General features: G+C 42.9%; 4 protein-coding genes across 5 annotated transcripts; 2 read left to right on the top strand and 2 right to left on the bottom strand.

The window, feature by feature from the left end:
- Positions 1 to 14,014: 14,014 nt before the first annotated feature.
- On the bottom strand, positions 14,015 to 43,396 carry glcci1a (glucocorticoid induced 1a; the record flags this gene model as incomplete). The annotated part of the gene is made up of 9 exons (XM_079258784.1): positions 14,015 to 14,515; positions 14,585 to 14,705; positions 16,721 to 16,931; positions 17,021 to 17,173; positions 19,219 to 19,374; positions 24,134 to 24,223; positions 26,061 to 26,196; positions 41,362 to 41,662; positions 43,369 to 43,396. The coding sequence occupies 9 exons, from the start codon at positions 43,394 to 43,396 to the stop codon at positions 14,224 to 14,226; spliced, it is 1,488 nt and encodes a 495-aa protein (XP_079114910.1). The 3' UTR covers positions 14,015 to 14,223.
- A 2,159-nt stretch (positions 43,397 to 45,555) lies between these two features.
- Positions 45,556 to 72,499, bottom strand: umad1 (UBAP1-MVB12-associated (UMA) domain containing 1). Its single transcript, XM_079258887.1, has 4 exons — positions 72,304 to 72,499; positions 71,779 to 71,867; positions 56,147 to 56,232; positions 45,556 to 48,430 (listed from the first exon to the last, which is right to left on the bottom strand). Exons 2-4 carry the CDS (start codon positions 71,858 to 71,860, stop codon positions 48,176 to 48,178), a joined length of 423 nt encoding a protein of 140 aa, XP_079115013.1. The 5' UTR covers positions 71,861 to 71,867; positions 72,304 to 72,499; the 3' UTR covers positions 45,556 to 48,175.
- A 2,102-nt stretch (positions 72,500 to 74,601) lies between these two features.
- Positions 74,602 to 76,207, top strand: rpa3 (replication protein A3). 2 transcript variants are annotated; one of them, XM_079258401.1, is made up of 4 exons: positions 74,602 to 74,728; positions 74,796 to 74,870; positions 74,945 to 75,050; positions 76,023 to 76,207. In XM_079258401.1, exons 1-4 carry the CDS (start codon positions 74,630 to 74,632, stop codon positions 76,103 to 76,105), a joined length of 363 nt encoding a protein of 120 aa, XP_079114527.1. In that variant the 5' UTR covers positions 74,602 to 74,629; the 3' UTR covers positions 76,106 to 76,207. The 2 variants fall into 2 exon arrangements, with proteins under 2 accessions (XP_079114527.1, XP_079114526.1); XM_079258400.1 differs by having other exon boundaries at positions 74,939 to 75,050.
- A 10,702-nt stretch (positions 76,208 to 86,909) lies between these two features.
- col28a1a (collagen, type XXVIII, alpha 1a) lies at positions 86,910 to 132,245 on the top strand (the record flags this gene model as incomplete). The annotated part of the gene is made up of 35 exons (XM_079258783.1): positions 86,910 to 86,942; positions 97,284 to 97,431; positions 98,566 to 99,134; positions 101,885 to 101,905; positions 103,552 to 103,611; positions 110,703 to 110,756; positions 110,834 to 110,878; positions 111,143 to 111,169; positions 111,462 to 111,506; positions 111,596 to 111,640; positions 113,623 to 113,676; positions 113,774 to 113,842; positions 113,954 to 114,022; positions 114,122 to 114,190; positions 115,017 to 115,085; positions 115,184 to 115,252; positions 115,348 to 115,416; positions 118,613 to 118,681; positions 118,791 to 118,862; positions 120,432 to 120,500; positions 120,796 to 120,867; positions 122,602 to 122,670; positions 124,929 to 124,997; positions 125,142 to 125,210; positions 125,292 to 125,360; positions 125,458 to 125,526; positions 125,711 to 125,779; positions 125,906 to 125,974; positions 126,061 to 126,141; positions 127,624 to 127,659; positions 127,731 to 127,767; positions 127,925 to 128,479; positions 128,578 to 128,597; positions 129,885 to 130,158; positions 132,073 to 132,245. The coding sequence occupies 35 exons, from the start codon at positions 86,910 to 86,912 to the stop codon at positions 132,243 to 132,245; spliced, it is 3,456 nt and encodes a 1,151-aa protein (XP_079114909.1).
- Between the last annotated feature and the right edge of the window lie 2,148 nt (positions 132,246 to 134,393).

Genomic DNA, 134,393 nt, shown 5'->3' with positions numbered 1-134,393 from the left:
TCTTCTGGGCTGCTTTGGCTCTGTATGAGCGGAGCATGTACAACACACCTCAGAGTGTAATCTCACACTGGGTCGCAGCTTCATTTAAATAAGACCTTTTTTTGGGGTCATCACCCCACTCTGCTGCTCAAACACACCCATCCACAGAGCAACCTTCGACCGCAGCCTGCAGTCGGGATGAACTGTAAATCTATTCAGTGTTGTTAAGAGGAGAATGGAAGCAAGATGTTGACATTCTTCCTGTCAGTACGATGCCATTAGTCTACAATCGCTGTTGGCCCTTCACCATTACAACTACAACTTGTGATGGTTTGCTTTCCTTCAGCGGATCTCCGGAGGGTTTTGAGCATTTCTATCCTCCAGGAGGTTCACGATCCAGACACATGTAGGTTCACAACATGTAGTGTTTATTCAGAGACTACATGGTAAAGCCACCATTATTTATCACATCTTCATCACCATCACTACCATGTTGCTAAGAGACCTCTATTTCCACCTGGACATGATGATGAAGACACGTCCTGTCAGACTTTCCACCAATCAGAGAGCTTAAACTTACTGTAACGTCCAATCAGGAGCAGCCAAATATCAACAAGTGATGAGAAAAGCAGGAAAATAATGATCCTCGTCATCTCTGCGTGGAAACGTCACGTCTGCGTGGAAACGTCACGTCTGCGTGGAAACATCACATCTGCGTGGAAACGTCACGTTTGCGTGGAAACGTCACGTCTGCGTGGAAACGTCACGTCTGCGTGGAAACGTCACGTGGAAACGTCACGTGGAAACGTCACGTCTGCGTGGAAACGTCACGTCTGCGTGGAAACGTCACGTGGAAACGTCACGTGGAAACGTCACGTCTGCGTGGAAACGTCATGTCTGCGTAGAAACGTCACGTGGAAACGTCACGTCTGCGTGGAAACGTCACGTGGAAACGTCACGTCTGCGTGGAAACGTCACGTCTGCGTGGAAACGTCACGTCTGCCTGGAAACGTCACGTCTGCGTGGAAACGTCACGTCTGCGTGGAAACGTCACATCTGCGTGGAAACGTCACATCTGCGTGGAAATGTCACGTCTGCGTGGAAACGTCACGTCTGCGTGGAAATATCACATCTGCGTGGAAACGTCACGTCTGCGTGGAAACGTCACGTCTGCCTGGAAACATCATGTCTGCGTGGAAACGTCACGTGGAAACGTCACGTCTGCGTGGAAACGTCACGTCTGCGTGGAAACGTCACGTGGAAACGTCACGTCTGCGTGGAAACGTCACGTCTGCCTGGAAACGTCACGTCTGCCTGGAAACGTCACGTCTGCGTGGAAACGTCACGTCTGCCTGGAAACGTCACGTCTGCGTGGAAACGTCACGTCTGCCTGGAAACGTCACGTCTGCGTGGAAACGTCACGTGGAAACGTCACGTCTGCGTGGAAACGTCACGTGGAAACGTCACGTCTGCGTGGAAACGTCACGTCTGCCTGGAAACGTCACGTCTGCCTGGAAACGTCACGTCTGCCTGGAAACGTCACGTCTGCCTGGAAACGTCACGTCTGCCTGGAAACGTCACGTCTGCGTGGAAACGTCACGTCTGCCTGGAAACGTCACGTCTGCCTGGAAACGTCACGTCTGCGTGGAAACGTCACGTCTGCGTGGAAACGTCACGTCTGCGTGGAAATGTCACGTCTGCGTGGAAACGTCACGTCTGCGTGGAAACGTCACATCTGCGTGGAAATGTCACGTCTGCCTGGAAACGTCACGTCTGCGTGGAAACGTCACGTCTGCGTGGAAACGTCACGTCTGCGTGGAAACGTCACGTCTGCGTGGAAACGTCACATCTGCGTGGAAATGTCACGTCTGCGTGGAAACGTCACATCTGTGTGGAAACGTCACGTGGAAACGTCACGTCTGCGTGGAAACGTCACGTCTGCGTGGAAACGTCACGTCTGCGTGGAAACGTCACATCTGCGTGGAAACGTCACATCTGCGTGGAAATGTCACGTCTGCCTGGAAACGTCACGTCTGCGTGGAAATATCACATCTGCGTGGAAACGTCACGTCTGCGTGGAAACGTCACGTCTGCCTGGAAACATGTCTGCGTGGAAACGTCACGTGGAAACGTCACGTCTGCGTGGAAACGTCACGTCTGCGTGGAAACGTCACGTGGAAACGTCACGTCTGCGTGGAAACGTCACGTCTGCCTGGAAACGTCACGTCTGCGTGGAAACGTCACGTCTGCCTGGAAACGTCACGTCTTCGTGGAAACGTCACGTCTGCCTGGAAACGTCACGTCTGCCTGGAAACGTCACGTCTGCGTGGAAACGTCACGTCTGCGTGGAAACGTCACGTCTGCGTGGAAACGTCACATCTGCGTGGAAACGTCACGTCTGCGTGGAAACGTCACGTCTGCCTGGAAACGTCACATCTGCGTGGAAACGTCACGTGGAAACGTCACGTGGAAACGTCACGTCTGCGTGGAAACGTCACGTCTGCGTGGAAACGTCACGTCTGCGTGGAAACGTCTCTTCTGCGTGGAAACGTCACGTGGAAACGTCACGTCTGCGTGGAAACGTCACGTGGAAACGTCACGTCTGCGTGGAAACGTCACGTCTGCCTGGAAACGTCACGTCTGCCTGGAAACGTCACGTCTGCGTGGAAACGTCACGTCTGCCTGGAAACGTCACGTCTGCGTGGAAACGTCACGTCTGCCTGGAAACGTCACGTCTGCCTGGAAACGTCACGTCTGCGTGGAAACGTCACGTCTCCGTGGAAACGTCACATCTGCGTGGAAATGTCACGTCTGCGTGGAAACGTCACATCTGCGTGGAAACGTCACATCTGTGTGGAAACGTCACGTGGAAACGTCACATCTGCGTGGAAACGTCACGTCTGCGTGGAAACGTCACGTCTGCGTGGAAACGTCACGTCTGCGTGGAAATGTCACGTCTGCGTGGAAACGTCACATCTGCGTGGAAACGTCACATCTGTGTGGAAACGTCACGTGGAAACGTCACGTCTGCGTGGAAACGTCACATCTGCGTGGAAACGTCACGTCTGCCTGGAAACGTCACGTCTGCGTAACATAATGTTCAAACTTGCCTAAATAAGTAAAAACTTTTTTTGTCTTTGACACAAACTGCACCCTGACATCTGATTGGCTATCATGTCATCATGTGACATGCAGGAAATCTTATTCCCTAAAACTGTCCAACGTAGAAACAACGCAGGTTTTTACATGTGAGACCGGCTGATATGGATGTTCTGACTCCAGACTATCGACTCAGCATCTACAGAAGGAGAGCTGTGGCGTCATTTTCAGGTTTTATCTGCAGGTAGGAGGGAAGAGCGGGGTTGAGATGCAGCAGCACTTGAGCTTTAGAATGTGCTGGAAGTCTGTCAGCTGGCTGCAGGCCTGAGCTCGCAGCAGGGGGGGTGGAGGAGGAGGGGGGGAGGCTCTGCTGGACGGCTTCACACCACTGGAAGGCAAACCACATCACCCGGCGTCTGAAACACACACGATAAGGATTCATTACCATAAGTTTATTTTCTCCTGTTGAAACGGCTGCTGAAACAAAAGGCCACTTGATTATTTTCGCCTTGATCGCTGTAGCATTCAAGAGGTCTGCTTTAGAAAAAAAAAGTGGGTGGTGAGGGGGGGTGGGGGAGGGTCGAGGGGGGGCAGGACAATGAAATCCCTCACAGGAAGAAAGAGGGAAGCTGACATGCATACAAGGCAGGGAGGACGGCTGGATTCCCGAGGTGGGATCAGCCTGTCCAGCCCCCACAATGGAGCCGCGAGATGAGATGGACACACAAAAGAGCTGAATGTGACAGTCCGTCCACTCAGCCGGCCACCGTCTCCAGAGATGACGAGCTGGCTGCCGGCTCCTCCACCTTCACAAAAGCCTCCTTCAGCATTGTGCAGAACATCTGACACGTTTGACACATTAGACGCAGTTCAGAGAGCTGCAGACACTCTGGGAATAAACTCATTTAAATAGACGGAGATGGAAGTTTACTGTAGATTTCTGTCAGGCAGAAAGGGCCGTTTTATCATCATCATCAGCAGCAGCGTCTTCCTCTTCTGGTTTTATCCCAGCCTGTGTGTTTAGAAGGACCACGTCCAAACGGGCCAGTCTGCTCCAACGTTGGAGCTGATTTGTCAAGAACGACGACGCAGCTTCGGCTTTTGGTTTCTGGCGCTGAGATGCTGCTTTGCAGGATTCAGACACGTTCTCCAGGCAGGTTGAAGACGTACCTGGATTATAAGATCAGCTTGGAGCTGCTGAGTCACCTGTTGCAGAATTATTCAAATCCTTTATTTCTTAAATTCTGCAAAGTGTCAAAACATTTTTATTTCATGCAGGATATTAAAACAACTTTAAATGTTCCATCAAGCTGATGATTTTACTCCCAAACAGACATCTCACTCGTTTTCCCTCTACGTCGTCTCAGCTGTTTCCTCCTCACCTTCTGCCCAAACATCTGCCTGAACACAAATCAGACTGAAATGGAATCAACGCGTCTTAAAATGTTTGACAGTGAGTGTCGTCACATCCTGATGATTTGGACTTTTTGGTGCCACCTTGCAGATAAACCATACCGAGCTTTGTCATGTCGTCTCTTCCAGCATGTTGAGGGTTTTGTCTGGAAAGCAGGATGTGGAGGACGTCTGCTTCAGTGTTTTCCACTTCAAACCCTGAAAAGATAATCCCAGTAAAACCAGTACCGGCTTTATTTGGGACATTTTCAGTTTAACAATAAACAATAATGTAACAAGTTATTTTGTTCTTTGTGGTCAAAGCTCTTAGCATGAAAAAAATCCTTAAAAACTTAATAAAACATAACTTGGATAAAGTGGTTTTAGCACATTTGTGCAGCATCAATAATAGGTATGATTACATTATTGGCAAGTTTTAATAATGAATGTTAATTATATCACAATTTATTTAAAACGAGAATTAGCTGTTTTCAATCAGGTGCTAATGGATCATTTGTTTTGATTAAAAACAATAAAAGAGTTTAAAAATTTTTAAATAAAAAAACATAATAATTAAGCTGTTAAAGTTTTAGATGCTTCAGCGAGAACATGTCACTTTGTCAGGTTTAAACTGTGTGAGAATCATGAGAGAATAAGAATCACCTTCGAATATTCAAAAGTTTGAGCCAATAAGGAAAGTTTGTTTCTGTCGAAGACAATTTACTTCAAAGCTTTACAGATATGAAGTGATGAGAATCTCCCGTTCCACCTCATCACCATGAGAATCTCCCGTTCCACCTCATCACCATGAGAATCTCCCGTTCCACCTCATCACCATGAGAATCTCCTGTTCCACCTCATCACCATGAGAATCTCCCGTTCCACCTCATCACCATGAGAATCTCCCGTTCCACCTCATCACGATGAGAATCTCCCGTTCCACCTCACCATGAGAATCTCCCGTTCCACCTCATCACCATGAGAATCTCCCGTTCCACCTCATCACGATGAGAATCTCCCGTTCCACCTCATCACCATGAAAATCTCCCGTTCCACCTCATCACCATGAAAATCTCCCGTTCCACCTCATCACCATGAGAATCTCCCGTTCCACCTCATCACCATGAGAATCTCCCGTTCCACCTCATCACCATGAGAATCTCCCGTTCCACCTCATCATGATGAGAATCTCCCGTTCCACCTCATCACCATGAGAATCTCCCGTTCCACCTCATCACCATGAGAATCTCCCGTTCCACCTCATCACCATGAAAATCTCCCGTTCCACCTCATCACCATGAGAATCTCCCGTTCCACCTCATCACCATGAGAATCTCCCGTTCCACCTCATCACCATGAGAATCTCCCGTTCCACCTCATCATGATGAGAATCTCCCGTTCCACCTCATCACCATGAGAATCTCCCGTTCCACCTCATCACCATGAGAATCTCCCGTTCCACCTCATCACCATGAGAATCTCCCGTTCCACCACATCACCATGAGAATCTCTCGTTCCACCTCATCATGATGAGAATCTCCCGTTCCACCTCATCACCATGAGAATCTCCCGTTCCACCTCATCATGATGAGAATCTCCCGTTCCACCTCATCACCATGAGAATCTCCCGTTCCACCTCATCACCATGAGAATCTCCCGTTCCACCTCATCACCATGAGAATCTCCCGTTCCACCTCATCACCATGAGAATCTCCCGTTCCACCTCATCCCAAAGCTGCTCTGCTGGATGTAGATCTGGTGACTGTGGAGCCGTTGGAGGACAGTGAACTCATCGTCATGGTGGAGATGATGTGAGCTTTGTGACATGGTGCATCATCCTGCTGGAAGTTTCCATCAGAAGATGCTACACTGTGCTCAGAAAGGGATGGACATGGTCTGCAGCAGGACTCAGGTAGGCTGTGGAGGTTAAACCAGGTCATGTTGGTACTAAGGGGACCAAAGTGGGACCAGAAAACCCCCCCCCACCATTCCACCAGCAGCAGCCTGAAGCGTTGATCCTGACGGCAGGATGGATCCATGTTGTCATGATGTTTCCAGCAGATTCTGATCCTACCATGTGAATGTGGAGCTGAACTGGAGACTCATCAGACCAGCAACGTTTCTCCATCTTCTATTGTCCAGTTCTGGTGAGTCTGTGTGAATTGTAGCCTCAGTTTCCTGTTCTTACAGACAGGAGGGAACCCGCTGTGGTCTTCTGCTGCATTCTGGTCCAGAAAACTGCAACTGGATGTTTTATCCTTTTTTAGACCTTCTCTGGAAACCCTGGAGATGGTTGTGTGTGAAAATCCCAGTAAAACCTCAGACCAACACTCACTAAAATCTCCTTTATCAGTTTGGACTTGAGCAGGTCGTCTTGTTTCTGTCTACATGACTGCATGTGATTGGCTGATTAGATATTTGTATTAACAGGAAGCTAAACAGGTGGAGCTGATGAAGCAGATGGTGCGTGTGTGTGTGTGTGTGTGTGTTTTAGTTTCAGGAGGAAAATTAAATATCACATAAACCTGGACACATCTTAAAAGTCCTAAACGGATGAAATCCAGTTAGAAACGGGAGCATCTTGGTTAAAATTCACCTCCAACATGAGGAGTAAAACTGGAAAAACAATAAAAGAAAAGTCTTGTATCCTGATGCAGAGGAGTGCTGAGGAGTGGGGGTGTAACCTCCGAGCAGCAGGACTGAGAGGGCTCTGATTGGGGACAACGCTCGCTAACAAGCTGCTAATTTAAAGCCTTGATTGATCAGAGGGTGAATTCAGAGTGAAGGGCAAAGCAACCTGTGTGACAGCACGCTGAACTCCAAGTCCTCCTGCAGCCACTTGTCACTCATATGCATTTTAGCAATCAGCACTCATCTGATGCGTCCTGTAATCTTTTTCCGTCATAAATTGGGATTAACACGTAGCACTGAGCTGCATCTGAATGGAGAAGCAGCAGAGCAGCAAAGAAAGCCATAAAAACACAGGATAACACCCGACTCTTTGCTCTGTAATTTCATTTTAAAAAGAGCCGTACCTTTGTTCTGTGTGCCCAATTTGGGTGTGCTGGGAGGTTGAGATTAACACACAGAATAGAGTTTGTGACAAAGCCGATTAGCTGTTGAAACAAGGCCAACAATGCTTTTCTTGTTCTAGACGATGTGCTTTTTTTCTGTCAAGCAAGAGAGCATTTCCATTTCCTGCTCCAATTATATGACAGAATGTGGCTGGTCTGGAGCTGAGGTTTACTGTAATGCTCTGCAGCTGTAACGCGCTCAGGGTAGGAAAACAATTAGAGGGTTGGACAGGTCCTGATGAGACACAAACACATGTTCTGTCCATTTAGGAATAGTAGAAAAATGTTTTGCCTCCATGATGGAGCGGTGATGGTTGTCTACTGCCATCTGCTGGAGCGTTGCAGCCCTGCAGCTGAAGACAATCCTCCACGTTCTCGCATCGTTTCACACGTTTGGTCTTCTTTACCATCCTGGACCTGAAAATGTCTGTAAATGTGCTCTGGTTTTTCCTCATTAAGGACGTTTGGTTTGATGTTGACATGGGGACATGAAAGTGTCCCGCAGAAGCCATTGGAAGACTAATTTGTTAGTACAATACAACTTTATTTATAAGGCACTTTAAAAACAACAATGTTGACCAAAGTGCCACATTGTGGGGGGTTAAAAAACAGAATAAATAACATACATTATGACAACTTAAAAAAAAATTCAGACATCTAAAAATTATTTTTTTTAAAATAAAACAATATCCAATTAATAATCATTCATTCACACCACATTGATACTTGGTTGTTATGAAAGATGTTTATGAACTGAGGGGATAAGATATCTGAACAGTTATATTTATTCATGGACTGATAAGATCCTGTGTTTAGTTTTGTCTTTTTGCTCAAATACACACAGGATTGTTTGTCTTCAGTCATTTTAAACACATAAAATATCTTTTTTTCAGATCTGTCAGCGTAATTAAGCCCTGAAGGTGCATTGTGTAACAAAATCACAGGTCAATGACAGAAAAATGGCATATTATTAAACACTTTTCTGTTGGTCTCATCACATTTTATGTTTTTATTCTATTAGAATGGAACATTTATATGTACCTGCTGTGCTTCAACATACAAGGCAGCTGCCACCATTTTTTACTACGGCGTCCCTGAGAGGACAAACTATGTGTGAAACTTTAAACTGCAATAGCAGCTTTGTTTGATAGGAGCTAAAGCACCTTTTGGGATAAGAAACACCTGAAAAGCACCACAGAAGAAGACTGTACAGATGTTGAAGTAGTTATTGTACAAAGTCTGAAAATAAAGTATTGGATCAAAACTGTGTAATTCAGAAGTTACTCAGAAAAACACTCGGAGACTTTAAACCTCTGCCAAGGCCTTTAAAAAGTTCCTTGATCGAAACGGTGACCTGGATCACCACTAAAATTAAATCAGTTCTTCCTTTTCATGTTTCTAAAAAGTCCTGAAAATTTCATGAAAATTCGTCCATAACTTTAGTTATCTTGAACACAAACAGACAAACAAATAAAGCCGGTAAAACCATGACCTCCTTGGTGGAGGTGATTATGCTACCATGTAAAACTCTCTTTGTGAAGCATCAATGTCATATTTTTCCATAAACACCTCATGGGAGTAAAATGTATTATTTTGCATTTAGTAGATTATTCACTGTTAACATTATTTATAAACCAGTTATGTAGAAAAGTGTTTTGTGTGTAATATAAACATGTTGTTCCACAGAAAACAGTTATGTGGGGAAACCATGTTGACTCTGCAGCAAGACTCGAAAGCGGAGACCCATCCAATATGGCGGCGACGCTGGTCCACTCTCCAGCGCACATGGTAATTGCTATGTTACATATTAGCAGGATCTCATGCTGCCTCCTGTACAGAGAAAGTTAAGAAGAATCATGTGATCTTCATGATTCCTTTGTCTCATACTGAAACAGAATCTTCCAACAGTGGTGTGTTTACTGTTTTTATTTTGGTGAACTTGTTGTTTTTAAAGTGCTGTATAAATAAAGTAGAGCTGGACTTGGAGAACACCACAAGAAACAGAACTTGTCATGTTTTAGCTGTGGTTTTGGTCTGATGATGTCACTGAACCAGAACATCTGAGGTCCATCCATGCTCCAAACTCTTCTTGTTGTTGGAGAATAAATAAACACTGACCAGGTGTACATGTGCATCTGTAGAGGTTTTGGTGAATTTTCATGGACTTTTCCGAACAGTATAAAACTGATGTCAGAATCGTTGTAGTGTGTGAAAGTGTCCACCAGAGGGCAGAAGACAAGCATCATGGAATACATTCAGAGCAAAGCTTTTTAGGACAGGTGTCCATAATCCTGGTCCCTGATGGCTTTCCAGGTGACTCTGCAGGAAAACACCTATCTCAGACTCAGACAAGCTCTGCTCATGTCTGCTTCATACACAACGATGTGAATCAGGTGCATTGCAGCTGTAACACTTGGAAAACCTGCAGTACACCGGCCCTCGAGGACCAGGATTTAGGATCACTGATTTCAGGATAAAATGATGACAAATGTCTCTGAAACTGGAGTTATTTTATGATTTTTATTTTGACTGTGTGAAGTTTCTGTCTGAATCCGATTTAATCAGCTTATAAGGGACTCAATAAAACCACTGAACAAGTGGAAATTGTCAGTTTCTAGACCTCATGGGAGGACACATCCAGATCAGTGGAGGACATTTCCATGGATGGATCACAACCAGATGAAGTCAACAGGACCATCATCTGCAAAAAGCAGAGACCCAATCCTGAGGTCCATATAAGTTATGAACAGAATCAGTGATAAAGGGCAGCCTTGGTGGAGTCCAACCCTCACCGGAAACTAATCCGACTTACTACCGGCAATGCAGACCAAGCTCTGAAACCTGTCGTACAGGGACCGGACAGCTCATACAAAGGGGGTCCGGTACCCCATACTCCCGGAGTACCCCCCCCCAGGAGCCCCCGGGGGACACGGTCGAATGCCTTCTCCAGGTCCACAAAACACATGTAGACTGGTTGGGAAAACTCCCATACCCCCTCCAGGACCCCAGAGAGGGTATAGAGCTGGTCCACTGTTCTGCAAAAAAAAAGACCTACAACAAAACTGCATTTATCAAATAAATTCAGCTTTTTTTAAAAAAATTTTTGATCAGGACTGTCAAAATTAAACGACTGATGCAGGTAAATGTGCTAAAATTAGCATCTTATTGTTGACACATAATAAAAAAATAATCTGAAAACTGAAATGTGAACGTGGCATTTTCTCGGTGAAAGCAGCAGTTTTTGGGCTCTCAGGTTCCTTCTCACAGCGAAGAGCTGAATCCACTCGACAGTTTTCCAGCCGCACATTCGGAGCTATGCTACAAAATGACGCCGGTTATGATCAGACAATTCCTGGTCCAGAAAGTAAAAGTCCAGTCCGGCAGCTGTTCCAACCAGTCGCCAAATGAGCTGGATTTGATGAGCAGAGTTTATTTGCCAGGTAAACAAGCCTGTTAGTGAAAACACCTGTTCTAAATGTACAGGTAGACCCAAAAACATGGCAGGACTTCTACTTTCTGGACCAGGAATTACCACCTCTGGTTATGATCGGGGGCGCGAACACAGACGCTTTTTAGGGGGACGTGACTCAGAAAGTTTTCTGCCACTGGTGTAATGAGCTGCTACTTCAATTTCACTGTCAACTGGTCTTACAAACTATAAAATGAGTTTGAGCTCCACATCTGTTAAAAGCTGTCAACCTATAGACCCCCCCCCCAACAAACACTCAGACACCAATAAGTGGACAAAACAACCAGGATTTTATTGCCATTGTGCATGAACTTTGACACTGCAGGTTTCACAGGGAGTGTGGTGGTGAGCCGACCTGCCAGTAGTGTGCTCCAGTCGCTCTCAGTGCTGGTTTTGTTGATGGCTTTAGCAACAAACTGTGTGCTGATCCAGCCTCCAAGCTCAAAACCAAAGGAATGCAAGATGAGACACTGTCAAAGAACGGGCAACATCTGGGAGGACGACACCTTTTTCTTTGTTTTTTTTTGTTTGTTTTTTTTCCTTTTTCCATATTATTGCACACACCTAGTTTACCAGTGCCGGGTATATGTGGGGCACTGGGAAAGCTATAACTCTTGGTAAGGTGCTGAAATGTCTTTAGAAACCACAACGTTGCATTGAGCCTCTGAAAGCCACATATATACAAAATAGTAAAGAACGTCAATGCGGCGATTCTACAAGCACACAAAGGAAATGTGGAATATGCTTCGCTCAGCACAGAATACACGACGTTTAGAAGGTTCTGTTGCTTAGTGGCAGCATCACAACAACACTCTGCAGCAGAAGTGAGAGTGAAGACAGGCCGCCGGGAACCTGCAGCCAATCAGCTCTCAGATCTGCAGCTGGTCTCCGGCAGCCATCGAATCGGAAAAGGCTGAGAGACGCTTCGGGAATGAATCACGTGACTTCACTTTGGAACAGACGCTGAAACCTCAGGAATGCATTTAATGGAAGTTTGTTTTCTCTTCTTTTTGGAACATCAGAGCAGAGTTTTAATGTAGACGCAGATCTCAGATCCGGGCTCAACAAACATTCACACTGTGGCGCTTTTTTTTTTTTTTTTTTACAGAAAACCGGTGTAAAAAACTTGTTTGTAAATAAAATTAAAACTAAAAAGTGAATTTGATTTGACTTCTGAGACGTTTAAATCTTCACAGGGGAAGTAAAACCATCTTTCTCTTTAACAAGGACTTAAATGTTAACTTTAAACCACTTCAGGAAGGTTTTATTTGTCCTGAAAGCAGATTTTAGAATCTGAATCGTTGCTGCTTCAGCTGCAGAAGTCTGAGAAACACAAATCAGCCGTTTGCTTGTATCGTGTGAAGCCTGTGTTGGGTGGTGCGATGGTCCTGAACAACACTGCAGCGTTCCCAGCAGAGCAGATAATGAGATGACATTGTTGACGCCTGCAACCTGCCGGCAATGCCCGACGCCGTGGGAGAAACCGAGAGATGGAGGAACCTCGGTTCTGATGACAAACACCATAAATCCATAAAAAAGAGCCGGTCCTTCAGGTGTCTGTAGGGAAAGCTGGATTCATGGACGCGATCTGTTCATGTTATTACGGCATATTTTCAGCTTTAAATCGGTGGAAACTGTGATTAAACACAAAAACATACCATCAAACATCATGAAGCTGCTACAACATGATGCTCATATCTCGCCACACCACCTAGCGCCGTGACATCGGACATGTGGCAAACAGCAGCGACTTGCAGCCGCAGGTGGCAAAACGACTTCCTGAATGTTCCAGATCGAGATAAATTCAACCTGCCTTTACCCTCAACACCTCACCGGTCATACCAGACGCACATAGATAAGAGACATGCTGGTGTTTACCAGCCGAATTGCGTCTTCTGCCCCCTGGTGGACATCGTTGGCACTACAGTAAGTCGTAAATGCAGAGTAGTTTGTTAAAAGGACCAAATACAGAGTTTTCTATCAGGTCAGGTGTTGAAGAGTTTCATCTCAGGTAAAATTCGTTACAAATCGACTTCAGCAGCTTCTGGACATCACGTTTAGATTTAAAATCAAAAGAAAGCAGCTTGAAATGAAGAAACGGACATGAATGAATGTTTGTAGAACCTCCGATCTGCATCTGTCTGATTCTGCTTCCATGTGGCAGCGATGCACATCTGCCTCCCACATCACCATCATCATCCTCATCATCGCCATCTAATAACCCTGAACATCTTCCAAGTCTCTGTCCAACATGCTCCGTGTGTGTGGTCGGTACGGTATTCCCGGCTCGGATCCAACCCCTCACCATCACCAGCCCAGTCCCAGACTGGACGGTGGAACAGGAAGGAGTGGGAATGAGGAAACGGCTGAATCAGTCCGGCTTGGTGGAGCTGACGAGATCTTTATGGGCATTCATTCCAGATTACCTGAGTATCGACTCTGATTGTGTAATACCTGAAGTAAAATCCGTTTCTGTTCCTTCGACCAAATCGTGTTTCTTCTGGGATCATTTGAGAGGGTTTACATGAGACCTGGTCGTGTAAACATAATCCTGAATAGTGCAGCAGGTTTTCCTGTTCATTACATCACACAGGAACACACAGTTTAAACAAGCGTTTTCTTTCTTCATATAGAGCTATACGTGTGTGTGGATATATATATATATATTATACACATATATATATATATATATATATATATATATTATATATATACACATATATATATATATATATATATTATACACATATATATATTTATATATTTATATATATATATATATATATATATATATATATATATATATATATATATATATATATATATATATATATATATATGTATGTATAAGTTTAGAGCTTATTCGTACTGTGAATGTTGAAACAGAAGACAACATATAATTTAGTCAGAAATATACTACCAGTTTAAACTGCATGCCCCCCCCCCCCCCCCCCCCCCCTCGCCCCATCCTCCCCGTCTTGCAGACGAAACCTGGGCTCCCTGCGACGCAGACATGATGCTGGACAGGACGTTAAGGTGGACAGTGGCGGCGGTGGAGATTAAGGGTCATAGTTGCTACGTCATGCAGAGATAGAAAGGTGTGGGGGGGTCTGCACAGAGACGGCGGCGCCCTGGCGGAGCAGGGGGAGGTGTTGGTGGTTGGTGCTCGCTCGTACGGTTCCCCGAGGCGGAGGCCGGCTCTGCTCGGCTCTAACTGATGGCTGCGCTGTCTGTTTGGGGCTCTGCAGTCTCTGAGGGCGAGCCGGGCTCCTCCGGCGGGGGGTCGTCTGTGCTGGTGCTCGTGGAGACCTGAGCGGGGACGCCGTAGAGCGAAGCGGCCCCCCGAGGCTCTCCATCCTCGTCCTCCTCTGGCTCAGAGGCCGGGATGAGGTGCAAGGCGCCGGGGAGCTTGACGGGGCAGAAGGCGGAGCCTGTCGGGATGAAGTTGACCTTGTTTTTGTCGGGGCAGGAGAAGAGGGGGGCCGACGCCGACTGGCGGGAGCTGCAGAGAGACGTTGGCAGAGTCAGGGCGACAGATTCCTGCAGCAGCAGACGATGAAACGGGCCTTACCTCATCTCCTCGAAGGCTTTGATCTTCTCGCAGCCCTCTGGAGGCTCCCGCTTGAACATGTAGCTGTTGTTGGGTTTGGGCGAAGAGGCGAACTTCGGCAGCGGTGAGCTGCTTCCGCTGTCTGAACACAAAACAGACGGGATGAAGCCGCTCGTCCACATTTCAGCAGGGCCGCGACTTTCGCTACGCACCTGTCATGTAAGTTTCAGGGCTTCCCGACTTCTCGCCACCGCTAAATGAAAGACGTTTGGGCTGCCGATGGTGTAGCAAAGTCTGGCGAATGTGCCGAGTCTTTCTGGCCAATTCCTTCTACTTTAACGGCTCGTCTGCTGGACGTACGGCCGTCCGGTGATGCTTTTCCATGTATCCCTGCTCCAACACAGCCGACTCAAATGAATGAGTGCAGAACCCAATAAGCTGTTAGATCCATTTAATTTGATTCAGGCGTGTTGAAGCAGGGATACATGGAAAACCTGCTGGACTGCGGCCCTCAGAGGATTTAAGCACCACTGCTCTACATGTTTAACCCTGCTATAGGTCAGCTTCCTGCGAGTACTGATCCTGTCATCGTCGTGGATCATGTAGGACACTTCCTGTATTTACGCGGATCAAATCGCTCAATGTGGAAGTCACATGACTTCAACAAGGCGTCGTTTCTCTTTGGTGTCCTGCACGTTTTAGAAGTTTCCCCGCTGAAACACACCTGACTCAGGCTCTGCACAACGCTGCTAATTACCCGTTGATCCCAGCAAAGTGTGTTGCAGTCGGGAAACCTCTAAAACCTGCAGGACACCAGCCTTCGAGTACCAGGATTGAGGATCCCTGCGTCTTGGGGCCACATCTTTAAAGGATTTGTTGTCAACATTAAACTCTCTGAATGCAGCTTCTGAATGTTTGTCAGCTTTTTCTTCGTCTCCGATTCATGATGATTGATGACAAAAGGTCGATTTGCTTCAATCCAATCAGAACAACGAGCGGGAGCATTCAGACTCTGAGGAAAGACATTAACAGCTGATGCAGCAGAGAATCACATAAACACAAGCGTGAAGCCTCCTGGATGTGTGGATTTAAAACACAGACTTCCATCCAGGCACCTTATGGCCCTCTTCCACAAACTCCAACTCAGTCCCTCCATCCGACACCAAACTACCTGGTTTGACCGTTTCCATGACAACTGAGGCACTCCAGTGCGATGCGGGCAGGTCGCCGTAGCAACGCGGCACAACAATGGAGGACGTGATGCTGCAGCTATGTATTGTTTTGACAATAGAAAATGTCTATAGTTTCATATGAGCATATATCGTTCACGCCACAATAAGGTGCTTTACTGGAGTTTTTTTTATGTCAAGATGTGCTTTAATATATAAACAAACATGAAGGAAGACGGTAGCAGACGCGTTTCATAGCAGTATAATTCACTAAAAGACGACCAGCCAACCCAAACTGATGAGTTTGTTCATAAAAGAGTGAAATTTCTGTCTGGATGCGGTTTGGATATAAAAAAGACCGACGTGGAACCGACAACAGACTAGCTCACAGTCCCAACAACGGACTCTGACACAACTAACTCATTTTATCACCTGGAATCAGGATAAAGAATCCAGAATACAGAAAAGAGTCAACGAGCAAAAGCAGCGTCAAGTGGAGGCGAAAGCTCATAATAAACTCCAGACCAAACGCTGCAGCAGGTATTTACCTGTGGAACGTCATACGGCCATAGTTCCCCCAGATGGAAGGAGATCACTGCTGCCGTTACCTAGCAACATCTGATACATAACTGATGACTGACACAACATTACACAGTTTTATATGGTTATGGGGATATGAAACGAGCTACATCGGGATGAGAGTTTGGTCATATCGCCCTTCATCGGCTACATTTCTACGGACCCCGACGTTTCCTCGGCCCACGTCGTACCAGACCATCTGTCTGTTGACAGGATTCTTTTTGGTCTCGTTGTTAATTTTCCCAACATGAGGATTAAATTCGACCTGCGTGGAAGAGGCAGGAACGTGGCGGAACTGATCGACAGGAACCATCTGTCAGTCGTTCTTCAGATGGAACATCAACGACACGCCTGACGTTAATGTGAAGAAGCAAGCGGCCATATTCTCCAACACTTGGACGTTTCTCACCTTTGTCTCGCTCGTACAGCAGATCCTCTGTGGAGTAAGGACTGCCGTCGTGCGATCCCGGCGGGCAGGCCGGCGAGGGGCATGGCGACAGGCTGGAGCAGCTGCTGGACCGCCCGGGGGCCGAGGGGGTCTGGGTGTCCACGCTCCGGGAACTGCTGCTGCGCTGCTGAGGAGGGAAGGGAGCTCGACGGCCGTCAGGAACCTCCAGGGACTGCGAGAGGAGACGCAGAAAGGAACAAAATCAGGTGAACAGACGGGTTTCCAGACAGCGAGATGCAGAAAAGGGGAAAACAAACCAACCTTGAGCTCCTCCTTCTCCCCGTTGTCTCTGATGAAGACCTTCTCCAGCTCGTGGTTGATGCCCTCCATGCTGCTGGGCACCCTGGAGATGGAGGGCTTTGGCACCGTGATGTTAGACAGCGGCATCTGGGCCGACTTCGACATGGAAAGCTGCTGCACACACAGAGGAGACGAATAAAAACACGGACTTCACTTCGTCTGGAAACGGACGCTTCAAATTCTCCTGGAATGGTTCCAGAGATCTTCAGAGTCGCAGAAGAAACAACCGGACCAGCTGATATGACCAATGATCAATGATCAGGAATGACTTTTTTGTGTTCCGGCAGACCTGAAGAAGCCTCTGACTGAACACTGTAGCTTCCCACCTGTTGTGTGGAGCAGTGCTTCATGCCCTGCAGGCATCCTCTAAAGATAAGGCTCGAAAACTAGCAGAATGTCTATAAATAAAGAGGATAGAGTGTTTTAGGTAGATCCGCTGACAGATCACCTCCTAGCCGACAATCCGCTCCTCCTGCCAAACACAGCACAAGTTACGTCTCTGTTGTTTAAGCAGCGCTGCGTCTAAAACAAACGTGTTGCCTCTTCCTAAATACTCAAAGTCCACACATGGACTGTGTTTCTGAGATGTTTTACCGAAGCACGTTGCAGCGTTTCAACACCTGTCCAAAGCTCCGGCTTCTTCTGCTTATGACATACGAATCAGCAAAGTAAATTACAGACTGCAAACGTCTGGAAAACTGGTCAGGAAGGCTGGTTCTGTCCTCAGCAGAAGTCTGGACCCTGTCAGAGCTGTGGTGGAGCAGAGGATGAGGAGAAAACTTCAGGGGATTTTGGATAATGAAAAGCATCCCCTCCATAACACCCTGGAAGGACAGAGGAGCAGCTGCAGAGAGAGACGGATCTGTCTTCCATGCAGGACTGAGAGGTTCAGAAGGTCCTTCATTCCAGCAGCAATTAGACTGTTTGATATTAATCTTTCATTAATTTATCTTTTTTTTTTTTTTTTTTTTTTTTTTTTTTTTTAAAGGAGCTGTTGGAACAGCCTGAGTTTCCCCCCTGCAGATGAATAAAGTATCTATCTATCCATCCATCCATCCATCCATCCATCCATCTATCTATGTAAATCAGGGGTGCCCAAGTCCGGTCCTGGAGATCTACCATCCTGCTGTTTTTAGGTGCAACCCTTCTCCAACACACCTGAATCAAATACGTGGCTGTTTATCAGGCCTCTGCAGAGCTGAAGGACATGCAGAAGAGGAATTCAGCTGTTTGACTCAGTTGTGCTGGACAGGGGTTGCATCTAAAGGTTGCAGGATGGTAGATCTCGAGGACTGGACTTGGGCACCCCTGATGTAAATGGTCTCAAGTCTGCCCTCTGCTGGACTCTCAGGTCAGTGTCGCAACAACAAACGTTCCATCCACCGCCTTAAATCCACAACATGAACGTGTTCTTGTTGACAAACCTTATGAAAGACATCACATTTATTTTAGTTCTTTTAACAATGACATGGTAACCCCTCCCCTGAAATGATCCTGTGATCCCCGTGGGAGCCCCGATCCCCAGAATCACTGATATAGGAAGTCTTAACCCTCAGAACTCGGTCAGATCCTCAATGGCTATCGTTTCTATTGTCAGTGATTTCTCAGGAACGAAGGGCAATGTGGAACTGTGACGGTCATGTGACCCCCCAGCTGGTCTACGGAGGTTTTCCAGCATGTCTATCCATCCAGGAGGTTTACAGTCCAGACACAACATGTAGGGTTTATTCAGAGACGATAACACTTTTATTTATCACACCTTAATCACTAAGAGACCTCTATTTTCACCTGGACATGATGATGAAGACACTTCCTGTCAGACTTTCCACCAATCAGAGAGCTTAAACTGATGGTAACGTCCAATCAGGAGCAGCCAAAGATCAACAAGTGATGAGAAAAGCAGGAAAATAATGATCCTCTATGGCTGGAATAAAGCCAAGAAGCAGCTGAGGTGGAGTTGGTTTAGTGAGGTAAACAGTAGCAGGAAGAAGTGTGTAAACATGTAAACAGTGTGTGTGTGTTTCAGACGTGAGAGAATGATGTGCAGATGGGAAAAAGGCTCATTGCTGATCTGTGTGTGATTTCTACAAACGTCTGTTTACTGGGATGAAGAGGAATCAGCAAGCAGTTCCACGTGGAGCAGAAACAGCTGATCATACCTGGATGTGTCCTGCTGCTGCGTAGATCTGGACGGTGGTTCTGGTCAGACCCGGCTGGGCGATGACGTTACGCTGAAGGGGGGAGAGTCGGTCTTTGTCTGGAGTGTGATGGACTGCTTGTTTGCTGCGATGGAGCCGCTGCCGGAGCCTGGCGATCTGAGAAGACACGTCAGCAGAAAGGCAAGATTTTACACCCAGCCTGAAACGACATGTCACCCCACAGTTCTGTTCATGTTCACACGCTTCCAGCGACCCGCAGGAGGTGCAGCTGGAAGTCCTGCAGGACAACAACAGTCCAGCAGGTGTCCCCGGTCCCCCTGAGACAAGCGTCCCCTCCTGCAACGGTGGATCTGGACATTATTCCTCGTACTGAGCAGACCAGTGAGGTTTTCCACACTGCAGGGCTGCATGTCAGAACATGTCCAGACACGCCTTCTGTCCTGAAACTGACCTGGAAACACGCACCAATCATGGCTTTGTGTCAAAATCCTGTAATGTGATCTCTAAACCAGGTCCACACGATGGTCCGGCAAGTTTTTCTGTCCCTCTGAGACCTTACTGAGTCCACAGGTGCAGTGGGAACAGGTGAGGAGGAGATACACCTGCTGCTCACATTTCACTCCTCTGGGTTTGTGGTTCTTAGCTCCTGGATGTGTTTCTGATCACAGATATGATAAGAAACACAGGAAGTGAACACAGAGACGGAGATACACCGGCTCAGTCCGACCGTCTGATACCATAATCTGTCTCCCACCACAAACACAGGACGAAACAATGCTGTGGAATGTGGTGCAGCGGGAAGCTGTCTGGGGGACCGCTTTCACTGCTGCACCGGTAAACCTGCAGGAGAGCGGCTGTTTGAGGGGGGACCGCTTTCACTGCTGCACCGGTAAACCTGCAGGAAAGCGGCTGTTTGAGGGGGGACCGCTTTCACTGCTGCACCGGTAAACCTGCAGGAGAGCGGCTGTTTGAGGGGGGACCGCTTTCACTGCTGCACCTGTAAACCTGCAGGAGAGCGGCTGTTTGAGGGGGTACCGCTTTCACTGCTGCACCTGTAAACCTGCAGGAGAGCGGCTGTTTGAGGGGGGACCGCTTTCACTGCTGCACCTGTAAACCTGCAGGAGAGCGGCTGTTTGAGGGGGGACCGTTTTCACTGCTGCACCTGTAAACCTGCAGGAGAGCGGCTGTTTGAGGGGGGACCGCTTTCACTGCTGCACCGGTAAACCTGCAGGAGAGCGGCTGTTTGAGGGGGGACCGCTTTCACTGCTGCACCGGTAAACCTGCAGGAGAGCGGCTGTTTGAGGGGGGACCGCTTTCACTGCTGCACCGGTAAACCTGCAGGAGAGCGGCTGTTTTAAGGGGGGACCGCTTTCACTGCTGCACCGGTAAACCTGCAGGAGAGCGGCTGTTTGAAGGGGGACCGCTTTCACTGCTGCACTGGTAAACCTGCAGGAGAGCGGCTGTTTGAGGGGGGACCGCTTTCACTGCTGCACCGGTAAACCTGCAGGAGAGCGGCTGTTTGAGGGGGGACCGCTTTCACTGCTGCACCGGTAAACCTGCAGGAGAGCGGCTGTTTGAGGGGGGACCGTTTTCACTGCTGCACCTGTAAACCTGCAGGAGAGCGGCTGTTTGAGGGGGGACCGCTTTCACTGCTGCACCTGTAAACCTGCAGGAGAGCGGCTGTTTGAGGGGGGACCGTTTTCACTGCTGCACCTGTAAACCTGCAGGAGAGCAGCTGTTTGAGGGGGGACCGCTTTCACTGCTGCACCGGTAAACCTGCAGGAGAGCGGCTGTTTGAGGGGGGACCGCTTTCACTGCTGCACCTGTAAACCTGCAGGAGAGCGGCTGTTTGAGGGGGGACCGTTTTCACTGCTGCACCGGTAAACCTGCAGGAGAGCGGCTGTTTTAAGGGGGGACCGCTTTCACTGCTGCACCGGTAAACCTGCAGGAGAGCGGCTGTTTGAGGGGGGACCGCTTTCACTGCTGCACCGGTAAACCTGCAGGAGAGCGGCTGTTTGAGGGGGGACCGCTTTCACTGCTGCACCGGTAAACCTGCAGGAGAGCGGCTGTTTGAGGGGGGACCGCTTTCACTGCTGCACCGGTAAACCTGCAGGAGAGCGGCTGTTTGAGGGGGGGCCGCTTTCACTGCTGCACCGGTAAACCTGCAGAACTTTCCCTCATCAAACTAAAACTTCCATCAGTGGAACTTCAGAAGGATCACTGATGATCCAAACTAATAATTCTGCTGCTGCTCCTCTGTGCAGCTGCACCTCTCTGCTTCGTTCCCCATCCCGCTGCTCTTCCTCCTCGTCTTCCTCCTCTGCAGCTGTAACATGGAGGATAGCTGCGCTGCCAGATCGCATCGTCCCTTTTACTGCAGGAGGAGGAGAAGCAGCTGGGACCCGGCTCGCCGTGGGGAAGCCAGGAGGCGTATCTGCTACACAGCATCAGCTGGGTGGAGCTGAGAGAGTCTGATGTCCTTTAAAAACCATCAGCAGCATAAGCTTCATGTACCACAGCTACCTGAAAACACGAGGTTAAAGAATCAGAACATCTCTGGACGTCAGAAAACACAGAAACACCTGATCTGATCGTTTCTAAATATCCCGTTAGCCTGAAAGGTTCACATGGTGGGAAAACCCATCAACAGAAGCCAGGCGGTCAGCTGACTGTGTCCACTAGCTAACCCAGAGGTCGGCAACTCCAGTCCTGCAAATGTCAGGAGTTTCACTGCTCCAACACACCTGGCACACATCAGCGTTAGCAGAGCTTCACATTAAACTCTGCACAAGTCTGCATTAGCCATTAATTTAAATCAGGTGTGTTGCAGCAGGGAAACTCCTACCGCTGATCTACAACAACACAAAGTGAGCAGAATGAGCTCAGTCAGACACGTGAAACAGCTGATAAGCTGCAGAGTAGAGCCGTTATACGAAACCGTCCTCCTGTTTTCAGCCTAAAAGTGAGGAGCTATGGAGATGAAGGGTGTGCAAGTAGGGCTGCTCGATTGTGGCAAAAATTCTAACCACGATTATTTTGACTGAAATTGAGATCTCGATTATTTAACAACATTAATATAGTTAACATTAAACCGTGACTTTTGAACAATGTCTTTAGGATTCCACATATTTTAGAAAACAAACAAATAACATGAAGTTTTGTCTTAACAAAGTGTAAATACTGATGTAAACTGAATAGATAAATATAAATAAGGATTAAACAACGCTGCGAGTCGTGGTTTTCTAGACTCCGTGTCGTGCATTATGACCGTCTAATGCACGGTTCAGAGTTGTTTAATCCGCTTATGCCATGGTCCCACACAGTAAATATTTCATAACAAATTTGTATTTCTTTTTGTACATTTGCTAAATATACTAAATTATACAAACTATTTAATGTTGGCCTGGATGTAGTTTTTATGCCAAACAACCGCTGTCAGGCTGCAGCGCGTTTCTTTGATTCACCTGTTAAAAGACAGAGCTGACAGAGTTTGGGAGATCATTCCACCATCGTGGAACAACAGAGGAAAAGAGTCTAGCTGGTGATTTAGTCCCACGTTGTGGTGGTAACACGAGGCGTCTTTCACAGGTGGAACGTAGCTGTCGAGTGTAGGTCTGGATTAGGGAGTGAAGGTAGACGGGAACCGTTTGAGTTATTGTTTTGCAAAGCAAAGCTTTAAATTCAATGCGTGCTGCGACCAGTGAAGTGCGATTAGCAGCGCAGTGACATGTGCTTGTTTGGGTTGGTTGAAAACCAGACGTGCTGCGGCGTTCTGGATCATCTGCAGAGGTTTAACAGAGCATGCAGGCAGACCTGCCAGTAGGGAATTGCAGTAATCGATGCGTGAGATGACCAGAGCCTGAACCAACAGCTGAATTGTGTGTTCTGGCAGGTACGTCTGATTCTCTTGATGTTGTAGAGAGCATATCGGCAGGTACGGGCAACCAAGGCAACATGGACCTTAAAGGTCAACTGGTCATCCACCATGACACCAAAATTCCAGGCAGCAGGCATAGGAACAAGTGTGACAGAGTCAAGCTTCACACTTAATTGCGGATGTAAGGAAGGATTGGCTGGGCAGTCAATGAGCTCTGTCTTGGACAGATTGAGCTGAAGATGGCGACCTGCTGGCTGATGTGGTCTGAGTTGTTCAGGCATTGCATAGCTGACTTACGTGATGTCACAGAGCTTTCTATGTTATCCAGGAAGGACTGCGTCTCTGAACAGAGGAATATCCGCCACTTCTGGACCAATCTGCTGCTTCACACCAGCTTCTACACAACCAGGGAGATGAACGAGTATAGAAGTTCCTGTGTGGAAGCAGTTGGGTTGCAAACCTCTCGTGATAGACCCTGCGTCGTTTCTGCTCCTGGAAACATGACTTGACGTTTTTATAGCATCGTTGCTACGTGTGTTTGATGTAAACAAACCGTGCCTGGTGTTGTGTTGAAACATGCTACCTTGTTGAAACATCCTACCTCAGGCTAAGTTCACAGGCGAGTCAGTCAGTCGGTGCGACCCCTATCAGAGTCACACTGTTGTGTTTTCAACATGTAGTCTAAAGATGATAACTGCTGCAGAGGCAGCGTGAAACTGTGAATATATTTACAGGTTAGACGCCTTCACAGTTTGAATGAATGTTTTCACTGTGAAGGCATCTTCTATAACCACAAACTCAAAGTGGATTAAACATGCTGTTCTATTAGAATACATAAAATATAGATGAAATGAAATCAGCTTATTTTACAACACAAAGATCCAGCAGTGAAACAGAGCGAAGGGTAGCATGGATTCACGTTTCGATGGGCAGGATGGCGTGTTAAAAGCCCCTCCGTGACAACAGCAGGATGAAATGTGGCAGAAATCAAGGTCACTTGGAAAACATATGTGTTCTGATGAGTCGGGGTTGTCGTACCTCTTTGAGCTGGTCGGTGCTGCTCCAGGATGCAGAGCACTGGTGTGAGCTCCTCGTGTTTCCACGTCTGTCACTCCAACATCCAGAAGTCTTGTAGGAACATGAAGAAAATATTTAATGATATAAATGTGAATTTTTAGGCTAATTCCCTATGATGTAATAGCGTTTATATTTATGCTAATGAGTTCCTTATAATTTATTAGAGTTCATATTTATACTAACGAGTTCCCTATGATGTAACAGAGTTTATATATATATATATATATATATATATATATATATATGTATATATATATATATATATATATATATATATATATATATATATATATATATATATGTGTATATATGTGTGTATATATATATATACATACATATATATATATATATATATATATATATATATATATATATATATGTGTATATATGTGTGTATATATATATATACATACATATATATATATATATATCTATATATGTGTGTGTGTATATATATATGTGTGTGTATATATATATATATATATATATATATATATATATATACACACACACACATATATATACACACACACACACACACATACACATATATATATATATATACACATATATATATATATATATATATATATATATATATATATATATATATATGTATATATATATGTATATATATATGTATATATATATATATATATATATATATATATATATATATATATATATATATATGTAAGCTTATGAGTTCCTGAGGATGTCATAGAGTTCATATTTATGTTGAGTTCCCTACTATGTAATAGAATTCATATATATGCTAATGAGTTCCCTGCAATGTACTAAAGTTTACATTTATGCTAATGAGTTCCCTGTCATGTAATGGAATTCATATTTATGCTAATGAGTTCCTAATTATAGTATGTAATATAGTCTCCCTTTTCACTACTTTTCTGTCATTAATAAAAAATTGTCAAAAATAAGCTGAAAATGCAAAGCGACTTGGCAGCTGTCAGATGATGTTTAAACCCGGGGAAGGATGTGAATAAAAATAATTAATCAACTACAGGGTTTTTAATTAATTATGTTTTAATCGCAACATTAATGCAAACTCTGGTTCCATTGATGTCTGGAAAATTACATTTAATTGTTTTTACATACAGACCAGTAAAAAAGAGAATTTTTTCCTGGCCTGCCGCTAACGGAGGACAGTAAACAATACCTGCTTTCACGTTACTCACCAGAAGTCTCTAATATCACTAGAAAAAGTTGCTGGAGTTGTCAATAGTCATTTTTTATTTGAAAAGACTCACTAGTTGTGTGTATCAGTTTTATCGGTATTTATGGAAACTGTGTATTGACAAACGTTCCGCATTCTGTGATTAAATGTGCTAATTTATTTTACATGCTAATTTTTCTGTAATGTATATCTTAAAGTCCCGCCCAGAGTTTAAACTGGTTTAAACTGGTGGGAAATCACTGTGTTTTGGAGCCCCTAGTGGATGAAGGGGGAACTGCAGTTTTTGGCACTTAGGCTTCACTTTTAACTGCCGGAGGCTCCGCCCAAGCTTTCATCTAGGGTCTATGGTCATAACAGACGTTATCCTTCACGGACTGTCTTTAGAGAAGAAGTGAGGGCAGCTCTATGCATCTGCTGTGTGTGTGTGTGTGAGACGAGGGGCGGTAACTCAAGTCCCTTCAACAGCAGTTAATAATACGACCTTTTAGAGCTTTAAAGCTAAAGTGTCCATTCTGTCCGTCTGTGCTTTAAAACCACAACCTCATGTCCGCATCACTTCCTGAAACTACGCAGACCCTGGTGCGTTGAGCTAACACCGTTAAAAGGGCTTTACGTTAACATTAATGCATTAACTTTGCTTTGCAAACTTATGAGTTAAACATAAAGATGAAAATCTTTGTAGATTGTGCTCACCTGTGTGGATTTATCTTTCATACAAGAGGAGTGATCTACATGGGGGTCCCGAGGCCACTGCCCGGTGAGGTAGGGTCCGTTGATTGTGAAGATCGCAATATGACCCCTGAGCTCCGGACCAGCTGGGACTTTTCTGCTGCACAGATGAAACGAAGAAGGAGAAGATGTGTAAGACTCGGGTAGGAAGACATGCTTAGACATAGACGAGACCTGATGCGGCAACCTGTTGCTTGGTTTTCTTCTCTTTGCTAGTGGCTGTGGAAGTACTTCTCTCCAGTTTCTAGAAAACCGTGCGATTAATACTCAGATGTTTGTTTGTTTGGCAGCCAGTTAGCCTTGTTAGCAAGGTAACAGTGAGGCGCTTCAGTGGTCATCTGGTGTATTCATGTTTATTTTGTGCTTTACTTAACAGTCCTTAGTCCAGATTCAGCATCATGTTTCCTAGGAGGGATACCTGAAAGTAAATGATGATGTTGCTGCCAATCCCACGTGTGTTGTCATGACGCCTCTGGATCAATATTCCAGTAGTAATCCATCTGCTTTGGCCTCGACTCCAACAATAGAGAATTAAACATGGCGGAAAGCTGGGCCACCAGCTACAAATCCAAAGGATTACAGGTACACTCATGGGACTAAATTAGACTTGGCCGAATTATTCTAACAGTCTTAAGTAGCTCACAAAGGTAAAAAAGCCTCAAATCCCGGGAAGAATATCTCTTTTCACTCCATCTTTTCAGCTCATTAACAGACACCAAAGCCGTGTTCTTCAGGTTTGTTTATCGCCAATGCCAAAAAACCAACCTTTGTCTTAAAATAAAGGAAGCGGACTATAACAAAAAGTCACTTCCTGCAGTTTGCATATGATAGAAGGAATCAGGATCCACACAATAAAAGGAAGTGATGAAAGAAAACAAGAATTACTCGACATACAGACAAAAACAATACTTGTAACGTTTGTAGAACGAGGTCAGATCCGTGCAGGTCATTCATCATCGTCAGGAGTGAAATATAACAAAGTGTTGTTTGTGTCAGCTCTTAATATACCGTTGGAGTACAAAGAAAACCGCAATGTCTGTTTTTGTTCCACTTTCGTATGTGGATAAGATCGTATGCTAAATTTCAAAAGTTTTCCTTTCTTCTGAGTCGTCACACAAACTGCAATCAAATCTGTGGGCGTATTAAAGGTGGTCACATTCTTGCAGCGATCTGCTCGATTGTCACCCCCCTCCTCTTTTTAGACATCTACGCACTGTGGGAAATGAAAGAGAAAAAAAACAAGCCCAGGAAGAATCGGTTGTTTAAAAAAAGCAACACTATTTAACTGTCAGATTTTCACCCTAAAAAACAGCATCCATCTTCCTCCTGTCTCTTCTCTAAGGTCTCTCCAGCTGGTAAAAGTCAGTCTGAAGTTGACTCATCTAATCTCTTGTTCTGTCCCTTTCTTCAGTTCTCCTTTTCTCTCACTCTGTTAATCTTTTTTCTTCAGTTTATCTCATGAATCAGGCATGACGCGCGTTAAAAACAATTATGTTGATATCTAGTTGCTGGCATGTGATGCTGTGCTGGAAAACGACGCTTTGGGCTGAAAACAGGATGTTCCTCTGCATCAGGACGCTGCAGATATGTACATGTCAGAATGCCATTAAAACAAGTCAGAAGTGCAGCGTTTTAAGGTCAGGAAGTTAAACGGCGACTTCAACATGGAAGAATTGCAATCAGATAAATTGTTCTGATTCTGCAGTGTTTGACTAATCTAATGTAAATAGTTTATAAAAAGGAAGGTCAAGCACTTCGGGACAGAGACATAAATATGTCTACAAAAGTCATTTCTAATGCATGGTACACCTTCGCTCTACTTTACTCTACTCTGTTCTTTGCACAGAAACACAGGTCACCTTCCCATCCATCCTTATTCTAATGCAGGGTTGCAGGGAGCCTATCCTGGCTGCTGCTAGGAGAGGCAAGGGACACCCTGGACATGTCTCCAAGTCCATCACAGAGCCAATACAGTGGCTGCATTTGTACTGCAAGCAAACGCGACCCAGATCTGATTTTTTTTTTTAACTCGTGTGATGTTTTCATGCAGTCTGAACAGCACAAATTTGCCATCCAGCTGTGTTCACCAGCTGCCAACAAGCTAACTTAATGTCACTTCAGTCCATCTTTCTGGATCATCAGAACAACTTCAGCTAATCCATCACAGCAGCATGGGGAAGCAGGAGAACTGGTCTGCTGCAGTCCAGCCCTTACACCAGTACCAACACATCTGGAGCATCAAGAGGCGCAGAAATCCAGCAACAAGGTCCAGTAGAACAGCTGGAATCCAGCAGATCTCCTCCCAGATGTTTACAGACAGATGTTAGAAGAAGAGGAGGAGATGCTAACGATGCTAAACATCATCCTGGAACAACGTTTACAGCCATCAGATTCACAATCAGCTGATATTTTCCCTGAAATGATAAAAAAAAAAAGTCTGTTTCTGCATCGGAATCTGGGAATAAAAATATGAGGTGGTGAGATTTGGAAATCATTCTGGAAATTCTGGTTTTATCTGAGGTTGTAAAATGATGAGAATGATTAATATACAGGATATTTAGTTCAGACAAAGAGATTTATTTAGAAGAACAAGCACAGCTCAACCTGATAAAAACCTTCTACTTCCTGTCTGTGTTATATGTGACTGCAGGAACCAGTAAGCAGCTACCTGCAGACCACTGAAGAAGGCCCAGCGCTGAGCTGTGGTTTGATGTTACATACGCTAGCAGCTTTTGGCTTTTTACCAGTCAGATTCCATCGAATCACACGTTTCAGTTCGGCTTCGTCGGTTCCTCCTGAAGTTTGTGACAGCTACAACAATGCTAACAATACAAAGTCGGCCCACTCCTTCTTTAAAGCAAAGCCTGAAGCTACTGCTAATCAGAAACTGAACATTTTACAGGAGAAAACTGGAAAGCAGTAATGCAAAACTGATTTAGAGGAATTCCAGACATCTTTTCAGACATTTTAATTGTTAGAAGAAAACAAACTTCCACGTTTTATTTTTACTAAAAGCAGAATAAAAGAAGTGTTTATGGGTATTTATTCTACTTTTTTCCTATTTAAATGAGATATTTTGTGTATTTTTGGGGCCCTGATGTGTTCGTGGGTCAATGACATGACGCCTAATTATTCTGTCCAGATGGGTTTTTTTTTTTAATTATAAAAAGATTTAAACAGACAAAATTATACAATCTATATGTAGTGTCTCTCCTATATATGTAGTCACTTCAAATGTTAAAAAAAATCAGGAGTTATTTGTAATTTTCTGTACTTTAAGTGTTACGACTGTCCAACCATGTCTGATGCTATGAAAACTTCTTTTAAATTAATCTAAATCTATTACAATATATTTTCTTCCCTATTTGGCATGAAGTGTTTTGTATTCCTGTGCAAAATTGCAGTGCTTTTGCAGTTATATTTCTCTCATAATATACAAACAAACTTTGTCCAACAGTATCCATTTCATTAAATGTCATGTGGTGCGACCACCAAGAAATGTCCACTTTGGGAACTTTTATTTTGGAATCTACTCAAGGCAGGAAGTGGCATCATCCCTCATTTTGTCACAGAGCTGGGAAAGCAAAAAGAAGGTTTGTGACTCTTTCAATTTAAAAAAAAAAAAAAAAAAAAAAAAGAGAATGTAATGGAGTTGCCACATTTGGATATCATGTGGTATGACCTAAAAAAACAGACTAAATTAAAGCTTTTTCCAGAAATATATATTTTTATTACAAATTTCAGAATGGCCTTTTATGAGAAACTAGCTAACTTTGTATATGTGGCTAATCCTGTCTCATTAAGATTTAGCTCAACTTGAAAATGTCATGTGGTGCAACCACTGCAGATCGTTTTCCATCATAGATATATGTCCTGAATTGGCAGCTTTTGTGGTCATGGTATTCAGTAGATGATTGATAAACTTTATGTACTTAATTTTTAGTATTTGAATTTTTTAAGATATCCGTGATTTTGCTAGTATTTCAGAAGTCATCGTTAGTTGATCTTCGTACGGAATAAGAAAAAACATGAAAAACATGCCATTACACTTTGGTAATTATGCAGTTAATATCCATTTATTATTAACTCATTTTAATTCATCTCACCAGAAGCCACTGCCAAGCAAAATAAAAAGTGTGTGTCAACTCTGACCCTGCAGTGAGAGCAGAGTACCTCGCCAGGAGAAAAGAAAGATGTGTTCAAATCTTTCAAAAATTGAAAACAATAAATAAAGTAACTTGCAGGACATATTTCTGTGTGGTTCTCATTACCCAGAGGAATTTTTTTCATTAAAATATTCACTGTCATCTAATAGTTGTCTAAAATAAAAATAGACTAGAGATTTATGGAATGACACTATATTACATTATTGTAATATATTGTATTACAATATATTCATACATACCAATTCATATAACAATACAATATATTACAGATAATGTGCCCATGTTATCGGCCAGTGAAAGTTGATTTGAGGGACACCACCGACGACCCTTTAAGCACTCCCGAGCAACCAAAGCAACAACCTCTTCAAGACTTGAATGGGAAGTTTGTCATTGTCACCTATGATGAACTTCCCTATGTTGGCCAGGTCCTTCAGGTTGTAGGAGAGGAAGTACAAGTTACCACCATGCGGCAGTCAGGAGAAAAAAAAACTTGTTCCTGGGGCCACAAGTGCCAGATATTTTACATTACTACATTGCAGAACCTGAGCCAGCAACCTCACGCTACTCGAAGTTGACCAGCCAAGACTGGGCAAAGTTCAAAGAGGCCTGGGGTTAGCGTGACATATGCTTACGTCCACATGTACACGTGCACACACACACACACACACAAAATCATATCTGTTATCTGTTTATGAAATGAAATTAAATGTTAGTGTTCAGGTTGTCCATGTGAGAATTGGGCAAAGTTCAAAGAGGCCTTGGGTCAGCGGTACTTGTGCCAGTATGCACACACAGACACACACAATTTGATTTTTATATGTTTCTGAATTGAAACATGTGCACACTTCACACAGTACTATGCTTCTTTGGAATTACTTCTTTTGGAATTAAATGTTTGTGTTAATGTTCATGTTTGAAATCTTAATAAAATCTGGTTTAAATATTAACTTTGCCTGTTAATATTTCTTGTCTTTTTAATTAGATTTTTAATTATACAAGGTCTTCAGTTCATTTGGTGCGACCACCTATCATGTGCTGCAACCAATATGAAAAATAAATACATTAAATCCAAACTAAAATATTTCATTTCCTTAACTAAAACATTAATAATTGATACAATATGCTGAAGTTAAAGGTATTTTAAAAACATTTTTATCAGCATTGTGCAATTTACAGAAAAGAGTTGAAGTCAGCTACATTTATTTTCATGACTGTGACATTATAGAGCTAAAATATGAAATCATTGTTGACTTTAATTCTATGCACTTGACATGACTGAAAATGGGGAAAAAAGCTATGAAGTATGTTGAGAAAATTATTAATTTAGAAGAAAATGACGGTCGCACCACATGACATTTTTTTAAGGCCACTGGCAAATCATCCGTATGAAAAAACACTGAAATTCCTTCATTTCTAAGGGCAACATTGATTTTTGTACTGAAACTGATTTTTGTATTGAAACAATTGTAAAAAAAATATTTTTATTTTTTGGTATTTTAAAATTGACATGTTGAAAAACTTTATACGTCACTGACCCTCATACATATATGACATAAATAAATACATAAGTAAAAATAATGGTTTGACTCTAGAGGTGAAGCTGTGCTGGAAAAAAGGATGTAAACATTTTGTAAAAGGAGGCCAAATCAGTAATGAAGTACCGTTAGCTACCGGCTATCAGTGCTGTTTAAAGCAGTAAATGTCCTGATGAACCGTTTCCTTCAATGGATTTATTCTGAAAGTTGACATTGAAAAGCATTGACGATAAAACCTATAAGGAATATTTAATCCATGTGAAGATAAAATACGACTCATACATACATACATATATATATATATATATATATATACATACATACATACATACATACACACATATATATATATATATATATATATATACATACATACATATATATATATATATATATATATATACACACCCAGACATATACACACAAACACATATCCATTAACATGAACATGCAAACCTAAATAAAAAAAAATAAATAAATAAAAAATTAAACACAATTTAGAAATATAACGGAATAAAATAGTACTAATGTTTACACATATTAAAATTAAATAAGTTCCAGGGTTTTTTTTTTCCTATTTCTTACAATCTCTAAGGGATTGTAGATCTCCCTGAGAGATAGGGGGAGGAGCTCGGTCACCTGGGAAGAGAACAGAGTAGAGCCGCTGCTCCTCCGCATCAAGAGGAACCAGTTGAGGTGGCTCGGGCATCTGGTCAGGATGCCTCCTGGACCTCCCTGATGAGGTGTTCCAAGCACGTCCCTCTGGGAGGAGACCCCGGGGAAGACCCAGGACACACTGGAGGGATTATATCTCCCGGCTGGCCTGGGAACGCCTTGGGATCGCCCCCGCAGAGTTGGCAAATGTGGCTGGGGAGAGGGAAGTCTGGGCTTCCCTGCTTAGGCTGCTGTCCCTGCGACCCGATACCGGATAAGCGGCAGAAGATGGATGGATGGATGGATGGATGGATATTTCCTACAATACAGGTGAACAAATTTCTTGAAATGCCTCCATTTTGAATCATAGTCTTGTTACTTGTTACTGTTTCCATTCCCATCCCGTCTGTTACCCTTTCCCAACAGATGTCTATGCTAGGAGGATGTGGTTTTAGCCAGGAAATTGTCATTACCCTTTTTGCTACTGTAATAAGAATTTGAATAATTTTCCTATTTTTAGTTGATACAGTTTTTGGTATAATAACACTGTATAAGAATATTTGTAATTCTAAATAAATTTTTTTCCTTACAAATATTTAAAATCTTTTTCCTTCCATTGTCCCAATATTCTCTTATTATGGGACAGTCCCAGAATATTTGTGTAATTGGCCACAGCCCCTCCAGCACTGGTCAGATCTTTCCTGTATTTTGATGTTTTAGTTGGAACAATGAAGTATTGCGTTTTTGATTTCCACTCCAACTAGCGCCATAAAACACTCTTCAACAGTGTTTGTCCAACTTTTAAATTTTTTCCAACTTTCTCCCGAAATCTCAATGTTTCTTTCTTTCATGAAAAAAAAAATGTTAAAACTGCAGAATGTTTAATCGGTGCACAATTTTCTGGTACACAGATTATACTGAAGCACATGGTAGACCATTAAAGACGTAGCACTAGAGTTTGATTAGTGATTTTTTTTAGATGGTTCTAGCAACTCTAAAGACAAAGCAACCATCGACAAGTCTAGCATCTTTTTCTGTCATAAGCACATATCATTTTCTCTGTTTGCAGCAGCGTCTGCTGCTTTCTGGCTCCATGACAACAGGATGTAACTATGATGTTGGGGACAGATAATGGTTTCTATGAACAGTGCATCAGTATTTTCAGAGAATCATCAGACCCCCAGGCATCCGCGTTGTGTGCGAGGTAGTTACAGAAGCTACGAGCCCATCAGGAATCTGTCAGTTCGCTCTAGCTGGAAAAGTTTGTGTTATGATGTGATGTTTCCTTGTTTCAGGTTCCTGTTTTATGTTGTAGTTTTTCCCTGTTTCCTGTGTAGCCTTTGTTCTTGTTAGTATGTTCTTGTTTGTAGTTGTCAGTATTTATCTAGCCCTCAGTTCTGTTGTGTTTTGCGGGTTCATTATGTTTGAGTTAGTCCCTGTGATGAATAAATCCTGTAGATTCCGCCTGTCTGGTCTGCATTTGGGTCCACACCTCAGCATCCACCCCATGACAGTTTGTACGAGGTCATCTGGCAGGAGTTGGAGTCGTCTCGCAATGCCAAACCGCAGGAGGAATCCTAACTTCCGAGGATCATTCATTATTCAGGATGCTCTATTTAAAGGACTGTTTCACAGGTGTTGCATCCGAGTGTACAGAATTAAATGGCTATAAGTTAATGCATCATCATCACCTCTGTGTCAACGCTGGAGGATGGTTTGACTCTCCATGACTCTGAGATATGAGATGAAAACAGCTTCAGTACATTTGTTTCTCCTTTAACCTTCAACACACTGCCGGCGCATTCATGCACCCGATTTTTGCAAGCGCTCGACAGTCATAATACAGTAACACAGTTTACTGTTCGTGAACCTGGAGAGCCACATTTAGAAGACAATGATGAAGGGGAACTGTTTGAGCTATTCTTCATTGAAGAGATCATCGCTCTGTTTGTCCACCAGACGAATCAGTATGCAGACCAAGTAAAAGATGCAAACGGGGACAGAGCAGGACGATCGAGTTGTGTTGCTTTTGAAACAGTTAGGCATGTTTTTTTTATGTTTTATAAGGCAGAAGGCAGTTTTATAAGGAAAAACCGTCTTTTTTATGCAGTGTGATAAAGGTTAAAGAACGATGTCTTTCATATGAGACTAACTTTAAGTAGGAATTTTCATGATGCGACCTGAGACGTAAAAAGACGGTAAATCTTAACCAGCTTTTCTCATGAAAAGATCCGTTGAACTATCGCTGTTCACACAAGTTTTCCAACCAAGAAGCTAAAACAGCTGAATCAGATGAATTTCAACAGCAACAACGTTCAGAAAGTCCATGACACATAAGATAAACCAAGGGTGAAAAAGACTATTCCAGTCATTTGTCTGGCCTTTTAAAACAAAAACAGGGTTAAAAAAAAAAAAAAAAAAACAAACAAGCAAAAAAAACAACAGCAAATTTCTAGCTCAAAAGTAAGAAACCAAAAAGCAAGCCAGAAATCTGGGAATAGTCTGGAGTCAGACATGAATTTCAGCATCACATCAACCCTTTTAATCTGGTGTTTTTTGGCCCTTCGGACAAAAAGAAATGATTAAAATATATGTGTATATTTAGTGTTTATTATTATTGCATCCACCAAGGATCAGAAAACAAGTGTTACATGGTGTCCAACGGGACCTGGAGTCACGTTTTTACCATAAAATAATGCAAAAGGTCTCAGAAACTGTTAAATATGATACATGCGGCATCGTAGGGTCACGACGACTGTGAAGTCGCATGGTTATCGCTTCAAAACATCTGGAAGATTAAAGGACCGATGTCATCTTAAGTAGACCAAACGCTGGCACTACAAGGTCTATCAGACAGGTAGTCCAGCACTGCTGCTCCAGTCCTCACTAAGACCAGGAACATGGATCATAGAACTCAGTCCTCAGATCTTTATGTCGGTTTCCTGTTTGTCAATTAATTAAGAAAACACTGAATGGTTTAGGGTCAAAATCCATTCAAGATCATCCGGTTTGTTATGAACCATCCAGATCCCTGAGGATTTGCTAAAGCTAAGTCACGTTGTTCTACCTCCGTGACGTCACCCGTATGTTTCTAAAGAGCTGAATTGAAGCTCGGTGGGCGGTTCCTACCGTCGCCATCTTGGCAGGGACATGCGTGTCGGAATATATATATATATATGGGCAAAGAGGTGGAGCTGAGAGGAGGGCTGTGGGTGTCATGGTGGATGATTGACATCTAGCGAACTCTGAACTGCCTGTAGCTAAGAGCTAACCGAGCTAACCTGGAGATAACAGAAGCTAACCAGCTAACGGAGGTAAGCGGGCTAAAGCTAAGTCACGCTGTTAACCGGCTAAAAACCGTGGTTGTTCTACGCTCTTCTTACTTGAAGCGGGAGATCGGGTACCTGTCAATCAAAAGGATACGCCTCTAAATATGCCGAACTTTGAGATTAAATTACTTTTAAACGGGCGAGTTAGAAAAAAATTCACTCCCCCCACAGTTGTCATGAAGGTAAACCTGACCTATTAAACCTAAAATGGATTTTTGAACCAGGCTGTAAACATGTTTATTTCTACTGTGAAGTTGGTCTTTTTAACATGGGAGTGTATGTGGATTTGCTCTGTTTGCAGCCCCTAGTGGATGAAGGGGGAACTGCAGTTTTATGAACTTCCGCATGGGCTTCACTTTTAACCACCAGAGGCTCCATCCATCTTTCATATGCGGTTTATGACAAGACAATGGACCGTAATGCGTTGGTCATTAAGTATTTGAGCTCAATTTTGCTCCATTTTAGTCTGAATTAAACAGAACTTTTTATTTAGACAAATACTATATTTATAATAAAACACTGAAAATGAAAAATGCTGGTGAGAAATTTTGTGTTTCAGCTCTTCAGCTACAATCTGTGCAGCAGCAGAGCCTTGGCCTCCACCACTCAACACATTTGGCAGCTCTGCAGTGTGAGAAGTCGTGCTGCAAGAGCTTAGCAGCTACTCCTGGCTGCTATCCCAACTCGTTTGTTTTCATACTAGAAAATGTGTCAATAATACACAGCAGCCATAGTACTGAGACTGCTCAAACCAAAGTTCTTCAAGACGTTGAAGAACTGGACCTCCATGGTGCATTTGACACAGCTGACCACAATGTACATAGACAAATGGCAAGTGATGGTCCAGACACACTTCACTGCACTCAAACTCTAGCTGCAGCCATACTGAGCACCTACAGCGGTATCTGGTGTCACAGCGACGCCTCAGGTTGTCGGAAATGCCGTCTATATGCTGTACAGTTGAGTGTGACAACAAGATAAAAACACCCTAACAATTCTTTCTATTGATTACCAAAAGAAAAATGTTGTCAGAGATGCTTTCAGTGATCAGGAAGGCTAACTGAAGTAGCGTCTGTGTGGTTTATATTTTCTTTCAGGTGAGTCTCAGTGTAAGCTAGCAGAGCTAGCTTTAGCCACTTTTAACTGGGTTTAATGTCTTGTACAAAAACAGACACCTTGTGTGCAACATACACATTTTATCAGCATATAATATGAAAATCTTGCTGCAGAAGTAGCAGCTGTTAGCTTAGCTTGGATATCATCTGCAGTAACAAGTTTCTTGTCCTTGAGAAGCCAGCCAGCTTTGAAACCGCGAAATCACCATCTGTACTTTAAAAACGCTCAGACTTTCTCCTGCATTTGAAGACAAGTTATGTCAGGTATATGTAAATGTTGTGGAAAGAAATATCTGGTGGTTAGTCGGCCGCTGTCAGTTGTTGAAAAACTTTATGTGCAGATGTACAGAACACATCCAATAACAGATGTTTTATTTTTTTGTATCTTCTCTGTTCTTATAGATTGTAATAAGAATTATCCATGAGCCCTTGCATTACATCAGCCTCATTTTAGCAGGAATAAAGCAGCATTCCAGTCAGAGAAAATCAGGGTTTGGTACTCACAATGGGAGCAACAGAGTAGAATGTGTAACAATGTCACGCTCCTGAAAGGCATAAACATCACTAAAACAGCTGGAGAGCTGGGTGGACCTCACAGGCACTGTACTAAACTGGTTCAAAACGTACTTAGAGAACAGAAGGCACTTTGTTTGAAGTGACCTTGTCGGCGAAGATGTAACATATCTGAGCAGACAAGAATTACATGTGGAGTTCACTAAGCTTCCATCCTGGGGCATCTTTTGTTTAACATTTGCATGATCCCACTGGCACAGGTCATAAAAAAAAACACTACAGTTACGCAGATGACACACAGATTTGTATTACAATGTCACCAGGAGACCGAGGTCCTGTACAGGGTCTTGGTAAATGGATCAAGGAGATTAATGACTGGATGTTCCTGAGCGTTCTCCAAATAAAAAAAACCACCAGCCAGGCCAGAAATCTAGGTGTAGTGCTGGACTCAGACCTAAAAACCACCAGTCAGGCCAGAAATTTGGGTGTACTGATGGACTCAGACCTAAAAACCACCAACAAGTGAAGAGATCTGGGTGTACTGAGGAACTCGGACCGAAAACCACCAACCAGGCCAGAAATTTGGGTGTAGTGATGGACTTGGACCTAAAAACCACCAGCCAGACCAGAAATATGGGTGTAGTGATGGACTCAGACCTAAAAACCACCAACCAGAGAAGAAATTTGGGTGTAGTGAGGGACTCAAACCTAAGAACGACCAACCAGACCAGAAATATGGGTGTACTGATGGACTCAGACCTAAAAACCACCAACCAGAGAAGAAATTTGGGTGTAGTGAGGGACTCAAACCTAAGAACGACCAACCAGACCAGAAATATGGGTGTACTGATGGACTCAGACCTAAAAACCACCAACCAGAGAAGATATCTGGGTGTAGTGAGGGACTCAAACCTAAAAACCACCAACCACACCAGAAATCTGGGTGTAGTGATGGATCCGGACCTAAAAACCACCAACAAGGCCAGAAATCTGGGTGTAGTGATGGACTTGGACCTAAAAACCATCAGCCAGACCAGAAATTTGGGTGTAGTGATGGACTCAGACCTAAAAACCACCAACCAGAGAAGAAATTTGGGTGTAGTGAGGGACTCAAACCTAAGAACGACCAACCAGACCAGAAATATGGATGTACTGATGGACTCAGACCTAAAAACCACCAACCAGGCCAGAAATTTGGGTGTACTGATGGACTCAGACCTAAAAACCACCAACCAGAGAAGAAATTTGGGTGTAGTGAGGGACTCAAACCTAAGCACGACCAACCAGACCAGAAATATGGGTGTACTGATGGACTCAGACCTAAAAACCACCAACCAGAGAAGAAATTTAGGTGTAGTGAGGGACTCAGACCTAAAAACCACCAACCAGAGAAGAAATTTGGGTGTAGTGAGGGACTCGGACCTAAAAACCACCAACCAGGACAGAAATCTAGGTCTACTGATTGACTCAGACCTAAATTTGGAAAAACACACATGCCTTAGGAATATATGAAGGGTAAAAGATCTGATGTCACAGCAGGACTTGGAAAGAGTAGTCCACGCTTTCATCTTTAGTCTGTAAATAAATAAGTGTCCTTACAGGTCTTCCTAAAATCTCCATTAGACTCCAGCAGCTCATTCCGAACTCTGCTCCAGTCCCAACGAACACCAAGAAAGTGCACCACATCAGTCTCTGTTGGTTTACATTTTAAAAATGCTTGTTGTTTGTTTCTGTTTGTGTCTGTAAAGGACTCTGAATCGCCCTGTCGTTGAATTGTGCTACACAAAGTCAATTTGCTTTATTATTTCCCATGCAAGATATCTAATGGACTGGAACCACTGGAAAACACAGGGAAACGGGAATCATGCTGATTCTTTCGTGAGTATGAAACTCTGCTGGTGGTAAACTAAGGGAAAAGATAAAATATGAATCATTTACCAAGCATGAGCAAGTGAAAGGAGATCATAAAAGGAGCTAAAGACAACAACGTTTATAAAAGCTCCCAATCTGGGGGTCTAAGGATACAGCGAGTCAATGATTGACGAGCCTGGAGCATCAATCCAAACAAATGTTATGGAACAATCAGGAATCATCTGTAGGGTATATATAAATTTATTTGTATGCTTTTTCATCATTTATGTAAAATTAGTCTTGTTCCTTGTTTCTCTCTGCTCATGCTTCGGTAATTGCTGATGCAGCGCCCCCTGTGGCGAGGAGGTAGATGTGTTTGACAGAGCAATGAGAAAGCTTAAAAGCTTGAACCTGTTGCTAAAAGCACAAAAATCGTTCAAAAATCCAAAACCATTAACCTGAAAAGGTTAAAGAACACAGATGAGAAAAGTCCAGAAACCATTACATTTTGTTACGCATACATTAATATCCTATCAACAAAAAAAGCTTCTTCAGAGATGAAGTGAATTAAGATGTAATAAAGAAGTTTAACTGGTTCATTTATCTATCATCAGACAGTGATAACAGCAGCCTCCTCACTGCTTCACATTCCCACTGCCATTGTTTAGCAAATGTCATTAAAACCAGTGCCTGCTGTCTGTTTACTGGTTGCTGGAAACAGTCCAAAATACCACCGTTAGTGCCATTTAGGCTGGAGGCACGCTCCACCTTGGCCACCCCATAAAACCATACTGGACATGCCTCTGCAACCAGCAATGAAATCTAAGAAGGCAAAGATGCAGAGTCAAGTGCACATGAAAGCGCGTCACATCCCCGTCCAGAAGAGGAAGCAGTGAGGTTTAGGGTATCATACATAAGCACCAGCTATGACACATAAAGCAAGCTGGCCGGCCAGATCAATGCCATCATAATCAATGCAGACAAACATATTTAAACAACTAATTTATGGAAATTTGATGAGATTTTTATGCAAGCATGTGGTTTCAGAAGCTGGCCTGCATCTGTTTATGTCTCAATGGCTACTAGGCCCAAAATGTAACCACAGGAGCCACAAACCTACCAGCTGATGTCGCTTTTTTGTTTGTTTTTCTTTCATATTACTGGCACTAATCAGCGTGAAACGGAAGAAATTAATCATACTCGGTAAATGTCAACAGCAGTTTCTGAGAATATAGCTTATCTTTCCCATGTTTATCATCAACAGCAGCTGCACCATCTCTTCACACACATCCAAGCAGCAACAATATTTAGCAAATCATGGGCATGATGTTGACAACATGCAGGGATGACTACTGAATTAGCCTGTTATTCCGTTTAAAAACATCCTAATCTGCGGTGTACTAAAATACTACTGCAAATATGCATACAACTGGAGCTTGACTGCAAGAAATGTAGCATCGGTTGACGTGTCAGCTCGATGTTTTTAGCATCAAGCACGATCCCTCATGTATTATGACCTAATTAGACAGCTAGCCAACTAGCTTAGCGCATCGCTATATTAAGTGCAGCGCTCCTGTGTTTCGGCCGGCTGAATCTCGCTAGGAAAATCATATCAATTTAAGGTTTTCTGTGCTGCTAGAATAAATGTGTTGGATTTAAAACATGATGTAGTCTTTTACTAAATAACTAAAGGTCACTTTACAATTCGGCTTCATTGTAATTGATAAAACTATGACAACTTTTATTAAAGTTTAGCATTTAAATAGCTTCACGCGTTTCTGACATTAGCTTGACTCACAAAAACACAACGTGGCGCTCGGCAGCGAATTCTGGGAAATTTAGCTAAAGTTGTTGTTTTATTATCATCTACTCGTCGACAGTTGATCTTACATACGCCGAATAAAAGGTTAAGTGTAGTTTTTCGGAAAATTCGTCGGATCTCGTTCTTTTATTTACTTATAATGATAAAAAAAATAGAAGCTTTATGGAATTACTTGTTTTTTAAATGGAATTCGCTGAGAACGCCACTTAGCATAGCACCAATGTGAACGACAATGAATGTGTGTTTGGGAAATATGATCAACATTATGAGACGAGGTTACCTCTGAGCGGAGAAGAGGAGCCGAGGTGAAAGCCTCTGCCTGGGGACCAGCTTGCCCTCCGAGCCGCTTCCACCCGGGTTGGCGGTGCTGGAGCAACTGGACGTCGTCGGTCCTGTGTTGCTCCCGGCTGCAGGGGAGGAGGAGGAAGCGTAGCGGGTTGGGCTGTGCTGGTTTCCACCCAGCAGCAGGTACGGCACGGTAGCGCGGACAGGATGCAATCGGACCGGGGTGGTGGTGTTGCAGATGGAGCTGCAGGCTGGAGGGGAGCCGCTGGGCTGCAGGCGCTGTTGTGATGCGCTGCCTGGCCGCTGACATCTCCAGTCACTTCCAGCTCATCTTTATGTTGTCATTAAAAGTGGTAAAACTACTCAAATCTTGTTTAATAATCCACAGTCTTACTGAACAATTTAGGTTTCTCAACACAAAAAAACATTTTACTGTTATTTATTATTTTATTAGTTAATTTATTTTGAAAATATTGACAATCTTACATACTCCACCTTTAAATATATAAGCAGATTTTAAGAACAAAATATGTTTTTAGCATTTCTGACATGTTTCATGACATATTTCCAAGTTCTGTCCACTGCTGGAAGGAAAGACAAGAAAAATCTAAACATTAGGGCTGTGGCTTTTGTCCTGATTTAATTCATTTGCGATTTTTTTTTTTTGGGCGCCGATTCAATTTAAATTGCGATTTTCAAAATTCTTCGATATTGCTGATTTTTGTAGATTAAAAACAATATAGATTAGGGGTGGGAAAATCGAATTAAAAAAATCAAAAATCGGGATTTTTTTTGCTTCACAATTTTAAAATCACTTTTTTTTTGTTGTTAAAAAAATAGATTTTTTTTTTTCAAACAAATAAAATGATCCCATTAGAAAATTTTTGTCATTTTTATTGATCTTTTTACTTGTCTTCTTGGGCATTATAGCAGCAGAATGATGGTCTGGCTAGTGGGTTGTTTTTTCCTCATTGATATCAAGAAAAAAAATGACGAGCAAAAAAAAGTTTTATACATTTATTTTGCTTTTAATCTGCAAAAATCAGCAATAATGAAGAATTGTGAAAATTGCAATATAAATAGAATCAGCACCAAAGAAATCAGAATCAAATTGGGACAAAAACGTATCGTCAAAGGCTTAGTGATCATGTTCAGTCGTCAGTTAAATTCTCACACACAAGAGCTGTAATTAAAAGGACACATTTTAAATAAAACAAAAAAATTGTAATTGAATCGAAAAAGCACATTGTCAGAGCCCTAATAGAAATGATCAATAGGTTACGCAGAAGACGTGACCAATGCAGTGGTCACCAGGTTCATCTGAACAACTTGTCTGGACTTGATTTACTTTTATTAGTTCTGTAAATAAACAGTTGAAAGAATTAAATAATCTTTCTTTCAATAGTTGTGTTACAGATCTGGTAAGACTAGTTAAAATGTTAATTTAGTATTATTTACTGAACTCAAACTGTTGCTTAAACTTTGGTACCATATGCATCTTATCTGAGACATTTTCTGAAACTTTGTATCACTTCATGGTAAAAACTTGTCTGAAAACCTTCTTGTACTCAATCTGAGACTTGTTTTCTGCCCCCTGGTGGATGCAATTATAATGCAATGATGCACTACAATAACTTTGAAACAGTAATAAACAGTAAATATACAAAGATTATTTTGGGATTTATTATTTAAAATTTGTTAGAGGACAAAATAAAGACTTCAGATAGAAAAATATACATAATTTTCTTTATGGTTGTGCTTTAAATTGTTAACCTGACAGCAACATACTCCGTTAGGACTGTGAGGTCCTGTTACAGCCCAGTAGCTGAGTGTGATGAGCTCCAACCTGCATTGTAAAAAGCAGGTATATAAACATGGATTGATGTTCTTTTAATCGACTGTTTCCAGGATTCTGAACCTGATCCTGGTCTTTTAAATCCCGTTTGGTTGGAAAACTCTCAGTCCACCTCACTCATCTCAGGAAACTTCTCCAGCCACTTACCTGCTGTCTTGCTGCTCTGCACACCCATCTAGCCATGATAAACCGAAGCTTCGCGAAGCACTGAATTACTTTGACACATCTGCTGTGAAATCGACTCGCTGCTTTAAAGCCTTCGATCCAGTCAAAGAGCGCCACCTGCTGGCTGGGAAGCGCCGACTGGACTTCACAGCTATACGGCTGCCTGCTTGTCTCAAATGTTCGCAGTCTGGTGTTGTTGTTTGCGTACTTTGGTGACATCAGATGACGATGTAACTTAAAGTAACTAATCTGTAATGAATGGCTGAAGCTTTTTGAAGGTGACTCTTGTTTTTAAACAGTGAAAGTAGGAAAACAGCTGGAATAGTGACTGCGTTACTGTATTTGTAAAGTTGTCATGTGAAACTCTGCTAGTACTTTGTATTACAGCACAGTGATAATGTAATAACAGCGTAGTAACTTGATAGTAATACAGAAGACATAACCGAGTAATTCCTGTAGTAAATCGTAGCTGAAATGCTACCGAAACCCAGGTCTGAGGCACACCTGACGTAACAAAGCCCCGGTTAGGGTGGTCATGTGGCTTTAGGCATGCTGAATCAACATATCGGAACAACGCCGGCGATACTTCTAATCAGGAAAGACGGGCTGATGCAGAACACCACAGCCGCTTATCACATCCTCGCTAACCCCCTGTACATGAAAACGCCATTTGCAGGTGTGGTAAGGACACGTCTGTAAATCCATGTGTGATGGCCAGACCAATGGCCACACATATAAAGGCGGTAAAAGCACCACATTGTTAGTTTTCTTTATATTTAAACTTAGCTTAAATGCTTTGGTTTCTTTTTGTTAGCATGCACATTAAGGACCCACTGTATTTTCAATGGTTTGCGTTTTGGTTAATCTTGTTTCTTTTTACTGGTGCTGAAGGGATTAGCTTGGGCATTGGGGGGCAGGAGTGTGCACAGGTGGGAAGCCAGTGAACAGGAAGAGCCGCGGGCCTTTGGGAAGACCTCATCTTAAGAGGGGGAGATTAAAAGTTTAGTTTAGTTTCTTCAAATGTTTATTCATTTTCTTTCCCACTTTTGAGTAGTTTGGGTTTACCTTTTGTTAGTAGTTTTGTTAAGAATAATTAAGCTAACAGTTAGGTTCTGTTTCTTTGTCTAGTTTGTTAGTATGTTTAATGTGTTACCCCATATGTTTTGTAACTGGTCTGATCAGCCAGTATTTAAGTTCTCCTTTGTTTGTTGTTTGTCAGGTCAGTATGTTTTTGTGTTATGTTGATTATGTTCCATAATCTGTTAGTTTAGTTATTTTCAGACTTTGATTTAGGTTTTGCTTAGTTGACCTCTTTTAAAGGCCTAATTCATTTATATTGTTTGGGCAAATAAAACCCCTTTCTTTTGAAGTCACCTGTGTTCCTCTTCCTTCGCCAGCTTGGTCCCTCACACCATGCAACCCTCAAGGCTGTATCTAACAACTGTACCTCCACGTTGACAAATTCCCGTCAGCTGTAGTTTGTAAAATAATAACTTTAACATTAATATTTTGCATGTTTTCATAGAAAACATCGGCCTGTACTTAAATAATTTTCATTTCAACAGTAAAAAAAAAAAAAAAAAAAAAAAGGGCAAATAATAGAAACATTATTCATTTAAGAGGTTGAAGCACCTTAACTTCCGAAATATGAGGTAGCATACTTGGACTAAGCTATTGTGACGGATTAATTTATACTGTCGATAAATCCTGTTATTCGAAGTTTTTACATGCTCGTGAAGTTACATCTTAAGACCGTACCAATACGGTCGTAAAGTTAGATTAAAAATTAACATACAAATATGCTGACTAATTATCTTTAAACTACTAAACTATTTCTGATCACACAAAACTGTGAATTGTATTAAAATACGTGCAGTTTTTTCGTTCTGATGGGTTAGCACAGATCCACTGATAAACCCGTAAATTCAACCTGCAGTAACACGTTTCAACAAGGACACATGTTTCCACAGAACACCGGCTTTCTTCTTCTTGGTCAGTAGTTGTGCACCAGCACCCCCAGTGGACAGTTGATGTAACGGCAGGATACTGTCCTGGTGGTTGGGTCCATTGAAGTGCAGGGTGAATCAAAACAAACCAAAAATCCTCCCTGCCCAATCAGATCGAGTCGCTACGTGAACGAAAGAGTCAGGGAACAAACTGCGTCAGGGAGAAGGATTTATTGAGCGGTCAATACGTGAAAGGCACGGCTGGCAGATCACTGGTACAAATCTTTTCTGGCAAGTTTCCTGCTGGATGCTGTCAACGACTCAGTAAAATTATGGTTTCATCAAAGCTTAACTTCTTTGCTGATGATAACATTTTATATTTCCAATGTTTGCCCCCAAAAATTCAAAGAAAAAACTGGTGAGAAAGCTTAAAAAAGTAACAAGCAGGAAGAATCATTTGGATTTACAAGAACTACTTCAACTCTTAGTACTTCAAGTATAACGTTTGAGGTCGTACTCGTTCCACTGTTGCTCTATTTACACTAGTTTGATGTTCTTTAGCTGTTTTTTCCTTCATCACTGAAGAAGAGGAAGACTGACAGACATTACATGTGAAACTCAGGGAAAATTGATTTAAATTGAAGTTTAACAAAAACAAATTAATGCTGTTTTATAAACTTTCCACCAAACAAATCTAAAACAAACAATATATCAAATAACTACAGAGAAGGTGCTGACATTGGATAAATCACAGTTATGCTACTTAATAATTTAAAGTATTACCACTGAAAAACCATCATTTTTGTTTTTACTTCTAAACAATGACAAACGTGCCGGCATGTGAAAACATCGGAGTAAATGAGGTATCAGCGTTAGCCCATTTTATAAATGCAGAAAAGCGTTATTCATCAGGTTTTACTGTTTACAGTACACGCTGTTATGGCTCAAACGACTTGCCCAGTAAGCGAAGGAATAACATGTAAATCTGACACAAACAACAAATTAAACAAGCAAAAAGAAAACGTGCTGGATGAAAAAGGAAGGTCAGATTTAGGAGGAAACCGTCACCAATAAACGGCCTTTTGTCGAACTCACCTAAAGAAAACAACAAAGCTGGTTTTTCTGAATTCATAATTATGAGCAAAGAAGTAGAAAAATTGTTCTGAAAGATACTGCATGATTTTTAGTAGGGGTGGGAAAAAAAAAAAAAAATCAGGATTTTCTGTTTCACAATTTTGAAATAAGATTTATTTGTTAAAAGAAAAATCGAATAAAAAAAAATCCATTATAAAATTTCTTGTCATTTTTATTGTTTTATTGATCTTTTCTTCTTGGGCATTAAAGCAGCAAAATGATGGTTTGGTAACAGTGTTGTTTTTTCCTCATTGAAATCAAGAAAAATGACGACCAAATAAAAGTTTTGTACATTTTTTTTGTTTTTAATCTACAAAAATCAGCAATATCGAATAATTGTGAAATGGCAATTTAAATCGAATAGGCACCCAAAAAATCATAATGAATCGAATTGGGACAAAAGCATATCGTCACAGCCCTAATATTTAGATTTTTCTTGTAAAACATGTCAAAGCTAAAAAACGTGTATATATATTTTTTTTTAAAATTAGCTTATATATTTAAAAGAAAAATATATTTTTTTTTAGTAAATTCTCTCATAATTTAAAAAGAAACAAATATTTACCCGAACTCTTTAACGTAAAAACAGAAAAATTACTTAAATAAAATATTCTCATGAAGTCAAATTTAAAAATGTAATAAAAAAAAACTCGTAAAAAATTGTTTTCAAAAGTTGTAATAAAATGATTTTTTGGGGGTGTAAAATGATCCAATTTTTGCAGAGAAAAGATAATTTTGTGTTGAAAATGTTAAAACATAATCTTTTGAAAAATAATGAAATAAATGTAAAAACAATTTTAAATGGACATATCTGTAAAAGATAACAACAACAGATAAACAGAAAATATTTATATTAAAATACACCTCAAACCCAGAAAAACCAGATGTTTTCTTTTCTAATAAATGATTTTATGAATTTTACACTTCCATATTTCAGCAACACATCTGACTCCAACAGGAGAACTAATGTTGAAGCAGCATTAAAAGGTGTGTTTTCCTCCAGAATCCCAGTCTACTTCCCTCGCTGGGTGTTTCCTCTGAACACCGTCCAGCCCAGTTTGAAGCTGTGGGAAGACTGGGCAAAGATTTGTTTAGAAATATCTGCATTTGATGGATTGTGTTCTGCTTCGCAGCGGTAACGTTAAATAAAGTCCTCTGTTAGATTTCACGTTTTGTTTTTATTTGTATAGTGTATTTTGACACATTAAATGTGAGTGTATTGTGTGTGTGTGTGAGGCATTTAGGGAACATCTGGACGTTATTTTCTAAGTAAAACACTCTTTAACCGTGTCGGTGAAGTTACTGATTGTAGGTGGGATTTATGAATCAGAGGAGAATCAAACTACACCTGATTATTGATGGTCTGCATCCAGCTTGACTTCAGACCAACGCGCTACATTCAGTTTTTAGTCGTGGGTGGGCAGGCTGTCTGTAGAGACCTGTTTGTCTCCCTGTCTGACTTCACTGCAGTATTTTGGATCAAATGTTGAGTTGAAAGCCTTAAATGACAGAAATAAGGAGGATAATGTCTAAATCAATCATGACAGTGACTAATGTAGCAGGTATCTAGTTCAAACTGGCAGGGAGACAGAAAGCGGGAATAAACCATCAGTATTACTCTGTTTTCTACACTGAAAACAGATCAGGGAGGTAAAACGGTGCACAGAGTCGTTCATTCATCTGATGCTAACTGCAGCGTGACATAAAGACTAGCCGTTTTGAAGCACAGAGTTTTCCAAAGTAAAGTCGTACTGAAAACTGGCCAGGTTGTAGTTAATGTCACGGGACAGCAGCATGTCGGGAACCAGAGGGAATCCCGTCTGCATGGCCAAGACGTGAGGAGCCAGAGTGAAGGGGATGTCTCCGAGGAGGTCTGGCAGGGTGGAGGCAGCTTCCACCGCTGGGGGAAGTAGAGGCGTCAGCAGCGCTTCAGCAGCAGGTCGAGGTGGAGCGGGACAACATGGCTGGAAGGGAAGGCAGGTTTATTCGTACAACAGCAGGGAAATTTAAAAGCTTCACACACACAGGAATGTTAGGAAATAAAAATCATCATTTAAAATGGAAAACAAGGGACAAAGGAAAAGACCAGATCTGGATGACCTGAGGGGTCTGGTCGCTTCATAGTCCGCTTCCTTCATGTGAACGTTCAGAAAAATTCTGAACTGGATCAGACTCAGTCTGCCTAAGAGTTCTTCAGGTCTTTGTCTGTTTCAAGTGGACTAAATACAAGAAACGGACTACAAAACAAAGTGCATTGTGGGTTCAGCGCACGGCATCAGAGGTAAACATGACCTGAACGTACACGCGTGTGGAGCGATAGCATGACAGAAATGCTCACGGTCAGACATGGAAGAATTCAGTCAAGGTTCTGATAGAAATATGATCAACTTAGACCACCAGGATCTGATCAATCCAGACCACCAGGATCTGATCAGTCCAGACCACCAGGATCAGATCAATTCAGACCACCAGGATCAGATCAATCCAGACCACCAGGATCTGATCAATTCAGACCACCAGGATCTGATCAATCCAGACCACCAGGATCAGATCAATCCAGACCACCAGGATCAGATCAATCCAGACCACCAGGATCTGATCAGTCCAGACCACCAGGATCTGATCAATCCAGACCACCAGGATCTGATCAATTCAGACCACCAGGATCAGATCAATCCAGACCACCAGGATCTGATCAGTCCAGACCACCAGGATCTGATCAATCCAGACCACCAGGATCTGATCAATTCAGACCAGAAGGATCTGATCAATCCAGACCACTAGGATCTGATCAATCCAGACACTAGGATCTGATCACTCTAGACAACCAGGATCTGATCAATCCAGATCAGTAGGATCTGATCAATCCAGATCAGTAGGATCTGATCAATCCAGACCACTAACCTCTGGTTACCATGGTGAAGGTCTATTATTGCTAAGTAAGTATTTTTATCGCTGCTTCTCTGGTATTTAAAACAAACTAAACATGAAATTGTTCTGGTTGTTTATAAAATACATGTAGCATTAAAACAACGTTACTGTGGCAACACGGCTGCTGGTTGCGGTAGTTTGAGCCCCTTGGTGCGGGCGAGTCATCTTCTTCACACGTATCTATGGTGGAAACGGCCACCAACGGCCACCAGAACGCAACTTCTTCTGCGTTCTTCCTCAGCGCAGAAGAAGTTGAGGAGAACTGAAAACAAAGAGGTTTAATTCTTCTTGTGGTGTTTTTGGACGATTGTAAATAACTTTATAACGATGCATTTCTGCTCCCAGCTGGTGTCAAAACTCAGACATGAACTCTGAACTCAGCGCTGCCCACTAGTGGATGAACTGACTTTACAGTTATGGTCATGTAAAAGACACACGGCAGTAAGAGGACGTCGATGTTTGGCGATGGTTGAAACGTACGTAGGGTAGCAGAGATGGGCCTTAATGGTTCCCACCTTCAGGCGAACCCTCTGTATAATGGGAACTGTCCTTCAGGAAGGGTACTGTAATGGTTTTAGGGTTGTGCTTTAGTTTTATTCCTCTTCCTAAGTTTCTGTCTTTGAGTTTCGTGTTTTGCTTCCGTGACTTTTAGTCCCGCTCCTGTCTGTTCTGTTGTCTTTACTTCCTGCTCACAGCACACCTGGTCTGGCATCGCCGCCTGCTCCACCTGCTTCTTGTTGGGGTAGATCTCCTCCTCAGTGAATAAGTACTGCTGAGGAGCACCTTTTTCAGCTTGAGTGTTGTAAGGCCATCTTGTGTTCCTGCCACCATCATCATCATCACCACTGCGTTTTCTTTCTTTCCTTGTCTTTAGAGGTTTTCCTTAAAGGTCGACCTTTCTGTAATCTGACGTAGCAGCGCCTTTTGTTTTGGACCAATGAACGCCTGACACTTTCATCATCCATGATTAGGAAGGTTCATGCTTCATGGCACCTTGTTGAATCTGTGAAACCAAGACTTCAGGCAGGTCTACAGGGAAAAGGGGTGTCTGAGGAGGCATAGCGTGTGCCACAAACCCTGCGTCAGTAGCGGCTGTCGCCCTGCTGGTGACATCCTGGTGTCAGATATCACAGCGAAGCTCTAAAGTCACAGGTTTTGGATACAACAGTCTATGAAGCAGGACTGATTATCAGGTTATGCAGGATATTTGTCTCCACCCTAATTCCAATGTACTTGTGTTCTTTACACACACACACACACACACACACGCACACACACACGCACACACACACACACACACACACATACACACACACACACACACACACACACACACACTCCTTTATTTATAGAGCACTTTCACACACCATAAGGTAACCAAAGTGCTGTACAGGTAATAAATAAATTAATAAATAAATAAACATTATTAGCATAAAACAACAGTTAAATAGATACTATAAGACCAAGAAAAGGCCTGGTGGTCCTGACTGGTAGTTCTGACTGGTGGTCTTGACTGGTGGTCCTGACTGGTAGTTCTGACTGGTAGTTCTGGCTGGTGGTCCTGACTGGTAGTTCTGACTGGTGGTCCTGCCTGGTGGTCCTGACTGGTAGTTCTGACTGGTAGTTCTGGCTGGTGGTCCTGACTGGTGGTCCTGACTGGTAGTTCTGACTGGTAGTTCTGGCTGGTGGTCCTGCCTGGTGGTCCTGCTCTCTGGATTTAAAAGCCAGTCTGAAAAGACGAGTTTTAAGAGAGACTTAAAACCACTTGAAGTCCCAGCAGACTTCACAGGAAGACAGGGACCATTCCAGGTTTTGGGGCTGCTATGGAAAAGGCTCCGTCTCCAAGAGTTGAGTCTTTGGACCACTCAAAGCATCTGGTCTTCAGATCTCAGAGCTCAAACAGGACGGTGATGGTGCAGAAGCTCAGAAAGGTACGAAGGCGCCAGACCATTTAAACATTTAAAAACCAGAAGTAAAACTATTCTAAAAGAGACACACAGCCAGTGAAGAGAAGGCAGTACAAGAGTCATGTGCTCACGCCATCTTTTCCCTGTTAACAGGCTAGCAGTCGAGTTTTGGACCAGCTGTAGGCGGAGGAGAGACTGGTTAATCCCAGTATAAAGCGAGTTGCAGTGGTCCAGTCCAGAGAAGATAAAAGCATAAATCACCCTTTCCAGGACGTCATGAGGAAGATGAGTTCTCACTTTACGGATAAACCTCATATGATCCTATTGTATCTCTGTTCTTATCTATTGTAAGGCAGCGCTGGTATAATAGCTGCATGGCCTAGGCTTAAGCTCGGTTCTGTATTGCTCTTTTGTCATGAATGTTACATGTCTGTATGTCAAACCTTGGACGAGCTGGCTTGAACTCTGAATTTCCCCTCGGGGATGAATAAAGTATCTTTGATTTGATTTGATTGATGAACCAACTGAAAAGAGAAGAAAGGTGGCAACTCCTGGCATAAGATCATTTAGTGGTGTGTATCTCATTGGGCAAACCAGCTCCAGCATCAATGGCTGTCAACTTCCTACTAGTCGCCAGGTATTCTAGTATTTCCTGCATTTGAGGAATGAGAATCCCAACAGTGACAATTGGTCTCTAGGCCATGATACAGTGGATGTCGTTTTGCCACTTCTCTTTCACATTGCTGAACATTGGGATGCCAGGACTCTTGACCCTCCTGAACACAGCTTCCCATTCACCTCTAATTATTACCTCTGGTATGTGATGGCCACAAGCGAAGTAGAATACCTTTTGGTTTTGTTTTTATTCTATCAGCTTTTCTGCACCATTGTTGATGCCACTGTTGGTTGCTGTGGTATCAAACATCAAGCCTACAATGTTTTCTGTGAGACCCCATGTTTCTATCAGCTGCAATGTAGCATTGCACTGCTGGATTCCTGTGGAACTTTCTATGAAGGGTCACTGTTGGGATTCTCATTCCTCAAATGCAGGAAATACTGGAGGTGTTAATGTGTTAACAACCATATGCAAGAACATTTTATTAGCTTTCATTTGGTACAACTTTCAATCCTACAGCATCAACCTCTGGGAAGCTACAACGAAAAAAAGGACATAATATCCTGAATTTGGGATTCTTTTCGAAAAACGTTAACAATAAAACTACATGGCTCCTGAAGAAGGCATAGCCAAGGTCCAAGATCAAAGTAACTGGTATATTTAGTTCATTTAGACCTTGGAGAATGGGAATAAAACCAGTTTGCATATGCTTAATGAAAAAGGTCAAATTTGAATAGGTCTGGTACTCCTTCATCTGGGGCAGGACCTCATTACCAACGTGGAGAGGACTCTCCACCGCTGAGGACCATGATTCACAGTCGGCTGTGAATCGCTCGAGTGAGCTGGAGATCATGACCCAATGAAGCCAACAGAAGCCACTTCATCTGCAAATAGCAGAGAGCCGATCCTGAAACCGGGTCCTCTCAACACCTCGGCTGTGCCTACAAATTCTGTCCATAAAGGTCTTGAACAGACTCGGTGATAGAAAGCAGCTTTGGTGGAGTCCAAACATGAATCCCACTCACTGCCAGCTCCGACACCGGTTGTACAAAGACCGGACAGCCGGTAGATCTGGTTCTATAGTCCCGAAACACTCCGCACAGCACATTTACCCTGGTGGGAGTGTGGTTTTCTTGGAGCTGCATGTCAGGGCTTCCGGCTGCACCATGTGACTAAACTGGAGAAATGAGCCTTTCACTGTGCGACATGTGGTGGCTGCAGGACTCCATATGTTCCAAATGCACGTACACACCAGTGTTGATTTAAATATTCTCCACTGGAAACCAAACAATCGCCAGTTAATGTCCCAATGGCGGACATCTGTTTCAGCAGCAGGACGAGGACACTGGTCCTGCTGCTGAAAGCCTCTAAGAGCCACACTGAGGAAAATAAAACACATTAAAAAGAGGTTTTTTTCATTTGACGACACTCATTTCATTGTATTCTTCACCAGAGTTGCAAACATTCTCATTAGCTTCCTAGATCAGTACAGCTGCTCAGCCTCAAAATCATGACAAGAAAAGTTGTTTTTCTTCATTAGGTGGAAGTTGTTGCTTCTGTCGTCATAAATGAGGAGCGAGGAGGTATCGCAAGGAGCTGAGAGTCCTAAAAACATCCAGTTTAACCTGCAGCCACAACTGTTTGTTGCTTAAACAAACAAAGAAACTGTCTGCTGCAAAGCTGCTAGCATTCCTGTCAACAAAACCAGCAGACATTCTCGCATCATGTCCCGTACTTCCTCACCTGAGAACAGTCCTCAGATTGGCTCAAATATTCTAGAGATTATAGAGAAGGATGTATTTGTTTATACAATATGGCAAAAAAAATGAAAATCGCATCATGAGCACGTTGAGCGACCTGCTTTCTGTAATGTTAGCAGCCTGTTTAGCCACTTTCATGCATGTCGCTTTGTGAGTTTATGTTTAGTCAGCACGTTGTGATGTGTTCAAGACACATTATGTAATTTTACTAACTTAAAACTCTGCGGCATTTCCAACTTGTTTGATGGGACAGTTAGATCTGTTATGTGCATCTGTGCAGCGGTCGCCGTGCAGCTGTATATATTGATGGGATGATAGAAAATGTCGGTTATTTCATATGAGGCTCCATCGATTACGCCACAATAAGGTGTTTTACTGCAGTATTTTACATCACGATGCACTTTACAGCATGCTGCAATATATAAACAAACATGGAGGAAAACGGCAGCAGACCAGTTTCAGACAAGCAGCAACCTCCAGCGGTTAAAAGTGAAGCCTTTGTGGAAGTGCATAAAACTGCAGTTCCCCCTTCATCCACTAGGGGCTCCAAAACAGAGCAAATCCCCATAGACTCCCAGGTTAAAAAGACCAACTTCACAGCAGAAATAAACATGTTTACAGCAGAAATAAACATGTTTACAGCCTGGTACAAATATTAATTTTCGGTTTAATAGGTCAGGTTTACCTTAATGACAACTGTGGGGGGAGTGAATTTTTTTCTAACTCGCCAGTTTTAAAGTAATTTAATCTCGAAATTCGGCATATTTGGGGTTGTGTCCTTTTGATTGACAGGTACCCGATCTCCCCCTTCAAGTAAGAAGAACGTAGAACAACCACGGTTTTTAGCCGGTTAACAGCGTGACTTAGCTTTAGCCCGCTTACCCTCCGTTAGCTGGTTAGCTTCTGTTATCTCCAGGTTAGCTCGGTTAGCTCTTAGCTACAGGCAGTTCAGAGTTCGCTAGATGTCAATCATCCACCATGACACCCACAGCCCTCCTCTCAGCTCCACCTCTTTGCCCATATATATATATATATTCCGACACGCATGTCCCTGCCAAGATGGCGACGGTAGGAACCGCCCACCGAGCTTTAATTCAGCTCTTTAGAAACATACGGGTGACGTCACGGAGGCTACATCAATCATTTTATATACGGTCTATGGCAGGGGTGTCAGAATCCAGTCCTCGAGGGCCGGAATCCGGCAGGTTTTTGTTGTTTCCCTCCACCAACACAGCTGATTCAAATCAATGGATCCAGCAGCTTCTTGTCAACCTGTTTGAGTGTCGGTCAGGTGTGTGTTGGAGCACAGAGACAACAAAAACCTGCACAATACCAGCCCTCCAGGACTGCAGTTTGACACCCCTGGTCTATGGTTTCAGAGCAGTATAATTCACTAAAAGATGACCAGCCAATCCAAACTGATGAGCTTGTTCCTAAAAGAGGGAAATTTCTGTCTGGATGCGGTTTGGATATAAAAAGACCGACGTGGAACCGACAACAGACTAGCTCACAGTCCCAACAACGGACTCCGACACAACTAACTCATTTTATCACCTGCAGGAATCAGGATAAAGAATACAGAATAAAGAATAGAGTCAACAAGCAAAAGTCGCAAAAGCAGCGTCCAGTGGAGGCGAAAGCTCATAATAAACTCCAGACGCAAACGCTGCAGCAGGTATTTACCTGTGAAACGTCATACGGCCATAGTTCCCCCAGATGGAAGGAGATCACTGCTGCTGTTGCCATAAACATCTGGCACATAACTGATGACTGACACAACACTACACACACAGTTTTATATCATTATGTATATTGTTTAGGGGAATATAAAATGAGCTATATCGGGATATGAGATTTTGGTCATATATCGCCCAGCTCTAGCGGTCGCCGTGCAGCAGCGTGCTGAGGCTGACAAGGTGGGACAAAAGCGTAACAGTTGACAGCTTCATGAGTTGCAGCGCTGGATCCAAGCTGTCAACCTTTATTCCAACTCCCAGTACATGCTGATATGATCCTCCCCACGCTGCTGAATGGACAGTAAAACATATTTTATCCTTCTTCTCTGGACAGTCTCATATTTCTGTATTTATTTGACTAAAACATCCTGACCTGTGACCCTAGACACAAACTGAAGCCTGAATTCAGTAAACAGACTCGCAGTGCTTTTCCACTCATATTGACCACTCAAAACTATGTATACTTCGCATCACACATACATTCACACACACACACATACACACACAAACACACTCACACCAATAGGCACACTGGGAAGCAATGCAGGGTTCAGAATCTTGTCCACGTCCACTCAGGCATGTGGTCAGGGGAAGCCTGGGATCAATCCAGTGATCTTCTAGTCAGAAGACAGCTGCTATGGCTGCTTGAAATTGACTTCTTTTCTGCACTGCTACTGAGGGAAATGCTGTAGATTAAACATTAATCTTCACTGAAGCCCAGCAAGCTCACCTTCGATGGCAGCACTACCACATTGGTCGACAGCTGTCCGACGTTGGTGGACGGCGTCTTCCGACTGCGCTCCTCTGGTGTCTCTCCTGTAAATAAACACAACAGAAGCTGAGTGTAAACGATGATTTCATTGGGACGCTGAAACCTTACGGAGATCATTTCACTGATAGTTTCCTCAGCAGAGATGCAGGAACCATCAATAATCTGGAATGTTCCACCAAAATCATATCAAGGCACAATTTCTTCTATTACATGGCACTGAAGCTGGGGCAGGTAATGTTGGGGTAGCTAGCAGGACCCTATCTTGGCTCCTCCCCCTCTGGTTTTGCTCCGCCTCCTTGCGTGATCAAAGGCTTTTTTATTCGCAGCTTTTTCCACCAATGATTTCTCTTTCTCAGCTGTTTAGCAGGAGGAGGCAAATAAACCGAGCCGGGTCGGGAAATCCTTCCTGCATTTTCTCAGCCATGTTTGCCTTCCGAGTTTCTTCTTCACTACTTTGTATTTTCATCATAACTCGCTGTTTATATGCAGGGTGTGGCTATCGGTATGCGCAGCTGGAGGGGGAGGAGGGGAGCCGGGAGAAGAAGCTTACAGAATATAAGAAATGAATAACTTCATTTGGGTCCGAACGTTTGGATTGGTCAGAGTTTTTACAGATTTACAGTAAACTGAGGGGTCTAACCGCCTTTCGCCCAAAGACAGCTGGGATAGGCTCCAGCTTCCCCACAACCCTGAATTGGATTAAGCGGTTTAGAAAATGAATGAATGAATGAATGAATGAATGAATGAATGAGGGGTCTAACTATATTTCTTATTGTTCATGATTACAGAATGTACAGACTACTGTCAGGACGAGGAACCACTTTACCCAGAGTAAAATGAGCAACTTTACCTGCTGGAGCTTTAAAACATCTCAGTCATGTAATTAAATGAAATCTTCCTTCTTCCTTTAACACAAGGCAAGAAGAGAACAACTCCAGATCATTTTCATTGATTACATTCTCGGTAATACAGAACTAGTCCCGGAGCTCAAAGCTCTGGTACTAATGAGGTGTTTAGTGACTGTGGTTAAACTCGCCACCCCCATCAGATCAGAGCATTTCCCGTCTTTTGGCTGGAAAAGACGTCGCCATGTGGCTTTCAGCTGAACACGCTGGAGGAGATTCCGTCTGCTGCATTTCACACGAATCATCTCATCTTTAATGAGCAACGACGCTTTCTCCAACTTTACTCCAACATGCAGTCGGAGATGTTACGACTGCAGTTGTTATGTCATGTTGTGTGTTTTTATTTGTAAATACTTCTGTGAATAGGTGTGCGACAAATGCGCTGTAGCCTTCCTAGGATTGGGCTGCCAGAGGACACAGGTCGGGGCATGATGGGCCGTTCTAATTGGGGGCTCAGAGGGATGGAGCGCATCGTCCTTGACCTTGTATCCGGATGGTAGAGTAACTAAAACAGTAATTGTCGTTCATAAGTGAGCTGACGCTTTTTGTTTGAGTTTTCTCCTGTTTTTACAAGTATCTTGGAGTTCAGCTGGACAACAAACTGGACTGGAAATGCAACACTGACTACATCTACAAGAAAGGTCACAGCAGACTGTACTTCTTAAGGAAGCTGAGATGGTTTAACATCTGCACCAAGATGTTGCATATCTTCTATAAGTCTGTTGTGGAGAGTGCATTCAGCTTTGCAGCATCTGCTGGGGTAGTAGCATCAGAACCAGAGACTTGAAGACAATCAACAAACTGATCCAGAAAGCTGCTTCTGTGCTTGGAGTAACTCTGGAGCCGCTGGAGCTGATTGTCCAAAGAAGAATGCTGCACAAGCTGATGAAGATGATGGAGGATTCTTCACACCCTCTCCACAACACAGTGATGAAACAACAAAGTGTGTTCAGTGAGAGGCTTCTTCAGGTCCGATGTAAGACTGAAAGACACAGAAGATCATTCCTGCCAGCAGCCATCAGCCTCCGGAATAAGACCTCCTCTAGTTAATTATTATCTAAGAGGCATCTTCCTCACACTGAGTCGGACACGCTGCAACAGTAAAAACAGTTTTAGATTTGTGCATAATGAACACTGCGTCACGTGCTGCAAGTCCAACCAGTGGTACATTATCAGAAAATTGCAAATGAAATGTTAACATGTTTTGTCAGAACTAAGCTAGTTAACATGTTTAATCCAGTTACTGAATATTTCCCTCTGCTTGGTTGGTTTAAAGCTGCTAGTTCTCTTGCAGGAGATGAATCATGTTGGATGGATTTCCTGCTTTATGATCTGATCGTCTTCCACAAGCCAAAAACAATCCAACAAGGATGATTTCATCTGTAATTTTAAAGGGAAGAACTCTTCCTTTGCTGTGAAAACATGGGAGGAAAACTAAGCAACACAAGGTCACTAAGCGTTTGGTTGTTGCACCAACAGGCCAAAACGATCTACACACCATCTTTTATGCAAAATGACGATATTTAGGGATCTTTACGATGAAACACAGGGTAGGAGATATTTTCCAGGAGCAATTTTGTTTTTACTGTTTTGCTTAAAATCCACATCATGATTGGAGTCAGTTAATAAATAAATAAAACTATTTAATCTTCTGTGGAACAGACAGGACTGAGAAAAGAATATCAAATCATTTTAATCGGCTTGTTTTAAATGATTGGATGAGTCTGTCAAACTCAACCTGTTTGTCCTTCCACTGGCTTTCTCTCAGGAAGGGATTTGAACTGTTAAATTGTGTATTTTCCAAACGTAGCTTGCTCAGGCTGTTTGTCAAGGATCTCCTACCCTGGCATTCATGATGGTTGCAATAATACAACAATTAATTCTTAAACTAAGCAATCCTGACATCTCTACTCCAACGACTTCCAATATCAAAAGAGCTGCATCCAACAGAGCAGCTTTGAGATGTGGTGGAACGGGAGATTCTCATCATGGTGATGAGGTGGAACGATAGATTCTCATGATGATGAGGTGGAACGATAAATTCTCATCATGATGAGGTGGAACGGGAGATTCTCATCATGATGTGGTGGAACGTGAAATTCTCATGGTGATGAGGTGGAACGAGAGATTCTCATCATGATGAGGTGGAACGGGAAATTCTCATGGTGATGAGGTGGAACGATAGATTTTCATGGTGATGAGGAGGAACGAGAGATTCTCATACTGATGAGGTGGAACGATAGATTCTCATGATGATGTGGTGGAACGGGAGATTCTCATCATGATGAGGCGGAACGGGAGATTCTCATCATGATGAGGTGGAATGGGAGATTCTCATCATGATGAGGTGGAATGATAGATTCTCATCATGATGAGGTGGAACGGGAGATTCTCATGGTGATGAGGAGGAACGAGAGATTCTCATACTGATGAGGTGGAACGATAGATTCTCATGATGATGTGGTGGAACGGGAGATTCTCATCATGATGAGGCGGAACGGGAGATTCTCATCATGATGAGGTGGAATGGGAGATTCTCATGGTGATGAGGTGGAAAAAGAGATTCTCATAGTGATGAGGTGGAACGATAGATTCTCATGATGATGTGGTAGAACGGGAGATTCTCATGATGATGTGGTTGAACGAGAGATTCTAATGGTGATGAGGTGGAACGATAGATTCTCATGATGATGTGGTGGAACGGGAGATTCTCAAGGTGATGAGGTGAAACGGGAAATTCTCATGGTGATGAGGTGGAACGATAGATTTTCATGGTGATGAGGTGGAATGATAGATTCTCATCATGATGAGGTGGAACGGGAGATTCTCATCATGATGTGGTGGAACGAGAGATTCTCATCATGATGAGGTGGAACGAGAGATTCTAATGGTGATGAGGTGGAACGAGAGATTCTCATGGTGATGAGGTGGAACGATAGATTCTCATCGTGATGAGGTGGAACGGGAGATTCTCATGGTGATGAGGTGGAACGATAGATTCTCATGATGATGTGGTGGAACGGGAGATTCTCATGGTGATGAGGAGGAAAGATAGATTCTCATGATGATGTGGTGGAACGGGAGATTCTCATGGTGATGAGGTGGAACGATAGATTCTCATGATGATGTGGTGGAACGGGAGATTCTCATGGTGATGAGGAGGAAAGATAGATTCTCATGATGATGTGGTGGAACGGGAACTTCTCATGGTGATGAGGTGGAACGATAGATTTTCATGGTGATGAGGTGGAATGATAGATTCTCATCATGATGAGGTGGAACGGGAGATTCTCATGGTGATGAGGTGGAACGGGAGATTCTCATGATGATGTGGTGGAACGGGAGATTCTCATGATGATGAGGTGGAACGATAGATTCTCATGATGATGAGGTGGAACGATAGATTCTCATGATGATGAGGTGGAACGATAGATTCTAATCATGATGAGGTGGAATGGGAAATTCTCATCATGATGTGGTGGAATGGGAGATTCTCATCATGATGAGGTGGAACGATATATTTTCATGGTGATGAGGTGGAATGATAGATTCTCATCATGATGAGGTGGAATGGGAGATTCTCATGGTGATGAGGTGGAACAAGAGATTCTCATCATGATGAGGTGGAACGATAGATTCTCATGATGATGTGGTGGAACGATAGATTCTCATGATGATGTGGTGGAACGGGAGATTCTCATCATGATGAGGTGGAACGAGAGATTCTAATGGTGATGAGGTGGAACGGGAGATTCTCATCGTGATGAGGTGGAACGGGAGATTCTCAAGGTGATGAGGTGAAACGGGAAATTCTCATGGTGATGAGGTGGAACAATAGATTTTCATGGTGATGAGGTGGAATGATAGATTCTCATCATGATGAGGTGGAATGGGAGATTCTCATCATGATGAGGTGGAACGGGAGATTCTCATTGTAATGAGGTGGAACGGGTGATTCTCATGGTGATGAGGTGGAACGATAGATTCTCATGGTGATGAGGTGGAACGATAGATTCTCATCGTGATGAGGTGGAACGGGAGATTCTCATCATGATGAGGTTAAAACGGGAAATTCTCATGGTGATGAGGTGGAACGATAGATTTTCATGGTGATGAGGAGGAACGATAGATTCTCATTATGATGTGGTGGAACGGGAGATTCTCATCATGATGTGGTGGAACGGGAAATTCTCATCATGATGTGGTGGAACGAGAGATTCTCATCATGATGAGGTGGAACGAGAGATTCTAATGGTGATGAGGTGGAACGAGAGATTCTCAACATGATGAGGTGGAACGAGAGATTCTAATGGTGATGAGGTGGAACGATAGATTCTCATGATGATGAGGTGGAACAATAGATTCTCATCATGATGAGGTGGAACGGGAGATTCTCATCATGATGTGGTGGAACGGGAAATTCTCATGGTGATGAGGTGGAACGAGAGATTCTCATCATGATGAGGTGGAACGGGAGATTCTCATCATGATGTGGTGGAACGGGAAATTCTCATGGTGATGAGGTGGAACGAGAGACTTTCATGGTGATGAGGTGGAACGGGAGATTCTCATCATGAGGTGAAACGGGAGATTCTCATGGTGATGAGGTGGAACGAGAGATTCTCATAGTGATGAGGTGGAACGAAAGATTCTCATGATGATGTGGTGGAACGGGAGTTTCTCATCATGATGAGGTGGAACGAGAGATTCTCATCATGATGTGGTGGAACGGGAGATGCTCATGGTGATGAGGTGGAACGATAGATTCTCATCGTGATGAGGTGGAACGGGAGATTCTCATGGTGATGAGGTGGAACGGGAGATTCTCATCATGATGAGGTGGAACGGGAGATTCTCATCATGATGAGGTGGAACAAGAGATTCTCATGGTGATGAGGTGGAACGATAGATTCTCATCGTGATGAGGTGGAACGGGAGATTCTCATGGTGATGAGGTGGAACGATAGATTCTCATCGTGATGAGGTGGAACGGGAGATTCTCATGGTGATGAGGTGGAACGGGAGATTCTCATCATGATGAGGTGGAACGGGAGATTCTCATGGTGATGAGGTGGAACGATAGATTCTCATCATGATGAGGTGGAACGGGAGATTCTCATCATGATGTGGTGGAACGGGAGATTCTAATGGTGATGAGGTGGAACGAGAGATTCTCATGGTGATGAGGTGGAACGACAGATTCTCATCGTGATGAGGTGGAACGGGAGATTCTCATGGTGATGAGGTGGAACGATAGATTCTCATGATGATGTGGTGGAAAGGGAGATTCTCATGGTGATGAGGTGGAATGATAGATTCTCATGGTGATGAGGTGGAACGGGAGATTCTCATGGTGATGAGGTGGAACGGGAGATTCTCATCATGATGTGGTGAAACGGGAGATTCTCATCATGATGTGGTGGAACGAGAGATTCTCATCATGATGAGGTGGAACGAGAGATTCTCATCATGATGTGGTGGAACGGGAGATTCTCATCATGATGTGGTGGAACGAGAGATTCTCATCATGATGAGGTGGAACTGGAGATTCTCATGGTGATGAGGTGGAACGATAGATTCTTAAGGTGATGAGGTGGAATGGGAAATTCTCATGGTGATGAGGTGGAACGGGAGATTCTCATCATGATGAGGTGGAACGGGAAATTCTCATGGTGATGAGGTGGAACGATAGATTCTTAAGGTGATGAGGTGGAATGGGAAATTCTCATGGTGATGAGGTGGAACGGGAGATTCTCATCATGATGAGGTGGAACGGGAAATTCTCATGGTGATGAGGTGGAACGGGAGATTCTCATCATGATGTGGTGGAACGGGAGATTCTCATCATGATGAGGTGGAACGGGAGATTCTCATCATGATGAGGTGGAACGGAAGATTCTCATCATGATGAGGTGGAACGGGAGATTCTCATCATGATGAGGTGGAATGGGAGATTCTCATCATGATGTGGTGGAACGGGAGATTCTCATCATGATGTGGTGGAACGAGAGATTCTCATCGTGATGAGGTGGAACGGGAGATTCTCATGGTGATGTGGTGGAACGGGAGATTCTCATCATGATGTGGTGGAACGGGAGATTCTCATCATGATGTGGTGGAACGAGAGATTCTCATCGTGATGAGGTGGAACGGGAGATTCTCATGGTGATGTGGTGGAACGGGAGATTCTCATCATGATGTGGTGGAACGGGAGATTCTCATCATGATGTGGTCGAACGAGAGATTCTCATCATGATGAGGTGGAACGGGAAATTCTCATGGTGATGAGGTGGAACGATAGATTCTCATCATGATGTGGTGGAACGGGAGATTCTCATCATGATGTGGTGGAACGGGAGATTCTCATGGTGATGAGGTGGAACGGGAGATTCTCATGGTGATGAGGTGGAACGGGAGATTCTCATGATGATGAGGTGGAACGGGAGATTCTCATGGTGATGAGGTGGAACGGGAGACTCTCATCATGATGAGGTGGAACGGGAAATTCTCATGGTGATGAGGTGGAACGGGAGATTCTCATGGTGATGAGGTGGAACGGGAGATTCTCATGGTGATGAGGTGGAACGATAGATTCTCATGGTGATGTTCAGCAACTGTGTGATGCTTTGTGTAAATATGAAGATAAATCTCTGAGGAACATTTCAACCTTCATGAATCTGTTACAGAATTAAGGCAGTTCTGGAGGAAAAAGGGTCCATCAGGTACTATAGGGTGAACCTGATTAAGTGGACGATGAGCTTCACCATTTTTACGTGTTGATAAGAGAACAGGGTTTACACCAAACGCTCGAGCTGTGTTGGTTTCCTAGTCTGGAAAGCAGAATCCTGGCTCAGACATGTGTTATTTTTCCTGCCAAACAAAAAGGAAAAAACAGAACACGCAGCTCCGGCCCATCTGTGTTCTTCCACCAGCATCTCCAATAAGTTTCAAGAGGATTTAACTGCAAACAATCCTGCAACTCATGGGGACCAAATCAAATAAATCAAATAAAGTTTCTTCACGTTCAGCTTTTATCCGTGTGGATTTTGTGGTTTAGATAAAAACAAATCATAGAATAAAGTCAGCAGACAGTCGAAGCCTATTTTTCTACAGTGGATTTTATTTTAAAAATGTGCGTTAATAAACCTGCTTATACTATTTCTAATAATCTGGTAGGGTATATGATTCCAGAAATGTGTTTGGATAAATCCGGTTTCTGGCTAAATAATATGTAGTTTTTCTATTGTGTTCCAGGTGAATTTAGTCAGACACAGTAACACATGTTTTGTAGTAATGCCTAAGTTTTCTTTGGAGACAAATATTACAGCACTTGTAGGTGTCAGAATCCACTTAATGCATTTGGCAGATGTAATTTTGGCCTGGTGAAGAAGGGGTTAATATGTTTTAATTACTTTTACTCACTTCTTATGAACCGTTAAGTATATCTGAGATACTTTAAGTACTTCAAAATCATTCAAGTTTGTCATATTTCAAACTGCAGTGATGTTTTTCAAAGTCTGTTTTTTTTTTTTTTTTTCAGGTTTGGGTGAGTAGCGCTGACCTGAATCTGCAGAACGAGCCGAGTTAAAACTGAAATTTATTCTGGAACCATCAGCTGCATCAGACCCGTTGTCATTCACTTCATCTGCTACCTTTTCCAAAACGGTCCAGGTCTGCAGCGATACAGACCCTCCAACATGGCTCCAGTCTGTAACTCTGACTCACTGTAAAAACCTTCATCACAACGTTTCTCTGAAGGGTCCATTCAGACCAGGACAGTCTGCCAGACTCGGCACGGTTGGGATTTTGGTATATATGAGAACCATGCTGGTCCACCAGACCTGGTTGGGGTGTGCGACATTTTTTAAATAACGTGTTCCTCTCGCCACCAGAGGCGGTGCTGTGCTACGTTACTGAAAGACGAGACAACCAACGTAGTAAACCAGACAAGACAACCAAGTAAAATGGTTCTATTGTTGCTTAATACAGGACAGCCTGTGCTTCCATCAGAGTAAAACATGTGCATGATGCAGATTATACTACATTTTACTATAACATAGAGACTTTACTATAATGATTATACTATATCATTATATATGATGAATACATTCGTTATACACACATCTGACCCACAATGCCGTGCGCTGACCCCATAATACCCTTTACTTTGTAGTCCACTTCCTGTATTTGGTCCAATTGAAACGAGCCGAAGGTGGACCAAATACGTTTCTCTGATCTGAACCAGTTTTTTTGCCACAGCCCCCCGAACAAAGTGGACTTTCCAAGCAAATGAACCAGGATGAGGATGAAGAAGGCCGGTGTGACGGCTCCCTTCATCAGCTCCATTCAGCAAAGTTTTTCACTTCAGCTTCCTCGTCAGAAAAACATGAGATTTTCCAGACTGTGTCCGCTGTTTATGACTCATTAGTACTTTTTTTTCTGGGAAAACATCCAGAAGTCCAAAACTCGCGGCTTGTGTCGCATGCAGCTCTTCAGCTCATTCCAGAGTAAGGCTGCAACAAGTTGGCGACAATGAAAATTCATCGACAGGAAATTTAATTGTCGACGCATCGCATTATAAACACCCGTAACGGCTTTGCTTATAAAAACGCTGCGCCAGACAACTTAACGCCATTTACCAACCACGGCTGTTCAGACAGTATAAGAGCTCTAAACACAAAGCAAATGACGCAAAGCACCAGGGGAAGAGCTGGGGGCAGTTTTGTCATTTTGTGCAGCGTCTTTGTTTAAACAACGAAGAAGATACTGACGGCGGCGCAACCTATTTCCAAAGTTTGGGGATATTTCCCGCGAAACAAAGTGTCAAACAGGTGAAATGTATCGTCTGCCACGCAGAGTTGGCGTACCACCGCAGCACGACAGTCACGCGTAGAGCATCTGAAAAGAAAGCACCCGGAGTCGTGGTTTCCAACATTCCTGATGGCAAAGTTAGCATTAGCGAGTAGCGATGTGATGTTGTTACCTCTGCCAAAGAGCTTCTGTTTTTACCTCCATTTATCTGTTCGTGTTTAATATAACTCAAAAAGTTATGGATAGATTTTAATTAAATTTTCAGGAGTTGTTGGAAATGTGAAAAGTGATTTAATTTTGGTGGTGATCCGGATCACCGTTTGGATTCAGGAATGTTTTAAAGGATTCTGACCCTTGTTTACCCACAAAACAGGCTTTTCAAAATTTAAATAATCATTTCAGTGCAATTCTACAAAAACTAAGATGTTAAAATATTTTAATTATTTTGTTTTCCTTTTGAGGCAAATTCTGTACAGCTTGGATATGACACTATAGCTAAGTTTGGATGTTTCAAAATCAATTAGTAGTAAGCTGTTAAGCGTAAAATTCAATATTCTACTGGTTAAGTAGTCGTTCCTTTAACTTACTAAAGGACATTATGTTGGGACTGACATTCAGATGATGCAAATAAAGAGAGTGGGGTAAAACATACTGGAGCCTGTAGAAAGAGCTGCGTCAGCTGGAAGCACAGATGGTGGGCGGGACAGAAATAATCGTCACTAATCGAAAAAATCATTTACAGATTAGTCGACTATTAAAATAATCGTTAGTTGCAGCCCTATTCCAGAAGAAAACATAATAAATCTTCATTGCAAGCTTGTCCGTTTGCTGAATTTAGCCAAGAAAAAAAACATGTAACGCTAAAAAGACATTTCCAGAACGAATGCAGCATCAGCTGAAGAGTAAGCTGAAGATGAGCCGCAGAAATGATTCGGAGCTTATCTGGGAAGGTTTAGCTGCAACTGAAGGCCATCCAACACATTTCTCTGGCTTACACAACAAGCATGACGTAGTTCAGTAACCATCCGGACCGTGAAAAGAACAAATATCAGGACTCGGTAAACAGATTCAGCTCCAGATGACTCAGGTCCTGCCGGCGCTGCTGACGAAATGCTGGACTTTCCTTCCACTTCCAGCTCAGTCTGCAGTTCTTTCACAACGTTTAAACTTCCCCACGATGCTGCCCAACGTGTCTCTGGGAAAATGTGTCAAAAATCTTGTTTTTTTTTCTTTCATGTGAGATTTTACAGTTTTTAAACTGAATTTATCCCCGTTTCATTATTTCTGACAAATCGGTCCAAATCAGAAACAACAGCAATAAAACGGTGGTGATGCTGTAGGTGAAAGCACAAAACATTGTTATTACCACATTTATAATCAGTTAATAGACACGTAAACATTTACGTTTACGTTAATTTACATGTAAATGTTTACATGAAGTTCCTGAATGAAGGGCAGGAGTTGTATTGAATACAAACGCTGTGAAAAAGCACCTTCATCTTAGCTTCATGTGCCAACATCATTGCTTCTACGTACAGTTATCAGCCCTGATGGTGGACGTCATCATCATCATCATCATCACCACCACATACCCTATTTCTGATTTTAAGACCCAAACATCTGACTTTGTTCGTGGTATTTAAATCAGAAGAAAATGTCTGTTTCTTGCTGCTCCTGGTTCTAGTAAATAATAACCTTTTTTTATGAACTATGATGAGACATTACGCAGCTTGACTCCCTGAGCTCCTGCTGTAACTGTAACGACACTGCCAACAAGTCATTCTCATATATCAGATGATTAAAACAACAGTTTCCTGGGAAGATGATCCATACGTATTGATAAGAACAGACGGCAGAACAGCACCTTGCTGAATCCCACTGGTTACCATGAAGGATGCAGATTTGCTCCATTTAATCCCGACTGCTTTTTACTGACTGACGTCATGAATCTAAAATACTCATCAGATACAGAGACGCCTTGTTTGTTGCATCCTGCCAAACAATTTCATAATAATTTATTCTGATAGAAGCAGCTAGAAGCACGAGATATTGTGGTTTTTTTACGTTTCTATCAGCAACATCTGTCAGTACACACGACTCCTCAAGCGTTTAGGACATTCAGCTTCCAGGTGGAACACACACTAGGTCTGGGCGATAAATCGGATTTTAATCTCATTTACAATCTGGGTTTTCAACAATGATAAAAATAAAAGGGTGTGATTATTTTTCTCTCTGCAGTTTCCTCTCCTGCTGTCTTCAGCTGCTAATCGAGCGTCTCTGGCGTTGCAGCGCTGTGCTGTAAACTCCTCCCACAGCCGCTTTGCTTTCATTCAGACACTGTTGCCAACTTGGAGACTTTCTCGCTAAATCTGGAGACTTTTATTGTTAAAAGCGACAAATCTAGCAGCTTTTACTGGAGTTATTAGAGACTTTTCTGGTGTTTTGGCGACTGACTTGAAGGCACATATTGTTCTGCAGTTACTGTAAGGAAGGAGCAGCGGGAGCCTCTCCCGTCCTAAAGCCCTCCCAGGCGGCCAGTCTCAGTCGGCTCCGGCTGCAGGTCAATGTAGAATAACTGCAGTAGGTTGTGGAAGTTCACCTAAACATAGTTTATACCATTGTCAGTGACAAATGGCTGCTTTATTTTCCTATACATAGTTCGGCCAGTTAAACACTGTAACATCCTTCCGTTACGGGGCGTTACCATAGCAACACGTTAACCAGCTGGTTCAGATCAGGTGTCTTTTAACAGGTGAATGAGAGAAACGCGCTGCAGCCTGACAGCGGTTGTTTGGTATAAAACGTACATCCAGACCAACGTAAAATAGTTCCTATATAAGCGGTAAAAGCGGATTAAACAACTCGGAACCGTCCATTAGACGGTTATAATGCACGACACGGAGTCTAGAACACCACGACGCGCAGCGTTGTTTAGAAATACTGGATAATTGTGTTCAATAATCAAGATCTCAATTTTAGTCAAAACAATCGTGGTTACAATTTTTGTCATAATCGAGCAGCCCTACTCACAGGATGCAACAAGCTGATGCTACAATGATATTACGTCATGAATGCACGATTAAAATTCCTTCCTTTCAGAATTTTTACTGAAACAAAAACCAACAACAGAGAACATAAACTTGTCGTGTGTTTAGTGTCGTCTTGGTCTTAATGATGAGGAGGACTGTTTAGAGACAAACCGAATCAGAACATCTACTGGTTGATTCGTGGCTCAGATTCGTCTTTTTGTGAGTTTTTATCAGCATGTTGGTCCCTAAACTCTGAACGGCAAACAGAAGAGCAGAGGAAGACAAACGAAGTTCACCTGTAAAGGTTGGAGCGCGTTTAATCTTCATTCTGACATCATTCAACAAGCTGGATATCCCTCACTTTCTGTCGCGCTGAGCTGCTGGGAACGGCAGTTCGGGGCGGAACCAGGGCAGCTTGTTGCGTCCGGAGCGCTCGCTCTGATTGGTCCGCGGAAATAAAAGACCGTCTTCACAGCAGCTGCTAAGGCTGCGGGGCATGAGGAGCGTTTGTGTTGCAGGTCCCCGCAAGATCGGTGAAGCGGCAGCTGGTACATTAATATGTGGACTTTTGATGCGCGTTACCAGAGCGACGTTTAGCCTGTTTTTGGGTTTGTTTGTTGAAATGTTTGTGTGGTATCATGGTACCTGAATTATGGGGTTCATTTGGAAGCTTTAATGTGTTAGGTAGGTTGTATAAATGCTTGTAGTTTTTACAAACGTGTGGTTTGAATGTGGTCAAGCATATTTTCAGTGTAAGCTAACGGCCCTTTTCCATTAGTATCAGTGCTACGACTGCGGCCGTAATGTTTTCTTGTGTTTTTATTTGTTTTTTTTCAGGTGCAAGGACCGACGCGCCGCCCGACACCGGCGTTGGACCACCTGAGGAGACGGGTCGGGACGGGATTGGCTCGAGGGTTCAGAGGGACGAAGCGGCGTACCATCGTTCACATCGCGTTGTGTCAGACTGGCAGAGCGAGAGAGTCTGGAGTTTGTGAACTGTTTCGGGGACATTTGTTAAAAGCTGTGAGCCCATTTGGTTTGAGTTTCCTCTTGTTTTTGTTTGACAAGGAGGTAAGAACCTGTTTTTTTGTTTTCACATTTATTAGTTAAGTTCAAACCCAGAGCATTGGATCTGTTTTGTTTGTTATTTTTGCGTTTGCTTACTTTGAGATTGTTTTTCCCCATTATTAACTCCGACTTGTTTTTCAGATCAGACGTCTTCTGTTAGATCATTGTTTGTTATTTTTGTTGTAAAAATAAAAGCATCTTTTTGTTGGAACCTTCCCGTGTGCCAGTCTGACATAAATGAAGGATGGTATTTTCTTGTTGCGCTCAGGAACCCCTAGACTGGGCGTAACAATCCGCTTGTCTCAACTTAACTCGCCTCGGCTCGGTTTGTCGGGTTTTCCACTCGGCTTTTGTTCCCATTTACCGGTACTTTTTCTGTAACTCCTCAGCCCAGGTGCTAAGTCAGCTGAGTCGGGTTGTGTGTGACGTCGCCAGACTGCATGCCGCTATTGGTCAGGGGCGCGGCCAATCAGAGGTCAGGGAGTGACATCACTGGAAGAGCAACTCCAACTCGCAAGTTGTTTACGTTACGTGACAAACAATGGTGCAAAGTCTGTTCCGTGGTCCAACACCGAGGTGGAGACGTTTCTTTGCTTGGTTGCTGAGGAAAGGATTCAGAGGGAACCAGAGGGAGCGACACCAAATGAAAAAATATATAAAGAGCTTTTGGACTCAATGACTACGGCTGGCAAAGGAGTTTCCAGCAGTGTCTAGAGAAGTTGACAAAGCTCCAAAGTGACTATCGGCAGGTCAAGGACCACGATGGTCGGAGGGGATCAAACAGGCGAGACTGGAAGTGGTTCCAACAGATGGATACGATTTATGGTCAGCGACCGGCGAGCTGCAGACCAGGTAGCAGATTGCCTCTTGGCCCTGTGTTGTTATAGAGCTTGTTACACAAACCCGACCATTTTAGACCTGGTACTAAACTGTAATGGAAAAGAAACTGGACCAAGCTGAGACGAGCTGAGTTGAGACAAGCTGATACTGATCAAAAAGAGACAAAAGTAATCTGGTGTCAGGACTGTGGTTTGTGTGTATTGTGAATTATGTGTTTACTTTTATTGTTCATGTGTGTTAAAGGTTTTTTACCTGGCGATTTGACCACTAGAGTGGAACAGTTAAAAGGATGTTAGAGATTAAATAAAGACTTGGAAAGATATTCTAACACCTTGCATTGTTGGTACACCCCCTTTCAGGTGTGGGCTTAGCGCAGAAGGAAATGCAGTGACGCTTTCTGTGAGTGTGCGAATTATTATCTGTGCTCTTTATGTGAGGAGTATTTGTGACGCTCCTTTGTCTTCCCACAGAAACCTTCATGGGTGGGGTTCACATCGGCACCGCAGCTGAAGCAAATGAAGGATCATGATACAATTCCCAAAGGTTTTATCATGTTTCAGATTGGTAATAAAGACTCAGGATGCTCTAAAAACAACATTATGAAGCCGAGCTCACAAGGTTCGGTCCTGCAGGCGGTGAATGTCTCCCTGCTGCAACACGCCTGATTCAAACAACATGGATTTTAAACAGCCTGAAGTCAAGTTCTGCACAAGTCTGTTCATGATCGGTTCGTTTGAATCACGCATGTTGCAGCAGGGAAACATCCAGTACCTGCAGGACACCGGCTCCACAGGATCGGAGCTGGTCTTGTTTCAAAGGCTGGGAATAATGAGACTCCAGGCTTTTGGATTTCATGTCTGTCAACTTGTAAAGGAGTCCTCCTGGTTTCTGTTTCCAACAGCAGACATGTTTGTTTGGCTTCAACAAGCTTTCTTACCTACGATGACAAACCCTCCATCCACTTCCTTCTCAGATGTTGACTTTTTAGAGTCTTTACGAAATCCAAGAAAACTCAGCATGATTTTCCTGTCAAAATAAAAACATAAAACTCATTCCAACATCATAAAAACATCAATTTTAATTTAAAATCAGTAATAACACTAGAATATTACTCCACAGGAAGAAAGCCGAGTAATAATGGATTCATTTTCAACAACCCACCATCATGGACTGTTTTTCAGAGTAAATTTTTCTTATTTCGTGTAACTATGACGTGATTTTCCTGTCAAATAAAAACATAAAACTCATTTCAACAACATAAAAACATCCATTTTAATTTAAAATTAGTATAAAACACTAGAATATAACTCTACAAAGAGAAAGCCTAGTAATAAAGGATTAATGTCCGACAACCCTCCACAAAGGACTGTTGTTGTTTTTTTTATTTAGTGTCATTTATTTAGTGTACCTATGACGTAATACGTGCGGTGCTCTGATCGGGTTCCTCTGAAATGAAACTGACCTCTTTCTGTTGTCTGTCCGCGGAAAACGCGCTAAAACTCAGTTCATGCTTCCAGTAAATATTTTATTCAGTCCGTCTGGAGTCGCTTCGTTTCTTCCAGCTCGCGTGGAAACTCCACGCAGACACGGAATAAAGCAGAAAGTGTCCACAGTTACTTTTCCTTCAGGTCTTTTCTGCAGCATCAAAGCTGTGTTGTGCTGGTGACGTCACTGGCAGCCATCTGGTCCGTCGTCCGTGTAGAAAACAACAGGTTTGTTTTTGTATTTTTCAACAACCTTATTAAAGTTTACAGAACAAATACTTTTTTTTCCCTTCTTCTTCTTGATTGAACATTTTATACACAAATACAGGGCATTTTATGCACTCAGTTAAAAATACTTTGACATATAGGCACACATTCATAGTCATCAGAACAGGTGTCATAAAACATCAACAGAAAGTCCAACATTGAGCCTAAATTTAAGTAAAAGGAATAAAATAAATTAATAAAATAAATATGATTCAATAAAAAGGAAAACAAATAAATAATTTAACAAATGAAATTGCAGTCAGTTACATGCTAGGGGTCACTGAACATGTTTAGCTCCTCACAGGCTGTAAGAAGATATAATGCAGGTCTCCTTTTCATCAGTGTTGAGATGGTCCACAAGGTCTTTTTTAAATGCAGGGAAGAGGGGTTTTGTTTTCCTCCTTTTGCATGCGTGGATGAAAAATATAGCAAGCAGCAATAAATTGTTCATTGCAAAGTCACTTTTTTATTGTTCATATTGACATCAAACATAATTCCATAAGAAATACAGAATAATGACAAAACTGAGTAGAACAAAACATGGGAGGGGGGCCACAAACAGAAAAGGAGAACGTTTTCCTTACAAAAGAAGGAAATGAAAGCAGAGAAAAGAATGAAGAGCACAAAGAGATGTATAACAAATTATGTATTACAAAGATTTACAAGAAAAAAACAAGTTTTTACAGAGTCAAATATTTGTTGATTAAGGCTGTAGTTTTCATAGCTTGAGATTGAGTATTTCCTAATATCACAAATTAAAACAGGTAAATAAGGCTTACAATTAGAGAATTTACATTTATGGAGGTAGAATTTTGCCAAAATGAAAATTAAGCCATTAAAAAAGAAATAGCTATTTTCTTTATGATCACATAAACCAAATACAATATTCTTGAATGAAAAAGAAAAGTCAGAAAGAAGATTGTTTTGCAAGAAATTAAGAAGGTGGGAGCAGAATGTTTCGACATAGGAGAAAGCCCAAAACATATGAGCCAAACAAAAAACAAACAAAACAAAAAAAACAGCTGGTGTCAAGATCCGTTTTAAATCTTTGGGAAATAAAGATTTAAAACTGGATAATATTTAGAAACCACAAATGTCACCTGCCGCAGGGGCCCGATGAAAGACAATGACATAGACCCCACCACTGGATTGGAAATTTTAGATATTTTGTTTTTGTTTTAAGATGATAAAAAAAAAAAAAAAAAAAAAAAAGCGTTTCATGCCAATAATGAAGATCTAGGGTTGTGTTTAACCCTTCATGGGGCAAGTGACTATTTTTGACCATTTTGTTTCCTTTCATATTCAGCATGAAACTATTTTTTATTTTTTTTGTTAATGTAACAACAGAATGGAGGTCTTGGTTCATACCAGAAGGACAATTTTAAGTAAATATTTCTAACTTGAATGTATTTCATTGAGTGCCCTATGAAAGGGTTAAATCACAGTGCATACATCTAACTAAGTCATTTTTCACATAAATGATTTATCAGTTTACATCACTGCTATATTTTACTACAACCTTTGAAAAAAGTATCTAATATTTATAACGAAGTCTCTGTCAGGTTCACATCTAAGATCAGGAAAATCGGGCACTCCTGCCTATATTTGTAATTCTTCTTGCATTGCACTTCTTTTTTTTTTTTTTTTTTTTTTTTACTGTATCTACCATTTTATTTTTTTCCATTTGATATGATTGATTGTATTTGTTCTATTTCTATGGACCTGAATTCTGTGTCCTTAACAATGCTTGAATTGAATAGTTTGTTGATTTTATTAGATAGTTTTTACATCTTTCGAGTGTTTCCTGGGGAACAAAATTCGCAGCTCAAACGGATATGTCGTAGGTTAAAATTAAGGCGTTCGGTTTATATACCCTGTAAGCCGCAGTTAGAGTCCCGCTCGTTGTTGTCAGTTAAAAAAGTTATTGACTCCGCCCGCGCGGGTTACCGTGTAGTAGAAAACTAAGATCCGTTGTGTTTTCGCGGGCTGTGTGTTGCATTTCCCGGGACCAGTAAAACCATAAGGACAGCTGCGAACATGGCTGGCATACTGGACGTCCCGAAACCAAGAATCAACTGCTCCATGCTGTCGCAGCACATCAACCGGGCGGTGTGCTTCGTCGGACGGGTTGGAAAGGTACGTTTGCAAAAGGATGACGGCTTGCTGTGGAGCGGAAACATCACGTTGTCTGCTCTGCTTTCAGGTTCATCCAACTGGGAAAACCTTCTCGGTGACAGACGGAGACGGGAAAACGGCGACAGTTGAGCTGAACGAACCCGTAAGTAAACTTTAAGTGCTGTTTGTGACGCGTTGGTGGTGCGGTGCGATCAGCTGTGGTGTGTTCAGCTGCAGGAGGAGCTGAGCGGCGTGGTGGAGATCATCGGGATGGTGTCCAGCAAAGGAGAGATAATGGCCACGACGTACAACATCCTACGGGAAGACAAGGGCGTCGCCTTCGGTAGGCTTCTGAGAGATAAATCTGTTTAATAAAGAGATGAACGGAGGTTTCTGAAGAGCTGAGTTGAAGTTTGGTGGGCGGTTCCTGTCGTCGCCATCTTGGCAGGGGCATGTGTGTCGTCTCGCCAAGTAAATCCAAATATGGGCAAAGAGGTGGAGCTGAGAGGGGGGCTGTGAGCATCGGGGTGGATGATTGACATCTAGCGAACTCTGAGATTTCTATAACTAAGAGCTCACTGAGCTAACCCGGAGATAACAGGAACTAACCAGTTAATGGAGGTAAGTGTGCTAAAGCTAAGTCACGTTGTTAACCGGCTAAAAACCGCGGTTGTTCTACGTTCTTATTTGAAGAGGGAGATCGAGTACCTGTCAATCAAAAGGACACGCCCCCAAGTATGCCGAACTTCGAGATTAAAATGACTTTTAATCGGGCAAACTAGGAAAAAATTCACTCCCCCCACAGTTGTCATGAAGGTAAACCTGACCTAATAACCAAAAATGGATTTTTGAACCAGGCTTTACCTGGTTTACCTTCATGACAACTGTGGTGGGCGTAAATTTTTTTCTAACTCGCCCGTTTAAAAGTAATCGAATCTCAAAAGTCGGCATATTTAGGGGCGCGTCCTTTTGATTGACAGGTACCTGATCTCCCGCTTCAAGTAAGAAGAACGTAGAACAACTGAAGTTTTCAGCCGGTTAGCAACGTGACTTAGCTTTAGCCCTCTACCTCTGTTAGCTGGTTAGCTCCTGTTATCTCCGGGTTAGCTCTTAGCTACAGGCAGCTCGGAGTTTGCTCGATGTCAATCATCCACCATGACTGACACAACCCCCCTCTCAGCTCCACCTCTTTGCCCATATATGGATTCACCTGGCGAGACGACACCTACGGGAGACGTCACGGAGACTCCGTCCATCTTTCATAAATGGTCTGTGAGTGTTTCGTACAGTGACGTGTTTTTTTATTCCCCTGTAGATCTGGAGCTGTACAACGAAGCCCTGAAAGTCATCCATGATTTCCCACAGCACTACCCTTTTGTGGTGGCGGCCAGTGGGTGAAACCTGCATGTGCAGACTGTGTCCATTTGTTTGTTTTTGTGTCTAATTTCTGCAGCAACGAAAAAAAGTTTTGTACAGATGTTTTGCAATAAATTGATTAAGTTTAACGGAATAAGTGGAAATTATTTCTGCTTTTTTTTTCCAGAAAAAATCTGTGCTAAACTGTGAAAAAATACTCTTATGAAGGTTGCTTTGGACAAAACCGTCTGCTAAAAGACTATAGAATAGAATACAATATATAAAATAATATAAGTAATTCCCTGTTTAAATTTGCATCCAGCCATGTGGGGTAAAAACAAAAAACACTGCTATTCCTTCTTAAATCAGCATCACTGGGGGATAATTTCCTGCTTATACGGCTTTATGAGGACTGCAAAACAACGGTCTGGCAGATGGACGACCGCAAACTGGTCGCCCGACAACTGAAGGCTGCTGTAAGGTCATCCTCCAAGATGGTGGCAAACTGAAAAGTGGGTGGAAACTGACTCCAGATCATGCAAAGCCAGAAAAGTGGTGAGAAACAACAAAAACTGGTCTAGAGGACTGGGAAACGACTAGCTAGATGCACATCCACAGAAGCTCGATCAAGCTGCTGATCAGTGATGATCTGCGGCTGGAATCAGGCAGATGTGTCCAAATAAAACCACAATAAAATAATTGGCTTCCTTTTGCTAAGTCCATGTTTCTCCAGTCAGGTTCTGTAACAAGAAGGAAGGAGGATCAGCACCATCTGCAGATCTAAACCCTGGTTAAATAAATAAAACAACCTCTGAACTGACTAAAAGGACGATGGAGGGTCAGAAAGCATCAAACAGAGCTGTGGTCACAAGCTGATCTCTGCATGTTTAGTCAAAACATTACAAGGATTTTTATCTTATAATTTCATTTTCATAAAAACTAATTCACTTTAAACAATAATTAAGGTAGAAAATTCAGAGACAGTTTGCAGTTTAAAGCTGTTCAGTTCATGAATATGTCTAATCTTCTGTCTGCGTTCATTACTTCCACTAACAGCTGGTTTAAAAGAAACTTTTACAGAGTCTGGATGTTGTGACTTGCAGTTCATGAGTCTGATATGAGACAGGAACGCCGTGTGTGAAACGAGTAATGTGGTGGATCTCACCTGCTTTACCTGCATCTTTCTGCACGTTGCTGCAGACTAAACCACATCATGAAGCACGAGGTTGTGTGAGACTATTATGTCTGATATGAGACAGGAACGCCGTGTGTGAAACGAGTAATGTGGTGGATCTAACCTGCTTTACCTGCATCTTTCTGCACGTTGCTGCAGACTAAACCACATCATGAAGCACGAGGTTGTGTGAGACTAATAAATATTTTATTTGCAGACATTTTTGAACAAGCTCAGTTTTTAGCAAGTGAAAATAAAAAAACCTAGCTGACTGGATCCTGCTTTTAAACACAAACACGCTGCATAGTCTTTTAGTTTAAAATGTATCCACATTAACAGACTATATAACATGAAAAAAAGAAACATGTAAAAGCTGATCAGAAGCTAAAATCCTTCTTCATCCTCTGGTCATTCACCGTTCAGACCAGCAGGTGGCGCTGCGACCTGACAAACTCCAGGAATCCTCAAGAGGCTGAAAATGGGCTTCATTTCACACGTGTGCTTGGAATAAACTGTTTATATGCTGAATTACAACCTGACTCTGATGGATTGTAGATTATTAGATTCAGTAATCACATATCATTATAAACCAGTTTGTTAACTTGTTTCTAATGGTTTTTCTTTTGGTTTGGAAAGCTGCCATATGCAAGTTATTAAAAAACTTTTCACAGCTGGAAGAATTCCTTTGGTTTACATTTATAATATCAACCTTCACGAAACACAAAGTTAATGTATTCATTAACATACAGTCCTGATATCAGAAGTGATGCTCCTGGTAAAACTAGTTTCCCAGTTTGAACCCTCTGACTGGTTTGTGGTTACCCATCCAAATCAAGCAACTATTTAATGATTTATGTACCAGCTTTTTCACCGTTATTTTTAAAGGCAGTGGCAGTATGGACTGTCTGATTTTTGTACGCACTTCCAAAACCCAGATAATATAAAAAATGAAAGGATTTAGAAAATTATAAATATTAAGATAAAGGTGGATCATTATATATTTGTTCCAGTTAACAAAAACCAACAAAAAGCCTGAAAGTGACGTGGAAAAGGCTGGTACAGTAAGTCAAAAATTCATTTCATCCCGTCTCACTACCTGACACTGATTTCCAGCAAAAAAAACAAAAACACCGCCCCCGGACGTGACATAAAAAACCTGTCTTACCCCACCGTTCTCACACTCATCAAAAAGCTAATAACAAACTTTAAATAAAAATCTATCTGTGTGGTATAACCGAATATACTAAAGTACAATACAAAAAATAATTTAAATAACAACCATTTCTCATAAAAGAAAACAAAACCACAGAAATGGCCTCTTCAATTTATGTATTTATTTATTTACATGATCAGTTCAAGACATAACTGGTTAATGTATGTCATGCTGGTTCAGAGTGGTGTGTATGAACTGGATCTGGTGATTCTGACTGGACACAGCATCCAATCGCAGCTCCATGTTTATTCATGCAGTTTGGACATTAGACCAAGAAGCGACTCACTGGTCATGCAACTGTAAAAAACACTGTATGTTACAAGAGATGTAACATTTTCACAGATACCAACAACTTTTCAGTGGAAAGAAACAGAAAAAAGCTCATTCTACACCCTTCATTCCAGGAAATTAATCAAAAATATATATTTTGACACCTAAGACTTTCTTGCAGCCTTTTCATGAAATGAAAACTAATATTATAAGCTACAGTTTCAAAATTTTGTAAATTCCAACAGTTATTTTTATATTCATTGAACAAGAAACAAAAGTAATTTATTAATTTATATAAGGTTTGATTCCAACAGTCATAGAAAAAAAGCATCCATTCATTCATTTTCTAAACCACTTAATCCAATTCAGGGTTGTGGGGAAGCTGGAGCCTATCTTGTGATGTTCAGCTGGTTTAGCAGTGACAGGTGAGGGTGTCAGGATTGGCTATAAAAAACCATCCATAAAATGTTTAGTCTTTCCAAGTGGGCCATCACTTTATTTCTAGCTCTAATCACTAATCTAACTTTTTAAAATACAACCAGAAAGGATTAAAGTGTATGAATAATTACAACAGTTCATTAAGAACTTCATTATTCAGGGTTATGAAACTAAATTAAACTAATTATGTTTTTGACCCTTCACTTGGAGGATATCTCACACTTATGGTCCATGACTGTGGACATGAAAAGATGAGTAATTTTAAATTATATCTCTAGATATAGTGACCTTACCAGAGGTCGTGGAGTGAACGACCCATACATCCCAATCCAGCAGCTTACGTCTAAGATGGTGGTTGGGCCAGAAACTACATTTCTGCTGGAGACGCTGGAGAGGAAACGTGGGAAGCGAGGATAAAAGAAAAAGGAAGACGGAGCACGAAAAGAGCCAGCAAGATGGAGGAGAACACCAGAAGTACCAACCCTCCCTAACCCTAACCAACTGGACCAGGACCCAGCAAACACTGATTAGGACAGTGAAAGAAGAAAAATAAAATGTTCTGTTTGTGATTTCTGGCTTGGTTTGTTACTTCCTCCACAGGTCTCCCCTCACTAATACATCTTCGGAATCTCTCAAATCTTACAATATTATTAAAAAACAAACAACCCAAAGAGAATGCATTCCATATGAATGTAGCTGCCAACATTTCACACATCTCCAGCTGCATTGGAATGACCCAGTAGAAATGGGCTCAGCATGAAGACCAGAATAAAAAAGATCAGGATAACTTAACACGTAGTCCACCTGCCAGAGTCTTAAAAGCTTATAAACCAACATTTACCATCTCAATCAACATTTACAAACAATTCCCAGTTCTGTCTAATTCACTGTGTTCCAACCACAATCCAGTTAAACAAATCTATGGTATTATATGATCAACATTATTATAATTTATAATAAATGTTTTATGCTAATTAATACAATTATTAATAAGCTGAGGATTCCAATATATAACAGATGTGGTCCATAAGCCCCGGTCCCAAACTGTGGGTCACTGGGTCTGCGGACACTCGCGTCTCCATGAAATTTTCCTGGTCATCTGCATATATTATTTATTTTAGGACAATTTAAAGCTACATGAAGCTTGATGACTTAAACATCCACTTTTAAGATTAGCTGATTCTTCGCGAAGTCCCACCGTAGACCTGCCACTGACATATCGTATGTCAGCAACAGTAACTGAGAGAAAAGGGTCTGGCATGCTTTCTCTTCTTGCAAAAAATGCCAAAGCCATGCATATGCGGCTCTTGGGTTTGGGTGATATAGTTTTCACCTACCAAAACCCAAAACATATTGGACAGATGCCACATGTGGTGAATCACATGGCGTGGAAGACCTCACTCACAGCTGAATCCATCAAAGATGGAAAAAAACACTATGTTTGTTCCAAAATAAGTTGCTAGTGCCAGCTAGCACGCAGTTGTTAGCTACAAGGCTAGCAGAATATTAGCTGAAAGTTACCAGAACTTTAACATTGAGAAAGGCTGTTGTTCACCACTTGAGTCTATACAAATAAATCAGATAAACCCTGAGTAAAAACACTTAGGAACATGTTCCAACATAAGACATCAACATCTACAGTGAGTCAGACATTAATGTTAGCTTAAAATAAAACAGTATATTGACTCACCCTGCAATACAATGTTTCCAACCTCACTGGGTTGGACAAAAACCACACAAGCATGCAGGTTTTGGTTGCTTCACCCACAATGCACTGTGTTTTATCAGCCATCCACTTTGCATTGAACTTGCAGTATTTGGTTGACATGAAGTGGATGGAGACTTTCTGAGCAAACAAGCTTGCAACCTATTACAACTGACAAACTGACTGGTTTCTTTTGATAAACTTTATAAAGAAGTATATCTGAGTATCATCTGCATAGCAACAAACATTTATAGATAGATAAATAAATAGACAGACAGACAGACAGACAGACAGACAGATAGATAGATAGATAGATAGATAGATGGATGGATGGATGGATGGATGGATGGATGGATGGATAGGTAGGTAGGTAGGTAGGTAGATAGATAGATAGATAGATAGATAGATAGATAGATAGATAGATAGATAGATAGATAGATAGATATTTGACTAATAGTATTACCTAAAGGAAGAACATACAACAGGAAAAGTATCGGACCAAGTACAGAACCCTGCGGAACTCCATGATTAACTCTTGTGAGTGAAAAAGAAACAAACTGAAGAACTGAAGAACGAAATGAAGAACAAACTGGAATCTATCAAATAAGACAAGGTTTTATCTTATAGATGATGATAATGATCTATAAGAATTGGAATTTGGAATATCTCTATTGTAAGATTAATAGAGGTTCATTCATTCATTCCTAATTAGTGAGGTTGAATGGAAAATACCAAGTGTGAGTAGACACATGCTAGCTGTTAGGCTCAGATTCTCTGTTTCAGCATTTTATTTGTCCCTTTCACACAGATTGTCACAAGTCAGGAAATATGCACATGTTTAAAGCAGACAGTCCATTGTAAAAATGTTCAAAATGACCTTTAGAAATAGCTGAAGAATCCGGTGGTCATCAGTAAAAGCAAGTAAGACACAGTCACAATGGTAATGTGACTGTAATAATCTTCTACTTCACTACTGTGACAAAGCACCTTTATGCCCCAAACCAGCCTCTCATGGGCACAATGGCAAATTCAAATTTTTTTCTGCGACATGTTAGCTAACTGTGTTGTTTATGTGCTAAAAATGAATTATTTCAATGATTTCTCTGCATAAATGGTTTAATTCCAACAGTTTGAGTAAAAATTGCAAATTTCTTAACAATTGTCTGCTGATTCCTCAAATTTCATTCATGACCCCCAGTTTGAGAGCCACTGCTGTACTCAACACAATGAGGAAGTAACAAGTTCAATCAGAGGCTTCTTCAGGTCATCTGCAACACAGAAAGGTTCAGTCGTGCCACTCCTGCAGCAGCCATCGGTCTCTGGAACAAGACAATCACTCGCTATTAATTATTATTATTAAAAGTACATAAAATACTTGCTTTTTATTTTTATGTGTTTTAAATACATAAGCAAAGACCTAAAGTCACTCGCAGCTTGTTTTTATATTCTGCATCACATTAGTTGCATTTTTACTTTCTGAAGTTTATCATTGAGTAAATAAAGAAAGTATTTCACCGTCACATAATTGCAGAAAATACAGTGAAATCGATGATTAGTTGTCCTTTGGCTTTTGTTATAAATCAGTGTGAAAGATGGTCGGAATCTCGCGGCGCCATAGGCTTGACTGTACCTTAACAGGATTTTAAGGCTGTAAGTTTGCCAACCGGTTCAGAACGCAGACATAAATTGTGATCAAGCGAGAAGTGACAGCGATGAAATATGGCTTTATAGTAAACCAGCGTATAGATGCGTATATCATTAGTGAAAAGTCAGGGTGATAGTGTCAACTGCTGTAAAAAAAAAAAAAAACTGCTGTGTGGGTCACACTGCGCTCAGTGCGATGGGTGGGAGAGGAGTAGCCCGGAGGAAGGCAGCTGCCGTGTTTCAGCAAGTTGAGACACTGCTGTTTATGTTGCAGCATCTGCTCCATCTGCCTCCATCCACAGATACTATCACTTCCATCTCCCACACTTCGTCACGGAAACATTCTCCTTCCTGTCACGGCCAATCCTCGTCAAACCCAGCACACACATCCTTTTCCGTCTAATTGATCCTTTTTCTATTGGGCTCGGAGAAATATGTTGTTTTAGAACCGCAGAGACGGAGTTTCATCCACACATTTTAGGACTGTTGTGCAACGGAAGCTGCTGATTGTATTATCATTACAGTTTTCACGGAGCGATGCAGGATAACTCATTCCTTCCAGTCTGATCCACCGTAATTCCTGATGTTTGTTGTGAAACGTCTCCATCTGATCCAAAATGCTACAGCGAGGTTTCTGAAGAGGACGCTCATCACATCAGACGTCATATTTCTGCAGCTTAACCGTCTCTTCCTGGACTTCCTGTTAAAGCCGGAATCAAGTTTGAAATTCTTCTCCTCACAAATAAAATTAGTGACAAAGATCCTTTAGATCTGAAAGATCTCAGAATTCCAGATGGTCCCAACAGACCACTTCATTTCCAGACTGCAAGTTGGTTCCCAGAGGTTCTAGAACCAGACTGGGATTCAGAACCAGGAGTTACGAGACCCTCCTGGGAACAAGCTCCCAGTCTGGCTTCAGAAAGCAGAACCCCTCTATACCGTTTGATCAGGGGTGTCCAAGTCCGGTTCGAGAGATCAAATGGCTGAAGTCCCTCTACTGCATGTCATACAGGGACATGTCATGCATGGACTGGGAGACGTCCCATGATGCACTGGTGGACGTCCCATGATGCACTGGTGGACGTCCCATGATGCAGTGGGAGACGTCCCATGATGGACTGGGAAACGTTCCATGATGCGTCCCATGATGGATGATGGACTGGGATACGTCCCATGATGCACTGGTGGACGTCCCATGATGCACTGGGAGACGTCCCATGATGGACTGGGAAACGTTCCATGATGCGTCCCATGATGGATGATGGACTGGGAAACGTTCCATGATGTGTCCCATGATGGATGATGGACTGGGATACGTCCCATGGTGCACTGGCAGACGTCCCATGATGGACTGGGAAACGTTCCATGATGCGTCCCATGATGGATGATGGACTGGGAAACGTTCCATGATGCGTCCCATGATGGATGATGGACTGGGAAACGTTCCATGATGCGTCCCATGATGGATGATGGACTGGGATACGTCCCATGATGCACTAGGAGACATCCCATGATGAACTGGGAGATGTACCATGATTGACTGGGAAACGTCCAAGATGGACTGGGATACGTCCCCTGATATACTGGGAGATGTCCCTTGATGCACTGGGAGACGTCCCATGATAGGCTGGGACACGTCCCTTGATGCACAGGGAGACGTGCCATGATGCACTGGGATACGTCCAAGATGGACTGGGATACGACCCATTATATACTGGGAAACGTCCCTTGATGAAATGGCAGACGTCGCATGATGGACTGGGAAATGTACCATGATATACTGGGAAACATCCATGATGCACTGGGAGACGTCCCATATACTGGGAGATGTCTCATGATACACTAGAGACGTTCCATGATGCACTAAAAGGCTTCCCATAATGCACTGCTAGACGTTCCATGATGCACTGGGCACGTCTCTGCTGTCTATACTCTACATGTAGAAACTTCTGACATTGATGTTGTCATTCATGTGTTTCTCAGCAGAAGCCTGGACCAGAGTTCTGCTGCTGGTTTAGGTGTCCTCTCTACCCTAACCATTCCAGAAAGATGAGCCTCCTTCCTGGTTCTGGTTCTGATGGAGGTAGCTGAGTGGTTACTAAGGTGTGCATGGGTTCAGAGGATCTGGGTTCACGTCCTCTATGGACCCCTCTGGGTCTTCAGATAGACTCTCTAGATGCTAAAACGTGGCAACACACCACTCTGTAGGCAAACATGCATAAGATACAGCGTCAATTTTCATAACCAGGAAAAAAAACATCTTTTAAATTTTGTTATTAGTGTCTTTATCATCATGTCCAGGTGAAAATAGAGGTTTCTGAGCTGGAGGGTCACATATCCATCACACTTCACCCCACTCCACTGTTCCTGACAGCTGATGATCATCAATAGCACATCAGGAACATCTTGGAGTTTTAAGGGTTAAAGGGAAATGCAGGGATTTTCACCAGTCAATGTAAAAGTATCTCTGATTTTAGGCTTGAAGTGCTCAGAGTGGTATCCAAACTGCTGCACTGAAACATGAAGAAGAGAAATTCTTTGGGCAAAATGAGGCACGTTTCATTGCTTCCTTCACAGAAGCTGTCAGGAAGAGTTATCCTCCTGATCGGTGAGTCCAGACTGACCACACAGAATCTTCTTTATCTCTGTCATCATCAGCCCCGATAAAGTTCCTTCAAAGTTTCTTCCTTCATCCTTTTTATGATGCAGTTCTGTCCTTGTTGTTAACCCACAAATGACCACAATAACTCCTCCATGGATCTTATAAATCTTCCGGTGTTTAAACCATTACCATTCCTCTGGAGGTTATTGGTTCATTTTCTACATACCAAGGTGGACACTGTGATAATTCCTTCCCACTGAAGCTGTCAATGAGCACTTCTTCATTATGTAATGTGAGCCAACACGTCTAAAAATCCGCTGCATATCAATCACATGCATCAGGGCCCCAGAGCAGGTCTGGTGCACGGATCGTATGAAGCTGTCAGGCCTGCCACGGTTTGAAATGCCACAGGGAGTGTTAACAAATGATCTGAGCATTGCAAGTTCAAGAAGTTTTCATACCTTGGAGCTGCTCCTGCTGACGTCCTCGGGCTCTAAAACTGTTACTGCAGCCGAGATGGCGGCATGTTAGCCTCTGAAGTTGTGTTTAACTTTCCTTCTACTTTACCTGCAGTAAGAAGGTAATGCGATGTCACCAGTACAGCCCTCCCACATCATTACAGCTCTTCCACTGTGCTCCACTGAAGGTAGCGCATTGCACAGAGACCATCCCTGCACCTACACAGCTCAGGAATCTAAAGTCTAAAGCCATTTCAAAAGGTTCAGAGTCGGGTTAAGACTCTATCTGCTGTTTTTCATTCAGGTATGCAGCTCAGAGCTGCAGATTCATCACTGGAGATGTGAACTCACAACTGGGAATGATCAACTTGGAGAACTCTGACCGGGCACAAAGCAAAAAGTACACTTTGAAAGTCAAAGATGATTATGGCAGATGTGATTCGTCACCTTTCTGTCATCACTGTTTTAGTAATGGTACCAAGACTGGGGGTGTGTATGTGGGGAGTAGGTTGGTGATAGGGGGGCGTGATGGTGTGGGTAGGATTGGGTGTGCTTGTGTATAAGGAGGAGTTTTAATGTGGATAGAGGAGGTGTAGGGAGGTGTGTGTGTGTAGAGTGGAAGTGGGGTGGGGGAGTGTGCGATGGGGCGTGAATAAAGGGGAAATAAATAAGTGGGGGTGGGGGAGTGGAGTTTTTGATTGTGTGTTTGTAGGTGGAGGGATGGGATGGGAGGTGTGGGCATGTATAGAGGGTAGTGTTTGAGTGGAGGCGGTAAGGTGGGTTGGGGTATGTGTGTGTACGGAAGAGTGGGTGATTGGTGGTGGGGTGCGTGTGTGTGTGGATAAAGAAGGGAGTGTGTGAATGGGGTTGAGTAGGAGGTTGCTTGTTGAGGTGTGTAGATAGGGAGCTAGTGGCGGGGGGGTTATGTTATGGGGTTTGTTTAGGGGAGAATGGGAGTGAGGACAGGGGGTTAGGGGAGTGTGAGATGGAGTGTATGTAAAAGAGGGGGTGTGGAGGGTGTGTGTAGGGAGGGAGTATGTGTGCGTGAGTGTGTGACGGTATATGTGTGGGTGTGGTTGGGGGGGTCTTGTGCCTGGGCAACACAGCCCATGCATGGGGGTGTAGCCTGGGGGCCACTCAATGGCAGTCTGGGGATCCTGGCTCTCCGTTGGTGTGGGCTGGGCCCTCTGCCTGCGGGGGTGGGGGATTGCTTTTGGGGTCTTGGGGCCCTGGGACCCGCGCTCTGTCTGCCCTGGGTGGTCCAAGCCTGCTGAGGCTTGTTACCCTTGACTGCAAGGAGCTCTTGCTGGGGCCCCCCATCTACCGCCTCCTGGGTGGGTGCATGGCTGGCACTCTACCAGTGGAGTGGTTGGGGGTATGTGCTTGGGGAGGCTGCCGGTTGCCCGGGTCTCGGGGGTTCTCCTGGCCTTCCTCTTGCTTTGGTTCTTTTTCTTTGTCTTTGTGTGGGCGGGGCCACATTGGCATGATCAGTTTTCTCTGAACACGTTCCACTATGTATGTTCTGCATGTGTCATAGTCACTGTGTCATCTGCAGGTTTATTTATTTACAGCCGCTTTTTTAGTTTGTCTTTCTTTTAACTTATTTAACTTGTTAGGCCTCCGCAGGGGGAATATCAATCTAAGGTTGGCTTGTATGTGTGTGTATGTATATGTATATATGTTCATACAGATGAGTGCGTATATGTGTATTTGCCAATATATGTGCATATGTATGTTTTTCTTTCTCTATCTCTTTATCTCTTTCTATTTCTCTTTCTCGATGAAGTGTTTTCTCTGTTTTCTCTTCTTTCTCCTCTTCAATCCTCTCCGCTCCGGTACAGCAGTGCAAACTCTGCAATACAAACAATCGTGCAATTTATTTTGCAGGTTAATGCAACACATGCTGAACAAAATACGGTAATGGTTTTCTCTTGACTACTGTTGACTCTTTCTTTTTTACATGAATTAATTTATCAATATGCCCTGCGATGGACTGGCGAGCTGTCCAGGGTGTACCCTGCCTGTCACCCAAAGCCGGCTGGGATAGGCTCCAGCTTCCCCGCGACCCTGAATTGGAATAAGCGGTTCGGAAAATGAATGAATGAATGAATTTATCAATATAGAGATACAGTTGTACAAAGTCTAAAAATAAAGTATTGTACTGCTATTGTATAACTAGAAAAAGAGTGCAAACCTCTGTCAAGGCGTTTAAAAAGTTCCTGGATCCAAACGGTGATCCGTATCACCACCAAAATTAAATCAGTTTTTACTTTCCACATTTCTAACAAGTCCTGAAAATTTAATGAAAATCTGTTTATATAATCTGTTTTTAATCTGTTTACATAACTTTTTAAGTTATTTTGGACACAAAGAGACAAACAAATTAAGCCCATTAAAACATAACCTCTTTGGCGGAGGTAATTATACTACCATGTTAAACTCTCTTTGTGAAGCATCATCATCACATTTTTCCAAAAACACCTCATAGAAGTCAAATTTAACTCTACAGCAAGATTGGAAAGTGGAGACCCATTCAATATGGCGGTGACACTGGCTTACTCTCCAGTGCACAATGAGGTGTCTATGTATAATTGATGTCTATGCAATACATGCCTAGCTTAACATTGAAAGTTGGCTCAGATATGCGGAAGCTGCAGGATTTATTCTGAGTTGTGCCAAATAAACAAAATATCTTCATGACATCTCTTATAATTTGACATTTTGTGTGAGATGCAACGTAGCTGAAGAGTTTGATGTAATATGTGTCCATGTTGTGTAAAAGTTGTGTCATTAAAGATGCACAAACAATGACGATATATCAGACATCTTTGGTCGTTATGTTTAAAGAGTTTCCACATAGCCTGAGTTTGATGTAATGCCCTCTAGTGGATGTTCTGGTGACAATCATCTTACCTAGGCAAATTTGTGAAATATGGCAAAGGATACATCCCACAATGGCTGTGTAATTCTCTCATGACAATGCATCCATCCTGGAGCCAGCTGTGATCTGATCGACAAAAACTGATGACTGAAGGCCTGTTTATATTCGAGCAACATCTGCATCAGGACCAGCTTGTGTAGCTGATGCAGATACAGTGTGTGTTTACACTCGAGCATAGCACAGCAGAAATAAACATGTTTACAGCCTGGTACAAAAATCCATTTTAGGTTTAATAGGTCAGGTTTACCTTCATGAAAACTGTGGAGGGAGTGAATTTTTTTCTAACTCCCCCATTTAAAAGTAAAGTAACCTTGAAATTTGGCATATTTTTATACTTGTCTTTTTGATTGACACGTGCCCGTACGCTCACAGCCCCCCTTCTCAGCTCCACCTCTTTGCCCATTTTTGTATTTGAGCCATGAGACGACATGCATACCCCTGCCAAGATGGCGATGGTAGGAACCGCCCATCGACCGTCAATTCAGCTCTTCAGAAACCTATGGGTGACATCACGGAGGCTCTGTCCATCTTTTTATATAAAGTCTATGGGCGTAACCGACCAACTGTGGTCCTTCGAGCGCATCATCCTGCAGGTTTTTGATGTTTCCCATCAGTAACGCACCTGATGGAAGTAAATGGATCATTAGCAAGTTTCGGCAGAGCTTGGTAACAGTTAGAGGTCCATTTTATTTCTGTCCGCTGCGGCAGGGAAACATCTAAAACCTACGGCACCATGGCTGATTCAGCAAAGAAACACAAGAACACAACATCACAACAAGAGGGGGAATGGGACAGAGCAGGAGAAAAGTTTAGTCTTTTACTAGTTGGAGAGATCGGACAGGACAGGTAGATGGATGCTGGATCAGCCGTCGATGGAACGGCTTCTTTAAGAGGAGCTGTCTGCTGTTCACATGTAGACTCAGCATTTTACGGATTCCTTAACTGAGGAGATGGATAAGTAGAACTGTGGAGATGATTGTGATCTTACGGGCAAATTTCCTGAAAGATTTCTTCCAGATTTTAGGTGGCAGATAAATAAGTTTGCCAGCAACAGTGGCTGTCTGTCTGCTAACCAGTGATGGACATATGATAGCTGCCATTCGTTTCTCAGGACTAAATCGTAAGTCGACTTCATGAAGAGGCTGAACTATCCCTAAAGGTGAGTTGATATAAATGTTTGGTAACGCTTTCACATTTTAAACAAATTAATGTACTAACCTAGAATTTTCTGCATACATGATGTGGTGATTGATGCGAAAGGTCCTGCTTTGAAGGCTTGTGAAAAATGAAAGCTGAAACTGGGAGGGAGGTGGATCACTCAGTGCGTGCATGGAGAAACCGGCTGGATGGCGATGGCTGCGGGGACTATGGGAAGAGACGGGTGGTAAAGCTGGTGGTGGCACTGTCTGCAGACAGCTCTGTGTTAAGACAACACAGCCAGGCGGCAACAAAGACAATGCCATACTGCGAGTTTAGAGAGCACTTCCTGATGTAGTTCAACATATTTTGAATAGTCCAATAAGCTTTTGAAGCACACAGTTGCACACAAAGTCTCCCTTGATGTGACTTGATGTGGAGCACCACCAGTGATGGATAAAAAAAGCTGCTCCAGCCTTGCAGCTTCCAAAGTGCCGCGCACATTACTGGTGACAAAAGCAGTTAAACCTTAAACCCTCCGCTGGCGTTTTCTCACATTTTTATCAACTTTTTCCTCATTAATTGGTATTTTTACACCTCTGTGGGATGGATTTATGCAAAAAACTGTATTTTAATGTGATGTTTTACTTTTATCCAATGTCTCTTTTCTTTCTCATCTTTTATATTTGGTTGATCTTTATGGTCAATTTGAGTCCATTCACAAAAACCCTTTAAATACATGTTTTTTCATTTCAGTTAGGACATTATTTATTTATTTTTTACAAAAAACACAAAAGATTAAACATCTATACTACATGTGAGGACGATGGGCTATCACAGTGGTGATAATAATTCTGCATCATGTTAAAGATTAGATAAGAACAGATTTGACTGTATTTGTATTTTTTTTACATAGTGTCATCTTACATAAATATTTTATTTTTTATGAAACAATTTAAGACACAATCAAAACTACAAAACATTCAATACTTTTAGGACTTTTAACCTGTTAAATACCAAATTTATTTAAATTATGAATTATTCGTTGATGAGAATCTCCCGGCCCTGCGATGGACTGGCGAGCTGTCCAGGGTGTACCCTGCCTGTCGCCCAAAGCCAGCTGGGATAGGCTCCAGCTTCCCCGTGACCCTGAATTGGAATAAGCGATTTGGAACATGAATGAATGAATGAATGAGAATCTCCCGTTCCACCTCATCGTGATGAGAATCTCCCGTTCCACCTCATCGTGATGAGAATCTCCCGTTCTACCTCATCGTGATGAGAATCTCCCGTTCCACCTCATCGTGATGAGAATCTCCAGTTCCACCTCATCGTGATGAGAATCTCCCGTTCCACCTCATCACGATGAGAATCTCCCGTTCCACCTCATCACGATGAGAATCTCCCGTTCCACCTCATCATGATGAGAATCTCCCGTTCCACCACATCACCATGAGAATCTCCCGTTCCACCTCATTACCATGAGAATCTCCCGTTCCACCTCATCATGATGAGAATCTCCCGTTCCACCTCATCGTGATGAGAATCTCCCGTTCCACCTCATCGTGATGAGAATCTCCCGTTCTACCTCATCGTGATGAGAATCTCCCGTTCCACCTCATCGTGATGAGAATCTCCAGTTCCACCTCATCGTGATGAGAATCTCCCGTTCCACCTCATCACGATGAGAATCTCCCGTTCCACCTCATCACGATGAGAATCTCCCGTTCCACCTCATCATGATGAGAATCTCCCGTTCCACCACATCACCATGAGAATCTCCCGTTCCACCTCATTACCATGAGAATCTCCCGTTCCACCTCATCATGATGAGAATCTCCCGTTCCACCTCATCGTGATGAGAATCTCCCGTTCCACCTCATCGTGATGAGAATCTCCCGTTCCACCTCATCATGATGAGAATCTCCCGTTCCACCTCATCACCATGAGAATCTCCCGTTCCACCTCATCACCATGAGAATCTCCCATTCCACCTCATCACCATGAGAATCTCCCGTTCCACCTCATCACCATGAGAATCTCCCGTTCCACCTCATCATGATGAGAATCTCCCGTTCCACCTCATCACCCTGAGAATCTCCCGTTCTACCACATCATGATGAGAATCTCCCGTTCCATCACATCACCATGAGAATCTCCCGTTCCACCTCATCATGATGAGAATCTCCCTTTCCACCTCATCATGATGAGAATCTCCCGTTCCACCACATCATGATGAGAATCTCCCGTTCCACCTCATCACCATTAGAATCTCCCGTTCCACCTCATCATGATGAGAATCTCCCGTTCCACCTCATCACCATGAGAATCTCCCGTTCTACCACATCATGATGAGAATCTCCCGTTCCATCACATCACCATGAGAATCTCCCGTTCCACCTCATCGTGATGAGAATCTCCCGTTCCACCTCATCATGATGAGAATCTCCCATTCCACCTCATCATGATGAGAATCTCCCGTTCCACCTCATCACCATGAGAATCTCCCGTTCCACCTCATCATGATGAGAATCTCCCGTTCCACCACATCGTGATGAGAATCTCCCGTTCCACCTCATCGTGATGAGAATCTCCCGTTCCACCTCATCATGATGAGAATCTCCCGTTCCACCTCATCACCATGAGAATCTCCCGTTCCACCTCATCACCATGAGAATCTCCCGTTCCATCACATCACCATGAGAATCTCCCGTTCCACCTCATCATGATGAGAATCTCCCGTTCCACCTCATCACGATGAGAATCTCCCGTTCCACCTCATCACCATGAGAATCTCCCGTTCCACCTCATCACCATGAGAATCTCCCGTTCCACCTCATCACCATGACAATCTCCCGTTCCACCTCATCGTGATGAGAATCTCCCGTTCCACCTCATCACGATGAGAATCTCCCGTTCCACCTCATCGTGATGAGAATCTCCCGTTCCACCTCATCACGATGAGAATCTCCCGTTCCACCTCATCACGATGAGAATCTCCCGTTCCACCTCATCATGATGAGAATCTCCCGTTCCACCACATCACCATGAGAATCTCCCGTTCCACCTCATCACGATGACAATCTCCCGTTCCACCTCATCATGATGAGAATCTCCCGTTCCACCACATCATGATGAGAATCTCCCGTTCCACCTCATCACCATGAGAATCTCCCGTTCCACCTCATCATGATGAGAATCTCCCGTTCCACCTCATCACCATGAGAATCTCCCGTTCTACCACATCATGATGAGAATCTCCCGTTCCATCACATCACCATGAGAATCTCCCGTTCCACCTCATCGTGATGAGAATCTCCCGTTCCACCTCATCATGATGAGAATCTCCCATTCCACCTCATCATGATGAGAATCTCCCGTTCCACCTCATCACCATGAGAATCTCCCGTTCCACCTCATCATGATGAGAATCTCCCGTTCCACCACATCGTGATGAGAATCTCCCGTTCCACCTCATCGTGATGAGAATCTCCCGTTCCACCTCATCATGATGAGAATCTCCCGTTCCACCTCATCACCATGAGAATCTCCCGTTCCACCTCATCACCATGAGAATCTCCCGTTCCATCACATCACCATGAGAATCTCCCGTTCCACCTCATCGTGATGAGAATCTCCCGTTCCACCTCATCACGATGAGAATCTCCCGTTCCACCTCATCACCATGAGAATCTCCCGTTCCACCTCATCACCATGAGAATCTCCCGTTCCACCTCATCACCATGAGAATCTCCCGTTCCACCTCATCACCATGACAATCTCCCGTTCCACCTCATCGTGATGAGAATCTCCCGTTCCACCTCATCACGATGAGAATCTCCCGTTCCACCTCATCACGATGAGAATCTCCCGTTCCACCTCATCATGATGAGAATCTCCCGTTCCACCACATCACCATGAGAATCTCCCGTTCCACCTCATCACCATGAGAATCTCCCGTTCCACCTCATCACCATGAGAATCTCCCGTTCCACCTCATCGTGATGAGAATCTCCCGTTCCACCTCATCGTGATGAGAATCTCCCGTTCCACCTCATCATGATGAGAATCTCCCGTTCCACCTCATCACCATGAGAATCTCCCGTTCCACCTCATCACCATGAGAATCTCCCATTCCACCTCATCACCATGAGAATCTCCCGTTCCACCTCATCACCATGAGAATCTCCCGTTCCACCTCATCATGATGAGAATCTCCCGTTCCACCTCATCACCCTGAGAATCTCCCGTTCTACCACATCATGATGAGAATCTCCCGTTCCATCACATCACCATGAGAATCTCCCGTTCCACCTCATCATGATGAGAATCTCCCGTTCCACCTCATCATGATGAGAATCTCCCGTTCCACCACATCATGATGAGAATGTCCCGTTCCACCTCATCACCATGAGAATCTCCCGTTCCACCTCATCATGATGAGAATCTCCCGTTCCACCTCATCACCATGAGAATCTCCCGTTCTACCACATCATGATGAGAATCTCCCGTTCCATCACATCACCATGAGAATCTCCCGTTCCACCTCATCGTGATGAGAATCTCCCGTTCCACCTCATCATGATGAGAATCTCCCATTCCACCTCATCATGATGAGAATCTCCCGTTCCACCTCATCACCATGAGAATCTCCCGTTCCACCTCATCATGATGAGAATCTCCCGTTCCACCACATCGTGATGAGAATCTCCCGTTCCACCTCATCGTGATGAGAATCTCCCGTTCCACCTCATCATGATGAGAATCTCCCGTTCCACCTCATCACCATGAGAATCTCCCGTTCCACCTCATCACCATGAGAATCTCCCGTTCCATCACATCACCATGAGAATCTCCCGTTCCACCTCATCGTGATGAGAATCTCCCGTTCCACCTCATCATGATGAGAATCTCCCGTTCCACCTCATCACCATGAGAATCTCCCGTTCTACCACATCATGATGAGAATCTCCAGTTCCATCACATCACCATGAGAATCTCCCGTTCTACCACATCATGATGAGAATCTCCCGTTCCACCACATCATGAGAATCTCCCGTTCCACCTCATCATGATGAGAATCTCCCGTTCCACCACATCATGAGAATCTCCCGTTCCACCTCATCATGATGAGAATCTCCCGTTCCACCTCATCACCATGAGAATCTCCCGTTCCACCTCATCATGATGAGAATCTCCCGTTCCACCTCATCCCAAAGCTGCTCTGCTGGATGTAGATCTGGTGACTGTGGAGCCGTTGGAGGACAGTGAACTCATCGTCATGGTGGAGATGATGTGAGCTTTGTGACATGGTGCATCATCCTGCTGGAAGTTTCCATCAGAAGATGCTACACTGTGCTCAGAAAGGGATGGACATGGTCAGCAGCAGGACTCAGGTAGGCTGTGGAGGTCAAACCATGTCATAAGATCAAACCTCCCCCTCCTCATTCCACCAGCAGCAGCCTGAAAAGCGTTGATGGATGGATCCAGTTTCCATGATGTTTTCAGCAAACAACAAAGCGAATATTAATGTGTTTAAGGTGACTTTTGAAAGCTGTTTCTTCTTAGCAGCAGCTTCTTCCTTTATTTCCCAGCTACAGCTAACTTGTTCCAGAAGGGTCAGGTGCAGCCCGCAGACACATCGTTGATTTATGTCATGAGGCCTGAACCTCGCCTGTCTCTTTGAATTATGGGAGCAGCTAATAGAACGTTTGAACCTTTCCAGCATATCCGGGCTTGTAGCCTTCATCTGAAAATCAGACTTTTCATCATTATGTCTTATTACAGTGAATAACTTGTTTTGTCGTTTTAGGAAACAGCAGCAGCAACAGGCTGTTTCAGACGTTGTTTCTTCATGCAGAAGCCGGGAACACATGAAGCCAACAAACTCCTTCAGTTTCCTCTCGGGACAAACTCATCTGAACTTTGTGGGCTCTTCTTATGTAAAGTTTTTTTTCTGAAATGAACCACATTTTTTATATACTGATATTCTTTTACAGACACGTTTGTGCCATCACTGAACATTAAACATGTTTAGTTTATTTTAGTATGTAAAGAAAAAAAAATGATTACATGAAAATAAGCATTCATCAATCCCCGAAGGGACACTTTTGAAGTTGTTAATAATAAAACCTCAGCTGTTAATTTATTTTGTAACATTTTTATTCTTCATTATTTTGCAAATAAAGTTTTCATTTTCTTATTTTTGTTTTCATATTTTGTTATTTAGCAGAAAAGCTTTTTATTTGATGAAGTTTAAGTGTATTTTATCATTTTTTTGTTCCTTTATTTCATTATCTTGTTGTTTAAAGTAATTCCTACCATTTGAACTAAGGAATTGTTAGCGGTTTGTGGACTTGTTTTTATCACTTCTCTTATTCCTTCCAGTTTTGCTGTTTGTTTTTAGTTGAAACCTTTGAAACACAGTGATAAATATAAATGTCTCCTTTCTGCTGATCTGTTCCATGTTTTCTTCTCATGTCCAAACAGACCTGCAGTGGCTTCTTCTCCTGGTGGGTCACACAGGTCAATGCCAATATTTTATTCACACATTGGGATGAAATCGTCCATCTTCCTGAACACCGTTGTGGGGTAAAAACAGTATTATCATCACTTCCACGTTAGAGTTCATTCACCTCTTAAATCATTCTGTCTCCATGTGTGGTGTTCATGAAGAGAACTTCTTCAAAGTAAAAACAGTGAATCTGTCATTTCTGGATTCCAAAGAGGGAATATCCAGATGTGCTCCGGATGACATCTTCAGGTGGTGAAAATCTCCTTTAATGAGAATTTTATCTGTAAAAAAAAAAACTTTAAAAGTAGTTTGAGTTTTCTTTGTACTCATTGTAAGTTTTATTGTGAAGGTAGAAACAGGAAGTTGCTGCAGGTTTGAATCCCTGACTGCTGCTGGAGCCTCTGTGGGATCAGTGTCCCTCTGAGCACAGACCAGAGCTGCTGGTTCATCTCACTGATGGATTAACATTTTTGTCTTCCATGAACACACAGGTACGTTAAAACTGCTCCAAACTTCACTCTGTAACGTCCCTCTGTTTGTATTTTTGTTTGTTGTTGTAACATCAGCCGCAGCAGAAGGAAAGTGTATCCTGATGACAGATATTCTTATTTTTATGAGGTAAACAAACAGAAACAGCGTGTTTGTAAATGATGGAAAGTGTAAAGCAGATGTTTTGATATGTATAACAGATTCATTCATGTTTGCAGTAACAGTGAAAGTCAGAATTATAGCAGTAATAAAAATATTGATCTTTAATTTTACATTTAATAAGGTCCATTTAATAATCTTTAGTAGTAGAGATATTGATCTGATGAGAAATAAATTTAAATGGTTTCTGGATAAATGAGTCGTCCATTCCTAGCATGTAGGTGTGTGTGTGTGTGTGTGTGTGTGTGTGTGTGTGTGTGTGTATATGTTGGGGGGGGGGGGGGGGGGGGGGGTGTGGGGGGGGGGGGGGGGTACCACCATCATCACTGCTCTGGGATGAAGATCAGCTCCAGCAGCCGTCATGTCTCCCTCTAGTGTTGGTGTGGAGTAACTGCACCCCTGTTTGTGTCAGCTGTGTCTCTCAGGAGGACAATTCGGCAGTAAAGCTGCTCTAATCTGTCCTCCATGTTTTCCAGGCTGGGTATGCTGACTCTACAATGACAGTGCAGTGGTTCGTGAAGGTTTTCCTGCTTGCTCTGGTGCTGTCGAGCCCGACCGGATGCCAAAGCAGAAGGAGGAAAGGGCAGAGGGATGATAACCAGGTCATCGTCAATGAACTTAAAAGTGAGTGTGTTGACCTTTAGTCAACATTTATTAAGTGTGTAGCAGTGGTAAGTGTGTATGTCCAAGCAGTGGTGTGGTCTTTCATGTGTTACTTTTGCTGTGTGAAGATCCTGGGTGTCGTCCCCTTAAAAGAAAGATTTTTCAGAATGACACGGTGTTGTTATGAACCTGAGTTTCCACTGATTGAGAAGATTTCCTGCAGCCCTGAATCCATCTAATCAGAATTCACGAGAACCTGGTCTGTGACTGCATGGATCGTGATGTTGTCCAGTCAACATCTGACTGGAGCATTCATCTTTCTCAGTGGAACCTAAGATGTGAAAGGTTCTGATCTTTGCTTCAGACATTCTTGGTTCTTTAAAATGTGTTTTAAGATTGCTGGTATTCCCTCCTTCACCAACAAATTTAGTAGTTTGGTCCATGTCCAACCTTTTAAAGGCCAAATATCTACAGACCACCTCTGTTGCAGCTTCACTTTCTAAACTTTCTCCTACATCTCCAACAGCAGATCTGCTCTGCTGCATGTTTACTGGTGGAGCAGTGAAAACGGTTCCCTCAAAACAGTTTCCAACAACGTATTTCCAACGTATTCAATCACACACCAGTGGTGGTGTTGTTCTTCTATCAGGCTATTAGGGCTTTTTGACTGAGCTGGTTCGGAGCCAGAGCCAGTCTTAGCACTGGTTCTTTGGCTTTCGATTGCCTAAGCACCAGCTCCTGGTTCTCAAAAGCAGTTCTATCCTGGCACCAACTCTGCTGGGCCAGACTGAGTCCTGCTTTACATTCAGCAGTTGGGGCATTGACCATTGGTCAACAAATTAGTTCAACAAATTTTACAGGAGATTTTTGGAGATCAGAAAAAGGAGCTGGGACACAGCAGCATTGGACCACCCAAAAGAAACCCACATTTCCAGATCCGGAATTCTGTTCTTGGTGACTGGCTGGCATTGACGCAGTCTGATCAGACTCTGGGTTGAAATTAAAGCCAGTTCTTTGCTAGCGCTGGAGCTGAACCACCTAAGCATTGGCTCTAGCACCAGCACTGGTTCTTTTTTTTTTGGTCAAAAAGCCCTAAAAATGTCTGTAAGAAGTTAAACTGTTGTTTGAGTGGGTTTGTTTTATCTTCCTATCCAGCCCTGATCTGCCCAGTGGAGATCATCTTCATCGTGGACAGCTCAGAAAACGCCAAACCTCTGCTGTTTGAGCAGCAGAAGGAGTTCATCCTACGCTTCAGCACCAAGCTGACGCAGCTCCACTCGTCCGGCTGGCGGATCCGCCTGCGCGTGGCCGCTCTGCAGTACAGCAGCACCGTGTCCGTGGAGCACAACTTCAGGGACTGGCAGGACCTGGACGTTTTCCAGAGTCGGGTGGCTTCCATGACTTTCATCGGCCATGGCACATACTCCGCCTACGCCATCACCAATGCCACCAGGTTGTTCCAGCACGAGACGTCGCCCAACAGCCTGAGGGTTGCGCTGTTGATGATAGACGGAGCTGACCACCCACGTAGCCCTGACGCCGTGGCAGCTGCTGCAGAGGCCAAACAGCACAACATCAGGGTGTTCACCATCCAGCTCTCTGAACCGTCATCCAAACAGAGCGCCATGGCTACCAAGCTGCGATCCATCGCCAGCGCCCCCCCACAGCAGCATGTCCTCAGCCTCACGGACAGCCAGCTGGATGACAAACTCTTTGCAGAACTGGTATGTAGAGTTGTTGGCACTCAGATGGAGAGAGGAGAAAAGAAAAACATAAATATAATGCACAGACTGATGCAAACAACAGTTAATAAGAAATACAACAATGTAGAGCACATTGGAAGAGGTGAAAAAGGCTATATCTCTAATGAAAACGGGAAAATCACCTGGATTAGATGGGTTTCCATCAGAATATTCTAAAAAGTTTGTGGACAAATTGGCTCCTATTTTAACAGAAGTTTATAAGGAATCCTTTTCATTGGGAAAGATGCCAGATACATTTAATGAGGCTCTGATCTCTCTTATTTACAAAAAAGACAAGGATCCCACTGATCCAGGTAGTTATAGGCCAGTGAGCCTGATTAATGTGGACTGTAAAATATTGACTAAAGTTATTGCCCTTAGAATGGAAAAAATATTACCATGCTTGGTTCACTCAGACCAGGTAGGGTTTGTGAAAGGTAGAACATCATCCGATAATATTAGACGTCTTCTGCACCTTATGTGGCTAAACAAAAATAATCATACTCCAGTTGTCGCTTTATCATTGGATGCCCATAAGGCCTTCGATAGAGTAGAATGGAGCTTCCTTCAATATACTCTTAGAGCATTTGGATTTGGAGAGGGCTTAATTCGATGGGTGAGTGTTATCTACTCAGATCCTAGGGCGGCAGTTTTGACAAACGGTTTCATGTCTCCATTTTTTAGCCTGAAGCGCGGGACAAAGCAGGGTGACCCGTTAAGCCCCCTGTTATTCATTTTATTCCTTGAGCCCTTGGCAGCCACAATTAGAATAAACAAGAATATTGGAGGTGTTATACATAGTTCGGAAGAGCACAAAATGTTTCTCTATGCTGATGATATTTTGCTTCTTATTAGAGATCCTTCCTCTTCTGTTCCAAAGGTTTTATCAACAACTGAAAATTTTTCAAAACTATCGGGCTATAATATTAATATTAATATAATATAATATTAACTGGCAAAAGTCAGAAGCCATGCCGATATCAAAGGGATGTTTCCAACCTCGTCTTTCTCCATTCCAGTTCAGATGGGTGCCTGTGGGAATGAAATACCTTGGTGTGAAGTTGTGTTCCGAGTTGACTAACATCATGTCGATAAATATAGAACCATTGCTAAAAAAACTGAAAACAAATTTGGATAAGTGGAAATTACTTAACCTTACTTTGTGGGGTAAAATTAACACTATTAAAATGCTGGTTGCTCCACAGTTTAACTACATATCAATGATGATACCAATAACAGTAAGTAATGCCTTTTTTAAACAATACAATTCACTAATCAAGGAGTTTCTGTGGAATGGTAAGAAAGCGAGAATTGGAGTAAGAAAACTCACAGCTTTGAAGGCTTGTGGAGGCCTGGCCCTCCCAGACCTGGAGCTGTATAATCTTGCATTTGAAATGAATAAATTGTCTAAGCATTGGAAAGGGGGTTCAAACTTTAGGTGGGTTAATATTGAAAAGAAAATTGTACATCCCTTTAATATCATCCAGTTTCTTTCTCAGAAATCAACAAATTCAATACAACAGAATCCAATCTTACAACACTCTCAATGGGCATGGGCGAAAGCCCATAAAATGTTAGGACTCTCTCCATATAAACAGACTTACTCTTCTGTCTGGAATAACCCTCTAGTGCGTATTGGAAAGTCTCCTATTTTGTGGCGGAAATGGCTTGAACTAGGGGTGCATAAAATAGGTCATCTGTATAGAGATAATAACTTTATGTCATTTAGTATGTTAAAAGAAACGTTTAATTTGACTGACAAGGGAGACTTTTGGAAATACTTGCAGGTTAGAAGTAGTGTGGGCTCAGTTGTTAGCCTAAATCAATTACGGACAGAGAGTACATTACAAGAATGGTTGAATAAGCCAGGTAATGTTCAGTCGGCATCAATGTTTTATAAAAATCTTTTGAGTAGTAAAGCCACAATATGTGATGGTCTAAGATTAACATGGCAAAAAGATTTACATACTGAAATTAGTGAAGAGGTGTGGAGCAACATTATTTCAAATTTGGGTTGGGCAACTAGAGACGCTAGAAGCAGATTTATTCACTACAAAACTATTCATCGCTATTATTTTACTCCATCAAAGCTTTTTAAAATGGGACTAGTACAGAGTGATACATGTTGGAAATGTGGAACTGATGTTGGGACATACCTTCATTGTTTCTGGGAATGTCCTCTGGTCTTTCCATTTTGGATGGAGGTTATCAGCAATTTGAAAAAATGGACTGGCTTGCCTATCCCAGCAGTGCCACAGTTGTGCTTGCTGGGAGACAGGACAATTATGCCATCTACATTTACAAAGGAAATGTTTGGATTTGTGGTGGCTGCATTTGTAGTGGCGCTCAGATTGATTCTACGGATTTGGAAGAGTCCTCATAGACCAAAAATTGAGGATTGGATCAAACTGATGACTGAGACTGCTGCATATGAGATCTTTATTTCTAAGGTACATAACATCCAGGACAAAGCTAACAAAACATGGACTTTTTTCATGTCATTCCTTAAAAATCAAGACTTTGCTGTGATTACAATACCATGATTGTGCCATTACTTTTATTTTATTTCATTTTATTTTTTATTATTTATTGTTGTTATCATTGTTTGGTTTGTTGATTGAGAAATTGAAAACACTTAATAAAAACCTAAATAACATAAAAAAACAATGTAGAGCACAGACTTAAATCCAGAGTCACACGTTACCTTTAAATAATTTCTGTTCTACTTTCAGGATACAGTTGTGAAGACTGGGGTGAGTATCATAAAGTCTTTTATGAACTGATAAACTACTGAAAGCACATACACATGTGCTTCTGTATCAGTGAGGCTGGTGTGCTTCAGCGGGATCTACCTTTATGCTAACTATGCTAACGAGCAGCTCTCTAACAAAACCCAATGAAAACAGTTAACGTTTGGCTAATTTAGCCAGCACAGCTGACTTACTGGTGTAAAGCTGCAGCTTCAGTGTCCCTTTTTAAAATCTTTCTCTTTTTTGAGCTCCTTCATCTGGGAATGCTAGCTTCATGTTGATCCTTTGTTTAATGCTTCGGTTGTGTTGTTTTTAACTTCCTTTTTTCTTTATCTTAGCGATGATAAAAACGGCTCCTGCTTTTTTATAAAAGCCAACTGAACAGATTTTTTAATTTACCGGGACAGTAACCTTTCGCTGATCTTCTCTTCCCCCATCTCAGTCAATGTGTGCTGATTCGCAGACAAAACACTTCTTATCCATGTTGATGCTATTTGTTCCTCACCAGCAGCAGCTGTAGTTTCAAAATGGTAGACTGTCATGGTGCTTCCCTACTGACTTACCCACTGTAAGTAGAAAAAAGGGTGAGTGGGGGGGTTAGAAATACAAAGCATGGATTTTGGAAGGTAAACATGTTTCAACAAATGCTTCACAATGTCCCTTTAATGTCTGACTCAAGACATAATGGGCAGAAAATGATAATTTCTTAACAAATAATAAAAAACAACCTAAATAAATAAAATTAATTTGGATATATGTACTGAAAATAACCGTGTATGTCAGAATTATTGTTGTACCAAAGTTATCCACCAGGGGCAGAAGAAGGCTTTGGAGCATAAAGGGGTTTTTAGCGAAAAGCAATGCAACAGGTCCCAGAAACTGAATGTATGTATTTAATATGACACGCCAAAAAGATGAAGGGCATAAAAGATGGACGGAGCCTGTAGATTTCTGAAAAGCTGAATTGAAGCTCATTGGGCGGTTCCAACCAACACCATCTTGGCAGTGTTGCGTGTGCCGTCACTCCAAGAAAATACAAAAATGGACCAAGAGGTAGAGCTGAGAGGGGGGCTGTGAACATCATGGTGGATGATTGACATCTAGCAAACTCCAAGCAGCCTGTAGCCAAGAGCTAACTGAGCTAATGGAGGAAGGCTAAATCTAAGTCTCTCTATTAACCAGCGAAATACCACGGTTGTGCTACAGTCTGTCATCTTGCCGCCGGATATCAGATACTCGTCCATCAAAAGACGCCTCTAATTATGCAGAAGTTCATGATTAAATTACTTCTAATCAGAGGAGTTTCACTCCCCCCACAGTTTTTATGAAGGTAAACTTGACCTATTAAACCTAAAATGGAATTTTGTACCAGGCTGTAAACATGTTTATTTCTGCTGTGGAGTTGGTCTTTTTAAAATGAGAGTCTATGGGGATTTGCTCTGTTTTGGAGTCCCTAGTGGATGATTGGCGGACTGCGATATTTGGCACTTAGCCATAGGCTTTACTTTTGTCCAACCAAGGTAGCCACTTGGTTACTACTCTCTTTTTCTGTGCATGGAAGCATGCAGGTGTACATACCTTCACAAATACTAAGAAGAAATAATTTTACATGGACATAATTAATAACATATTTTCTATTTTCATTTCAGTGTCCACAGCCAAAGACTTGTCAGTGTCAGCGAGGGGAGAGGGGTCACATAGGAAGTCCGGTAGGTGCTTTTTAATGAGCTCACTTGGAGTAAATGCACCCCAAGTTAGAGAGTGCTAATTTGTTTGCGTCCTGAGATGTGCTGGCGAGCTGTCCAGGGTGTACCCTGCCTTTCGCCTAAAGACTGCTGGGATAGGCTCCAGCTTCCTGCTACCCTTCAATGGACTAAGCGGTTAGGATAATGAATGACTGAATGAATAATTTGTTTACATGTTTATGCAGATTGTTAAAAAAATAACAAAACAAAAACCACCCAGAAAAAACAAGAATATAAAGCCAAAGAAAAAACAACAAAAATATTCCTATTCAACAGGAAAGGGAAGAAACAAACCCTTATTTAGTACCTGTCCTTCTCCATACCCTGATAAATTTGAATAAATACCACAGTTTTCTTAGTCATATACACAGTCACATCTATTATTAGTAATAGCCACAAGGTATGATTGTATGAGGAAATCATGTAGTAATAATATTGGAACAAAAATAATAATGATAATTGTACCAGTCATAACAATAGTAGCAGTAACAACAATGATAATAAAAAATTATCACCATGGATACCAATAATAAAACTGCATGCAGTGCAGGATGTGCAGTGAAGAATGTTCCTGAGTTTGTCTCAAAGCTGGACAGCCATTGCAAGTTCAACTGTTATCGACGAGGCCTGAAGTTGTCATGAAGAAACACCAGCGAGCAGCCTGGACTTGTGGGATCCGGAACCGGGTCTGCAGCGCTCACTTTGCAGACATAAAGTCGAAAGACTGAGGCTGAGTTGGATAGCCTTGCATGTCAAACTGAAGTGCTGTACATATTCAATACAGAGCAACTCAGTCTGGAGTCCCTCCCCTTCACGGGGGTCTTAAACAAACCAGCCACTCTGATTGGTTGATCTGAAGAGACTCTTGCCCCTTGCATTGCGTCACCATGTATCTTTCAAAACATTCAAGATGGTGCATGAACGTAGCAGGAGTTTGTTTCTTTTTGCCGTAGTTTCTGACTTCCAATTAGGTTAAAAAAGCAACACGGAGTTGCCAATAACTCCATGTAGCCTCAGGTTTTTTACAGCAAAAACGACACAGGTCATTTATATCTTTTGTACGGCATGCCATGTTTATTTTCTGCTGTTACGTTCGCTCTACTGAACACTTCCGGACATCGTAGGCCGCCTCTATACTGACGTCACATCTGCCATTTTTTCTGATTGGTTTATCTGCGCTTGTTTGTCCATCCATCCATCCATCTTCTGCCACTTATCCAGGGTCGGGTTGTGGGGGCAGCAGCCTAAGCAGGGAAGCCCAGACTTCCTTCTCCCCAGCCACATTTGCCAACTCTGCGGGGGGGATCCCAAGGTGTTCCCAGGCCAGCTGAGAGATATAATCCCTCCAGCGTGTCATGGGTATTCCGCAGGTTCTCCTTACAGAGAGATGTGCCCGGAATGCCTCACCAGGGAGGCGTCCAGGAGGCATCCTGACCAGATACCCAAGCCACCTCATCTGGTTCCTCATGATGCAGAAGAGCAGCGGCTCTACTTTGAGCCCCTCCTGGAAATCTGAGTTCCTCACCCTATCTCTAAGGGAGACCCCAGTCACTCTGTGGAGGAAACTCATTTCAGCTGCCTGTACACCAGATCTTGTTCTTTCAATCACAACCACAGCTCATGACCATAGGTGAGGGTAGGAACGTAGATTGACTGGTAAATCAAGAGTTTCGCCTTCTGGCTCAGCTCCTTCTTCACCACGACAGACCGGTGCAGAGTCCACATTACTGCAGATGCCGCACCGATCTGTCTGTCGATTTCCCTCACTTGTGAACAAGATGCTGAGATATTTAAACTCCTCCACTTGAGACAGGACATGACTCCCGACCCGGAGAAGGCAATCCACCCTATTCCGGCTGAGGGGCATGGTCTCAGATTTGGAGGTGCTGATTCTCATCCCAGCCACTTCACACTCATCTGCAAATTGCTCAAGTGAGCTGGAGATCACAACCAGATGAAACCAACAGGACCATGTCACCCGCAAAAAGCAGGGACCCAATCCTGAGGCCACCAAGCCAGATCCCCTCAACACCTCGGCTGCGCCAAAAATTCTGCCCATATAAGTTATGAACAGAATATAGGGCAGCCTTGGCGGAGTCCAACCCTCACTGGAAACGAATCCGACTGACTACCGGCAAAGCAAACCAAGCTCTGACACTTGTTGTACAGGGATTCTACAGCTCGTACAAGGGGGTCCAGTACCTCATACTCCCGGAGTAACCCCCACAGGAGCCTCGAACGCCTTCTCCAAGTCCATAAAGCACATGTAGACTGGTTGGGCAAACTCCCATGTCCCCTCCAGGACCCCAAAGAGGGTATAGAGCTGGTCCACTGTTCCGCGACCAGGACGAAAACCACACTGCTCTTCCTCAATCCGAGATTCCACTCTCCGGCGGACCCTCCTCTCCAGGACGCCTGAATAGACCTTACCAGGGAGGCTGAGGAGTGTGATTCCCCTGTGATTGGAACACACCATCCGGTCCCTCTTTTCAAAGTCTACCAGTCCAGTGGCACTGTCCCCAATCTCCATGCAATGCTGCAGAGTTGTGTCAGCCAGGATAGCCCCACAGCATCCAGAGTCTTAAGGAACTCCGGGCGGATCTCATCCACCCCTTGGGCCTTGTCGCCAAGGAGTTTTTTAACCACCTCAGCGACTTTAGTCCCAGAGATAGGAGAGTCCATCCCTGAGATTCCCAGCTCTGCTTCCTCATCGGAAGACGTGTTGGTAGGATTGAGGAGGTCTTCGAAGTACTCCCTCGACCAACCCAGAATTTGAGGTCAGCAGCTCCCCATCTCCACTGTACACAGTGTTGACGGAGCACTGAGCCGCCGGATGGTGGACCAGAATCCCTCGAAGTCGTTCGGAAGTCTTTCTCCATGGCCTCGCTGAACTCCTCCCACGCCTGTGTTTTTGTCTTGGTGACAGCTGAAGCCACATGCTGCTTAGCCTGTCAGTGCCCATCAGCTGCCTCCAGAGTCCCACAGGCCAAGAAGGCCCGATAAGAGTCTTTCTTCAGCTTGACGGCATCCCTCACTGCTGGTGTTCAGCAACGAGTTCTGGGATTACCGCCACGACAGGCACCAACGACCTTACGGCCACAGCTCTGGCTGGCTGCCTCAACAATTGAGGCACAGAACACAGCCCATTCAGACTCAATGTCCCCCGCCTCACTCAGGACATGGTTGAAGCTCTGCTGAAGGTGGGAGTTGAAGCTCGCTCTGACGGGGACTCAGCCAGACGTTCCCAGCAGACCCTCACAACACGTTTACGGCCTGCCAGATCTGACTGGTTTCCTCCCCCACCATCTGGGCCAACTCACCACCAGGTGGTAATCACTTGATGGCTCTGCCCCCCTCTTCACCTGAGTGTCCAAGGCATGTGGCCGCAGGTCTGCTAATATGACTACAAAATCGAACTGCGGCCCAGGGAGTCCTGATGCCAGGTGTACATTTGGACACTCTTATGTTGGAACATGGTGTTCGTTATGGACAATCCATGATGAGCACAGAAGTCCAATAACAAAACACCATTTGGGTTCAGAAGGGGGGGGGACCATGCCTCCCAATCACTCCCCTCCAGGTCTCACTGTCATTGCCCACGTGAGCATTGAAGTCCCCCTGGAGAACAAGGGAGTCCCCAGAAGGAGCACCCTCCAACACTCCCTCCAAGGACTCCAGAAAGGGTGGGTACTCTGTCCCTCCACCTGAAGGCAGAGGGAAACTGCCCTTTCATCCACCGGGATAAACCCCAATGTGCAGGCACCAAGCCGGGGGCTGGTGAGAATGCCCACAGCTGCTCAGCGCCTCTCACCATGAGCAACTCCACACTGGAAGAAGGTCCAGCCCCTCTCGAGGGTACTGGTTCCAGAGCCCAAGCCATGCATTGAGGTGAGTCCAACTATATCTAGCTCGAACCGTTCAACCTCGCGCACAAGCTCAGGCTCCTTCCCCACCAGAGAGGTGACATTCCACGTCCCTAGAGCCAGCTTTTGCAGCCAGGGATCGGACCACCAGGGACCCGCCCCTTGTTGCCGCCCAGCTCACACTGCACCCGACCCCTACAACCTCTGAAAGTCACAAACAAAAAGTGCTGAAAGAAGTGTGAACAGGATGGTTTGGACTTTGTTACTCAGAAGATGCTTCAAAACAGCTCAGAAATTTTTTCTTTTTCAGGATATCTGAGCATGTGCAGTTATATCACAGCCCTGGAAGATTATTTCACCTGAGTGATTTGGTACAGAGGGTTTTCAAGCAAGTTTTTCCTTTTTTTACGTTTTTAAAATTGGGCATGAAAGATACAAAATGATCTCAGTGATTTAACTCAGTGATTTAACTCAAATGAGTGTAAAATAACTAATATTGGTAAGTAGGTAAAACATAAAAGACATAATCAATGATCTTCCACATGCTGCTCTTGCCTTTTATATTCCTCTTTAAACAAGACTGTACTGACAAACAAGGTTGATCTGCTAATCAGTTTAATTTATAATCTTTCTAATAAACGCTGTCCAGGTGGACAAATCAGTGGTAGCGTCTCACCAGCATCATGGTTATAAGCTGTAGTGGTGTGAGATTCTGCACACTCTGCAGCTGATACTACTGTAGTATTCCTACTTCCACAACAGCTTCCACCTGGCTGTGGTGGCTTCAGCCCGACATGCATTTCCTCAGCCACACAGAGCCCACAAATCCCTCCGCAGTGTTTTTGTTATTCCTCGATAGCCAGGCATTCTCTCAGACTCGGCACCGGGGCCGGTGGCCTCCACCAACAGGTGCAGCTGGCTTGTTTCCAGAGCACGACCAGGAAAAGATGTCCAGGCAAGTTTCCCACAATGAAAGTGTAGCAGGTGGTCAGACGGCTGTTTTTACAGGCGGCAGTACTGAAGAGAGGCCCTTGGAAAGAAGCGAAGATCAATGGTGGCGGATTAGACGTGAACAAACACACCGGCTGTGATAATCTGAGAACCTGATCCACTGAGGTCCAGGTTTGTCTTGGCCAGAGGTCACAGACAGGTTGATTCTAGAGTGGCCTCTCTTTTCTCTTGGACACATTCATGTTGGAGGATTCTCTCCTGACAAAGCAAAAGTACAGTTTCCTGCAGACCATCCAGGAACTTTTTCCAGTGACATTTCAGAGCAACCATGTAGAACATGTTTTGCAAAGGTTCCATATTTAATGAGGAATCCAGTTGAAGCATCAGCCTCTGCGGTTAAGCCACGCGGCTTTTACAACATTCTGTTAAGAATAACATATTCTACTTATTAATTCACAACTTTGCTGAAATCTTTGTTTGGTCTGCATGTTTTCCACAACTTGCTCCAGTTTCTGTTTACAGTCCAAAAACATGCCTGCAAGCTTCTGCACTGGTTTGTTCTGTTTTCATGGCGAGGCCTGTTTTTCTGCCTCCTCAAATGACATAACCCTGAATGAATAAAGTGTATCTTCACATCTGACAGGGCTGTATGTGTAATGCCCATCTCTACAGCAAGCCGAGACACCACAATTCACCAGGAACACGGTGGAAAATGTAAATGGTTACGTCCTCCTAAAAGGAAATCACATTACTTCCAGTAAAGAGCAGAGGACAGCAGCCCAGTGCAGCTGGTATGAATAAAGTAATCATAGGAATGGTTGGAATTAGAGGGGAGCTGAGAAGCTCGGGGCGTTCAGCTGATGCTTTAAGGGGGAACCTACTTTCAGTTTTAAGTTCCTGATGCTTCTTAAAAATATGGATCCACCAAAACCACAAGTTTTTTTTTACCATCTGCGTACTCTAAAGCGAGTACCGATATAAGAAACGAACCTTTTCAGGCCTCAACCATTAAAAGATGACAAGAAAAGTCCAATTTTTTTAAGATTATGTCTTTTTAGACCTTTAACAAAATATAACAAAAAATTAGCAATTTTTGTGGGAATATTTGGCATTTAGTATTAGGTTATGTGTATTATGTGTAGTTTTCTGCTTGGCGGTATCCATCAGGGACAGAAGATTACTGAAAACCTTTTACCAGAGATGCAAAAAGGTCACAAAAGCCATAGAAACAGGGTTCAAAATCCCTTTAGAGTTCACTGGTATGGAGACCAGAATGTGAGGTTATTTATGTGATAAATTATATCACACATCAATTAAACTTGTAATTTAATAACGCATCAAATATGAACAGACTGGAACCTACATGTTCAAAAAACTTTCTAATTATGATTGTAGTTATTTTATTAGTTAATTTATTTTTGAAAATATTGAAAATCTTACATACTCCACCTTTCAGGGTTGTGGGGAGCTGGAGTTTATCCCAGCAATCATTGGGCGGGAGGCAGGTACGCCTGTACAGGTCGCCATTCAATCACAAGAAGAGCTTTTTTCCATCATAAATAAAATCAACATTTAAAAACTACAGTCTGTATTGGCTCTGGTTGTTTGGTATTATAATTTACGTCATGATCAAAAACATTTAGGCGTAAAAAATTTGTAAAATACAAAGAAATCAGAGCAAAACCTTTTTCCAGCACCGTAAAGAAACTTGACCTTGAATTTAGACTGTAGCTCCTGGTTACAGGATGATGATGAGTTCATTCATTAAATGACAAACAAACTAAACTGGTGTAAATTGTGATGGCCTGCCATCTCAGTTTGTTTGTATTAGGTGTGATTAGGAGAGAATGTAATGCACCTGCAGAGGTGGGAGTGGCTTAACTTATAAAGCCTGCTTTTGCCAGACTCACTCCCTGGGTTTTTCTCCTCTGGCTGGGCAGCATTTTCTCTTACCATCACGGTAATTATAATTTGTTAAGCTTTGGGTTGCATTTTTGAACAGCATTGCACACATGTTCACACAACCATTCACAGCATTTCACTACTGATATTTTACACACTCAGACCCCATTATGAGTTTGTTTTGAATAAGTTCGGTAAATAAAGAGAATGGGAATACTTCATCCTGTATTTGACTCCCTCTTTTGTTACCACTGTGAGCCCAGTTGGTAACAAAATGCTGAGGCATCAACACCAGTCTGAACTAAAAACGGTCATAGATGTCCTTTTCCATTCCTTTAGGGGCCTCCAGGTGAACCAGGCTCTGATGGAGCTCCAGGTCTGAAAGGATCTCGTGTAAGTTTAAACTATTTTCATATTTATCGTTAAGAATCCATGAGGTGTTTTTTAATGTTTGGTCTGGACTCCATCAGGGGGATCCCGGCATTAATGGGCGTCCAGGGATGGTGGGCCTACAGGTAAGCAGCGAACATTAATCTTACCAGTCGCGATCACTGGGATGTTCCTCACAGATCCAAGTAAACATGAGCTTGAATGTTGGACTTTCAGTTGTGTAAAATATTTCTGTTCATCGTTGAGATGCGCGTTGTGGATCAGCGGTGCTAATTTCTCATATTCCAACAAATGAAACTATTGATAATATGTGATCATATGAGTTGGTTGAATAAATTAAAAATGATATTTGATGTTTGATGGGAAATAATCAAGCAAATGTTCTGCAGGGACGACCTGGCAGCAAAGGGGAAAAGGTATGAATTCTAATTTAGTTTTTTGTAATTTTTGTTTCTGCTCAATGCTGGAATTTAATTATTATGAATCACTGAACACATTAATGTATGTTTTGAGTCCATTGTGATGAATGTATGGATGCCTTTGTTATCTGGTTATATTAAATGACATACAGTGCACACACAGACAGAGATTGTTGCCATAGTATTCCTACAGAAAAGCTTCAGTGTCAGACAGTTTAGCGCGGCTCAGTGCCCACATTAGACGGATGTCTGCCCTGAGCACCGCTCACCTATAGGGTCTGTTTTCCAGGGAGAAAATGGAGAATGTGGAGCCGAGGGAAAAAAAGGAGAACGAGTAAGTGTTGTGGTTTATCTTCTATTTCCTCAGCTTGCATGATTACAACCCTGAAATAAAAATCCTGATGTTGTGCTGTTCATAAACAGGGCACTGAAGGACCATCTGGCCCCCGAGGCCCCAAAGGAGAACAGGTGAAATTTGTGATCTTTTTATATCATTGATTAGATACAATCCATGCATCAGTTAACCAAAGAAGCTTCCAAACTTTGGTTGTCAGAGGGTTTTTCCTTTTCTACCACTGTACCAGGTTTACAGACATGTGATGAGAACAAAACCAAACAACTTACAGACAACAACACAGACTAATTTTTAGTTATTAATACTGAAATACTCTCATTAGACAACAGTCCTTACTGCTTGTGTTTATTTAGGCAAGCTGTTAGCTCTGGTTCCACTCCCAATCCTAAGACTGGCTGCACTCAGCTGTGTCAAAGAGTCAAATAATCCTTAGAAAAGATAAACCACCACAGAGATGTTCCATGTTTAGCAGAAGAGTACAGGATGATACTGGTTTGTGGTCAACAGGACACAAAAAAATCACTTAATTTAAATGAATTGCCTGACGTCAGTCCATTCCTCACCTGGCTTCAGGTATGAGGAATTCTCTTTCTTATGAAACTGTAAACTGTTCAGCTTTACAGATAAAAGATGTTTGACTCTGGTCCTCGGCTACAGCAGTGTTCAGCCTGATAAAAGCTTTTATGAGACGACGTGTTTGGGTGTGTGGTCAAACTGAAAGATGTCTGTGTCGCCCTGCTTCTGTGCGGAAACAGTTGGAGCTGCAGTGAAAGCGACACTCCTGGGCCATCTTCTGCTCTGCACTTGTGGAATGTGAGCTGTGGATTAGGTCTTAACCCCCTCCTAATATAGCCTTTCTAAAGCAGAGAATCCAAGCTTCCAATGTTTGGTTGAAGTGTTTGCGCAGACGTTGTCCCAGTGGATTAGGATTTGGGCACATATTATTCATTCCCTCTCTCCTTAAATGCTTGTTGCCCCCTTCAGCATTGGTGGAACAAGAGGAGCCACCATCAGAGTGCCACAAGGTTTCACGTCAATCTAGTCTGTCTCCATTTCCCATGAAATCTACCTGCCTGCACCGCCAAAAGTCTATCAATTTATCTACTGATGCACGTTTAAACCATCAAGTATCTCCAGCCAGCGTTCCTCAGGCACTTTTACACAGCAGGTTTGGATTTCTAAGCTGTCTCCGTTAAAAGATGCAACTGGTGTTTTCTTCAGAGTCTGTCCTGGTAGAATGAACATCAAGAAACAAGAAGCAGTTTTTCTTGCTATTTTTCACCATAACAGACAGTAATGGATCCAATTTACAGAGCGCTTTACAACATACCCATTATTCATACCTGATGATGGTAATGAATGTGTAGACAGCTACTGACGGACATGTGATGGGTGATCCTCACCAACATCCACCTTCATGCAACAGCAATGTCAACACTGAAGGTAACAAGGACACAACAGCTTGACTAGAAGAACAGGATTCAAACTGCTGACTGTCCAATCACTGAACAACCTGAGCCCCTACTGCCATGTAGAAACTCCACAAATATTCCGATAAATATAATTCTACAAAATTGTTCTGTGGGAAAAAAAGAAAGTATTGTTCCATTAAACCTGCCTTAAAGTGCTGACAAAGATGTTCCCATCATACAGTGCTACTGCCAGCACACATTCATAGTGGTTTTAGCTTCGTCATTAGGACCTGGGTCATCGATCACTGTGCCGATTAGGGGTTAGCACTATTCACTGTGGTTGTTAAACCATGCCACCATGGTTTAAGTGTTTGAAGGGGGCAAAGGGGCCCAAAGTAGGACAAGAATGAAGTCCTGTCCTCAGCTGAAAGGAGTGGCACCCGGCGTGGTCTTCTGCTGCTGTAGACCATCTATTTCAAGATTGGATGTGTTGTATGTTCAGGGAGGATATTCTGCAGATCTTGGTTCCAGTAAACATTGGAACCAATGTTTACTGGACTTCCTGTTGCCTTCCCATCATCTCCAACCAGTCTGTCCATTCTCCCCTAACCTCAAGTTCCTTTTATGTTCTTTGTAAAATCACATGTGCCTTCTTGACCCTCCTTGATTTGTTCCTTTTGTAGGGATCCAGAGGGGCACCTGGAGAGCAGGGACCTGAGGGACCATCTGGACCTAAAGTATGGACTCTGACAACAAGCAGACACTTGACATAAATTCCTATATTCACAAATTAAGTTGTGGGAAATTATGTGTTTATTTCCACTTCTGTTAAAGGGTGACCGTGGACCAAGGGGAGCAACTGGACCTCCAGGAGATAATGGTGTTGGGTTCGCTGGTCCCAAAGTAAATTCAGACTTTACCTAATATTCAATTAGAAGGAAATTTTGTTGCCTTACTTGGGAACTCGTTGCCTCGTAAACAGCTTGTTTACCTTTTACTTTGTTTACTTCTCAGGGCGACAAGGGGAACCAGGGAAGGCCAGGCCCACCTGGACCAATGGGTCTTGGTGAGCCAGGGATGCCTGTAAGTTAACACCATTAGGTTTAGGAACTTCTGAGTGGTTTTGGAATTCCAGTTTACATTTTTATGGAGGTTAGTAATATTTTTGTTTGGTGTGTCAAGGGTCCACCAGGACCTTCAGGGATTCAAGGCTCGCCGGGGTTTACTGGTGAGGGTCTCCCAGGGCCCAAGGTAAGTTCAGAAACATCCAGCTTCCATATGAATAAAGCAGGTATCTTTATTTTTCTATTTTTAAATTACAAAGAAGAACTTAATAAAGTTGAGTAACACAGTTAGTAACAGTTTTAGCAATTTATGCATACGTCACTCGCGCATCTTAACGTCTGAAGCAGTCCAGAAAGCCTGGATGTCCGTGTAAATCTCCACAACCATCTTCAGCAGTGCATGTTGCGTGTTTGTCTGTTCTAGTTGGAGAGGAGAGAAGTCACATTTTCATGGCTTTTTCATGAAGAAAAACCAGCGATCTGCTGAGTTTAACCTGTGAGACCAATAACAACACTGTTGGTCCTAGAAGCCTGTAAGACCAGCAGGTAAATGGCCGCCATGCCAGATATCCGTATTTTAATGGGCCTAAATGGGACGTTCCCTTTCTGTTCAAGTCCGACTTTAGCCATTTAGCAGCAGACGTTCCATGAGTGGCAGATGGCCAATAAATCAGTACTTTCCTCGGTCCACATCAGAGGAACAGAAACTGATTTTTAGTCTGTTGATGTTAAAAAAAAAAAAGAGCAAAAATACGATTAAAGATGTTTCGAAGCTTCTTGAGTGGGTTAGAAAATCCTCTGGCAATCTCTAATAATTTTCTTTTCTTCATTGAGTGCGAAAATACAATATAGATAAACCCTTCTGGTCGCTTTTGAAAGTTATGAGCTTGCACAAGTGATGTATGCATAAATTCTAGGTTCTAATAAAGAGACAATGTTTTTAATGTTTTGGCTCTTTGAGTCAATTTGATTTGAGTCAAATCTCACTGTATTTCACCATGCTCCTCTAACAGGGTGAGAGAGGGTATGATGGCCCGAAGGGGAGCCGTGGACCTCCAGGACTGGGACTCAGAGGTGATAAGGTATGAATGACCGTTGCTAGAAGCTCAAACACATGTATCATAAAGCTGTGATGCTGTAAAGGATGATATACTTCCCCTCTTATCAATCTGACAAACAGGGCAATGTCGGTGCTCCCGGGTTGCCAGGTTTGGTGGGATTTCCAGGAGCCGGTATTCAAGGAGAAAAGGCAAGGCCTTTATTCAGTGGAGACCTTGTTAAATGTTTATTCCACGGTTGTGTGACTACATTTAAAAAAAAATAAAATTCCCCTCATGGCTTTAGGGGGACCAAGGTCCTATTGGCCCTTCTGGTCCGAGAGGACCACCAGGAACGGGTATTGCTGGACCAAAGGTCAGTAACAAAGTTTTGAAGAAAGATGAACCTATGACCTTTGTTTGTAGAGAAAGCAGAATATCTTGTTTTTATCAATATCTGTTGCTTAATGTGTGATCTACATGGATTTTATGGTTCTTCCAAGCAACAATGTCCAGCAGTTAAAATTGAAGCCAATGGAGAAGTACCAAAAGCTGCATTTCCCCCCCTCATCCACTGGGGGCTCCAAAACAGAGCAAGTTCCCATAGACTCCCATGTTAAAAAGATCAGTTTCACAGAAGAAATAAACATGTTTGCAGCCTGGTACAAAAGTCCATTTTAGGTTCAATAGGTCAGGTTTACCTTCATGACAACATTGGAGGCGGGGGTGAATTGGGGGAAACTGTTCCTTTCTGTAATTTTATCAAAATTTGGCATATTTAGGGGTGTGACCTTTTGATTGACAGGTACCCGATATACTGCTTCAAGAAAGAAGACTGTAGAAGAGCCGTGTTTTTTTGGCTGGTTAACAGCGTGACTTAGCTTTAGCCCGCTTACCTCCGTTAGCTGGTTAGCTCTGTTAGCTCAGTTAGCTCTTAGCTACAGACAGTTTGGAGTTCACTTGATTTCAATTATCCACCCCCACGCTCACAGCCCCCCTCTCAGCTCCACCCCTTTGACCATTTTTGTATTTTCCAAGAGAAACGACATGCGTGACGTTAGCTCTTCAGAAACCTATGGGTGACGTCATGGAGGCTCCGCCCATCTTTTATACAGTCTGTTGGTTCCTCAGTCAAACGAGGCTGCTGTTGAATATGCTACAGAAAGAAATCTGACTTTACGTGATGTGATGGAGAGCTAAGATAGGAGATCTGACTGTAGACATGCTTATGTTTTCGTCCTGATCCAGTTGGAAAGGTTTAAACCACTGATGGGATAAATGAGATGGATGCTGATCAGCTAAGATGAGGCATTTACATGATGCTTTCTTTAAATATCTGAATGGACATTTGTTGAGAAATCCTTCAAATAATCCTGCCAAGTCTTTTTCTTTTTTTTTTTTTTTTTTTTTTTTTTTTTACACAAATCATGTTTACATGCGCAACATTTATGCAGCTGGATTCATTCTGAACTCTTAGTAGTACACATTGTTCTACATGTACTGATTGCACTGATGTAAAAACATTACTCTGGGCATGATCAGTGTTTTCATGCATCACATTAAGACAGAATAAATAAGTTGATGATTATCTGACTTCCTGAAACAGCAGCAGAAGAAGAAACTGATTTTCATTGCATACAAACATCATTGCATGCAGCTTCGTATTTATTTTGGTCTCACCCTGCCTTCCACTAGCTGTAACTTTTTAGTCGTTTCACTTTTAGAAAACCTTAAGCTAACAGTGCAACACTAATAAAAGCTCAGGATTATGTAACGTTAACGTACAGCTGACATAACTGGCTTGCATAGTAAGGATAATTTCTACCCAACACTCAGGAAATGTCCTTTTATGCACGCTGACCCTGGCATATCCGGCCTTTCCTGGTCGGAATGAAATTGTAATCCAAATTGTTGTGACCGGATCTGAATCTTCTCATTGATGTGTTTACATGAAGCTTGTTCATTTTAATCCAAATACCCGCATCCATGTCAACATGGCGAGTGATGACGTTCAGGTTGCTTCATGTGAAAAACACTTAACAAACGTACAACTGATGTCAGACCCCTAAGGTCTGAGGTGGATTTGTTCCATGTTGGCCACAGGGTTGGTTGGTTTGGCCCTATGACGGCCAGCAGGTTTTAAATGTATCCCTGCTCCAACACACCTGACACTGAATTGAGGGGTCCTGCTGTATATGTAGGATACATGATTTCCACTCTGTAATGTTTTGGAAACTTAATAGAAGGTTCAGCCTTATATTTAGTTTAATAGAAAATAAAAATTAGAAAATAAGCGCTAAACAAATTCTATGGATGAAAACTGACAGCTAACACTTCGATATCAGGGGCGCACAGACACAGTGCCACGTCACCTGCTACTCTCCTCTAAGCAGAATATGTCAGTGTTTCTCAGTCCAGGTCTTCAGGACCTCCTGCCCTGCATGTTTTAGACATGTTCCTTTTCCAACACACCTGGTTAACAAGCCCTTATTTCATTCAGGTGTTTTAAAGTAGGATTATCTATTTAAAAAAAAAAAAAAGCAGGGCGGGGGGCCATGAGGACCTGGATTGGGGAACACTGGAATATGTTTGTGTCTCAGCAACAATGTCAGTACTTTTAATGGTTTAGATTTATGCTGCACCTAATTGTGGACGTGCTTACATTCGATCAGTTATTCATCCCTCTGCACTCAGTCTTTGTGATGGTACGCTACATGTGTAGCCACAGCTGTCCTGGCAGACTGACAGCTGCCAGTTGGGACAACAGCCTCTTCGACTGCCACCAAAACACTCACACCATCGCTTCATACACCAGCGATGCCACCACTGGAGGTGAAGGGCACAACAGATTCATACCGCCAGCCTTCTGATCGCTGGATGATCAGCTCTGCCACCTGAGCCACTGTCACCCATAGCAACACTACCACAGCAACAATCAGAGGAGAAATGTCTTGCCCAAGGACACAACAGCAGATAAGTAGGGGAGACGGATTCAAACCACCAAACTTCCAGCCACTGGACATCCGCTCTACCATCTGAACCAGTCAGCCACTAACCTAACCGTTGATTTAACCCCTTAAAATACTGCAGTGTTCACCTAAAATGGGTTTTTATGGATGAAATTCATGTTTTCTTGGACGCCTGCTGATGGAACTGGACTGTTTGTTCCAGTATCATGTGCCGCTGGAGTGGCTTCAGAGATCCAACCCATTTGTGACTGTTCTGAAAAAAGCTCTTTCTGGAATGGAACTCATCAGGGTTTTCCATTCCTGCCAGATCCTGTAGGACCAGGATGAGTAATCCTGGCACACGTCATTCACATCTCAAGCTTTCCAGTGGTGTGTAGCTACTCGGAAAGGACAGTTAGAAAATGGATAATTATGTCCCGCTACTGCGACATCTGGTCCTGACGGGTCAGAGGACTTACACAGAAACGTTTACACCAAGTCATGTTGACCATGTTTAAAGCTTTTTGTTCAAGCAGTCTTTAGACCAAAACAGCTTTTTTTTTTTTTTTTTTTTCCAGTTTGTCTTCCACTGGAATTTTTACTGTGATTTGTGCTTCTGTCCAGGGTGAACAAGGCTTTCCTGGAGAGAGTGGACCTCAGGGAGAGAGGGGCATTGGTGTACCAGGATCAAAGGTAGGGGAGCCAGAACCTGCCTGAGTAAAGACACGTTCAGAAAAATGACCAATAAGAATGAAAAGGCTGAAGCTCGCACTATGAGTTGATAAATGAGTCATTTTTCCAGGGTGAGCCAGGACCTGAGGGGGCTGCTGGGATACCTGGCATTCCAGGTGAAGATGGAAGTGTCGGGACCAAGGTGAGTCTGCAGGTCCTGGAATTCTGTTGGATCTAAAGGTGCTCAAATATCATCCATTAATTCTGTTGTGGAATTGTGAAGATGTGGACCCAAGTGTAGAATGGAGTGGCAGGAGGCTGGAGAAATGCTGTAATTGTATTTTTAATTAAGAGACAACGGAGAGGAGCTAGAAACAAAGAACTAGCAAGTGAAAACAGAAACCAGGCAAACGGGAAACAAGGTGAGACAAAATAAACCAGAACAGAGAGGACACAACAACCACTGAAAAAATTTCTATTCAACTCAGCTGTATTTATACGTAACCAACGGAAAACACCTCTTCTCAGGTAACTTTTACAGTCACATTTCAGTCTAGTCCAGTTCATTTTAGTCCAGTTAAAACAAATCGAGCTGAAGCTACCTTAACCAGAACCAGGAAAGAAAACCAGAAAGAAAAATCTCCATTAGAACCAGAATGAAAAACCGCCATCAGAATCAGATCCAAGAAGGAAAACCTCCTTAGCAAAGTTAATGCTCCAGCTCTGATTTATCTTCTGGACATTGGAAGCCATCTGATGGAAAATGAAATGTGCAGCCAGCGCTGCCATAACACTGTCAAAACCTCACGTTTAACTTTGCGACATAAATCCTCTCAATAAGATGTGTATCAGGAATCCTAAAAACAAGGTTTCCCCAAAGAAACAGCCAACAGAGCAGGTTCCAGATAACTGCAGCTGTTCTGCCTTGATGACTGACATTAGAATAATAGATTAAAAACTGACTGTCGTGTTGTGAAGATGTTTGACCCACATGCGGGAAAAAAAAAAAAAAAAAAACCACACCAAGCAATCCTGGAGAATTAGAAAAAGTTTTTATTGAAGAATGAAGGGGTGCAGTTCCAGGAGATCTGAAGGCTGGTTTCTGTAATGATAGATATAGGAGTGGTGGAATGATGAAAAAAACATCTTGGGATGTGATGATTTTCCTACTTGTTTGGAGTTGTAGAGAATCTGGGAGGTGTCAGGTGACCCGGGAAGACTGGTGTTGATAGGAGCCAGTGAGGGTTTTTCCGTTGGAGGGCGGACAGGCTGCACCAAGATAATTACCAGATCCGGAGGACTGCCAGTGAAAGAAGTTTCCAAGTTGGTGGTTATTGTAGAAATGATTGCTGGAGATGACTACCGCAGGGAGAAATCACAGGAAGCTCAGAGAAATCCAAGATGTTGGCTTCTGGAAAAAACAAGGATTCTTAATGTTTCACAAGAATGCAAGAGTACACAAGGAAACACTGGAAGGCTTAGGCTTTACCACAAGGCTCGACGCTCAAACGACGGACTGGCTGTCAGCTCCAGATGTAGTGCTGGGGAGTTGATCACAAATCGTCCACAGATGTGCTGGAATCATCCTCCAGAAAAGGATCCTCTGGCACCCTCTGGTGGAAAAATACCTCATAGAAAACAACCCAGATCCCTGACATCCACATCACATTGTTTTATTGATGTTTCATTCTGAGATTTTTCATTTTTCATTTGGTTTATTTGACCTGAAATGACCTTAGGCTGCTGCTGTGCATGCATTTGTTTAAACCAGGGCGAGATGGGGTTGCCAGGTCTGAGAGGCCCAGAGGGAGCACCGGGGAGAGGCATACCTGGAGAAAAGGTAATCATCACTCCCCCACTGAACAGCTGCTGTCCAGCCTTTTATATAAACACTCCTTCAGAGGGCATCCTGATCGTTTTATGTTCAGCTGGAAGATTCCAGTTTTAAGAGCTGCACACCTTACGCATAAAATCATAGATGCTCACAGAGTTTATGGCGGTTTAGGTGCCTGTTGACTCACCTGTATTGATCCTGATGTTTGCACAAAGATAGCTGCTGTTTTATTTGCCTGTCAGAGCAGAAATGTGACAGTAATGTGCCAACATGCCAGTCATATGTATGTGGCTTCCAACAGGGCGACAGAGGAGACCGAGGCCCGAGGGGATTTTCAGGTCCTTCAGGTCCAGTTGGACCACCTGGAGCTAAGGTATGTTGAACACAGGACAGGTGATAACATGTTACGACTCAGAATGTCCAGATTTAATGTCCGTATTCGAGTTTAAGAATAAAACAGAGGCTGACTGGAGTTTTACAGCCAGTCTGAATCAAAATGTCGCTGAAGCGGTTTCATCCTGCTGCTGGAAGTGATGCAAAGGAGCACAGTGACCTCAACTGTAAATGCTTAACTATGGCTGCGTTCCCATTATGCATCGATTTTGTGCGAAAACTAAATATCGCAATAAAAACATGCTAATGGACACATCTACGTTTTGAAGAAAGTCTAAAATATTGCTAAGAAGTTTGTCTGCTCTCATGAGGTGGTTTTTCAGGTGGTTTGACAGAAATATATCGCAAAGGTGCAATGGAAACACTTTTTTCTCATTTACGTGTCCCCGGACGTGACACGGGGGTCGTGACCAGTTCATTTCCAGTAAAGATGGAAACCATCAGAAACCTACAGGTGACGTCAAGGAGGCTCCGTCCATCTTTTTAGTCTATGCTTTTAACACGCATGGTGGTTCAAGTTCCCACATTCATAGTCACTTAGATCCCCTTTCTGCTTAACACTCAACTCAGTGTGAACTTCTGCAAGTTGTCGTCACTATGGCTACATGACTAAAGGTGTGGAGTTGCTGCCATGTGATTGGCAGATCAGATATTTGTTTTAATGAGGTGAACAGGTGGAGCTGACAAAATGGGCGGTTGGTGTATTTGCAACTTTCTCCCACAAATCATTACAACTCTGTACCAAGTATGTCAGTAGTCACATTTTAAGAACAAAAATTATTTCCTAAAATCTTGGTTCAAAATATTGGTTATGAATAAATTGATGTAGATGGAGGATCTCCTGTCCTGGACCTTATGGACCACTTTTTTAAGCCTTGTTTCCACCAATGTGTACGGGTCGAGACAGGACCGTAAAGGTGTGGGTGAGGATGATTAACTTGTGTTGCTACCTTACCTGAGAGGCGAAGTATCAGGCGGATTGCGATAGATGTCTGAGCCACGTAGAAGCATGTTTTCTGTATCCTGCTTTGTTTTTATCCTGATCGCAAATGAATTTATATATATTTTTTCCCAGCCAGTCAAAGGATCTCGATGTGTCAGGCTCCAGCTGTTTGGGTCGCATCGGTTAGATTGGTACCTCAACAGAAGGATGCCAAATAAACAAGACAGGTTGGGTTGGATGTTCACCCTTCCCAGTTTTAAGTTGTGGACACAAAAAAATGCGTCCTGCCCTGTTGGTGGAAACAAGGCTCTAGATGCTTACCTGCTGCAACACACCTGACTCAAACTTTAACAGGTAATTTACAGGCCAGTGGGGTCCAGGACTGGGGAACCTGGTGTAGATTCTTCCAGGTCATGATAATCCTAAGAGCTCGTTTTTCAACTTAACTGGACTTTTTTTTTTTTTTTTTTTTTTTTGGTTCTTTGAGATGTACCGCCTACATCATCTGAAAGGTTTCTGTGGTTCTAAAAGCTGCGGGAGTGTTTCAGCTTAAGTTCGAGGAACATTCACAGGTTCAGACTCATTAAGGTCCCATGGTCTCACCAACTCACCTGATCAATCATTCATGTCCCCTGTTTACTGCTCGCCTGCGTGTTTATGAATCTTTTCTAACAGAAGCTTTGTGTTTTTCCAGCACAAGATGTTTAATGGCATTATTGTGTTTTCATGTTGTGAACAACAATCTTCATCTTTGACATTTTACCAACTCAGGGGGAACCTGGGAGTCCAGGAATGATCGGCCTCCCGGGACCAGCTGGTCGTGGCTTTCCAGGATCAAAGGTCAGTCATCTTTACACTACTGTTTAGATACTAATATAAACCACAAAAATCTCTCAGCGCCACTCTGTACCTAAATAAAAATGAACAGTCGAGTGTGACGCTGAACGTCCTGTCAGCCTGTTTTTAGTCGCGTTAAACTGCAGTTCTTATGCATTCATCTCATCTCTTACCTCCCTCCGGTTCAATGCACAGCTGAGTTCCAACAGCGAATGCTAATGTGATTGTGCATCTGTTAGCGCTCCCAGATGTGCTCAGGTTGTGGCTCTGTGGCTCCAAAAACATCCTAGAGGTGTGGTTCTATCCATCCTAAAGATTTATGGTTAAGTTGTCTGGCTCCATTTTAACTTATGGTTTCTTAAAATGAGTGTGTGCTCAGCTGACAGCAGCCATTTCTCCCACTCGGCAGCATGTTTCTGTTTCAGGTGTTGGAATAAATCAACCATTCTACCATAATCAGTAGAAAAGACTTTTGAACTAATTCTATTTTAAACTGAAAATATGAAGCATGTGTTGTACAATGTTTGAAAAGGACGCACCTTTTTGTTTGTAACAGGGGCATGAATTTAGTTGTGGTGTAACAGCCTAGTCAGAAACTCTGCTGTACCTCTTCTAAAAACGTCTGTACCTCCACAGCTATATGATCAGGATCAGCTGCTTGTCTTCTTCCTCTTTAAAATCTTCCTCACTTCAATGCCACCAATCTTTCATGGTCCATGTTGGTCACCTCTTCTACTCTTCCTTTTCTCTCATCTTCTTCATTCATCAACTTTTTAAAGTACTCCTTCCACAACCCCTGTCTCCTGGGCGCTGCTTGGGGGGGGGGGGGGGGGGGGGGGTGAAGGAAGGTGGATGCTCCTCTACCCCACCAGATGAGTCTCCTATGAGGCATGGTGGGAGGAATAAAGGTTATGTGGAAGTGTGAAAGTGAGTGTTGGCGTGACTCTTGCTTCTAGATGGGAGGGGTGATGGTGGGGAGGAGGTAGGTTGAAGGAGGGGGTGGGTGTATGTGGAAGGATTGGGGGGAAGGAGTAGTAGTTGGGTGCTGCCCTACACTGGGTGGCCACCTTGGGGGACTTCTTGGGCGTTGTGCAGGTCCTATACCTCGGGTCTGGGGGACTTTGGGCTCCCTTTAGTTGAGTTACATGTTTCTTTGTCAGTTTGTTTTTTTCTTCTTGGTGCTCCTGATGATTGTTAGCTTTGTGTCACTGTAAAGGCCGTAGGATGTTCACCGTTATTTTTCTATTCAGATAGCAGTCGGTTGTTCTCTTTCTATCCTTACAATATCCCCTCTACCCTCGATCATCCTAACCTGCTGCATCTCCATCTTTCTGCTTCGCCAGTCAGATCACGCTCTCCTTCCTCGCAGTTGAGCCAAGCATACAAGTCATTGTATATCCTTTCTTTGGCCTTTGTCACCTCCACATTTACCTTCATCCGCATCTTCCTATATTCCTGTCTACTTTCTTTACTCCCTCTTTTTCTTAGCTAACCTCTTTCTCTTTCTTTCCACTCATTCCACCACCAAGTATCCTTATTTATCCATCCTTCCAGATGTCCCGCTGAGTCCTCTCCTACCTGTCTTCCTGATCACATCAGCAGTGGTAGTAAAGTCATCTAGAAGCCCCTGATCTTCATCTTCCTCACCACCAAAGTCATCCTGTATACTACAATCTACTTCAGATCTATTATTTCAGCTTCTTCCACTGTCCCTGCCTCTTCTAGAAGAGCATATTGACTCATCATGCTGACACTGTTCATCCAATCAAACTCCTCCTTCTAGACAACTCCCACCAAATTGCTCTTCTCATCAACATCATGATAGAACAGCTGAAATTCTGCTCTAAGACTTCTAGACTTGCAAGCTTTCTTCTTGGCCTCCGGGACACAGAGTGTCTCCACCGTTCTCCTCTGCATATAAGCCAACTAACTCACTTCTCTAAAAGTCCCAGCTCCCAGTCCTAGACTTTTACTTTCCGTTGCCTTTCCTCTCTGCTTACAGACTCACCTTCTTCCTATCTTTGACACATCATCAATGGAGGTCATTGTTAACTCATCCAACAGATGACAGATCTGTTAAGGAAGATATTAAACTAATTCACATATTTGGTTGGATATAGATTTTACGTCACATGTCCTTCCTGACACAATCAGCCTCATTCATCTGGTATTGGGATTGGTCAGAAAACAGCACTGTCTTGTGCCTACATCATGTACTTTTGCAAAATAGGAACATTAATGGCTGGTTTGCCCACTGACAGGGAGATCCTGGGCCTACTGGACCATCTGGGCCTGTTGGAGAACCTGGTTTAGGAATCATTGGGCCTAAGGTAGTACAATCACAGACTGGACATAAAATATGTTCATTGTGGACACAAATGAATACAAAAGCAGAGTAACAATTAAATTACAAGACAGTTAAGACAACACACATCAAAACACTTTTTTTTTTTTCATTCTTATTCGCTCTTTAGGGAAACAAAGGAAATATTGGGCCTGTAGGACCACCAGGGCTAAAGGGCGAGGGCTTGCCAGGACCTCAGGTAGTAAAAACAGACTCAGCCCAGTGAATTACAGGTGTCCACATGGTATGAAGCTCTTCATCATCTTGTCTTGATCACCAGGGTCTGCCCGGCTTGCCGGGAGCTCAAGGAGAAATGGGACCAGATGGTAAAGGACTACCTGGAGTAAAGGTGAGGATGTGTTCCACTGATTGTTGGCTAGTGTTTTAACAGGATGAAATATAATGAATGACAGTATGGTGAGTGTATTTGACTGTTTTTCTGTCAGGGCGACAGAGGTTTACCAGGTGTCCCAGGACCACCAGGTCCTCCTGGAATCGGACTTTTTGGACCAAAGGTCAGTTTTCACAATGAAGGGAACAGTATCGATTGCCATTTGAGTTGTTTCTCAATTCTGATCCTATAGACAACCCTACTGTAACACACCTGAATTGGTAAGGGTGTCCTGAGGACTGGAACTGAGAAATACTGGATTAGTCATACAGTATCTCCCCAGTTGAGTTAATGTATTGTATTTCTAGGGGGCTACAGGGCAGCCTGGTCCACATGGCATGTCTGGGCCTCCAGGCGAGGGCATCCCAGGACCAAAGGTAAGCAGGGGAAATCTTTACAGCCAAGACAGCTCAGTTGTGCTGGACCTTGTTGCCTTCATGATCATGTTACATTAAATCAGTCCATTCTGAGTCCTCTTACAAATCATTTAACTTTATTCCCAGGGAGAGCCTGGGTTTCGGGGGCCAATGGGTCCCAGAGGGAAGCCAGGGGATGGTCTTCCTGGAGAGAAGGTACACTGATTCAGATGCTGCATTTGGTAATGATTGCATGACATGTCACATCCTGCGCTGAGTTACTGGTTTTCACAAATTCACAGGGCGATCGAGGAATTCCCGGAGACCGAGGAAGGAAGGGAGACCAGGGGGACTTTGGAGTCCCTGGCTCACCTGGACCAATGGTAATGCAACTTCTTCCATTGTACTGTAGATTAATTATCTTCTTAAAAGTGTTGGTGCTTTCAGTGTGACAGTTCAGTTTGTTCTAGAGCAATAATTTAAAAAGGGGATTTACTTTTGAGTCTTTATCAGTAGCGGCTGAAGCTAAAACAGTATCAGGATGTGACAGCCACAGTCATAGATGGCTGGAAATCAACACGCCATTGTTCTTTTGTTTAGGATTGTGACAGTAAAACTACATTTGCAGTAATCAGTTATGAACAAGTTACTGTTTTTTTTAAAGAAGTTAATCAGGAAAAACAATGTGGGCTCAGCCCTCATCGCCGCTTCTATGCATGGCGATTTCCTTTAAGGACCATTAATGCTCCCTTATGTCCAAAAATGACAATGTCAGGTTCAATTCTTCAAATGTCTCAAACGTCTTACTACTTCCTTGCTTCTTTTATGCTACCATAGTTCTAAAGTTAGTTCATCCATTAGTGGGCAGTGCTGGGTTGACCTGGGCGTTTTGACGCCAGTTGGTAGCAAAAATGCAGCACGATAAAGATGTTTACAGCAGAAGAAAAAAAATTAAACCCCAAACTCTTTTCCTGTTCTCTACTTCTTCAGATGATTTTATTTGTGGTTTCTACATCATCTTCTTCCTGTTCCTCTTCTTCTTTTCTGGTTTATTCCTGTCGCTGGCTGTGTGTCAGCTATACAACATTACTGCCCCCACAATTTCCCTTGGTGTCGCTTCATTTTCTGCATCAACTGATGGGTAGCTAAGCCCCTTTAAAAACAGACCAAATAATAAAGTCGGTGCAAGAGACGGAAGAAACTGTCAATCAGGAAAGTTAATCAGGAAAAGCAAAGAATGTGGGATCACCTCTGGTTTCTGAATCTCTCTGCATGGAGACTCATTCCTTTGGCTGGTTGAGCACTGAGCTGTTCCTCCTCCCACAAATGTTTTTCCCACAAATGTGCTTCCACTTAAAAGGGAAGCAAACAGACTTTCAACAGTGTCAGACATATTGGCAAGAAGTATTGTTAAACCAAAGATTTAAACCACCAAACACTCTAATACTGACTTCCTGTACATTTATTTCCTCAGGACAAACGAGGACTGTAAATCACCAGTTTGATCACGATAAGATATATTTGTTTAATAAATATCGATCTGATGTTTACCAATATGTCCAATTCAGCCACAGTCCGATCATAAAAAAGTTCCATTGAGAAAACTTTCTGCCAGGAAGATTCCCAACACTTTCAGCAATGACGCATCAACCTGAGTTAATCCCACAATGTGCTGGTTTCATTTGCATTTCCACCTTCGTTCATTGTCAACTTGCTACCACGTGTTTCTGTTTTTTTGTTTCTGTTTTCTGAAGCAGAATTTAACAAATTAATGAAAAAGACGAGTTCCAAGAAGACTTTTCTTAACATGAGAATAAACTGTCTTAAACTTTGCAACTAAGCATAGTTTTTGTCTTCTTTGTCAGGGAAAACTCGGACAAAAGGGAGAACCAGGACTGACGGTAAGTTACTGACAAACCAATTATTCATGAAGAAAAGACCTTGTTTTTCTCACCCTCTGTTTCTTCTACAGAGAGAAGACATCATCAGAATCATAAAAGAAATATGTGGTAAATAACATGTTTATTAGTTTATTCCTCAATACTTTAGAATAGTTTAGCACAGCACAATAACAGCTGCCTAAAGATGACACACAAATATTTTGCAAGACTCCTTGTTTTAAATCAGCTTCATTCATCTTATTTACCTTTTGTGTTTGGTGGCCAGGATGTGGTCTGAAGTGCAGCAGCAGCCCTCTGGAGCTGGTGTTTGTCATCGACAGCTCTGAGAGCGTGGGCCCAGAAAACTTTGAAGTAGTCAAGGACTTTGTGAACGCAGTTATTGACCAGGTGACGGTGAGCCGGGAAGCCAGTCGGATCGGAGTGGTGCTTTACAGCCACGTGCACATGGTGGTGGTCAGTCTGCAGCAGCAACCCAGCCAGGACGACATCAAGGCTGCCATCAGAAGAATGCCCTATCTGGGAGAGGGCACCTTCACAGGCAGCGCCATCCATCGAGCAAATCAGTTATTCCAGGCCTCTCGACCCGGCGTGAGGAAGGTTGCGGTGATTTTAACGGACGGGCAGGCAGACCAACGTGATGTCATGAAGTTTGAAGAAACAGCTAGGGAGGCCCACGCTGAAGGTATTGAGATGTTTGCTATTGGAGTTCTGAACAAGACCGACCCTCTGTACGACGAGTTCCAGGCTGAGATGAAGATCATCGCCTCTGATCCTGATGAAGACTACGTCTACCTTATTGATGACTTCAGAATGTTACCAAGTAAGTGAAAAGACTAAAACTGACTTATTTAGGAGAAAATTGATTGCCTCTCCAACATGCTGTTAACCCCTCAAACCTCTGGTATTCCTGCACCACAGAAACTTCTCATGAGTTCTCAGTCAGAATATGTTTGGATCATAAATCTCTGGTCCAGGACAACTCTAGTTATCTTTAGTTAACTCTAGTCAACTTTAGTTATCATAAGTAACACCTCAACCTAACTGTTTTACACAAAAAAATTAACATTAACTTAGATGGGAAGTAAAGAGAGCAGAGAAGGGTGCAGTCCACCATGGGACGTCTCCCAGAGCACCATGGGACGTCTCCCAGGGCACCATGGGGACGGTCTCCCAGGGCACCATGGGGACGGTCTCCCAGGGCACCATGGGGACGGTCTCCCAGGGCACCATGGGGACGGTCTCCCAGCAGCCTCAGCCTATAGCAGCAGGATTATATGGAAGGCTCAAGGTCACCTAGCCAAACCTGACTAGGTCCAAGTCTAGATCTGAAAGATAGAGAAGGTCTGCTTCCTGAAGCCAGACTGGGATCTGGTTCCGCTTCCTGAAGCCAGACTGGGATCTGGTTCCGCTTCCTGAAGCCAGACTGGGATCTGGTTCCGCTTCCTGAAGCCAAGCCAGAAGCTGGTTCCAGAGATGTTCTGATAACTGAAGGTTCTGTCTTCAGTTCTACTTTAGAACCTCAAGACACCACGGCTAACAATGGTTTGGTTAGCTTTACTCTGTCACTGTTAGCATTATCAGCAGTGCTCATAGATATCCAGGTGTGTTGGCTGTCATCTGGCTGTCCTAATCTTACATTTGCTAGAGTATTGATATGTAGCATAGCTAGTGCAGATATGTAGTAACAGGAATGAATAAGAGTGCATTGAGAATGGAAAAGAGAATTTTATAAGATGAATATTGGCGCTAATGGACTGACAAAGGAAATCTTTGTCAGACCAACATACCTAGTTTACAACCTGTACTGGTAGCTGAGAACAAATTACTGAAATTTTTAAAAACATGTCAAGTCTGTATACATCTGATTGGTTAATTACACATTTAACTACCTGCCACATCTAATTCTTTGCTTTAGATCTGGAAGGTAACATACTGAAGCAGATTTGTGATCCAGATAGCACAATACCCTTCCTGCCAAAGTTTATCTTTCCATCTGAGGAACTGCATCCTGGTAGCGTCTCTACGAAAGTCCCCGAAGAGGAAAAAACACAAGTAATAAAGCTCTTATTGTATTAGTAATACAATAGACAACATAATTCATCACATATAAAAAAATAAATTTTTTATCTGACACTCAGAAATGTAAAACCTGTGGACTAAACTGCTTGTAAACTCTGAATGTACTGTATGATGTGTTGTATTTGGTTTCCTCCCATACTTCCCAGCTTGAGTACCCGGTGGAGACAGTTATAGTCCAGCCGGACTTCCCTGAGTCAGGACAGCCTGATGAGAACCGGATTGATACTGAATCATTGCTGGAGCCCTGGAACAAGGTGCCAGGCTTCAGCTTCCAGTCTCCTGACGGCAGGGGGAAGCAGGGCCCCGGGCTGACCTCCGTGGTGGGGCCACAGAGTCCGAGTAACCGGCTGCACGAGTCGGAGAGTTCTCCGCCTCCCTTAAGCTCTACTCCTCCATCGCTGACAGATTCACCGGTGTCAGGTAAACATGCAGAACATCAACAGTCTGACACAACAAACCAAAACTCCTTTCAGTGGGATGCCTTGCACCATCCGGGAGCAAATCTCAGCACAACTCTGCATTTCAACAGCCCCCGCGATCCGAACCTGGATAAACGGACTGAAATGGATGGATGGGTGGAGTAAATATGAATAACCCAGAGCAAAGATCATGAATATATTCATTCACATCCTGTAAGGCTTGAAAACAGTCAGATTCTTAGTATAAAGAAGTGGTTTTGGTTGAACTTGGTTCATCTACATGCCTGAAATCAGCTTCACTCACCAAGATGTGGCAAAATATGAATTTTAATACAGTATAAGTATAACTCTGTTGTTTGTGTTAATGCATGAAAAATATTTAGTTTTTTATGTTGCTTAGTCCATTTAAAGATCAGGGAGAGGCTGGAGCCTTCCCCAGTAATGCTTAGGCGAGAGGCAGGTACACCTGGAGGGGTTGCCGGTCCATCGCAGGGCCACGATAAAAATATGAGCACATTAGTTCCACAGGTTCATTTGTTTGTATTATGTTTATTTTTTCACAGCCCTAGTTTTTTTTCAGATTGGACCGGGTTCTGTAGTATCAGTATAATATGAATACTGAATACAGGAACACACACATTGTCGGGTCGATACCTGACACTGGTATCAGCATTGATTTATCCCTGAAAAAATCCCTGATTACTGAACCAATATGGAAATATACAGTCTGTCAAGTATTATCTGCAAGTTAGAAATAAGAAATCACCTCTGTCTTGTGCCTGAGACAAAAAAGCTTTTAATCTGGATTTAAATATCTACATTTGGTAAAAGTTTAATCTCCACGTGCAGTTTCTTCCACTTGTTCCACTATGTTAACATAAAACAGTATTTATATTTTACAGCTGTTTGTATTTTTCACCAGAGAATCCAGTAGTTCTGGAACCGGCTGCATCATTATGTAGAAAAACTAAAATAAAAACTCAGTTTGGCTTTTAGTTGAATCTGGTTGTTTTCCTTCTCCATCAAACAGAGCAGCATTAATGCTGCTCTAACACTCATCACTTTTGTTCGATTAACCAAGGTAACTTTTCAAAGTACTTCACCAAGTGTACTCCCAGTGAGTAGGGGTTGCTGCAGTTGGTTCAGGTCTAGGTTTAGGTCCAGGTTTACCAACATCATGTGTCCAAAGAATGAGGCCAGCTGATTACGTGAATATACTGAAACAGCAGGTTATTCCACCTTCCCTGGTGGCAGCCTTATTCCAAGATTGATGGAGCTCAGATTATGAAAGAGTGGTTCAGGGAACAGGAGACATCTTTTTCACACCCCACAGTCCAGTCCTGAACCCCATTTGGGATGTGCTGGAGATCCGACTCTTGGATCATCGTTACAAAATCTGAGAAAAATGAAAGCAACTCTGGATGGATGTAAATTTTGTGCCACTGCAGAAGCTTATAGATGCCACAGCATGCCTCTGTATTCAGAGCTAAAAAAAAAAATCAACCTTTAACGTAGTGTGTGACATTTTTTAGGACCGGGTATTTAAGTTATTCTGTGTTTTTTTTTTTTTTTTTTTTTTTTTTTTTTTTTTACTTTTTCTAACATACAGGAACATGTGATGGAACATTTCCATCATGCGGTAATCCTCCTTTCAAATCTCTCAATTCACTCAGTAAATTATCATTCGTTGGGTCTTTGTAAAGGGAATTTGGGGCATTTGTAAGCTTTAAATAGATCCATTTAGGTTTATCTACAAACTAGAAAACCAAGGTCTCACAGCTGGTTATGTTCCAGTGAGCAGTTTCTGCTGTCTATGACTAACTCGCTCCAGCAGTGTCACAGTAATCACCTCTGATCAGGGATGATCATTCATCAGTACAAGTTAAAAACATTTCTCACGTCCTTCTCGTTTCAGATGAGGGGTGCAGCCAGCCTCTGGACCCGGGTCCCTGTCGGCAGTACACAGTCAGGTGGTACTACGACCCCGAAGCCAACGCCTGTGCCCAGTTCTGGTACGGAGGCTGTGAGGGCAACGCAAACAACTTTGAGACTGAACCCACCTGCAGGAAAACTTGCATCTACACGTAACAGACTGTTTGGAGAGACGTGCAGAGTGAACCGGCTCCATCAGTCCCGCTGATGAACAGAAGCGACTCAGGTTTTACTTTCTGACCGGAGCCCAGGCCAGCCGCTGTTGCAGCCATGCTCTGTGTACGTCTGCAGGTGAAGGAGACTATAGACCTTTAAGCGGTCTGTAGGACTACATTCACACTGCAGGTGACTTAGAACGAAAAGGTGCCTCTGCAAAGACTCACCCACACCACCCCACCACCCCCCAATGCAAATCATTTCTGTTCCACTTTCTTTCTGAACTAGTTAAATTGTTCTAACACACATACATATGAATTAAACATCAAGGAGTTTGTGCTGGGATTATGTCATAAAGAAACCTGTCCCTGTTTGGTTTGGCTGCCTTCACTGGATCTGATACTGATGGAGCTGAAAAAGGTGCTCGGACTGACTCAGTTAATTATAAGCATTCACAATACCACGAGAAGAGCACTTAATATCTCATACAGTATATCAAATATCTAATAAAGGTGTTAGAGCAGCAGCAGAAAAGGAGGTCAAATGCAAGAGAAACTACATGGAAATAATAAAACTATGATTTAATGAGTCAATAAGGCATTTTGAAATGCATTCTGTACTATTTATTGTTGCCAGTGCCAAAATTTAGTTCCCTGATTGGTCTGTTGCCAGGCTTTTCTACCAGAATCAGCCTGATCTACCGGTTAGTTACAATAATGCTTAGCTATAATTCATTTCTGAACCATCCATCCCCACCCACATTCAGTTGGACTAGTTAAGCTTGGTAAGCAGTGTTAAGGGTTACGAGGCATGGCTTTTTAAGTCATATGTTGACAGATTTGGATGTGGATAGAGTTTGCAGGGATGCAGAATCAACCCTTTGCCCTTTACAACCGCACCTCATTGTAAGCAGCCAAATATTGGTTAACAGTGTTACACATCTGCTGATATCTTTTGACGGTTGTCGACTGTGTAAGTTTGATTTATCTTCATTAACTCAATTCATTTTAAAGTGACAAAATCAAGGTCTTATGTTAAAAGAAAACAATATTAATATAGTTTTGTGTTGCTCTTTGACTTCTGGTTCTTCTGCTAAGGGTTTGTAGTCTTAGTGAATTTACAGAATATGGAGGTAGATAAGAACCCATGAACTTTTCTATTTCCATTCATGCCCAGATGTAACTTGTCTTTGGTTATTCTGAATGAAAAGATTTTTATGCCACAAGAGGACTTTAAAACTAAAATATCCTCGTGGCTGAAATCATTTAGAAGCTAAACCAGAGGTCTGTGATACTAAATTTAGTCTGTGAAGCTAAATTTAGCAACTACCCTGTTAAGCTATTTTGAACCAGGTTTGCAAACACAAACTAAATCTACATGTGACGGACTAAGTAGCTTTCTTGCAAAGTGTATTGCATTTCATAGGACTGATGTATGAATTTACATTAATCAAAAGTTTATTCGTAAAAAGTGTATTTAGAATAACCGGAATTTTTATAGCGATAGCTTACATTTGTGATCCCTTTTTTAAAAATTTTGAATTATGACATTCAACTTTTGATTTTATTATTCTCGTTTAAAATGTGATTTATCAACACATTCACTCTGTCATGTTGAATAACAACACCTGTAATCCTGTAAATACATGTAAAGATTTTTTCCAGCTGTTCTAACATGTATAGAAATTAGATATTTGTTTTATATAAAGTCAGACAGTTCTATCTTATCCTTGTCTGGATGGTCAACAAGCTCAACCTAACTGTCTTGCACAAAAACGACAATTAATTTAATCTTAGATGATGGATTTCTTTTAAACGTCTTTAACAAAATAACGTATTTTTTTTTTTACATGTTTCTCTCAGTTATAATCAGTTTATCAGAACTTTAGTCTAAGCTAGTATCACTAGCTAACATCAATAGCTAACATCACTATCTCATTTGAGTAATGTTGGGTAGCATCACTAGCCAACATCACAAGCTTGTTTAGCTAGCATAGCTAACCAGTGATGTTAGTTAAAAAAAATCAAGTGATGTGGTAATAGCTAGCATCACTAGATTGTTTGTTAGCTAGTCATACTAGCTAGTATTACGTGCTTGTGATGTTAGCTTTAAAAAATCAAACTAAATGTACTTCTGCTTGCAATGTGA

Source organism: Telmatherina bonti (assembly GCF_933228915.1).
Source record: "Telmatherina bonti genome assembly, chromosome: 19".
Lineage (NCBI taxonomy): Eukaryota > Metazoa > Chordata > Actinopteri > Atheriniformes > Telmatherinidae > Telmatherina > Telmatherina bonti.
The sequence above is the reverse complement of the archived record's forward strand: the minus strand, read 5'-3'. Positions and strand labels throughout refer to the sequence as shown.

Excerpts from the sequence above, each read along its gene's own strand:
- umad1 (XM_079258887.1), bottom strand. The coding sequence starts at position 71,860 with ATGCTGAGTTTTCTTGGATTTCGTAAAGACTCTAAAAAGTCAACATCT. Across the intron at positions 56,233-71,778 it reads TGGAGGGTTTGTCATCGTAG|GAGAGACACCAGAGGAGCGC; the intron begins GTAAGAAAGCTT and ends GTTTATTTACAG. Across the intron at positions 48,431-56,146 it reads TGGTAGTGCTGCCATCGAAG|CCATGTTGTCCCGCTCCACC; the intron begins GTGAGCTTGCTG and ends CTTCCCTTCCAG.
- rpa3 (XM_079258400.1), top strand. The coding sequence starts at position 74,630 with ATGGCTGGCATACTGGACGTCCCGAAACCAAGAATCAACTGCTCCATG. Across the intron at positions 74,871-74,938 it reads CAGTTGAGCTGAACGAACCC|CTGCAGGAGGAGCTGAGCGG; the intron begins GTAAGTAAACTT and ends TGGTGTGTTCAG. Across the intron at positions 75,051-76,022 it reads AGACAAGGGCGTCGCCTTCG|ATCTGGAGCTGTACAACGAA; the intron begins GTAGGCTTCTGA and ends ATTCCCCTGTAG.